This window comes from Apteryx rowi, unplaced genomic scaffold (assembly GCF_003343035.1).
Source record: "Apteryx rowi isolate R43461 unplaced genomic scaffold, aptRow1 scaffold_456, whole genome shotgun sequence".
Taxonomy (NCBI): domain Eukaryota; kingdom Metazoa; phylum Chordata; class Aves; order Apterygiformes; family Apterygidae; genus Apteryx; species Apteryx rowi.
The window spans coordinates 427783-571961 of NW_020450712.1; the positions used below are offsets into that span (position 1 = coordinate 427783).

Here is a 144179-nt window from a genome sequence, read left to right on the forward strand (position 1 = left end):
CCAACCCTAACTGAAGTGTCTAGTTTCCTTCCTAACCTCTGCAGATGGTGTTTATTGTCATTAATGTACGTGTTTATCTAGGCTCCTAAACCAAATATATTCTCATTGGGGAAAGTGAAGTTATTCAGTCTCATCTCTCCAGCTCCATGGCTGCACTGCTGACTAACTTACTAAATTAGATGGTTATTCTCTGTCAAATCATATTTTAGGCTGATCACAGGTGTTTAATGTCTCACTTGAGCGAGATCACCATGATTTCTGCAAGCCAGGTTCATTAAAGGAATGCCAGCTTGAACTTTCCTCCACTTAAAGAATGAAGAGCAGAGCCAGGTACATCACTCCTTGAATTTTTGTACCAATTAGTCTGGTTTCACAATTGTCTTCCTTTTAACCCATCCACCTCTACCCCCACTTCCTCTTTGCTGTTTTGAAGACAAATACAATTGGGGGAAACTGGCTGTTCAGAACAGTGTACTGAACTATATACAAAGTGTTATTGCTCACATAAAGCTGACATAGAAGAAAGAGCAATCCTCTGAGTAATGCAAGAGGTTCTCTAACACAATCAAATGAAACAGAAACAATCAATTTTGAAGCTTGGCTAAGATGTAACCAGTGTAAGAAGTACTATCCCAGGAAGGGTAAATGGCTTGCAGGACTTGATTGGGGGAAAAGGAGAGGAACAGTGTTTGTAGGATTCATTTCTCTTGATGAAATTCTTAAATTATTTCATCTGCTATGGATGAATTTGTATACTTTTATATTTACCCAAATCAAAAATCATGACACAAATTCAGGTTGGTTTAGGAAAAGTATTTTAAGTCACATTTTATTCATAACTAAGTATATTTAATTCTTCATCTTGGGAATACTTTTTTTTCCTCAGTGAAAAAGCACTGTTTTGTTGGAAAAGCATTTAAGAGGGTTAAAAACCTGGGATTCTGTGTGCTACAAATGAGCAAGCCTCCCCAAACCTCCAAAACTTAAAACTCAGTGGGTTTTATTTTTCTTAATGGAACAGACGTGGCTCACAACGGATGTTCTCATCAAAACTCCGGACTGAGTGAAAAATGGTCGATCACCAAAAAACCTGAAAAACCTACTTAGTTCTTTGTGTACAGATTTACTCGCATGTTTAGAATTTTGCAAAACGGGATCAGAAAGCTTGACTTACACTTACTGTCCTTCCCAAAGCCATCCAGAAGCGTTACATAAATACCTTCATACCAGCTGAAGGTGAGAATGCTGCCTATGGGTACAAGGTCAGAAGCTGCTACATGTCAGCTGCTCACTGTAATTTCCTCTCTTCAGAGCTTTATTTTACACCTTCCTGAAAGACAGCTGACCCCTTTCCACCAAGGGGTAAAGTACTGTGGATTACTTTCCAATCAGTGTTGGGAGACTGTCCACAGGGCAGTTTCCACAGTGCAATGAACCTGTCACCAGCCGTGCCTTTGCATAGTTTTTGTTCCTGCAGTAAATAGGAAGTTACGCAACATTGTTTGGCCTAGTAGACAAGTCTAAGACAGCTCTTTGATTTTAAATTTTGAAGATATGAGATAGAGGTCGTACTGGGTTCAGGTAACTGATACCACTGAAATTTTTCTTGTAGTTTTATCCACTTTGGTGTTGTTTGAATTCAGACCAGACAGTTGCTGTCAGTTACGCTGTGCAGGTGACAGGTCTGGTTCATCCAGCAGTCTCTTTAAATGTATCCATCTTTAAAGATAAAATCAAGCACAGACTAGGGTCTGGGACTCATGAAATTACTTTCACCACAGATTTTCTGTTAAATACATCCCAGCAGACCTTAAGACTGTGTAAAATGATTTGGTAGGCTTCCATCGGGTTGAATCTGTTACAGATTTGGGATACGAGTACTGGCTCTGTTTTCACTCAGGATACTTAGGCAGAAAGAACAGACATAAAATTGACTAGCCCAAAACTTTGAGGTGCACGCTTTTTTTAAGAGGTAGAGTCTTCCCAGGAATAACACTGCACCAGATAATAAAGCAAATAAAGATGTGTTCTGTGTAAACTGATTGAAACCTTTGCTATTGGGATGCCTCAGAACATTCTTCACTCAAATGAAGTATATGAAACTCACATTTAGATGGGAATGGCTATTCTTGATTTTAGACCTTTGCAAATGTTTAGTAAATCAAGACATTAAAAGCAGTGTGTCAGTTTTGGAAATACTAGCTTTCTCAAAAGAAGGAAGGTCTGTATTAGGTGATGACTTATGGTGAGTATACAGGTCCATGCTGTACTTACCATCATGAGCTTCTCATAATCAAGCATCATGAGCTTCATGATGCTTTCAGTTTATTTCCTTCTCTTCCTTTTTTCCCCCACCATGTAGTGATGACAAGAGGACGAGGCAAAGCTGAACAACCTCATGCTGCCTATCATGAGAACACCACTAAACACAGAGATGGTTCAGATTTAGACCTTCTGATTTATAAGCAGAATGTGACATTGACCTCATTAGATGCAATAAGGTTGTGAATGTTTTGAGGTCCTTTAACTCTTAATTACTAAAAACTTGAAATTCATTCCTGATGATTGCAAACTTTTTTATAACTTGTGTTCTGGTTATTTTGAATGCAGGTTGGTACATCTTGAGAAGACCTGCTGTAAGCTGATGCATGCAGACAGAATGAACAGAACTCAAGTGACAAATCTTAGTTCTTTCAGTTGGCAATTGAAATAGCTGAACTGCACTCAGCCTTGTCATTTAGGAAAAAATGTTTCCTCAGAAAATGGAATAAAGTATGCATGTGCTGTGTCTTGGTCATCATTTGAAGTTTGATATTATGCCTGAAATAAAATCTCAAAGCAGAAACTGTAGCATAATTGTCAGGTTATTTTAGAATGAAAAATATAGCAAGTGAAAGGAATCTGTGGCTTTTAACCAATTCACTGAAAGTTATGCAATTCTTGAGTATGCCTGTAAAAGCAGGAAAGCCTTTTTCTTCTGTTACAAAATTCAGAATTGATGTACATCTGCCCTGTGTTTAGATTTGTATCAGCCCACCTAGCATTTTACACAAAACAGGAACATGACTGTAGGAAAGCCTTCATTAACCCTATGGGCTGATGATGACTCCGCTGCTCCTCTTGCTAATGTTTTTGCATTTCACGTTAGCACTTATCAGGGGGATATCCTATTTTTGGCACTCTGAGGTTAATTAATTTTATCATGCTGTTTACACAGTAATTTTGAAGGCTCTCACAAACAGATGCGGAAGTGAGGGGGGGAAAAAAGATCTTTCAGAATATATTGAAATGCTTATGTGTTTTGGAGACTTTCTTCCATTATAAGTACAGAAAATACTTGCCAGCTTTCATTTTTCAGCTAGTAGTAATAGGTTTTCCATGCATCCACAGCTGTTTATTGTGTGAACAGCTGACAAAAGCTCACAAGGCTTTCAGGGGTAAGGTGAGCTGGCCCCTGGGTAGAACAAAGACCTTTGGTGGAGGGGGAAAGGATTTTTTTCCTCAAGAAGCACAAGTGTAAAGGCAGCTGGCAGCATGACTGCGAATCAGAAACTTATCTGGAAACTTAAGTCCCCCAAATATGGTGTTACTGAAGTGCAAGGATTTATTTTTACTTTATTGTCTTTGAAGGATGTTAATATTTAGCAAATAAAATTGCAAGGCACTGCTTTTTGGATTGCAAAAAATGCTGTAATGCACAAAGAATAATCCTGTTGAAATAAAGGGAAGGAACTGCTTGCACAAATGGTGTGCTTTGTCTTGTGGTGGGGTTAAACTAGATTAAATAAATAAACCCTGTAGGTCTTGGAGCTGTTGGGTTTTCCTGAATTTGGCATTATGTGGGAGTGTTTTGGAAACACTCATTAAAAAAAAAAAAGCAACCCCTGATGTTTGTAAACCAATATCTTGATGTGCTTCCTTTGTAATACTCTTTCCGCAGCCACAGTACCTCTTATTTTGCATATGTATCATTACTTAGATAACCTTAGAGGAATGCTGCTCAGCTCCCCCATATTTTTTCTAGGTATCTAAATCATTACCACCAACCATTGATCTGCTGTGTGACTGCTTTAACTCTTAAGTTGTTTGTTTACTCTGCCGTTTAACCATATAACTAGGCAGCAATGCTCAGAAGTTTCTTAAGGAGAAATGCATGTTCTGCTTTGAAGGGTAGCAACTGTTAACATGTGTGACTGGGCTGGGGGAGGGTGTGTGGGGGGAAATCAAATCGAATTCTCCAGGCACAAAGAAGAACTTGAGCACAACAGCATGATAATGAGAAAGCAGTGCAATTTCACTGTACAGGCTAAATGGCGTATAGAAAGTAAACTCTTGCACAAATGGATCAAGACAATGTTGTATAATTCAGCTTGTTCATTCGCTCAGAGCAAATTGCTTTATCTTGATGAACAAAATAAAAAAAAAAAGCTTTATTATAACCTTCATGGTTGGCAAACAGATATTTTTGTGTTACTATTTATAAATTATGTCACAAACGCTACCACTTTAAAACCAACAGTGCAAGCTACTTGTGTAATTTAAAGAGTATTTCTAATATGACTTACTACCCCCTTTTAAAATGTGCACTATTGAACACTTCTGGAGTCTGCCTGGAAGAAAGAGCTATTAACCTAGCTGAGTTATGTGATCTCAAACAAAGTAAAATTTCTGAGTTTAATATTTTGTTTGGAACTTAACTGATACCGAATATGGAATATGAAAATATTTAACCAATTAGAATAAGTTATTATAGTATACTAGTTGAAGTACTTTTTTTTTTTTTAAATCTTGTTCAGTCCCATGCCACTCATAAAATCTTCCTAAATAATGCACCGGTCTAAATTCCATGTTTTGCATACAGTAGGCATTGAGCTTAGTTACAGCAGACTTGAGTGCTCAGACTGCTTTTACAGAGGATAAGATGCAATGTGTTCATTGAACAATAGAAAGCAATTTAAAATTGGTTACAGCCACCTTTTTTTCTCAGCTCTTTATGCTGCTTTTAGATTACTCTGCTTTGCAATTATTCAACTATATTGTCCATGAAGAGCAAGAGATTGTCACATTTTAGGATTCTTTTCTTAAAGGGCATAGTGCATATTTGAAAAGCTGTTGAGCTAGAATAGTTCACTGACTTATGATGTATAGGGCTATCAAAACATAGCATGCTCAACACTGAAAAATACAGTGAATTATGTCGTTCGAAATGCTCTTCTGTATTAGAGGTAATGTTGAGCTGACTCTGACACAGAAAGATCATGGATGGCAATCATTCTGTTCCCCCACCAAGCCAAAATGACCTGTCTCTATTGTAGAGGTGAGGCTCTTTTCTTATCTTGCTCGTGGCAAGCTCTTTGTTAGCTATCGAAGGCACCTTCTAGATTATGGAGAGCAACATTACCTGAGCTCAGAAAGTCATTTGGGGATCTCTTTAGCTAGATACTGGTATCAACATGCTCCCTTTTCTCTTCTCTGGAGCTCTCTCCCAATTTGTTTACTGTACTGTGTTCATCTGTTACAACTGGATAATGAGGTGAAGTCCATTGTCAGTGACCCTCATTATATTTTTTTCTTATCTCATGTCTTCTGAAAGCTCTTGTACTTTGTACTACTTGAATAGAACAAATGATTGTTGACAGTAAGAACTGATCTGTTGTGTATTGTGTGTCTGAAACCTTGTATAAAGTGTCTTACCTTCTTCAAGGGCCATTTTCAGTTCTTGAAATATGGTTCATTCTGTGAAGAACTGCATGCAATAAGGTTAATTAAAATATAGTTTGCTTTTTCTTTGCAGTTTTAGAATGTGATTGCCTTTATAGAAAGATGGGGCTATGCTGTACCAAGAAGGTGCATGTATTGGCACTGTATGTCATTGGACAATTCCTGGTATTGACATAGGTTTAACATAGCTTTGGCTACATCTGCAGCTGAAGAACACGTACTCTGGCAGTGTTGATGGGCCTTAAATTGAGTTTACATGACATATATGTGCTTTGAAGCGTATACTGCTAATATGGAACTTACTGAAATTTGATAAATGATTGAAGAACTTGAAACTAATTTTCACTGAAAATGGAAACCCTTGTAGTCCTGTGTTAAGAGTACTTTATACCTAAATGTGTGGACAAGTGTATAACTCAACGGTAGTTATGTAGCTAATCACTTGGTTCATGTTTGTATTTGTTGGCACTAAAATGTCTTTTAAATAAATAGGCCCTCACTGGTTTCTTTCAAGAAATAACTGCTCCATGAAGAATGAGCTTTAACAAGAGATTTTTAAACAAAAACAACTCTGCCCCTTTTCTTTTGAACCTTTCAGATCTCTACTCAGCCCTGGTGAGGCCACATCTGGAGTACTGCGTCCAGTTCTGGGCTCCCCAGTACAAGAGGGATGTGGCMCTACTGGAGCAAGCCCAGCGAAGGGCCACAAAGATGATTAGGGGACTGGAGCATCTCTCTTATGAGGAAAGGCTGAGAGAGCTGGGCCTGTTTAGCTTGGAGAAGAGAAGGCTGAGAGGAGATCTTATCAATGTGTACAAGTATCTGAAGGGAGGGTGTCGAGAGGATGGGGCCAGACTCTTTTCAGTGGTGCCGAGCGACAGGACGCGAGGCAACGGGCACAAACTGAAACACAGACGCTTCCATCTGAACATGAGGAAAAACTTTTTCACTGTGAGGGTGACAGAGCACTGGAACAGGTTGTCCAGAGAGGTGGTGGAGTCTCCTTCTCTGGAGATATTCAAAATGCGCCTGGATGCAATCCTGTGCAATGTGCTCTAGGTGACCCTGCTTGAGCAGGGGGGTTGGACTAGATGATCTCCAGAGGTCCCTTCCAACCTCAGTGATTCTGTGATTCTGTGATTCTGTGATCTTTCAGCAGTCATTAACCACTTTTGATGGCGTCTTTGCTGGCAGCTGAATTTAAACTTTAGAAGTTTTTTGGGCAGTTATCAGTATAGTTTAGGCCTATTGTCTCCTTAAAAAAAAGAAAAAAAAAAGTGACTAGCTGAGAGTTGAAACTCTTGAGTCTGTATTTTTGGCAGAATTAATCCTGGGAGAATTCTGGGAGAATCCTGGACTAGTAATTTTGTTTCTGAGATTTTGAACTCTCAGTCAAGATTGAAGAATATTGGCAGGCATACCTGTCAAACTGATAAAGCAATACATGCAAACTACTTAGGAATCAGCTATTTTATCAGACTCTTTCCTGAGATTTCTAGTTAGTGTTCCAGCCATGGCCTGGAAAATGCTGGTAAGAAAGGATATGTTATTTTCTTCTATATGCTACTTACCTATATGTGGCAAGTAAACTTAATAGAATTTCATAAAACCAGGGTATTGATCAGAAAATGCTTTTCTCGCGCTTGGAAAGCTAACAGAAGGAAAAGCTGGATCTAATAGGATGACTAATTTCTCTTATTTATATAAACTCTTCTGCCTGTGTGAGGCTTGTATCTCAAAGGTTAGATCATCTGAAGGAGTGCAGCAGCCTTCCACTGGAAGGAACTGGTTACAAATAACGGAAGCATGAGGCTGAATTTTGATAATTGTTTTATTTGGACTTGGACTCCAAAGAGAACATGGCAAAGTATGAGAAGGGGAAAAGACAAAGCTTTATGAGTAGCTGTCAAAATAGTGCTTAAAAATATCTTGATGTCACTGCCCAGAAGCTTGCACAGCGGGTACTGCATGAGAACTTGAGTTGATTTATTCTTGGGCACAAGAGGTTTTTCCCAAAGAAGTTGTAGCCAGTCTAGTAGATTCCTTGGGTCTGAGCCTGTGGTAACTACCTTTTTTCTGCCCATGGAACTCCATATCAAATTTAGGGTCTTAGATCTCTTTAACATGCTCAGTGGTCTGGTTTAGTTTAGTTTAGAGCAAACCTGACTACTGGGGCTGACAAATTATCTTGCACTCAGTAAGAGCATCTGCTAAACTGACCAAGTCCCACAGTAGCTTTAAGAAGCATTCTTGATCTTTCAAGTACAGTGTGCATCACTTTGGTTAGCAGAGAGCCTTATAAAAAACATCCTGCATCCCTTTATTCCTCAAATCTACTTAGATTTTGCTTGAGAAGGGGGATAACTGTTGGAGCAGGAAGAAAAGCTACATAGAAGTAATGCTAGTCATGTTTTTAATCTGGGATGCAGATACCATGGAGATAGCTGTAAATAGTGATCGTGTTTTGAAGTTTAAAATTTTTTTCTGCTCTATTTTGGAGTGCGAGTCCCACTCACTGTAGATCTTGGAGAAGTACAGCTTGGTGAAAGTAATTTGCTTTTTTCAGTCTGGAAGTTCAGGGTAGTTAATGGTGGCTCTGGCTGCAAATAGAATACAAATTATTTCCTTATGAGCATCTTGGGTGCCTTTTTCAAAGTTATTCTAAGCTTGTTAATGAATGAGACCTTGGACTTGTTTGTGAGACTGGAGTTTCTGTTGTTTTATTGATTTTTTTTTCCTAATATAAATGAAGAGTTTAAGCATTAACTTTTTAAGCTTCTAATTATTTTTCATCCATCAATCAAGAAACAAACATAAAAAGAGAGTAATTTAACTTTTTTTAGCTTCAGAGTTTCAGACTCCCCTTAACCCCAAAGAGCAGCGAAATAAAAACACTTGTTTTAATTAAAAAACAATAATGAATCCTCATTTACCCTGCCTGTGTAATTGGAACAATTTCATTCTTAACTGTAGGAGGGGGGAGTAGTTTTAAAGCTTGAATTTACAACACCAGCATTAATACCTGTAGGTTGGTGCATGGGGTTTGGAATTGGTGCTGCTTTCATTTGGGAGGAGCTACAGAATGACTCCATTAATTGTGTATTTTCTCCTCTGTTATCATATTGTTTGCTAACCAGAGTATGTTTGTCATGGTTATTTCTATGACTTTTTTGGATTTCTGCTTAATAGAACTTGGTTGCAGGTGATCCATTTGCTGCTTTCCTTCTCGCAGACAGATTTTTGGGGTGTAGGGGTAATAATGTAAGGTTTACCTGGATTGCTCCCCCCAGCTCCTTTCTGACCCCCAAAATTATCTTGAATAGAGCAAAGCATCCGTAAGGAAGAGTTAAGGATAATCTCTTGGAAAAGCTTTTGTTTGATTACATCATCTCTTTTGCATACAGTAGGCAACTACTACATTTTAAGTAAGTGTTTTTAATAGAAGATTTTCAGAGCGCTATGCAGTAGTTTAACCTTCTGGCTCTATTACCAGCCTGCTTTGAATCAAAACAGTGGTGTGGGTTGAGAAGGCTATCCATTAGGATCTGGTCCTTGCTCTTTCTTTTTCTTCTCTCTCTTTCTGTCTCCCTTTCACCAGCAAATATCACAATATAGCTCTTTCTTACTCTTCCAAAATGTAAGTATTTCTTATGATGAGTCTCCTGCAAATGAATGGTACTTCAAAACAAAAACTGTAGTTACAAAATACATCTGAGTGTTTAGTTTCTGTTCAGATCAAGTAGAATGTTTTAGTGTAGAGTTGCAGATGGGGAGAATGCTGAGAGCTAAGTGGTTTTCAAGACAATGATTATTTGATCTTAATAAGCATCTCTTTTTTTAAATTGGGTTCATCACAGTTATAGAGAAGGTAAAAAGGAAGAAAAGCAGATGCAAAATTACGTTTGAGAAGTGAAATTATTTAAATACTCTTTAAACAGCACATCTTTTCCTGAAAGTGGTCTGAAAGACTCTCAGTTTTCACAGTCTACACATGTGACTTTTCTGTGTACAGTAAAGCTTACAGAAGAAGCATTTTCATACATGTGAATGGATAACTATATATGACTGCTAAACTATATATATACTTGCTATAATATAACAAGTATATACTGGTGGCTTTATTCTCTTCCCTAAAGAAAAGCTGGGGTTCATGTGTACAGTTCAGTTCAGAAGCTAGCTGTCAAATGGAAAGGGAGACTACTGATCCATACATTCATTCTTTCTGCTCTTCCTTCCACACTGAAAGTCACTTCTAGTATCTGCAGAAGCCTTTTTTAGCCTCTCTTGAGATGGGTAGTGCAGGAGGAACTTAAAAAAAAAAAAAAAGTAGTAAGAAAAAATTACCACATTTTTAAATGGGTTTTATTTTCTAAAACTTACATGTAGAGTCCATTATTGTTTTTGTTGTCATTGTAACAAGCAACTTTAWATTACTCGTGGTTGCTTTATTTTTGGATTACAGGTAGGCTGTGGTTTAAGGAAAAGACTGGCATATGAATAGATGACTGGAATGTAGATGATTGTGTGTATATATGTGTGTATATATATATGTGTGTATGTGTGTGTTACACACACACACACACACATATATATATAAGTATATATATATGTATAGCCTTCCAGTTGAAGTTTTAGCCGTCACTTACCCTCAGTGAATTTATGTTTGTTTTTTTTCCTGTTTATGAATTTATTTCTTGTCATGTAGTTGAAACAACTATAATATCATAGGTCCAATCTTTTGTCTTGTGACCTTTAGTGTAATCAGTAGTTCAGGCCTGATGTAATGAAAAACTATATAATCTTTGTTCAGATTGACACATTTCTTGAGTATAGTGCAGTTTATCTTTGCAAGGTAGTTGTACCTAGTTAACTTTGCATATGACTGCATTAACATCAAAATATTTGCCATGTAACCACGGTTTCTTAGATGCCAGTGTTACCTGTCAAATTTCAGTTTAGCACTGTTCAAAAAACAAAATAAAATTCTGCCAATGTGTCTTTGACTACTGTGTGTGCTGGGCCCCTGTCTCAGTAGAATTGTAGTAGTGTTTCCTTTGCAAATTCTCATGTTTTAAAATCGTCATCCTTTAGAGTAGTTTAAACAAAATTTCCTAAACCTCATTTTTACCTGTGAAAATCTGCTTACATCTTTGAACACTTGGTGGAAAACCTCAAGCATTTTTAAGCATTACCTCTAGCTATGTAAGGATGACGTCGTAGCCACAACCTAACTGTCAGACACTCGCTTCTCGCTGGGCGTATTGCTATGGGTGGACCTAAGCTGACTTGGAACCTTTTAAACCGTCTTTCTACATACTCTTGAGGACATACTGCAGCAGGTGGATATAAACATGCAGGAAAAGTTCATGGTAGAGATTATTTGGCTGCTTCAAAGTGTTTTGTTTAGAATTCATTGCAGAAGCATTACTGTTGCTGATAAGAGGATGTCTGAAAAATTTTAAGTTAGAGTTACATCTTCAAGTCACATCTTGAATGTAATACAGATTTTGTTATAATTTAAGGTAAGTTCATGTATTCTGTAATGGATCATTGAAGATGTAAGACCTAATAAAATCTCATGTGTTTAAGGTCATGCCAGACATAGGAAACTCTCTCAAATACAGCTAGAGGACTCAAAATTATTACATTAATGACAAGTGACCTACTAGATGCTTGCTCATTCATATTCTCTCCATGCCATGAACACATTTAGCTAAGTCCCCACCAATTCCACCCCACTAAAATTTTGCTGCTCCCTTGCATCTTGGCTAAAACTACTTTTTTTCCAATCACCAAAAGGGGTACGGGAATGTTTAGTTTGAGTGCAAGGAAGTTAGTGTAAATTAGAGTCTTCTAAAAATAAGAGTGAATTAGGCAGAATTCTGAGTATTACAAGTCCACGGTCAAATGACACAATAATGGAATGTGGGGACTGAACAGCATGTTAATGGCTGGATCTAAATAACTAACTAAAGGAGGCAAATGGTTACTTTCAGTCCAAAAAAGGCAAGGATATTTGGGTCTAAGCAGCTTGGTTTTGCAAGGCTGTTGGTGCAAACATGTGGATAGTTGTTGTGGTTCTGACAGGGAAACCAGCAGCTAATAAAAGTTATCTTTGGCTCTTTCTGTTTGTTCTGTTCATGTCCTCTGCGTCTACAGTTCACTCTCTCTCTCACTGGAGAGCAGTATGTCTGAGACAACGTTGTCTGCTTTGGGATCCTGAGCAGAATTTCAACACATTTTTTTCAGTTTTCTGATCTGTTCTGTCAAGACAGCAGTGACAGAAGATTTCCCATCAGCAGAGGATGCAAGCAGGCAAATGGCAGTCTGTTGACTCTGGCAGACAGTGCTTTGGATCCTTTTGACGGTAATTAGAGTGGCAGGTTGGGCTAACCTCTCTTGCCTAAAATGTTTGTAACACAAAATAGACCTACGTGAGGTTCAGACATTGTGAGCAGATGAGGTCTGGATTTGGCAGAGTAGAGGTCTTTCTTTCCTTCAGTGACTTTAGATTAAGAAGTTTTTACTTTGCTCAGAGATTAGGCCATTAATATGTCTTGTGAGGCAACTAGGATGAAGCCATATTTCCTTCCCAGTTCTCTCATTCCTTGCAGGGCCAGTGAAGCAACAGGAGAAAATAGCCTGCAAATACCTTGGTAGAGTCTGTTTAGAACTTGCTTTCTGCAAAGCAGGGACTTGCTTAAGACTGTTGTCTCGATTCGCATCTCCTTTTTCTTCAGCCCATTTCATTTTACAGAAAGGGAAGTGGCACTCTTCTCGCCAGCACCATCCCGGAGGGAGAAGATAATGTAACTTTATGTTTCAATTAGAGAAATATTTTCTAGCTCAGAAGCAGACGTTGCTGCAACCAAATCTGTGACAGCAGTTAACTAAACGCTTTAGTTTCTTCTGTAAACCATTAATGTCTTTACCTTCTACAGTGACTTCTAAGGTCATCCCTTCTATCAAAAGGCAGTGCTTCCTTAGGGCCTGAGACATGGAGTGATTTCTCAGTAGGGGTTTTGGCTTAGCTTTGGCTTACACATTATAATTTATGCCCCCTGCATTGTGACTAAGTGTGGTATCAGGTTTTCAGATAAAATCTGAGGTAATCACCACCAGTCAGTTGCCTAATTGGAAGACTTGCAAGGCTGTTCTTTTTAAAGATAATTTTTAAAAGTTGTATTCCCAGAAATAACATCAATGAAATAAAAGGGTATGAACTACGGAATTTTACTGATGATTTAGCCCTGGAGAAATAGGGTAGTTTAGGAGCAACAGGAAAGAAATTTAATTTAAATGTTGTTTGTACTTCATTGTTGGTAAGCCCTTTGTATTAAATCTTCAGGAGACTTTAAACTAAGTTGACCATTCTGAAGAAACAGGTGGCCCTTGGGGACCATTTTTTTCTGAAAGATCTTTGGAGAAAATGAGTTACACAGGGTTGGATTGGTTTCCACATCTCAATTTTGCGAGGCCAATTTCTATAGTTCTGTCTGTTGGGAAGTTTCCAGGAGGCTACTAGGTGGCTGCTAATCTGCATTGACCTTCACCCTTACCTTCTCAGAGACACTGTCCCTTTTACAAGGGCAATCTGGATTGAACTCCCTGGGACCTCAGCACTGTTACCATTAGCTCAGACAGTCCTTTTTATTTTATATCCTATCCTTAATTTGGGGATGAAACCACGTAATACCTCAGGATACAAATGAAGCATTCTGTAAATAGAACTGGAGCCCGGCAGCTTTATAACTAACTGTTAATATTACCCCTGTAGGCGGTGTTGTTGCTATGTTCTTTAAACATCCTGCAAAGTAGCATGTTTGGCATTTTACTGCTGTCTCAACTTTTTTTCTGTAATGGTCGCTTTTCTTGGATGATAAATGTGATATTACCCATTCTTTTGGCATTTGTTGGGGTAGTTTTGAGTCACTAATGCCTCTTAATTTTGCCCTTTAGCAGTTGCACTGCAATGTTTTAATGGACTTGGCAATCCTGTTTGTTCATTTTATTTTATGTTTTGCCTCAGCAATACCACAGTTTTAACAACTGGCTTTTCTTTTTTTGGTGCAAGGCAGGAATTTTTCCAATTTTTTCTGATCCATTAAGAAGTCAATAATGAGGGGTGATTCCTCCGAAGAATCCGTTTTGAACAGATAATTGGCTAGCAGCTTATGAACTTACATTAAGTCTCTGAACTTCCTCCTTTGCATGATGTTTTCTTTTGCCCAATATATAACTGTAACTACTATATTGCTGGAGCATCCTAATATACTGCCATTGCATTTTTACTTTGCATTTGTACCCTGTGATGACACACTTTCAAACCAGAGACTTTCAGTTCTAACTAGCTGATGCTTTGTTGCAGATGAAACCATTTTATTATGAGTGCTATATTGTAGGCAGCAAATACAGCAAAGGTTCTAATTTGAACGAGAACAGCTCTCTCTGAAGGTTGGAAAATGCCATAGTAAACTCCAGTAGGTTATATAAACAGGCTTAACACTTGTTAAAAGTTTGTAGAACTGTTCTGAAAGAGAGAAACGAGCAATATATTCCCCAAACGAAGTCATAATGAAACACAGAAGCTGGAACATGAAGTCTTTTACTTAAAATTGCAGGGGGTACGGTTATGTGTATTCAGAGCACTTGTGAAAGTTTCAGGCTGTTTCAGGCGTGTTTGTGCTGTGGTGGCTTATTAGCTAAAGTAGTGCTCAGAATAAAAATGTTCAGGAACTGATATTTTCATGTGAGATCAGCAGTTTAACCGACAAATATGTGGCTTCTGGGTTTTTTAGAATTTGACAGTTCTCTGAAAGTACAGTGGGAGAGAACAAAGGTTACTGCTGTGCATGTGCATATGCACTATCTCTGGGTGGGAAACTCTTGCATTTTTGGTTCAGCCAGTCTTATTTTGAAATGTATGTTTTAAACTGGTGAAAACCTATTAAAATAATTCCTAAGATAGGTTAAAGATTTGCAAGTATGTCTTACTATGTGCTGTGGCCAGTGGGGGAACTCAATACATACTTAAGTAGGATTTAGGCTGTGGTTCCATACATGTTTCTTGCAGTGTCAGTATCAGCTGAAGTTGCTCTAGAGTGTTTCTGTGTGTTTCTCTGTGTGTGTGTGCGTGCATGTGGCCTGGTGGTGATGTGGATCAGGGAACTTATCCAGGGAAAGATGGCTTATGTTTTTTGTTTTTTTTTTCTCCTAGCTGGGTCCCTTCCTTGATTTAGGTCAGGGTGCAAGAGCATGGAGAGGAATTTTGGTATACCTTGAGAGGTCAGAGTGAGGGGACAAGAATGAGTGTCAGTGGCTAGTGACATTTTCTGCAAGCTCCTGTCTTTTCCCTAATGCTGAAAGCAACACACATGAAGCCGTGCCCTTAAGTGTGTTAGCCTGAGGTACTACGGATTTCCCAATGCTAATCATAAGCCATTAATGGTATACTTTATTGCCTTCTTTCTTCTAATCTGTGCTTATGCTAAGGCAGCAAATCTCTCTTGAAGGAGGAGAGGGGAGCCCCTTTTGTATCTGGCTCATCTAGTTTCTCCAAGCCAGCTGTTAAATTACATCAGGCCTGGCTGCCGGCAAAGTTGTTCCAAAACACAGAATTGGAGGGGGGATCAATGACCATCCCTTGTAACCCAAAACTAAAGGGAGGAAGAAAAATACCTGACAACAAAACATCCCTTTCCCCAAAGTGGTTCTTCCAAGGATTTGATTTATCTGATGTAGTTCTCCATGTAAAAAAGTCCATACAATTTGGCCTTGGTGGGCTGGTTTCTTCCTATTTTTCTCTCTGCTGACTGGAAAAAGGGAATATATGCTGCCCTGCTTTCTGAAATGTATCCAGGCTGGCTGAGAAAATTGAAGGAGTGTCGTTCCATAACTGCTAATGTGGGACTGTTCCCTCTGCAGCATCTGTCCCTTCTTAGGTCTTTGCTGTAGATCTCTTGAAACGGCCTGGCCCACAACACTTTGTTTTTAGCCCTAAGAAAGCAGGCAATAGGCCACAGTGCATCTTAATAAAGACTGTTTGAAAACGCATAGGATCTGTGCTCTTAACTATCTGTTGTAGTACAAATTGTAGCAGTGAAGGAAGAAAGGGACAAGTAAGGTCATTGAAACTTCCTTTTTTTGACCTCCTAGGAATGAAATATGGGCTTGCGGAGATGAGCATAGACCAAGAACTAGATGTTTTGAGAGTGCAGAGCTCGCATGAGAAATCCATGCCTTGGTCTGCAAAAATAAACCATAAGAGTTCAGTTTGTTCCTAAATAGAACCTGTGAAGAGTTGCCAACTTTAAAAGGGTGCAGTTTAGCATTGAAGTTTGTCTTTAAATATAATTGCAAAGCTTGCAATTTATATGTAACTGCAATAAAAATAAAGATGCTTATTGGTTATAAGAATGACCTTAGCTTTTCTCTTGAAATGGAAATTTGAGCTGTATGATCTTCATGCTGAACTGTCCTTTTGCTTCCCTTCACTTCCTTGTTCGTCTGTCAAGTTTTCCTCCCTGGATTTCCGGTTTCGAACTGTTCATGTTTAGAGGCTTTTTTAATACCATATTCATCCACCTTACAAAGTGTGAATGCTTTGTTTAGAGTTTATAAAGTTGTCTTTGGTTGATTTGACAGAGGAGTTGCCCCTACACGACTAAAGGAAGGATTTCTTCAGGGCATGTGGACACAGCCTCTACAGTGCTTTCCCATCACCTCTGCCCATACCCACCTGTACGCTGCTGCACACTGTGTATTATTTTATCCTGTTTGTTGTGCTAGATCCTGTACAAACTCATGTTACTGGTCAGTCCTAGCTTTGAAAAGTTTAGTCTTAAAATATGATGCAAAAAAGTGTAGCAAAAAAATGAGGAATAAGGTATGAAAACAAACATGAATGTGTGGTTTCACAGACTAAATAGGTTCATAATTACACAGTATTGCATAACTGTCAGCTAAAGTGTTCAAAAATCGTGATTGATTTCCTCTGAAATCAAAAGGCTTAAAAAAAATTAAAAAAGAGATATTTTTGAAATTCCATGGTTATTTGCCTTTTGTAATGCTTTATGGGTTTGCAGTTTTCAAACTGCTCTCTGCAGCTAAAAAGAGAAGTTTAAAATCAATCCAAAGGCCAAAAATGGGACACAAATAAAACTTAACTCTGTTAAATGAGAGAGGCTCAAAGGCAAATAGAAAACTCTGAGCAATTTAAGACTGGGATTATTTTAAGAAAACTTTTTGACAGTAGTGGGAATTGCCTGGGCTGGTATTGAGATGTTCAGCTTTTTCAAATGGTAAGCCAGTAGTGAAGCACAAATTTGGTAATAATAAATGCTGCTAGAATTGGAGTGGTTGGTAGACCATCAGTCATTTTCCTGTTTTCAAATCCCCAAGAGGAGCCAGAAACAGCACTTAATGTGATTGGCTTCTGTGCCGATGATCTTTTTTTTTTTATTTTCTTTTGAGGACTACTGAGATAATTGTGATGGTGATACAGCAAAACCATCAAAATGACATTATTTTCAATGAGATGCTGCCTGCATTAGTCTTGAGGAAGTATTATAAATAAGACATAAAGCTAAATCTAAATTAAAAATATATTTCTACTTCTACATCTGTAAATAATATTAATTTGAGTTTTATAACTCTCTCTGAAGTGTCTAGAAATGAGATGTACTAAATATCTCTCAACTTGTGTTTTATCAGAAAAGGTGATTTAGGAGCATAACTGGAACAAAAGTAAGAAGGAAGACGCAAGGGGAGTTATTTCTAATGGTTCATGCAAGTGCCGCAAAAGAAAACCTAAAACTGGGAAAATGGAAACTCAGTAATTGAAATCCCTTTAACACCACTGTCAGTTACCCAGTGGAGCATTTGAGTTAGTTTGTGGAACTGACATCATTAGGGTATTTCAGGAAGATAAATGATTTTATAAATCTGTGAATCCTGCTCTGTAGTGATAGAATAGATCAGATAAAGCAACAGATCCTTTCCAACCCAATTATCTAGTAAATGCAAGATAAATACAGAGCTGGCATGTTTAAAGCAGAGACCAAATTTGTAAATGTCAAGAAAACTAAAAGTTATGGCCCCCACAGCAAATATTAAGTCATTCCCTAGTGCATTTGAGTTTTTTTGTGTTGCTCTATACGCTGATAAAGTCTTGCTTTAAAATATATGTTGTGGCAGTTATGGTAACTATGGGGAACTTTTATTCAAATAAGTGCCCTGGTGCTTGGAAGACATTGAACTGATTCATTCCATGCATTTAGATACTGGTGTCAGTTAGGCATTCAGATAAAATGCTTTTACTTGTAGTAGTTAACTGTTCAATTTGTCCAGTTTGCCAGCAAATGCAATCCATGCAAGATTTATAAAACTTTAGATGAAAGGAGAAGTAGAAATGTTTGGTAGCTGTTAATATTTGAAATCCTTTGTACTATCAGTTAAAGTAATATGTGGCATATGTGTTGCAGTCTGCTAACATTGTAAAGCTTCAACTCTGGAGAGCCTTGACAGCTAGAGCTTCTGTGCTTCCTGAGGGTGGTGGTTACAGGAGATTGGAAAAGGGAATTTCTTTCAAACCGTGTTTCAGATTGCCAATGCAGCATGGAGGGAGTGCTAGGGAACAGACGTCCTTTCTTTTTTCCTGTCCTAGCTGCTCATGCAATATAGGAGCACAGGTATTGGGAAGCTGAACTGGTATTCTGTAATATCTCTTCCAAACTGAAATGTAGTGTGGAAATTACGGTTTCAGAAGACAAAGCTTTTATTGTGCTTTAACCATCCCTGAGCACTGTCCAGTTCTGAGGAATGCTAGATTTTTTTTTTAAAGTGGGGAACTTAAGTTTTTCCAATTAAAACATGAACACCCATTTTAAGAACTTTTAGTTTGTCATTTAAAAAAAAAAGGTAGTCTGTAATGTTATGAGACTTTGCCAACACTGTATTTGCCCCTCTTCAGGGAGTACACAGATGTTTTTTTCCTTTGGGCTTGTGTCACCTGACATGGTTGTAGCAAGGTGTCTTGTGTTGTGAATGTGCATTGCCAACAATTTGTTTTCTAGCTGAGTTAAAACTGTGCTTCTGAATTTACTCTGATATTGCTCAGAGATTATCTGATTCAGGTTTTTGGTATCTGTGAAGTTATGGTGCTTATCTAGTGTTAACAATCAGAAGCAAAGAATTTGATACAAATATTTCCTAGGGTGACCGTTAATCTGTTTTAAAATTGGTGCCCCTTAATGGATGAGGCAAACTATACTGGATAGCTGTTCATCTAGAAGGGCCAGAACCCTGACATGTGCTAGAAGAGTATTTTTGTATGGCATGTATTCAGAAAAATAGAGCTAAACTTGAAGGTCTAGCGTAGGGTTCTGTGATCAGCAGGTGTTACAAAATGGAAGACTGCAAGTACGTTTTCTCTGTGAATTTGCTGCATGCTGTGGTTGACCCTTGCACTGGGCACTGTTAAACTGGTTTTAGCTCTTGTATATAATTTCATTCTTAAAAGCTTCTTTTAAAAAAAGTGGTTCAGGAGAAGTGAAGCTTTCTTTGATATTTGTCGTTCTTGGTGTTAACTGTGAAACAACCGGTGAGTGTTTTTGCAGTGTGCGTGTTTGGACAGGGGAGCGCCTGAGCAGTGATAATCCCGTGGCCGTAACGGAGAACTGGCATCTAGGTTCAGCACTCTATAAATGGGCCGCCTTTTTCAGAGGTCTGCAGCAGGGTGGGTGCAGTGGTGGGAAGGAGTTTACTGCACTAGACTGTCTTAATAGCTCTTAAATAGGAAATGTGAGGTCTCAAAAATATTAAGACTGTGTGAATGAAACATGGAAATCAAGGTTACATGACATTCAGAAAACTTCCTTTATTTTTTTCAGATTTGTAGAGATTATTGGAAATCATTTGCATAGTTTATGTATGTACCAGACTATTACCACAGCTATTCTTAGCCTCACCCCCACCTCTAGTTTTAGATCCACTTGTTTTCGGTCTTAAGTTAGGTTGCCAGCTCAGCGTGACAAGAACCACATCTTCCTGTGTTTGTGCTGCGCCCTGCGCTGTGGAGCCCTGAGCCTGGCCTGACCCTTGGGTTCCTGTTGCAGCGCACATAGCAAGCCTCCAGTGTGGCTGGTTTATATGGATGAATCCGTATGATCAGAGTGGCATTTTCATGTTTCAGGATGGTAAGCATCATATATTATATATAAGTCTGATTAAAATCAGAGCTGCAGAAAATACAGTATTTGCATCTGGCTGTCTCTCTGTGTCAACACACACACTCACACAGAACCAGAGGAAATTAAGGTAATCTTTTGGCTGTGAATGGTACTGCTTAATTTGCATGTGCTTTGTGGTACTTCAGATTAGTTCCCCCTTTTTTCTTTTTGGACATTTACTTTTGAGGAGTAAAAGTGCAGATAGCCCCCCTGGTTACTACGGCCTCTCAATTTGTTTTTCTGTATTTCTAGGAACTGCTGGACTAACACTGCATGAGCTGGTGACATGAAAGAACTACAGCTGTAAACTCTATTCAGGGGTGAAAAGGGGTAAATGAAGGGTTAAAGGTGGAACTGGCTAAGGCATTATGCAAGCTGTTAAGTAAAAAGGAAGTGCATTACAAAATGCTGAGCTCAGTAGTCTGGCTTCCAGCCAAGCCTTTGCTTTCTTCACTACAGCTGAGGGCTTTCTAAGCTTCCCACCAGTGGGTTTGTCTGCACTGTTCAGGAATGCTGCCTCAGTCGCCAGCTGACGTCAGCGCAGGCGGTTCAGCCGAGGGCCAGGCGGGCTGACAGCGCCGGAGGGACTGCCGCCGCCGCCGCCGCCGCCACCACTGCCACTGCCACCGCCACTGCGTGGGTGGCTGCGGGGCACCCGGCCCCRCGCGCCGCCTCCGCCCTTGCCCGGACCCGGTGCCCGGAGGTGCCCTCTTCTCCAGGTGGCTCGTGCTTTGTGGAGATCTCGCTGGCGTTCTGGCGCTTTTCCCCCCTCTTCGCCTCGGGCCGTCGTACCGGGCCCGTGCTGTGAAGGCAAAGTGGGAGCGCAGCTGAGAACAATTAATAATAACCGCCCTCCCCCAACAGCCTGAGCTGTGTTTTCATATTTCCTTTTCAGGACTTCAGATGATCAGTTGAAGAGGTGAAGAGGGCGGCAAAAGACCGCCTTTAGCTTCTGTGGTTTCAGGCTTGGAGGAGCTTGGGAAATACTTCAGCCCGGCTCGCGGGCTGTGTACATTTTCCACTGTCAGAACTGGAGCTCCTTTCCCGCCTGCCTTTCCGGCTGTCTTCAGTTCAGCAAGGATTCTGAAGCAGAAGGTAGCAACCTGTGCGTGTGTTGTCTGCCCTTTGCAAGGAAGTGACTTGTCTGGTGTGAATTACGGCCAGAAGAACTGCAGCAGCATGGATGCCGCTGTGCCGTCACAGGTCCTTTTTAAAATTAAGGGAAAACTTCTTTAGAAATATATTTCTAGGATGAAAAGGTGTAAAGTTTTCTGTTCTTAATGAATAAAAACAGCCTATTTTTAGATCTGATTGTCTTCTGGATTATGTTCTCTTCAGCTCTGTAGTGCAGATTTATGGTTTTGATATTATGAGAAGAAGAATACAAAATATGTTTGTATCTGGAAAATATGCAGGTCTCAGGAGAGTGACAGAAGGCACGTTTCAATTTCAGCATTACTGGCAATATCAGTAAATGAAACATTACTTATATGTCTGTTTTTTTGATTTTAGGAGAACTGTTGATTGTAGAGGCTTCTAGACTGCCTGGATGCTTGTTAAACAGGTCCAGGAAGCTTCTTTGAAGCRGCTCCCTTGTTTTTTTTATTTAGTTTCATTGTTTTGGACTACCTCCTGTAACCAGTCTTATTGCTTCTAGTCTTCACTGATAGATCTGCAAAACTTCTGGGGCAGTGTTCCTCATCACAGATCTCCAGTCAGTGCGTACTTGTCACTAAGTCTTCTATAAAACAAACACTTTAATCCTGTTGTAAATTAGTGGAACAGAATGCAGGACTCCATTCAGAGTTTAAATATAAATACATAATGGAGCTGAGGTACTAACAGAGTTCTGTGTTGGAGAAGGGGAGACAGAAGAAACCAAGAAAAGCCCTGTTCTTTCTGTTCTTCCACTTCCTATCCTGTGAATGATATTGCAGATGTAGGCGGCATCAGTGTAGTTTACCCGTCCATAATAATAAAGAAGACAAATGAGAGAACAGTCAGCAGAATGGACATACCAAATTTTGAAACTAATAAAAGGAAAAACTTGTTTGTGCAAGGCAAGACTAGTCCATGAAATTCGTTGTCAGATGGTACTGGGGCCAAGTTTTAAGCAGAGTCAAAAAGACCAGATGTACTAGTATGGAAAACACCTTTTAAAATTTGTGTTTCACACATAACCTAGTCAGTGGTGGGGCTTTAGGAGTCAGAAGAGATGAATTTCTTCTGTACCACTGCGCTGCTGTATGACTCTGGGTGAGTCACGCTCTTGTGCGTGTTGCTTTCTCCTCTGTCCTTTTCCTGTCTTGTCTGTTGGAGATTATTAAATTTCGTGACTGCTACTGGACAGCGCATACCACAGTGGTGCCTCAAGTTTTGTCTGGGGCATCCAGGCAGTAGTGATACAATAGCTTGACTACGTTGAAGCCTCTGGGTTGCCTGCATGAATCAGACTACTTTTACACCTCTCATTCCAGTGAGTGCAATCTGGGATTTCCTCTTCAGCTGTAAAATGACTAAGGCTAGTTAAACGCAGCACTGAACATACAGAACAGGACTTTGGAGCTTTCAAGCTACCTAAATGTTGCTGTATATTGTATAGGAATTGGGTTTGAGCAATGAGACTCATTGATGTTCTGTGTTTCCACAAAGAATAGGCACCACATAAAACTTAACATCTCATAACTACTTCTGAAATTCACTTTTAGAGGTTTAATATGTGAAAATGGATTAAATTTCTGGGTTGTGGATTTTACTAAAATGTCTATCTAAGTGTGCATTTCTTTCCATTTGTTCTTTTTTTGTTTGTTTGTCTGTTTGTTAAATCTGTGAATTAACGTGACAGAAGCAATCTTTATTGTGTAGTTAGTTTTCATTGGTTATGGTCGATAGCGTTCTTCATAGTTGCTGTTTCACTTCGCTGTTTTGGAGCCTGGTTTGCAAGGTGCAGTGCCCCTTGCACTTGCACCTTGAAGTCCCACATCATGGTGACTCATAATGAAAGAAACCTAGAAGCAATGTGGGAAAGAAATACTCTTCCCCTGTAAACTGAAGGGGAATGTATCCAGAAATGTCTCTACTAAGAAATCCTGTGTGGCATATTATTGGCTGTGATTTTGGAAAGACTAGGAGAAGTACAGACCAGTGCTATAGTGCTGATATCCAGGTGACACCCTGTTTTCCCTTTGTGCTCTACCAGCTGATGGTCCTGTCTTGTGTAGGTCCTGCCCGTCTGTATTGATGCAGTATTAACAATTCAGTAGGATGTCAGTGTAAGTATGTAGGAACAGACCACCCGAATGCTTCTAAAAAACTGAAACAAAATAGCAGCAACTGCTCTGTAATTTTAGGTGTTGTCCTGTCCCCCTGTTACTAGGCAGAGGATAGCAGGCAAAGAGATCAAACTTCTAGTGAAGGCCATGAGTGTGCACTCGCTACGTTCAGTGGGCGATCTTCCTTTCCCTCACAGTCTATTAAGTACCATGTTGATTTTTTTCCTGTATTGACTACTTTATCTAAAGGGTCACTGGTGCTAAAATTGCACCCTTGTCTGAGTTCTAATAACTGAAGAGGTTTGAAACAGAGCATGTCATTGTCTCAGTTGTTTTCTAGAGGCGATAACTAAAAGGCAACCTCACATGCAGCTTGTACAGAAACTACCTTAGCAAGGCTAACTAAAACACCACTTCTTTCTTGCCTTCCTTTCCCCCACTAGGTCTATCTTTGGGGACTGCCCATCTGGTGAACTCCCTAAAGCCAGAGAGTTGAGAGCAGAGCTCTCCCTCACAGCTGGTGGATCATTTAGAAATAATAAATTAGGCAGTTATTTGATTAGGTAAGAAAATAATACTCAACAGAACTAGTTTCCTGAGTATTATGGGCAGCTAAAAAACATTTGTTTTAAGTGCAGCAAAAGGCATTTCTAGTCATTCTGAGTAGAACTTTTTTGCAGAAGGCGAATGTGGAGATTTACCAAGTGTCACCCCCCCTCCCCTTTCTAATGTGCCATGGCAAGTAAATGGCTTTGTTTTGCAGCTGTTACTTGATTTTCATGGGGTGTGGGGATGGAGATGCCCCTCTGGCTACAAAAAAAGGCAGAGTCTTTCTCTGTCTCCCTTCCTTCCTCCCTCCCTCTGGTTTGCTGAATGAGGAGAATGGAAATCTTTCTTGCTGATCACTTGCCTTGATAGGTTTTGGACACGGTGGTGGTGGTGACAAATAAACAAACAGTCTTTCTGTCCCATCCCATTTACTGCATATCACTTCCTTTTCCATCTCTCCTTCCCCAGACACTTGGCAGCTTTCGCTTCAAGTCTGTCTGCCCCACATCCCATATTGTTCTTGCACCAGGATATGAGACATCGTGGCGTAGTAGCTGGTGCCCTTTGCCAGGAGATCTTGTGGGACTGCAGAGTCTCGGTAGAGCAGCAGTGATGGGGGAGTGAATGCTAATATGCCGTCTTGGAGAGCCCCACGCCAAATGCAGGGTGTAGCTCAGAAAGCTGTTACGGGCAATGCAGACTTGACTGTGTGTGGCTAGCTTGACCATCATAATAGTTATTTACATTTCCTCTTAATGCTTCTGATAATAAATTAACTGTATCCAGGGGGGACTGTAGCTACATAAGTGAGTTGAGCCTTTCTTAAAAACTGTTGTTAAAATGTCTTTTCAGGCCCTGTAGAAGGTACTTGGTTAACTTTGAACTTGATTGTAGCTTTTTGACTTGAACTTTTTGATGCCAACCTTATTCCATTTTTTGCATTTTTTTAAAAATATAAACTCTGTTTCACAGACTTTAGAATATAAATGGCATAATTCATCATGCTGACTCTATCTCTTGTTTGCATCCCAAAGGAAGAACGCTAGTTGGCATATTTCGTACGGGTTTGCCTGTCTTAGTAGGAGGCCCAGAATTAGGAAAAACTGGATCTTGCTCAGTTACAATTTGACGAAGAGATTTTTGAATAGTCTTTGCTGTTAACTGCTTCTGATGGCTCAAGCGTGCATGATTAATTTCTGTAAAACATGGTGTTCCCTACTTTTATCCTTGAAATGTATTACAGAGCTCTTTTGTACTAGTTGACAAATTCTCATATCACAGTATGGTACTTGTGTCACAGAGGGACTGTAATAGTACATTGAGATACAGCATCATGTGTATTTCTCCAGTGCTTTGAGATCTTTAGTATCTGTAGGTGTAGACCAGAAGAATAAAAGCCCATTTTTGGCCAACCTCATGAAATCTTGATTTTTTTTTTTCTCTGAAAGGTTATTTCAAAGTAGGCTCTTTGAAGTCAGAGTTGCTGCACAGTTCCTTGTAATGGATAGTTTACGGTAGTGCTAGCTAAAATTAAAAACAGTAAGGAAAAGGATTCACATAAATTTCCATTTGTTGCTTCTACCTGGCTGGAATTACTTTGCTGTTTTATTAAAAGTTTATTACAAGTTTATTGGTTGCAGAATTGATAATGTAAAAGTATAGTATCTGGCTTTTCATGCTGAGAACTGCACACACCGAAAGAATAAAAGAATAATTCTGCTGTGTTCGGAAGTAACATCTGTGGTTAACTCTGTACTAATACTTTTTCCTTTCCGTGCATTGAAGTTTCAACAAATAACACAAACAACAATTGCAGGAAAGTGACAAAGCAGCACTTTATAAGCAGATTTATGCAGTTTTTTTTTTTTTACTCACTGCTTTTTTCCCCCATTTTGGCATAAAACAGTGAGATAATTTTCCCATATCAACAGGTGGAAACATGAAGAAAATTTTGACTTCACTTGCCTTGTGTAAGAATCTGTTGTCTGACATTTTTTGCTGTCTTCAAAATAACAGCTGTTTTTGTACCAGCAATTTACAATTGTATTTACTATGAACTAGTGCCTAGCAACATCTAGGCAATGTTTTTGTTGCTGCAGATTGCTCTGTCACAGGGCTTATATTATCTATTTGATTTTTAGGTGAGCAGTGTCTGTTTAAAATATGGTGGAGCGCCTGAGTTTGTGAGTCTTGCCCTGTCTAGAACTGAGGCATTGCATTTGGTACAAGGTATTTGAGCTTTCCTGTATGCTGAGCCTGAAATAGTTATGATTGTGAAAGAGCTTAGAGGTTCTTCTTTTCGGCAAAAAGATTTAGATAATTCTTAAAAATTTTTCTTTTGACTGACTGAGCATGTGGCTCRTTTTCCATAAATACGAATTTCCCATTTGAATGGAGCATTAAAAATCAATCCCCCCTGAATTGTGGGCGATGCTGTCTGGCAGGTGAGGAGGTTTCCCAGGGCGATTGCAAACATAAACACGTTGCGTTGCATTGCGTTGGGCGCTACCTTGGGCTCCTCCCGCCGCCCCACCTCTCTGCAACCCCGGGTGGCTGGCGCTGCCTGTGCCAGCCGCTCGCTGGCTCGCTCGCTGGTGTGCAGGCTGCTGGAGCTGTGCGAGGGCTGCTATTGTTTGGGGCTTGTTGCCTAAAATTAGAAGCCCTTTAGCCAGCAAGACCTGCATATGGCAGGGAGCGTTATCTGCAGTTTGTATTCCTGTCTCCGTCTGCTGGGACGGGGAAATGAATGCAACACAGCTGAACAGGTTGCAGAGAGCTTGAGAAAGCAAATGAGCAGGTATGAGCTTTTGCTCAGATTGTACCTGTTTGGAATAATTTATGAGTTCAACTTGATTATTTTTGAAAATTATTTGGGAATGTTTTATAGGCTTGTAAGGCTTTCTCTGAGATACAATTTTTCATTTAGGTGATGCTGGTTGTGAAGAGTAGATGAAAACCACAGGTGCTTTTAGAGATGGGGAGTGCAGGGCCTAATGTTTAGAGAACTTGATCCCAAATATTTATGGTTATCTAGTTTAAAAGCACATAGGCTTTGTTTACTTCTTAAAAAAAAAGAAAAAAAAACAGCACTTATAAATAATTGTATTTGTGTTACGAGTAGAGACTTAGTTTATTAAAACCCGGACTAGCAAGAGCAGTGTTGTGTGAAAGATTACAAGTCAGTGCAAAGCATGCTAGGGAGTTGCTGCTGTCAGTGGGGATTTCACGTTGGGAGTATTGGAGCTGATGTATGGGCAGAGGAGAGAGGAAGCTGTATATGACATGCCAAAAAGTATTTCTTTGGTAATTAAACAATATTTTTTTTTGACACCATTTCAACTACCTGCTTAATTTGTGAGGTTTAATTAAGATATAGTCAGCTTGTGCTGACATGGACGTAAAATCAATGCCTAGTTTGCCTGAAGAAAAGGCTCTCTTTCCTTTTGGGGTCTGACCAAGTCTTTTTTTCTTTTTCTTTCTTTTTCTTTTTCTCTTTTTTTTTAAAGCATTAGCAATTCAGAGAGCAGAAGCAAATAGCCATTTTTAAAATTCATGTCCTCAAATGTTAATTTGATGCTTTGAGGCATAAATGACCTTTCTAACCAGCCCAAACTTGTCAAACAAAGGAACGATAGAAACAAGCTGCTTTGTTCTAATACAACAGGCTGCTTTTCAGGGAGAATTTCAAAACAATTCTGCCTCCCTCTTCTCAACAACATTAAATTAAACTTTGGCCTGTGCTACATTTGAATTTAGATGCGTATGCATCATTGGAGAGATGGTGATGGAATCTAGACAACCTGTGCAAATTGAACCATAGACTTCGGCTTCTGAAGCCCAGGGCAAGGGAATAATGCTTCCATCCATAGCTGCCCCAGCTGGTATTGCTTAGTCCTGGAAAAGCAGTTAGGTGTGGGTCAGAACAGAGGGGAGAATTAAAAGGGGATTTCTTGTTGTCTCAAACCTTGGGGGGATGGAGGGGGAGAGCAGATACAAGCATCACCACCACTTCTTGAGACCTTTCATTTAAGTGTTTAGACTGAGGTATACATCTTGGAAATCAGATTTAAAAACTAAATACAGATTTTAGTAACTCCTAGGGTTTCATTGAGACTAAAACTGTGTGTAAATATGTGCTATACAAACAGGAAAAACAGTCCATGCATCAGTGCCAACTCTCTATCATTATGAGATTTACCAGATAAAAGAAACACGTTACAGGTGGGGTGGAAGATGTAAGGCAATATCAAAAATGAATGTATTCTTTTTTCTGTCTCTTTCCAAAAAGAAGTTAGAATAAATTTGTTACTTGAATATCCTTCTCTCCTGCCTTCTTTGCTTGTAGAAATCTGAAATTAAGCTCTAAAAGAGTGATGTGTTTTTGAAGCATGCAATACAGTAAATTTTTTCTCTGGAAGATAAATTTATATTCCAGAGTTAAAGAATAATAACCTGGTGTTGTAGTTCTTGTGTCTTGTAATTTTTTTTTTGTCTTGGTGAGTGTTCACCCATTGATCCACATCCAAAAAAGGAATATCCAATTCCTAAATTTGTTTCAACATTTAAAAAAATGAAAGGAAAGTCTTTTAATTGTTCACAATTTTTTCAGTTACTCATCTGTTCAGAGCTTTTTATGGCATGTTCTGCTGTGTAATCTGTGTTACTTTGTTTACCTAAAGTGCAGACCTGCCATAAGCTTCTCAACTGGATGGAAGGAGGCAGCGTTGGTCATTCTCAGATATACAGCAGCTGAACAGTATCTTAAAATCCAAAAATCATGTTATTACTGTTCATTAATATTTGATTCATTGAATCTTTTAAGTTATAGTTTATTTTATTTTAAAAGTGTAATATGGGGTATGTTAGGGAAATACTTGCAGCAAGCTAATGTGGCCTCCTTAGCTTTTCTTTTTAGATAATATTCTCAAAGCTGTTTTGTATAATATGGCAAGAAAAGAAAATACTTACCTTGTTGGTTTATCTTTCTGGCCTAATAGATGGTTCACATGGTAAAACCTCTAGTGCTTATTTTTCTGACAATTTTACCCTGATAGACCTGTTGATTTCCATATTTATTGCATGATTTTCTTACATAATTGTGTAAATTTTTTTTAGTTGTTTATGAATCAAATGTGTATTTAGTTTTGTTTTAAAGCCTTCTAATTTTTGATCACTGTTTTATTTGGTCAGATACCAAAACTCTTGCTATTCCTTAGCAAGGAGAAACTGTTTCGATGTCCTGAAATCTTACATAAAGCCCTCCTGTCCACTTAGGCTAGAACTTGGCCAAATGCTGTACCTGCGTCAGTCGTGGTGGACCAGAACATGTGACTGGGGTTATCTGGCTCCAAGGATAGGAGAAACAAAAGTGAAAACTTAATTATTGCTTCCAAGAATGCTGAATTCTCTCTAAAACATCAACATGTGAACAAACTGTAGCATGCAAAATTCTGCTTTCTGGATGAGAACAAAGAGACCCTTCTTGTGTACTACAGTGTCTGCAAAATCTGTCTGCAGAGCTGTTCTGGACTGTAAGGTGCCTTATCAGTCTGCAGTCGTCATTCAGATCCAGGAACTAGCTGTGACTGCTGCAAGGAATGCATATGCATGTACCAAACTTGTACCAAGTTGCTGGTAGAAAACTTGGGCCAACAGCACATAGCTCAGCATATTCACATAAGTATGAACTACACTTGTAATTATCCCATAGCTTATTAAGTTCACAGTTGATTCTGGTAGTTGATCCAAATTGCTGTCAGACTGTATTTCCTTACACACAAACACATGTGCTTTTGCTTTAAATTGGTACAACTACTTCAAACCTAGTTGTGCATATTTTAAGCAACTGTTAGATTATTTTATATTTGGTTATTTGACTACTGAAATGAATAGATAGCTGGATAGAGCTCTAGGTGAAGTTTAACCACACACACACAAAAAAAAAGCCTGTTGTAATTACATTAACATTGGCCTTTATCCAGTCAGGGATTTCAGTCCTCCGAGGCTGTGAGCCTTTTTTTAATGATCAGACTTCTTCTATATGCTGGATACCTGTAAGATATCCAAGTAGTAAGCTGCTGAAAATGCTTCTTCACCTGTTTGGCCTTGAGAGTGTTTTGTGCTGCCATGACAACTTGGTCACAAAGAGCCTTGGGCTTGTGGTTTCCAGCCCTGATTAATACAATGAACTGTAATTAGGAATAGGAAAAACCCCCACAGGCTTTTTTCCAATTTAAATATTCCCATTGCTCCCAAGACTTCCCCAGTTTTCATTGTGCATTGTTTCAGATTAGTCATAATTGAAATATTTATTTTGTTTAGTGTGGCCTAGACATTGGGAAGAGTCCCTGGAATTTATCAGAACTTTCAGCCTCTGAACAGCTTGGTACTGGGGTCTCTTTGAGAGATTTGTATAATTTGATAAGTACCCTAAGTACAACTTGAAGTACTAGTATTACAACATTTCTACCTTTATAGCACCAGTACTCATCCAGAAGGGAATTACATGTAATATAAGCAAGACTACCTATTTAGCTCTTGACAAATTCTTCAGTCACTGTTACTTCTTTCTTGTGTCAGTATAGATGGGAAATAAGTTGGTGAAAAACATTAAAAAGAACATTAAAGCAATGAACTGGGAAAGAAAGCAAAACACACAAAGCTACATATCTTTCATTTTTCTAGGTACAATGGTAACTGGTTTGATAAAACATTTTTAGAGCTTTTTTTTTTTTTAATGTGAATTGTAACTTAACCAAATGGTATCACTTAAAATTTTTGACTACAGCTGCTGTGGAAATGTGTGCACAGCTACTGTTTTGGTAAACAAAACCTAGTAACCAGATGGCAGTAATATTTAAAAAGTTGAGCGATATGGTTTGGGAAGCATCCAACTGGAATATGCTGTGCTTTGCCTAGGTACCTTAGATTTAGTACACACTGGAAGACTTTAAATGTGTTATCACTGCAGTGGCTTGAAAGAACAAATAGACTATTATGTAGAATACAAATAATGCTTATTAAGCTTGCAGTTGATTCTTTCTGATAGATGATCCAAATTGCTGTCAGACTATATTTACTTACACATAAACAGATGTGCTCCTGCTCTAAATCAGGGTAACTCTTCCAAACCTAGTTATGCATATTTTAAACAACTGTTAAATACTGTGTTTCAAATAATTTCTGGCTTCATGAAAACTTAATTTTTGTAATAGGTCCTTTCCTCACCCTGATTCTGTTCAATCCTTCTACTTCAAATGGTAAATCTTAGCGTATTTGGTTAGCTGCTATATGATCGAAGAACTACTGCTGAGGGGAGGAGGAAGATAGTTTTTTGCAGACAGTGGATGTCCAGAGAACTCCACTTTTCTTTGTATATTTTTAATCTGTCAGATAATTGTTTATCATGGCACATTAAAACAGTCAGTTTAGTGTTTTTTCCTAGTTTCTAAAAGTAAGCTGTAGACCATGTTGAAGGATTCTTAGCACCAACTTAGTTACCTTCAAATTAGTAGGGAGATAATGGATCAGATACAGCTGTTGGTGACACAACTATGGGAAAATACGGTCTTTGGAATACTAAGCTTGAACCTTTTCTAAGACTTGAAGTAAGTCTAATGATAGCAGACTTCTTTTTTTGTTATTAAAAATAAGGTAGATCTTTTTGCATCCCCTCCTCACCGTTTTGATGTGTGAAGAGTCTTTACCGTGAAACAGTTGAAGCAAACAAGCTGAAGTGCTCCCCTGTGCCGTCTCAACTGCCTGTTCCTCCTGCAAAGATCTTCCTTGGCCCAAACATTGCTCGCAGGTTATGCTGCTCCGTCATGGGCTCTCTTCTCCTTTCTTATTGAGTTCACCTCCTGTTGGAGTTATGCAGCCTTTCATCTGACCTTCTGTTTACCCATTTTACCCTGAAAGCTTTTAGATATAAACTTCTGTTTTTTCAGACTGCTGCAAATATGAGCCAGTTTTTGGCAACTGCAATCTGTCGGCTCTTCTCTCTGGGGTGAAGAGGCCCATGTGCGGTAAATGCGTTCCTCATGGTCAGTTGTCAGAGTTTCTGTGGCTTAGCCCAGTCTGCCACTGTACCATGCCTGCACTGCTTTCCTCAACTCTGCAGTGCAAAATCAATACTGAAGGGAGAAATGCGTCTCCCCCAACACACACCAGTGCCAATGATTTTTGTGGACCAGGAGCATAAATAATGCTCTGTAGTGCTGCAAATGCTAGCCAACTGCCTCTGGTGTTTTTGAAGTTTCTTCTCTGCCCTTTGAAGTGGTTGTGGAATGGGGCAATGGTACGTGACTATCCAAGTGTTGGAGTGAGTTACTTCCTTACAGCAAGGCCTTTGGAGTCCTGGGAGGGGGCAACTTCATTAGGTGGTTGGAGACATGGGTACTTAGGAAGATTATTGTCATTTTCTTTTTGTTCACCACCCTTAAAGAACACTAAGAAGAAAGGTCTTCTCAGCTTTGAAGAAAGGAATTTTCTTTTTGGAGGCTACCAGGCCAGGAGCTCTGAATCCAAACAAATTCTGTCTTCTTTTATTTCAGCTTTTTTTTCCCCTTGTTTAGCAGTGTAATTAAGAAAAAAAAAAAACAGTAGTTTTGTTTCAGTAGGTTTTACTTCTGGATTCAGTATTAACTCTTCAAAGAATAAATACAATACAAGTAGTATTTGTTTTGAACTGGTCAGATTCTAGAAACTGTTTAAAGTAATTGCTCCTTCTCTTACCACCATGCCATTGCAGCAATAGGTACTACCAGTGTCCTCAGAAAAACTTTGCATGTTTGGCTATAAAAATTAATCCCTGTAAAAATTTCCTGTCCAAGTGTGGTAAATGATAAGTTTGTAGGAGACAAATAGACTAAAAACAAGATTTTTGAAACTCACCTAAAATAGAAAGAATGCTTGTGGCTTTTTCAGAGAAAATATCAAGGTTACCTCTCTTAATATCTGGGACAACTTTTTTTTTTTTGGTCTAGGTTTTTTCAGAAAGAAGAATTATCGTGCTTTAAGGAACTGTTTCTTCAGCCATCTTTTTTTTTTCATAGTCTAAAAGGTTTGGGATTTACATTGCCCTCTCATGCAAAAAGCAAACATCACCTTTCAAAACAAAACATGTGAACTGAGACATCCATACCCTTAAAAAGAAAAGAAATGTTTTTTTCTGGAACAATTTTATCTCTGGCAAGAATATGTTAAAAGCCTACTAAATTTGCAAAACCCAAATGTACCAGTCCCATTTTCTACTTCATGAATTTTATGTAGATGAATAAAAAAAAAATAGAAATGAATTAACCTTTTTTAGAAGAGACTTGATTCAGCTTCATGATTTGGGTATTTGGGTTGTTTCTCTTCATAGGGACTGCAAGGTGATTGTCCTTGTTAAATCTGCCTGTGATGGAAGGAAGAAATGGATTCTGTTCTGATTCTGCCGTGGTTCATATGAGCAGTGGCTCCACTTAAACCTCATATGCTTCACAGATTTCAATAGTTGTGACTGTCCTTCCTCACTGACTGGGTCACCATTACTCTAATGTTTTATCTAGGCAAGTCCATGTCCTCATCATCTGGAGAGGTAATGACATGTTGTTTGAACAGCTTACTGCTTTAAAAAGAAAAATTTTGTAGAGTCCAGTAACAGCACAAAAGAGGATTAAGATATCCTTGTTGCTTAATAGAATGCCTTAAACAGATCCAAGGTGCAAAAGACTAACTGATAATTTTCCTGTTGTTCTAACTGCATGCAAATTGTGCACGTGTGTGTGCATGGGGTGGTGGTGGTTAGTGTTTCCTTTTATGAGTTCTCCGTGGTACAGTCTTCTCAGTGTCTGCAGTCCATACTCTGGTAAGTGCTGCATAACAGGCAGTGGCTTATTTCAGCCTATTGCTTTCTCCAAGCTACTGCAGTGCAGTTTCTGCTTTACCAAATTCTCAGTACAGCCTTTGGGTCGCACATTGGAGCAGCCTATACATGTGCTTTGGATAGCAGAAAGGCCCAGTCCACTGGAATTTCTTGGTCCTCAGGAATGAGGCTTGTCTACTGCATATATAAAAAAGGGAGGGATAGGATAGCCTTGGGCATCCTTTCATATCAAAACAATGGGCTCTTTGACTATCACATGCTAATATCAGATAAGAGGAGACTGGATTGAAGCTTTGTCTGTCCAAGAAGTGGTCTCTCTGTCTCTGCTCTCTCATGTTTAGATTTATTTGCAGTTTGGAACAACAAGAATGCATCAGTTGGAATTTTATTTTTAATATATTAAAGTAGCCTGTGGGGTACTTGCATGTTGTCATAGTTCCCAAGTCTTAACATCAAAATGATCTGAAGACTAATTGGGGAGCAAACGTCTGCATGCACAATCTGGAACGTCTAGCTTAGATAAAGCTTGTTTTAGCAAAGTGTACTTGGAATCTCCTCTGCCTTGCATTACATTGACCCTCCAACAGAGAGCAGATTATCACTTGCTCCAAAGAAAGTTTAAATTACTGCTTCCCAGAGGGCTTCACTTTAGTAATGCAGAGTAGCTTCATTACGCTTACTTGGGCTTCTTTGGAAACATGTGATTAAGGTCCAAAGCTGAGCTAGGAACCATGCATACTAGTGCTCACTGCATTCTAGACCAAATGGCCAATCATTTTGTCGCCTGGCTTAAACGTATTAATAATTTGATTTCCCTGAATTAAAAAAAAATAAACAGTTGGCCTTCCAGTGTAGGGATGATTGGTGATACTGTCTTAAAAAAGGACATTTGGTATAGGGGCATATTGAGGTCTTCCCGAAGGATATAAAACATTTTATGTGCAGTGGTTCAATATTAGACTCCCCAAACCTTGTTTCTGTAGTTTAAAACTTCCATCTCCTTCTCCTGAAGTCGTTTGCTATTTTGAAAAAAAAGATTAACAAATATATGTAATAGTTAATATTACTATTTTGAGTTTACTCTAATAGAGAAAAATCTGTTGCGAAGATTGCTGCTATAATATAAGTATTGATATTTCCAGTGGCAAGAGTAACTTGGAGCAGGTTTGCCACCAGTTGTTGAGATATGATTCCCTTTCCACTTCCCTTCATATCAAAACAATGTAAAACTATACACTGGGGATTGAGACCCAGAATATAAATGGAATTACATTAGTAGTTGCTGGCCAGAAGCTTGTCGCATTTGGTTACCTCACCTGCAGTCACTTTTTTTTGGTCTGGAATAGTCCACAAGCCACTCATTTGGGAATCTGTTACAAAGAACACTAGGGAGAAAGCCTAATAAAAAGTACAGTGTTTTTCAAAGGGAATAATGCTACTTAAGAGTATATAATATCTGAACAAACAGGCAATGAACAGCATATAATTCTGCACATTATGGAGCAGCATTAAATATACATATTAGTAAGGTAGCAGATGCTGTAGTTCTGAAATTGCCATGTAAAGTAGCAGTCTTTCACAGCAGGGTGCTGCTCTATGTGAGACTCCTTCACATGTAATGAATAGCTAATTTCGGTTCTATAGTCCATGAGAGACTGAAGGGGATCGGGGAGGGGTAGAGCATTCCAGCAACCAAACCCAGCAGGATGTGCTGAGATGTGCTTTTAATGGAGCAACATTTCAGAGCTCTTGCGGGTAAATTCATAAAGAGGGATGCTCATCTCTTACTTTGTATTCAAACTGAGGAATTATTATTGCAAACGGACAAGCAGGCATGTGAAGTGTGCATTACAGTGAGTTGAAGGTAATAGGTTTCTGTGCCTGTTCTGAGTTGATGGATATCTTGCATTTTATTTTATTTTATTTTATTTTATTTTATTTTATTTTTTAAGCAGCCAAAAGATGAAATAAAAACAAACAAAAACATCCACAAGAACTGGCACTGAAAAGGTGAGCAGTGTTTTCCCTCATCCCTCTTTCAGAGCATGTGAGGACGCTTGTTGATCCAATTAATTTATGTCACAGATTGGAAGATCCAACTAGCAACCGAATCTAACACTCATGCGTCTCATGGGCATTCTCTTGCAAGAGGTGAGAAATAGGGTTTTCTTGATGAGTAAGCAGGGGTCAACAAGCTTTGGGTGCTCCAGACTTATTACTGGTATATTCTATGTTTTCAAAGTATTTTGAAAACAGTTGGTCTAATTTTCAAATATTCATGTAGGAAAGTGACTCCATTTTACCTTAAAACATCATCTTTGCTAGTTAGGAGTAAGCTAGGTTAATGAATCTGAACTTCTAAGACTTGCTTGGAGAGTAAAAGCAAGGTGATGGACATTATATGGACATCTGTCACAACTCTGATCCAGAGGCTTAGACTGGAGAGAGGAAAGGCAGATTTTTAAGGAAATGGCTGATAATGTTTGCTGTTTCTGATATCTGTCTCACTCCTTATCAGAGGAGTAAGCCTCCTGTTTGGCTAAGTAAACAGGAAAAACCGGATGTAGGGAGTAGTAATCCTTGCTGCATAGTCTAATCTACCTTGCTGTAGTGAATGGTCTATTTAAACCCTCTCTCAATAGATAAAAATAACCTAATTGTAGAGTAATCAACCTTTTGGAAGCATGACACTGGTTAAACAGTTTCCTTCCCAGCTGACTGAAGAAGGTAGAGGTTGATTTTTGGGGGAGTTATTTTGATTTAGAAAAGTGGGCAACTCTGGTAGAGTACCCAGCTGCTTCCTTTGAATTGCTCTGCCCAAGTGAGACATGTGAAGAGTATTAGTAGGGATGTTGTTGCAGGGGACAAGACTGGAGGTACCCTTTCTAGATATTTTAAATTTCTTTTGAACCATTTAAAATATAAAGCAAATCAATCAATAGTCTTCTGTTTCAGTGGCCTGACTTACTTTTAAGTGCTTCCATTTATTTTGATGAGAGCTAAGGTATTGGCAGTGTTAAAAGTTAAATGCCCAGTTTTCAGTTTACTCATCTTCAGCCTCATAATAGAGGCTAGATATAGAATTGAACTCTGTTCCGTTTCTGCCTTTCTCATTGTAATATAGAGAATTACTTAAAGTACTAGCAAATTTCTCAATTTGAGTATCTTGGACAATACTAAAAACTAATTAATATGTAATCTTATCTCAGTCTTGCAAGTGCACTATGAGAACACGTTAGGCAGGTGACACGGTACAACGTAATTCCAGTATGATAATTCCAGTACCTTTTGGAGTTCCATCTTATTTAATCTGACCCAGAAAGCAAGTTTTAACCAATAGTAATAACAGTAAAAATATCAACAATGGTGATGTTAGAGGAATGGTTCCCGTTTAACTTTCCTGCAAGAGGAGGGCATCCCCTCTGTCTTTACCTGCATGTGTTTCAAAGTTCATATAAACATCTGCATAGGCATTTTTCCTTTAAGAACTTGTAATTTTTCTTTTTTTCCCCCTGGTTCTTGTTAGTGTAGGTTATGATGAAAGTTAAAAGAATATAAAAAGAGAATCTTTTCCTCTAACAAAAGATAGACCGGTAGACAGAAGACCTGTATCAAAAAGGAGATTTAGTACCAGGACTACAGATCTATGTGTAGCTTGAGATAAGTAAAATAGACAAACAATGTTGAATCACAAAATTAGTCAGCAATGTGCTTAGTCTTGTGGGTTGGGTTTCATGTTCATCATCAAGCCAACCCTTGACTGTTTTTAGTAGGCAACCAAAGCTAACAAAATGAAGTATCAACCACATTCCCACAAGCACAACACGTAACAACTTACCACAAATGCTAATAGTTGTAAAATAGATAGATTATCAAAAGCCAAAACCCAAAAAATAAATGGCAAGGGAATGCAGATGTCTAGAGGGGAGATAGAAATCTTTCCAGTATGAAGATGAGTTATTTCACCACTGCATAAAGAAGCTCTTTGGCTGGCTCGTTGCCAGCTAGAGAGACCTACCACCCTTGAGGTTTTTGTCTTCTGCCTCCTTGTTTTGGTATTTCCCCGCAGTGGACTGTAAAAGTGAAATAAATGACGGTTTTTTTGCAGTTGTTTCCGTATCCTTGTCAAAGGATAGTTGTAAGGTGTTTCTTGGCTTTTCAGTGAAGGATGTACATAAAAATGTTACCAGCAGTGCTTTTTGTTGGGGTCCTCAGTCTAATAACTTATACACTGTAGAACCTGGTCTGAAGGCATAACCACAGCATGCTAAATTCCAGTAACTGGAATAACTGAAATAAATATAAATGAAAAATTAGACCATGTTTAGTTGTATAATTTTTCCTCCTCCCTTAAATTGTTTTCTTTCTCTAATTTACCCTGGCAGTTTTGCTTCTTTGATAGTGCAGTTCTATTCTTTCCTGTTTTCCCCCTGCTTTCCCAAACTTATTCACTATCTTGCTCTGTGTTGTTGTCTGGGAAGTTTTGATTTTCTGGATGAGACACTTCTTTTTTTAAAAAAAAGAGAAGGAAAAAAAAGAACCCCCCACCCATAATGCATTTTATTTTTCAACACTACATCTGTTAATAGAGGCTTGGATAGCATGTTAAGATACTAAAATACTATCTAGAATCTGATTAATTGTGAGAATAACTATAGTTTGTTAAACTTCTGGGTGCTGCAGGGTAGAAGTAAATATTCCTAAGAATTTCTTGGCTCTGACGACTAAGAATGGTATGCTTTGCTCATTCGAGGGGAATTAGTATGTGACTTTAAAGGAAGGGGTGGGCTCCTAAACTACCTCTGTAAGAAAACTGCACATTAATCTTATCTGCATTGTTTGAGGAGCAGTCTTGTGCTCCGAATGCGCTGGTGTGGTGGCAAGATTTGACTTAGTCAGTAGCAGAACATACCTGAGGCTCCCCACCCACACACACCCACCCCTCACCTGCTTCAAGTGCTTGCTGTGCCTGTGGCTTCCAGAAAGCAGAGAGGCCAAGAAATTAGGGCTTGGTAAGCAGACCTAATTTTTAATTGAACTAACAGGTCTTTATGTTTTATAAATACAAAAAGGTATGTAAGCAAATGATGCTTAGAATTTTCAGCGCCTTTGGAAAAAAAAATTTCTCACGTGAAGCCTATTCCCACATCTGCATCCCATGTCTGAAAAGAGATGGTGCATGTCTATATGGAGGAGTAATAGTATGACAAGTCGTACCAGCCAGTTTTGATGATGGGGTGCACTAGCCAGGACTTCTGTATTCTAATTTGATTTAATGGAAAAATAATTTGAATACTGTGAAGTGAGTTAGTTTCTAGCCCAGCAACACTAGGGAAAAGCTGAGAGGGAGGAGAACCTGTTTCATACAGTGTGTCCACTTGTTGCTATTGTGTGGGTTTAGGCTGTGTGCCAGCGTTATCAAGGATAGTCTGATTTATGATGCAGGTGACCTTTGAATGTGCCTTTTTTTATACTTTTACTTTTATTGTTATTACAATAGTGCCCCAAGATTCCAGTCTGGATTTGGGGCTCCATTGTGTTTGGCAGTTTATAGCTAGAAAAAGAATGATGCTTTCCCCTAAAGCTGGCTTCGGCTGCGCAAGGGTGACTCATCTATGATGCTGGTGTTTTTATAAACTTTCATCCTGGAACTCTTTCAGCGCTATGGTTTCAGTGGCCTTTTCTGTGCTGCTTTGTCAGGAAATACTACGTCGTACTTCATTATTTTTGCTGGAATCCCTTGTAATGCTCTGATGACCAGAGGAAGTTACTGAAAATATTTATGCTATGAAATTTGCAGTCCAGGCTGAGCCTTTCCTGAAGTCCTACATGATGACTGTGTTTTTTCACTTAAAAACCTCTTTTCCTCCTTTTTCGTCCATTTCGATTATGAATAAACAGGAATTAATCCTGTTGCACTAATATACTATATACAAATACTTGTTATAAATAAAATTAAAGTAATAAAAGAATTTTGCAAATGTTAGGAATTAAATCTTTCTGAATGTATCAATACAAGTTAAAGAGTGAAACTGTAGCAATAAAGAAAGGTTTTAGGGTCTCCCTGACTTTCTGGGAGTTTGAATGCTATTTTTCATTTGTTATAAATGCACCATTGATCTTTTTTTTTCCTTCTTCTTAAACAAAAGAAATGATTTACTCCACTACTAGCAATGGAAATGGGAGTGGCAATTTCCTCTTTTAGGCCAAATATAACATTTCCTGATGGAAGGTCAGTATAGCAGTTTCAAAATTATATTGGCTTGCACTTTTGCATGGCTTAAACTAGAACTGTTTGAGTGCAATCCTACATTACTCTATCAGTTAAATGTTTTATGTTGTTGGGATAACCTAAATACCTCTTACTGCAGGATGCCTGTGCTTCAAACATCCTGTGCTGGATTTTCCCAAACTTTAAGTATCCTTATGGAAATCCAGACATGCTCTTTTCAGGAAGTAGTCATTTTCTAATCTTTTTTAAATCTCTTCTCAGGTTTATATCAGTGATTACTGTGTTCTTTCTTTTTCGGGTTTGATCCACTTCCCACTAAATACAGTGGGAGTTTGATCAAGTCTTTATTAGGAGGATGAGAAGGCAGTTTTTCCTGATTAAGCAGTGTTATGAGTCAAACAGGATGTAATTTTTAAAGCATTTTCCTTCTTCATCTTGCTTTCACCCATCTTTTCTGATGAAGCTGTATGCTGTTCCGTAGAACATATTAATTCAGTTCAGTTTGTCTTTGAAAAACCATGTAGAAAGTTGCTCTCCAATTTAGATTTGACGCTTTTAAGGAATAGCTGCTAAATGATGGTATCCATTTTAAGACTTACTACTGTTAATCATTCTTATTTTGTAAAAGTCAAGGAGTGTTGGGGCCTTACAGAAGCACTGTACAAATTGAATCGAGGATGAACCCTAAATTTCGACAATAAAGTAATGTTGATACAGCCTGCATGACATAAGCAAAGGAAATATGGTAACAGCAAACATTAATAAAATAAATGCTGATATGGGGAGTGATAAAAAGTGGGAAAGCATGTGAAAAGTGCATGCTTTGAGCCAACCCAAGGTGAAGAGAGCAGAGGTGAGGCTGGACTGATGGAGGGAGTTTTCAAGCAAATTCAGTTAGAGCTGGACTCTTCCCCTCTTTCCTCTCCCTTTAAAGCAAGCAGATCTTGCTGGAGGTTTTCTTCAGTCTCAGATGAGTTAATTTATTTTATTTCCTTTTGGTGGAGATACAGATGATTCTTAGTTGAGGGTAAGCCTTAAAGTGTAGGGAGGTAATATGGAAAATTTCTCCTCTTAGCAATAAGAATTTAAATAGCAACTCTAAAAAATGACCATACTATATCTGTTTGACAGGCAAGGCATCTTCTAAGTTACTTAAAACAACTGATAGTCTCTAAATATTTACTTCCATGAATGTAAGAGCAGCCTATTTCTTGTTCTATTGCTTTAAGGCTATTTTATTGAAAGCAGGAGGTTCAATCTGAGTTTGTTTGGCTTTGCTGCTTCTCATTTGCAGTCAGTTTCCCATTTGCGATATTTATACTTGTGCTGTAGCAACCAAACATAATTTCTCTCTGCAAATTGTCGTGATGTGAAAACTAAGTGGTAGTAAAAGCTAAAATGGCATCACCTTGGGAGATACCCTGGGCTTATGGGATGAATCTCTGCTTCCTGCAGGAGGGATGCCAGCTTCTGCCCACTCTAGTAGAGCAAATTCCTCCTCAAAACCTAGCAGCAAATGTCTTCACACTGATCCTCTGAAGACTGGTAGTATTCAGTCCTTGTTCTTGGGCTCCCAAAGCATATTCCCGGGATGGAGATCCTTGCAGACTGTTTGCACATCCTGCTGTCTCAATCTGTTCCCTTCGCAAAACGACAGGGCCCACTAAGTTCACCAGCTTTATCCTAGTTTGCTTTGTTTCCCTCAAACTGCATAGGTTTATGGTGAAACAGAGTGAAGGTTTGTTTATCAAAACTTAACTGAAGATTAGTAATCTATCTTAACCTTTTGTTTCCAGCTTTTGTTATGATTGAACTTAAACTTGAGCCTGATGCCTGCCTGTATTTATATTCCATTACAACTCGCCTGTAAACATTTAAGTGTGTATGAGCTGGTATAACTAGCTGGCCTGGTTAGTTAAAAGCTCACTTATTTTGGAGTAACTCCACTGCTAGCAACTTTCTCGAGTACTGATTATCCTTTTTTCTTACTCTTCCTTCTGAATTTACTTCCAGTTTCTCTTCAGTGCTAGTAGTAATTTTGATGACTCCCACTCCGCACTTTTGTTGCAGCAAGCTATTGCAACACGGTTCCAGGCAGCTTCCCTCGGCTCAGATAGCCTATTAAGTCTCCCTCAAAACTTTGAGGATTACCATATTCCATGCATCATAAATCATAAAATGTTAATTTGCACACATTCTGTGAAGCTTATGATTTCTTGGGCATCCTTAATTTTTAATAGCTGTCACATGTTCTCTGGGGGGTGTATTATTAGAAAAATTGTAGGATGTATTGATAAATCTCCTGTCTGCTCATATCTTGCAGCAAACTGTACTTTTCTACCCATCAGCCTCAGGGTTTCCAGGGTCACCTGGAGGGTTTGGGTTTTGTTTTCTTTTGCTCTTGTACTGAGAGAGGTTGTTAAACTCTTAGCAGAGAGAAGCAATTTTTGTTTTAATCTGATATCCTTTTTAAAAAAAGGCTTGGATTACATACCTGATCTGGTGGCCTGCAGCCACTGATTGCTACCCTTCTTTATCTGAAAGAAATCTGTCAGCATTCACGCTTCTAGAGAACATTGTGCACTATATTAAACTTTTAATTGAAGAGACTTTACTGCTTCTGCTCTGCTTGTGCTCTGTGGGCCATAAGCATCATTTGTCGGAGTGTCCTAGATCACAATTTGAGCATCGCTGTGCTAGAGGTAGAGTTCTGTTACTGCTGTCCAGAAGCCAATTTTTTTTTTTAAGGTATCTCTTACTTATACCAAGACTGTGCTGCTTTCACTTTGCTAGCTAGGCTAATGCTTGCAACCACCTAAAATGGGCTCGATTATATCCATATTAAATGATTGGAGTGCAGACTCTTTTCAGGTTTTTGCAGAGGTTTGATCTAAGGATGAGAGCAATGCTGATAGGAACATCATTCTGTCGTTTCTGTAGTGTATTCTTTGGTTCGTATGGGGTAGGTTGGAAGTTGTTTAGCCAGAGGAATAGGAGCAAAACTTTGAAGGACCCTTGAGGCAGTGCTCATGGGGAGCATGTTTTTTTTCTATGCCTCCACCTCCAGGCAGCAGGAGCTGCTGCAGCCTGCATCTGTCCTAAAACAGACCAGCTCTCGGAAGGCTGTGGGGCAGGGGAAGGCATTTGGCTGCATTATTTGCTGTTTGAACAGCCTTTCCTTCTCTCTAGGGAAGAGAGGGGTGGATAGATGTATCCCATCCACAGTCATGCATGACCCCTGCTTGGACCACACTGTTAAATGGTTGCTTTTGAGCGGCAGAGATGTGATACAGAGGTATCATGTAGCTCTGCTTCAGGGGTGAGTGAAGGCCTTTGTCAGACATAATTAGTTCAGCAGTTCTTAGACTTGAAGGTTTGGGCTGCTGAAGAAAGTCCTGGAAGAATTTTGTCTTTAAATATGGCTGTTGAAATCACAGTGTTGGGACAAATAAGTCTCAGTGCTGGAGCTGCTAGCGCTGGCCCTGTTGCCACGTACCCGTTCTCAGACATGCGCCCAAGGCAGGGAGCTTCCAGGTTACTGGGGGAGCAAGGTGCATGGAGTTACATAGCGCTCCTTCCACTCCCTCCCTTGCACGCAACAGTCCAAAATGTCAAATCCTGACTTGTCTTTATGAATGTGAGTCATGGACCTGTGGCAGCTATGTGACAGGTCCTCCGTTAATGTTTGGGTGCAGTGCTGATGCAAAATTTATTCTAGGTGTCAAGGCTCTCAAAACATAAGCTATACTATACTTTGTGCATTCACTGCATACAGTAAACATCTTAGGTGCCGCCTCTGTTAATTATTCTTTTTTCCACTCCTTATTACCTTTTGTGCCAGCATGTTTAAGGTACTACAGGTAAGTATGTTCCATTTTAAATCACTGTTTTCTCTGGTTTATAAAGAAGCTGTTAACATTAGCTCCAGGTTGAGTGGTGGCATGCAAAGTTTTGACTTAAAAATAATTTCAAAGTGTATTGTTGATCTGTTTTTAGAGTGTTCCACAGTTCAGACAGAATTGAATTTAGGATACTACTTTGCCATCTTAAAGGAAAACCACTTCTTAAAAAACAAAATTTAAATGAGGTAAACATGGTTTAGACTTTTGCTTGTTTTGGGGAAAAAAAATGCAACCACTGATCTAAGTTATGAAAAAATAGCTAATGGGCACAGTTGGTAACTACTTGCCATAAGGGTTTCTTGTTGTTTGGTAGGCAAGATGAAGCAAAGATTTTTATTTTTTAAAAGGGATTATATGTTTGCCAAGTAATATAGTAGTCTGAATAAGTTAGTTGGCAGGCCTGTAAGTTAATTTGAATGACTGTTGAAGACAGAGGGTATGATACTGCTTGCTAACATATATAGGAGGAGGTTATCCGTACAGGGCTTGCTCACTGAAGACTCTCCAGTGCTCAGACCAAGCTGCTCAGATTTTTTGCATTTCACTTTTCTATCAGGAAGGAAAGGTCTTCTATAAGTAAACCTCATCTGTTGATCTGTTCTTCCAAACTGTGTGAATGTAAAACAGCCCAGTTTATCTGAATAGGAGTAAAAGATAGTTTTTGTAATTACTTGAAAAAAATTAAGGGTTAGTGGGTCAGTAATTAAGGAGCACTTCTGTTTTCCAACTTCAGTTGCTAGCATACTTCCGAATTTTGAGATAATATATGCATGGTGGATGAGGTATGCATTGTGTTCTCAAGAGGCACATGGCAGCAAGTTATTCAAAGTCACTTTTTAAACTTTAGGATATTTCTGTAAGACAGTTCTGACATTTTTATATTTTTCATAAATAATAAACTATGCACAGTGGTGACGTATGGTTGTTTCTCAATCAAAGCTTTCAACTGGAGGCGCGAAGCTTAGAGCATTTTTTTTTTTTTAGTCACCAGAATTCTCAACAGCAAAGTTTTGTTGTTGTTTTTGTTTTTAATATATGTAGTCCATGTTTGGATTTTTTTCTTATGAATTATGTTAAAGAGGTACTATCATATGTTCATAAGAAAAGCCTGCTATTTTTTAATCTGTTAATGTGTTTTGATGTCATGTTATTGGTATTTTTGAATAGGGGCTGAAAAGTTCAGCAAAGTAAAATCTCAGCATAAACTTCAAGGTATCTTTTTTCAGCATTTTACACAGCTTGTCATTCTGATTTGTGTGTGTGTGTTTTGGTAAGTATCTTTTAAAATACATCTTTGGACTTGGGTAGATTGAGGAAGATACTTTGTTACACGAGGTGACAGTAGAAATGAATAAAGTTTGTGAGATATCATTGACACTTCTTATTTACTGTAGTAAATTTGCTGGTTATTGTGTTGAATTAATGGAACTCACTGTTTCTTTGACCTGAGTTTGCTTGACTTGAGTAACTGAAAACCAACCTGTTAATGCTTCTCCCCATGTCACCACCATCTCTCTTCTTAATTCTTACAATTTGAAGTTTCTTTTATTTTTGTTTTATTCTGAAGCATGTATTTTCTGTGACAGAACTCAGAAGTACATCTGAAGAATATGTAGTTGCACTAGCAAGTAATACATTGTAGTAATATGAATGTACATTTATCAAACTGTTTTACAGTCCCAAAATGCTTTAAGCTAATGCGTAGGATGCTGTCAGACAGGTTGTGACAAAAATTACTTTGTAAAATTCAGTGACTTCTTAACATTTTCCTCCTGATGGCACTTTGGCACAGTCCCCTTCCAGAAGTACAGCAGCTTTTCAGCTGTTAAATAATTTTTGCAGTGCATTTGTCTCTGCGGTGAGTGTTCAGCAACGGAAGCAAACAGCGAGTTTCATTTGATATGTTGTCCTAATGCTCTAACTGCTTTTCTAAATACATTTTTCCAGAATGCAAACCCTCTGCACATTGAAAATGTCAGTAGAGCTTGAATTACTGGTCACGTGCTGTTCTGAAAACATGAAAATGTTTGGAAGTGCAGCAGCTGAAGGGAAAAGGTGAAACACGCTTGCTCCATAAATAGCTTCTGGAGTGAACACCCACTTTGCTGCTTGCAACTCTTTTGTTGGCTTTAGGTATAAATGAAGGAGCTATTTATTTTAAAGGTGAAACACTAGAGTTCTGGGGGATTTTCTTTGGAAAGGCGAAGTGTTTTCAGTAAACATTTATAACTGTGGGTAGAAGATGAATTTTCTCTTTGAAGGGAAATACGTATTTGGAGGGAAGGTTTACAGCTTCTAGCAAACGAGACTTTCTGCTCCTTTGGATCTGTGAGTGAAATGTCCCCATCCTCGAGTCCCAGTGCAGGTGATTCTTCTGACCTCCTTCAAGGAGCACGTAACTTCTCTCTTCTTGTTCGGCTATAGGTTACTGTTGAATTCACTGTTTCTTTTTAGTAACGTACAGTGAGTCTGTTTTTTTCTTTTTTTCTTTTTTTTTCCTGCTACAAATTTCTGATACGTTTAGTTTGGGGGATATTGAAAGGCGAGGTAAAAAAAATAAAATTAAATTAAGGATATGCCTACACGAGGGGAACAGCCTTCCCTGTATAGTTTTCTGCATTGTTGCAGACTAGTGCGAAAAGTCGTATTTGCTGTCTGAGAGATCTCATTCTAACAGCCTTGCCAGGACTTCTGAGGTGAAATTTCCTGTAATGTTTTCTGTGGCATGTTGAAACCTTTTTAAGGGTCATAGTTACGAACAACAATTTGTTTCTTTAAATACACAGACAGAAAAAGAAGAGGAAAATAGTGCTTCGTAATTACCAGGCATAGTGTATCATTGCATCATAGTTAATGAAGAGCTGCTACTTCTTAGGCTGCAGTGGCAGTTGATCTTTTTGTTTAAATCCTCTGTAACTTAAGCAGGGTGGGTTAGGTAACCTTACTGTATTAGCACTGTGGTTGTTTAGACCAGGACCTCTGTTTATAAATGTTGCTGCTTGTAACATGAATTCTCAAAAAATCTCTGTGGAGGGGGCGGGGGAGCGGGAAGCTAGGTTTCTGTTTGAACATGAGTAGGGCTTAAAGGCAGTTCTTCTCTTAACTCCAATATTTCTGGAGATGTTCATCTTTCCAGGAAGATTGCAACCTTTTGAATGCTTGAATTGTATACTGACAAATTAAAAGTGATAATATGATTGGAGTAGCTGGTTGGCCACAATTTTTTCAATCCATTTCATGGAAAATCTTTCATTGTGTCTTTGTCTATCAGAATTAATGGGAGTTTAACTGTTTACTGCAAGTAGGAAGGAAGTGGGATCAGGTCATTTCAGTCTTGCTATTCAAGTGCTGGGCTTTTCCTCAGCTCATAGAGGAGAAATAGTTCTGTGTATGCCTCACAGGAAACTGTTATTAAAAAGAAAATCTCCCATACAATACAACATGCAACATACTCCCATACAAATTTCTTTGAGACCACCAATCCAACTTTCATATACTGGGAAGCGGCCTGAAATAAATAGAGCTGGCTAAGTTTTAACAAAGCCTCTTTTTTTTGGCTTGTTTGTTTTGGAGAGAACACTCACAGGAGCATGTCATGGCTACTTAAAAAAAAAAGAAAAATGGGGGCCCATAGGGAGGAGTTCATGATTGGAAGGGCAGTTCTACTCCCCTTCTCTACTTAAGTGTTGAGTGGAGCCAAGAGCAACAATACCAAATACGCTTGGGCTTGCTCCTCCTCCCTCCCATTCCTCTCTGTGTGCTTTGCAGCTTGCTGCCTCTTGAGTTTCAACTCTTAACTAACTGGTAAACATCCTCTTGCAAAGTCTAGGTTAGTGTGTGCATATGACCTTCTTCAGAATAGCGTATCAGAGTACTGTAGTTGAATGTAATCCAGACAGTGATGCTGACTACACAACCTGTTCTGAAATGTACAGTGTAAACACATGGAAAAAATGAGACGTTTTCCTCTTTGTTTCCAGTAACTCAAAGAGCTTTTTTTGAAACAATTGAAGGTATAACATTTTGGACTAGAGATACATATATATTTCTTTTTTTCCACCTGATTCTCATGTGAAGCCTCTTCCTACAACATTTTTCTTGTGTTTTAAGAATACTAAATCAGTTTTGGACTTTAAGGGAGTGTGTTTTTATGTTATTTCCATTATAAATAGTTAACATGTAACCTCTTACTTGTTAGGGTCTGTTCCAGATTAGTTCTATTTTATATGCACTGTTTACTAATACAGCATATGAAATTTGGTTGTATTGCTCTGTATTTATGCCTCTGACTTAATGCTTGAAGCCAAAATCAGTGTCATGTTTACATAAAATCTAAAAAAAAAAGAACCCAAATTCTGCTGTTCCAAGATAAAGTATTGAGAGCAAAAGTTGTGTCTTCATGTTGGGAAATAGGTAGATTTAGGTCTGATCTTCAGAGCACAGTGTCTGAGACCTTGATTCAATGCTCTTTTTTGAGTCTTGGAGTCTTTGTTGAAGTGAACATCTTTTTTGCTCTGTACCATACCTTCTTACAATATAAGAAAGCTCTGCTCTTCTGCCTTGTCCTTCATCATGCTGAATGGAAAACAAGCTCATAATGCAGACTTCTAAAAGGGTGCGTGCGTGTCTGATTCAGTACTATAAATCTGGTTTCCTGTAAGTTGGTAACTGCAGCAGTTTCCATCTCCAAAGAGCTATACAAATATAGCTGTGTTGTTGCATCGCTTGTGTGAAGGTGAGCTTTAGCATCAGCTTACTGTTGGAGAGGTGAAAGCAAAGAGGTTAAGTGACTTGTACAAATGAATCAGTGGCAGAGTTGAGATTAAGACCTGGGTTCATGCCACTAGAGTGCACTACTTCCCTCTTGCTTCTTGCGAGAATGTTTAAATTTGCTCATAGATGTACTCTTCGTGGTGTGGGGTTTGGAAAATTGCTGCAAACTTGCTGAGCTACTGGGAGTTTCGCTTTGGTCTTATCAGGTGAAACTCTGCTTCTACAGCTATCTTTTACCAAATATTTTTCTTATTATCAGACTTTTATGCATGTTACGGAATGGCAAAAAGGGCTCATAAACGGGCTTTTTACCTCTGATAGATTTTATTGGAGATGAAAAGGGTACTTAGGAAAAAAAGGGTTCCTTATAGGTGAGTGTAATTAAAGCAAGATCTTTAAAATATTATCATAAAGACTTTTCTTTTACTCTTTTAATGAAGGGTAATTAACAATGAGATTGTAGTATTTTACCAAATAATGTAAGCATTCTTGGTTTTTTTTGCACAGGTTTCCACTTGAGTGGCACAGTGACAGAGCCTGCAATGCAATCGGAGCCAGAAACTGTTTGCAATGTAGCTATCAGCTTTGATCGTTGCAAGATTACCTCAGTGACCTGTAGCTGTGGAAACAAGGACATATTTTACTGTGCCCACGTTGTGGCACTCTCTTTATACCGGATCCGCAAGCCAGATCAGGTCAAACTGCATCTTCCCATTTCAGAGACACTCTTTCAAATGAACAGAGACCAACTACAAAAATTTGTACAGTATTTGATCACAGTGCACCACACAGAAGTTTTGCCAACTGCTCAAAAATTAGCAGATGAAATTCTTTCTCAGAATTCAGAAATCAATCAAGTCCATGGTAAGTTTGATACCTGTTCTTTTCCTCATTCTTTGGTTTTGAGCTTTTTTTGTGGCATTCACAAGGAGTGTGACCTCCTGAAGTCCCTTCCAACCTGAATTACTCTGTGATTGTGTGATATTTTCAGAAGAGGATTATGTTGTTGAAACTTTGCTTTAAGATGCTCTGGAAAAGAGAAAAGAATTCATAAGCAATGAGATTGATGCCTGCAATTCTGTTAATATGTGGTCTGATCTACTTCATAATTGTATTTTCCGGCTAGGAAAGCTGAGTGTTCGTCTTTGTATAGACACATTGCTCAAAGAAACTACCTTGCAGTCAACTTACCAACTGCATCTTTTTGTTGTTTTGTTCTTTTAAAGCTAATCTTTCGAGAATTTGATTGTGTAATTTTGTTTAATGGCAAAGTATAAAAGCAAGTCAGTGTTACTGTTTTTTCATTCATTAAATATGCATTTATTATCCTTTGGGGTTTCGTTTCTGTATGAAGTCAGGAGAAATGTAAATCCTGTATTTCAATATTGTTTTCCTATTACTTTTGCAGCAGTCTTACAGCATCAGCCAAGGTTTGCATCTTTCTGCTCTCTTTCTGCAGCAGATAGTTGTAATGGCTTTCAGTTTCTTGTACTAAACTTCTTATGTCTGTTAAAGGGTGCTGACTGTGATTTGAGGCTTCTGAGGTGGCTGTTCATGCTGGACTAAAAGTGGGTAATTGAGGGTTTGAGTTGACCCAGCTAGTTTCTTAAAGTCCTGTGTTCCTGTAATGTAAGCTGATAGAAATGTCCTCTAATGTGACCAGTGCTATAACTCTAAGTGCAGTTGAGAGGGAAAGAATAAGTAATCTAAATGTTTTGTTTGTTCATTTACAGCAAGAATTATTATGTGTTAGATTTTTAAGAGGGATGACCACTATGCTACAGAATTTGCAATGCAAGTACAATCAAGCTGCCTAATATTAGAGGTAGAAAAATATACTTGTTCATGAGATACAATGTGGATAGAACAAAAGAAGCAAGTCTTTCTGGTAGCAGGGCTCATCTGCAAATTAGCACATCTTCATATGGTCCAGTGACCTATAGGCAGGTGGTGCTAGGAGTAGTCCTTGAGGATAATAGGGAGGAGATATACCAAGGGGTCAGAGTGATGGTGCAAAGCTCTGTGATGGTGACAGGAAACTTTGTTCAAATGTGACTGGATAGGAAGCTTATAGAATGAATGAAAATAATCATTGCATGATGGAATTTGGATTCAAGATGAAGCCAAGAAGATGAGTTTCAGGAGTAGTGTTCTTTTACCAGCCCTGCGGAGGTGGCCAGAGGTAGGGCTGTGTCTTTAATTGTTGCAGAGCAAATGAGAAGGTGGATGCAGAGCTGTCTGGGAGTGGGAAGAAAGGGAAGATAAAGCAGATGGAGAACGTGAAACAATAGAGCAAGATGCTTCAGATGTGAAAGCTGAAGGAATGTGTAGTGTGAGAATTGTAATAGCCTGAACATAAGGAATTGAGGGGAAGGAAGAACAATTATGGTGTGTATGTGACTGGCACAGAGAAGACATACAGTTGAGAGTGATTAGAAAAGGTGGGGGGGGGGAGGCAAAGGTGACAGAAGAAAGGCTGATCAATTATGAACTCTCACAATAAGTTTGAGTAGGGTAATTTAAAAATATCCACAAAACTTAAACTTTTGTCTTATGCTCCATGGTGCTTTCCTACTAAATGAAATTACTCTGTGTCTTTGTTGACTGTTGGTGTTTCTTAATAAAATACCAAAAACTGAACTAGAAAATCTAGGCAGCATAAACTGCTATTACCAAAGAAAAGCTGAGTTACAAAAAGAGATCTATAGCTTTCTGTTCTTCCTCTTGAACTCTCATAAAAATATAGTCTTATTTTTTAAGTATGTTTGCTATGCTAAAAAAATACAGGATTCTTTTAAGGAAAAAGTAAGCTCCTCTGATTACATAGCAAGTAAGCATTCTTTTGGGATTCATACTGTAATTAGTTATTTTGATCTCTAGTCAAATTTCTTGAAATTAAAAAAAAAACCTATTCAAAAGAAATCCACTCTTGGTTCTAGTAGCACACATGGATAAACACAAGATCCCCATTCATTTTCTCTTATGTCTTGTGCTGTATATGTTCTGTTTGTAATGCAAAACTGTCTTGTAGACCTGTAGACTGTCCTTTGAACAGTTTAACCTCACTAAACCATTGATTGAAGAGAAATTATATTGAACACTGCTTGAAGGCACGGGTAAGTAAGAGGAAAAACTTACAAAAGTAAGAGGAGACCTATCACTAAAATATCAAAAATAGCTTTAATCAAAGGGAAGTCCTGAATCTGTAGTTGGATGAGAAAATTATCTTCAGTGTTACCTAGAGGTTTTTTTGATTTCTTCTTCGTTATATGTAACTTCTATTTTTTTTCACTTGTTGTGACTGTACTAGTTCTTATAATTCCAGTAATAAGCAAAAGAAATGAGGTCTCTTGAATACTTTTTATTATTATTTAAGAATGATCCATGGCTTTCAAGAGCTTTGACCACAACATTTTTGTTGACTTGCTTATGAACTGGCTAGGGAGATGGAATAACTGTGCAGTACTTTCCTTTCACAAAAGGTAAATTGGATAATTGTTCATTTCTTCAAATTTTTGTCTTATGCAGCATTTGATGACTGGTTTTGGCCATCTCGCTGTGAAAGAGGTTACTGGGGGAACTAGTGAAGTGACTTGCACTGATGACACAGGTTTCGAGATGACAAATCCCTTTGAGTTCCTTGGTGGATACAAGTGATGCAACATCCGTTCTTGTTTCCTGACTGAGACTTGCTCCAGGAAAAAATAAGGGGATGCTGCTAGAAGCACAGGAATATGTGGTCTGTTCACTAACTTCTTCAGAGAAGCTGAGTGACATATTGGAAACCCTCTTCTGTCTTTGCCATGCTAATTTACGCTTAGTGGTGATTGCCTTCCAAGTGGCTTTTTGAATGTCTTGAGTACACAAAAGCACTTGCTGTATTTGAGAGGATATGGTGCGTCGGATTTTCTCGTGTAATGCTGTAGTTGCTACAACTCTGCGCGTTCCTGATAGTCTCAAAGCTGGAGAGCTGTGGGGTCGTAGTCACCTCTGAGGACCGCTGGGGATATCGATGTTGATACCCTGGTGGTCTGCGCTCGCTCGCTGCCGGCTTCAAACAGCGCTGCTGGTCAGCGGCGCGGGATCCAGCCCGGCCGAGCTCCCTCCTCGCTGCGGCACGCTCGCGGCCGAGGCGGCGGGCTGGAGCAGGATGTGCAGGGTGGCGGGCTGCCGTGTCAGCCGCAGTTGTCGTGAGTTACCATCGCATGCAGAGCGAGAAGAGGCCTGCCTTTGCTCGTAGGAACGCAGCCTGACAAACCAATGCCCTCTCTCGTGTTAAGCTGTATTGCTTTTTTCTTGAGTGTTTGATGCTGCTGTTGTAATCTCTTCCGTTAGAGAAACCATATGGAATTTTCCAGAATTTCTCCTATTTTTTAACTAAATACAAAATCTGTGTTACTTTTTGATAAGAAACCAATGCGGATGAGCTGAAATTTAACAGGGAGGGACTGTGAGAAAGGGCGTTGGGTACGTTTGTCCTTCTGCGCGCTCTGAAGCAGAGGTGCCCGGGCAGCCGGCCGTGATTTCTCCTCTGTAAACGTTCCCCTGTAACGTGCATAACAAGAGCTCTCCTGGAGGCAGGTGAGGAGGAAAAACTGGCCGAAGATACTCAGATTTGATTTCTTTCTTTTTTTTAAAAAAAGGACCCTATCGCCTGAAGATTTCAGACTATCTAGTGCTGTTCCGGTCCTGTAGGTTTCTAAGGCTAATCCAGACACGCAGATGAATGTGTCTTAATCTAGACCTGTTGTATTTAATTGAAATGACAGGGTTTTTTTGGTGGAAAATTATAGAATAGGGCCGAGCGACAGAAAACTACGTATTGGTAATCTGCTGGAATTCTTTAAAAATGAAAAAGGGAACTGATTACCATTAAGGCATATAAATTATATAAAAGATTGATAATCTTTCATATGGCCCTGTTAAACCAGCAAAATTGATTGAGAAACGAGTTTTAAGAGAAGAATATGGGAAATGGCAGTTTTCCTTTCAAGAAGGATAAACGTAAAGTGCTCCAGTGTTTGGCATTAGACTTGTTTGATCTGGATTTGGGAAGGAAGGAAGTAACAAGAGGTAAAACTGCAGGTGAAGAAGAAAACTAGTCAAAACTAGAAGTATTTCAGAAATCCAAGTACAGGTAAATTAGTGAAATGTAAAATGAAATTAAGGGCTGATAACTGCAAGATAATATGAAAACCTGTATGAAGTCTGGATTTTTAGGAAAGGTTTTACAGATACATTAAACATATTAAAATAAAACTTGTTTTATAGAAAATAAATCAGGATATTTTGTTCCGAGACATGGAACAGAAAATAAGGGGACCCAATGAAAATATTGCATGCTGCTTTATACTGGTAAGGAAATTCTTCCGTCCACCACGTGTGAGCGGACTTTGAAACTTAATGCTAGTAATGTTTGTGAGACAAGGATTTTAGCAGGAGAGATTAGATACTTTCAGGAGATAAGTTTATGCATTTTGCTGTATGTGCAGATGAAGGGGAAAGGAGAAGTGTTTGAAAGTTAAAAACGTTGAGGGTTTGTTAACCTTCCTCGCCAACTTACTGTAGCTGGTACTGTATTTACATTTGCTGGTATTAAAACTGGTTGCTTCACAGCAGTTGCTGTTTTTCTTTAATGATGTGCATGGCTTAACAGGTGCTATATTCCACCCAAGAACTCTGAAATTAAGTGCAAGAGGAAGTGACTTATGTATAAACTTTGAACCATTTGGGGAATCAAAGGCATAATAATATTTTTGAATCATTATTTTTATGATCTTTGTTTTTATATAATTATTGTTTAGAATAATTCTGAGTACACTAAGTTTATGAAATCAGTTATCATTCTGTTGTGAGTCAGTGTGCAGCAGCCTTGCTCTCTAGCTGTGACCATTCAGTCTTTGCATAGTACCCAGTAAGTCATGCTTTTTATTTGTAATCTTTTTCCATATCTTCTCCTTAATGCTGACGTGGGATGACATTTAATAAAATTTAACTGATCTACAGTTCATTTGTATACTTAAGCTCATAAGATTTTCATAAAATGAAGTTAAAAACTGCAGTATTGCTATGAGTAAGTAGTTTGATGTGATTTCATTTGAAGATGGAAACAACTGTTGTGATACTTCAGAAATAAGGATCAAAGAAGCAGTTTGTCTTAAAGACTCTGCGTTCTATTGTCATTTTATCCAAATTACACTGTTGATCTGCTGCGGAGTAGTTTGCAGCTTAGGCTATTTTTAGGCTATATTCTATCCACTCTTGATATAGATTTGAAAGAAAAGTCAGTGACCCGTGCTTTGCCTCTGTTTTCTTTTAGAAGTTCAGTTTTCCATATTCAACACAACTTCTTGAATGCAGCTGCTAATTTTAAAAGCAGTTGCTCTTAAAATTGCTATGTAAATGATGAAAGTGTCCTTAATTTTTTTAAAATGCTTCTGCAGCTTAGAACTTGGGAGTAGATTCTTTTTAACATGTAACGTGTTAGGACCATAAATATAAAGGCCTCAACCCCCTTTTAAAAATTTTATTCAGGTGTACCTTTTTACAAACAATTGTGCACAGTGTTCCTGCTTTGACTGCTAAGATTGTATGGATGTTTCAATTTTCAGTAATAGAGCATGAGTAAAAATGTATGGCCATATCTATATACTTAGGATAAAGATTTTATTTAATGTATTTAACTATCTGTAGGTACATAACATAAAACCTATTTCAGAGACCAGTCATGACAGAAGTTAACAAAGCCAGAGGTTGGGGGGAGGGAGATTAATATGTGAGTGTCTATAAACTGACACCGTTTAATTACAGGTTTTAATATTTAGTATAATTATACAGTGCTTTTCACTTTCATAGTTCAAATGTGAACTAATCATCCTCATGGCACCCWCTGAAGCATGTAAGTAATATTTATGCCCAGTTTACAAGTGAGGAAAGGGAGGTGGTCTTAGCACCAAACAGTGTTGTAGAGATTAAATTCAGCAGCCAAGCCACCCTTCAAGACCCGGGGCCTCGTGGTGCTCAGAGCCGCGCAGGATCCGAAGCGAAGCTGCCGTCTTTGCAACTGAACCTTGCGATTTTCCTGGCTTTGAACTTGACCCTTCTTGCCAGTTATTATTAGGGCGTCATTTTTCGGCCTCAGAGGCAGCGCCCTCCTCGAATCTCGTTGCTTGTTTAAGTAGCTTCTTGTCTATTAACCTGGTACCATGTCTGCAAAAGAAAAGTGCCAGTTTGGATATCGTGTCCCTAGCTCAAGAGTGAAGTGTGTGTGTGAGTGAGAGAGAGAGGAAAAAAAGCTACCTCAGTGAATGTTTTACCTTCTAGTAAGTGAGGGGTCTTGAAAAGTGCTCAAGTGGGAGGCCTGGAGAAACTCTTGTGTCTACCACAGCGCGAGTGCGACGTGGGCAGGGGGCTGAGGCTGCCTGAGCACACCGCAGGGCTGCTGCTGGGGGTTCGGGCTCGTGCCCGTTCGGACACGCCGTCTTCTCGCCGTGTTCATCTGCCGCTATTGCTGGAGACCGCTGGCTGCGTTGAAAGAGTAGTGAGCTACAACTTGCTGGGGACTGTAAATTGTATACCGGAATTTCTTTATACGTCCTAATTTTCCTAATGAACAAATTTGATCATACAGACTGTAGCCTATATACAATCTTGTGAAAAAAAACAACTTTGAATCAGAAGTATCTGTAGTACTGTGCTGAACAGCATCTTAGAGCTCAGACCCTTGGCTTGGTATCTTCAGACCCTTCACTTGTACCTCTTCTAACCTCCTGGCATGAAAGTCATGCTGGTGCAAGTGTAGTGATGCTGAGCCCCTGGAGAAGGTGTATTTGGGATCACGGCAACAATGTTAAAGGTAATGTTTTTTGTAAAAAAAATATATATATATATATATATATATATATATATATATATATATGTTAAAAAGAAGAGGCCTGGGGGAGGTGGCAGGGGGGCAAAGCAACTGGCCTGGGGTGATGGGCACCCTCGTTCCAATAAGGGAATGCTGCTATTAAAGAGTCGGCAGTAGCTATGTTGAAATTTAACCTTCTAGCACAAACTGACCAATGAGCTTTTGATAAAATGTAAACAGTTACGGAAGGAATTTTGTTTTTTTCCCTAAATAGGGAAGCTTAGCTGAGGAATCTTAGGCTATTTTTAATACAATTTAGAAGTAGCCATACTGAGATTGCTTAAAGGTAAATCTCCATTGAAGTAAGGAATAAAACACATTAAGTTTATTTTGTGTATATATATTTAAATAATTCCTTTTCACAAGTCTTTTCTATGTGTTTTAGAGCAGTGAAATATTTAAACTATTTGCAAGGTGATACTACAAACCTGGATCTGTGCAACAGCTGCACTGCTTGTTCTTGTGTGGCTTGATTTCCCTTTTTATCTTGTTCTCTGCAACTGAAAACTTACCAGCACGTGTTTCATGTAGCTGACTGAATTGAAAGCCCCTTAAAACTAACATAGTAATGATGGAAGCACTCACAGAATGAGCAAGTTTTTCATTCCTTAGTTTTTGTACTGTGTGGGGCTTGATTCCTGTCTTTGGAGACACTTACAGTTCCTGTGGAAGGCAGGAGAATTCTTTCACATCTTCAAAGACACAATTTCTTATTAATCTAAAAATATATATAAGGACAAGACCAGTTCAGCACTCCCAGTTGGAGGTTCTTAAGTTGGAGGCAGGTTAGGAAGTTGCTGAGCTGTATGATTTTTTGACTTTCTCAGCAACTAGTAGCTGCGTACCAGATATCTCTCTGACCCTAGAAATCTTCCAGTTGTATTTTCACTGAATAAAGATTTCATGGTTCTCTGTAACCACCTAAAAGCTTTACCTGCATGACAGAGCTGCAGTTGTGAAAAGGATGGTTAAATCAATGGAATCAATGTTTAATTCCTATAAAGCTGAAGAATTGTAGCTATCTCTTCTTTTCAAGTTCTCAGGACTTGTCTAGATGCAAGCTTTTGCAAACCTGACAATGTAGTTTCCCTTCCCTGGCTGTAGCCTTCTTTTAATATTGGTTATACAGGTAAAGTGGCCTGGGATTTAAAGGTGATATACTGTGTAATGTGGTTCTGTTGCTAACTTCTAGAAACCTAATGGAGATAGAGATTATATCTTAGAAGGAGCTCATTTCAGCAAAAGCAGGTGCTTTGTCCTGATTAGAGCTGTGGGAAGATCATGTTGATTACATACATTAACTTCTATACCAAAAATTGTACCTTTAAATCCTGGCCTAACAAAGTTCCATGAAGTGCAATCGTGACAAGCCCCAAATCCTAAATGTCAAGTTAACTTGAGTCTAGGGCATGCTTAAAATACCTTACATCTGGTATGGTGGTGCATTAACTCGAGTTTCTCTGGCAGTCTAGAGAAGTGCTCTTCAACCATTTCAGTTTGAATACCTCTAAAAAAAAATATCCAGTGGAGGTGCAGGCTTCTTCAGAAATATGTAGATTGCTGGATGGTGCAAAAACTTGTTTTAGATAGTTTTGTCAGCCCTTTAGAAGAGGTCTCAAGTGGAAAATCACTGATCTTGACGGTAAAGCTTGAGTTAGAGCAACCTGTTGCCAGAGTGCTTCCTGGTGTAAATCCAGTCACTCTAGTTTGCGCTGAGCTAATAATCAAGGACGAGTTAAGTAGAATTAACTCAGTGGTAATAAGATCACCTATGCAAAAATCTTCCTTCAAGAGCACCACACTCTTGAACAGCTGTGATTTTTATTTATTTTAGGAAATGCCTTTAGTGCTTTAAGACATCGGATTTGTTTGGGGATTTTTTTTACTCTTTGTTTAGCTTTGCAGAGCTATCACAGTTCAGAGGCACCAAGGTGATGATTTTCCTCATGCTCATCAATAGCAGTGCTCACTATCAATCATGTATACCTGAGCAAGATTGCTGAAGGAACAGGAATTGCACAGGTGTTTTGGGGAGAGTGGTTTTAATATCACAATTATAGAAATACTATACAAAGTGTAAATTGCCATGTAAAATTTTCTTTCCTCAACAGCTATACTAGAAAAAAAAAAAAACTTGATTTTAATGTTGTTATTATAAAATATTGTTTATTTAAATGCCATTTCCTGGGTTGTCATTTCTTCATAGGTTAATGAGGAGAAATTTAAGTCTATTTTAAAGACTGTTTAGATTAAAGCCAAGACGTCCAAAACAGGACAGAACACAAATCCAAAAAGCTCTGCATTACTCTTCTCCCTTGCACCCATGAGCCTCTGATCTTTATATAGAATGTAATGATTTTTTTTTCTTGCTGTTTGCAGGTGCTCCTGATCCAACAGCAGGTGCTAGCATAGATGATGAAAACTGCTGGCATTTGGATGAGGAACAGGTCCAAGAACAGGTTAAACTCTTCCTCTCCCAGGGTGGATACCACGGATCAGGGAAGCAGCTCAATTTGCTTTTTGCAAAGGTTTGTTGAGTATTCTAAACCTTCTCTTTTTTTCTGTCTTTTTCCCCCCCTCTAGCCAGTCTATACTTGTTAGCCATCTTGCTCAAAGTTCAGTTGTTTTTAAATAAGACTAAGTCTTGGGAACATGATGGCAAGTTAATGAGTTGTTCTACAGCGATCGACCACAATCTGATGTGTCTTGAGATCAGTTTAAGGATATGAAGTAATATTTCCCATCTTCAGCTTTGCCATTTTCTTCCTCCTCACCTCCAAAATGTGAGAGAAACTGGTATGATAATCTTGCAGCAGCTTGCATAGCACACCAGTGGATTACTTGCAGAAGAAGTGTGTTTGAAGAGTTGCAATGGCATACTGAAATCCAAAGTCATTGTTAAATTGGGAAGGCAGACTATTTTTTTTTTCTGCTTCAAAAATTCATGTCAGTTATATTAATTGTACTTCTTATTTAGCGGAGAGGTAGAATGTTTAACACTGCAGCATACTGTGTATACTATGTGGCTTTTTTTTTCCAAGTTTGTATTAAAAGACTCATTTTCTAGGTGCGAGAGATGCTAAAGATGAGAGATTCAAATGGAGCTCGCATGTTGACATTGATAACAGAACAGTTCATGGCTGACCCTCGTCTGTCACTTTGGAGACAACAAGGAACTGCAATGACTGACAAGTATAGGCAGCTCTGGGATGAACTGGGTAAATGCACAGACTTCACAGTCATCTAGGTTTTCATGTGTATAATGGAGAAACAATTAAATGTTTGGGGGAGGGGAGAAGCTTTATTGTGGTACTAGATAAAACAGATTGGAGGTTTTTGCACTTTTTTTTGTTCAGTTAAGGTTGAGTGAAATTGAATTTCTGATCTACTGCGTGAGAAAATAGCAGTGGAAGAAAAGGAAGCATGGTAAGAAAAAAGTACAATTCCAACAGGTTGTAAATGACCTTGGGAACTAAAAGAAATCAAACAAAAAGTAGAAACATATCTATACAGCTGAGGGTAAGTATATAAACCAATAACCAACAAGAAAGGTTAAGGAAGAAATCTGTTCACCACTAGAGAGGGATAGAAGACAAAGAGAATATTTGTTAAAAGTATGAGAAGATATTCTTAACAGAAGAGCAGAAGTCCATTACTGAGCAGGGAAGGAGATCAAATAACAGAGGGCTAAAACAATTCCTGCTTTCTAGCAAGTGTTAATTGTGACAGGATACACGAATAAGTTCTAGAAGAGTTAGAGGAACACAGGCAGTAATGGTAAAAGAATATTTAAACTGGTAAAGTCTGATACTTGCTCTAAAGTATTCCAGAAACTAGCTGACACAGTTTGAGCTATATGTAACTGCTTCAGAAGTTCTGAAAATCTATGAGAATTTGTGACAGTGAGGGGAAGTTCAAAACTGCTTAAAGGTAAATGACACTGATCTTTTAAAGAAGGGTGGGTGGCAGTAAGAAACAATAGACCACGAGCATTGCTGGAACAAACTACTAATCTGTTGGTGTGTAAGCATGTAGAAGATAACAGTGACAAACAACAACCTGAATTATTTAAAATATAGTGGTAAATCTAATTTGTTTCTCTAAAAAATAATTCATTAAGTGTATGAGGGAAGGGATTAATGTGGTATGTGTTAGCTGTAGTAAGGTTTTGATGCTGTCGTGGAGGCTTTGTCAAAGCAAATTGAAGATGTACAGCCTAAATGGAATAGTCTTGTGGTTCGTGGAACTTGGAGTAGTTACCTGTGCTCCTACTCAATCTGAAAATACGCTTCAAGTATAGTCTTACAGGAGTCTGTCTTCAGCTGTGTTCTGGTCAATATTTCTATTCCTGATTTATGCGGAATGGAATACGTATATAAAACTTATAGATGATGCCCCATAGGATAAGTTGTAAACACTGAAAGAGCCAAAAATCAAAGTGAGCTTAATAAATTTTAAAGGTCCAGAATCGAGCTAAATGAAATTAAATAAAAACAAGAGTGAAATGCTTCATTTAGGATGAAAAAGTCAAAAGCAGAACTTGAGTTTTCCACTTGTAAAGGTTAAAGATGACCATGATTAATTGCCCACTGTCTAGTGGGATTAAGACTGGATAGAATCTGTTCAGCATAAATTATGTTTACTCAGAATGAAGCATTAGGCCAGTAAAGCACTGGCTGTGTAGCTGAAGTTGTAGACTTCTGTGGTGGAAGCTTTCAGATCAGAGCAGACAAAACTCTGTCAGACAGTCTAGATATAACTATTCTATTTCAAATTTAGTAACCCTTTTAGCATGTCATTTTTATGATCTTGCCTTGGCTTGGAGTGGGGGGGAAGGGGAATAGCACCTTTTGCCACACATGGCAGGTGCTTAGATGGACACATGCACAGCAAAATTGTATTGTTGCGAAAACTGGAAGGTCTCATGCTTCGTTGCTTATGTGGGTTGAGCTGGTAGGTGGTGGGAGAGACAGAAATGTGTTCTCCATCTGTTTACCTGTAGCAGTCTTACCACATGCTGCCAATAAACATAAAAGGTTTTGATAAATTGTCTTAGTGGCTCCTCTTCTTGTTTCATCAGTCTCATATTAACATCATCTCCTTGACAGCATGCACCTGAAGGTGGAGGAATTGGAATCTCTGCCTGCAGCATCAAATAACCAATATTTCACATTAATTGAATTGAGTAGTTTACCCTTGTTTCATCAGAATTATATTTGCCACTCCCCAAAAGCTGCAGTGCAAATTTCCAGCCTCACTACTACCTCAGTCACTGTATCTGTAATCTTAAGAAGTCCCTACTATTTCAGTCCTGAACTGCTCTGCCTCCTGCAGCACTAGCACAATATTTTGATCCTGTACCACAGTTTCTATTACAAATCAATTTCAGCCCACTTCAAGCATGCAGTAGGGTAAAGGCAGAACAATGACTGGATAACGTAACCTGGTTCTTCCACCTCCAGTTGTAGGTCTTGCGTTTATGTTGCTAAACTGTCCAGTTTTTCCCCACATTGGTAGAATTGCTTCCACTCTTGCTTAGCAAGTTCTGTAAAAACTGCAATTAACTGGAGCTGGAGTCTCTCCAGCTTGACTGCTACCTTGTGTGAAAAGTACAAGCTGCTGCCATGTTTTTGCTATAATTTTGCCTTGAGTTTCACTCAAGGTAAAAAGTAACCCTTTTTCAAGGTGAACATGCTTCTCTAAATAAACATGAATGTTAGGACAGACCAGACCATTGTTAGGACAATAACAAACTGCAGAAGGAGGAGCAGAATGTCCCTCCAGACCAAAGACTTGGGCTAGTAGTGACGGAGATAGCTCAGACATGAGCTAAGGGAGTGATGGTATCATTGTGTTCTAAAATATCTAGTTCCTACCTTGTTGTCTTCTCCTAGGATGGGACTAAAATATCAATAAAGAAATTGGGACAGACCTTTGCAGACCTTTTTGTATCTGTTCAGAGTAATCTGAGATTGGCATTTATCTATGTCTTTAAAGAAAATTGTCTTAGCTGTGATCATTGTAGTTACAGAGGATTTTAGCACACGTAAAATATGTAAATCTAGGCTTCACTTAATAAAGGCCTGTTTGCTTGCCTTGGGATGCCGTCTACCAACTGTTAGGCATACGGCTGCTTTGTCAGGTTTGTCTTGGCCTAGGATTTTCAGCATACTTAAATACCTTCAGCTTTGCTCCTTGATTGGGTCACTTGAGCCATTCATTAAAGCTTAACTGATGCTTCCTCTCTGGCACTGGGCATTGGCAGAGACACATTGGACTCTGATCAGAATTCCTGCTGAATTTTGGTAACTTGCGTTAGCTTCAGTAGAAGTCAGATTGATCTTTGAATGTTTGAAGGTGCTGATTTAATTAAAAAAAAAAACAAACCCTACCCCCATCACACTTCCCCCAAAACTTTGCAACTAGTGTGAGCCTCACCATTTTCTGAGAAGTCAATACCAAGTCTTAATTCCATAAGCAATTTACAATTTGAGGGCCTCAAGTTAGCTAGCTATATGTTAAGGTGGTTTTTTTGTTTGTTTTTAAAGCTTTTAGATCAGGAGGAAGAATATTATAACTAGGTTAAGCTGATTCCCCTGTTGTACCTCAAAGAATGGATTGAGCTAAAAGCTACTTGTTAGACTCCAGAGATGTTGTATTGGCAAGATCAAGATTACACTTTGAAGCTATAAGACTAGCATTCTTCTCATGCTAGAAGGATTTAGATGTGACTTCAGTGATGCATTGGTGATCACTTCCAACTTGGAACAGTAATACAGGAATGCACTTTGCAGAGTTTGACGTTGAGCTGGAATTCTTCATGTTGTTGCTGTTTAAATGGTGTCTCAGTAGGTAAATTTCACATGCTGATCTTTAGATGTTTAACTCTCAATGACCATGGTTCAAGACTTAACTATATCAGAATGATTAATTATATGAAGCCCCTTGGTCTGTCTTTTTAATTAAATTGCATTGATAAGATGGAAGAATATGGAAATGCGCAGTAAATATCTGCCGATGGCTGATGAACAGAGATCTCTGATTTCAAGAAAAGGTCAGTTAACCTTCTTTGCACTCTGGAGGAAAAAAGATAGTCCATGCAGTCTTACTTCAGTAATAATTTTTAAATATTCATCCATCAAGAATTAAGTAAAAGTTGCTTGTGGTCTACAAAAGTGAAAAAATTTCCTTAATAAAAGGGGAAAATTTGACTTTGTGCCCCAGAACACAGGGATCATGATGGCTGCAAGGCTCTGCTTTGGAATTAAATGTTGAGAACTGCCAGATGCCAGACATCGAGAAGAGGCTGAGTTTTGTTGGCAAATGGGATCTGCAAGTTAATTGGTGTTTTCTGCAGGCTTCTGGCTGTGAAATGAAATTGGAAGCCCTTTAGCCACATGGATAATACAGGACCTGAATACAAATGTCACATGTCACCATCAGGGCCCACTGTGAAACAATAGTGTTCCCACTCGAACACTGCGCCATTACAGATCATTTAAATATGGGGATTACATTTAAACTAAAAGCCCCATTTGCCTTTTACTGCAATTTAAATGTCCTCTTAGCAAAAGCTAAGTGACAAATTAAATGAAAAAAATGCCCACATTTTTAAAGCTGTAATGCAAAACAACCTTTTATTGCTTCTCATGTGCCACGAATGAATCATTATACTTGTCAACCCTAAACCAAGCCATAATTGGAGCAGCTACTGTTATCAAAGCGGGGCCGCTCTTGTGACAGCTTAATAAAGCTGAAACTGTTAAATTAAATCCCAGATGCTTAATCTGATGAAAGCAGTCAAGCAGAAGAATCTAAGACAAGTATCTACTGCTTGGTGGAGTGATGGAGCCCAACAGCTTGTCAACACGTAGATTACAGGATCAAATATTTTTTTTTGTGAACTACCATTTTCAGTATCTTTATATCCTCTTGCCTGCCTTTGCGGTGAAGCAACTTCACACAATTTGCATGTTTCAAAACAAACATTTCTAATAGATTTCCTCCATTTTTATATTTAAGAATCATTTAAGGGGGAGGGGAGCTGTTTTTTAAGTCAAGGAATATTTTCTTAAGGAACAAAAATAAGATGTCTGTGTCCTGGGGAAAAGAGTGTATCCAGAAAGCTCTTGCAAGGCAGGGCAGTGGATAATTGGCCAACATATTCCGGGCTTTCCTCATTCTGATCCTGATCTCTGATTCTTATATTTCACAGAGTTGAGGAGAACTTAAAGGTAATCTGTACTTCCAGGTGGGTACTCTCTACGTCTTAATGCGTAAGCTTTTCCTGTCTACCTCAACCACTTGTCGGTATCTAATGTTTATAAGTGTAGACCCTCTTGTGATATTGCCATGTGTCTCATTTGTGGCATAAAGCTTTCATGGGCGACACTCAAAATCCTTTGTTATGCATACTAAATGAGTTCTTGTTAAGGCGTTTCTTGAGTGGAGTAACATATCTTTGCTTAATGCATTATCTTAGTAGTTTTTCACTGCCACTATGCCTTACTGCAGGTTGCTTTTCAGTGTAGGAACATTCTGGTGGACTAATTAGAATTCATATTTGCTAATATTTTGGCCGTTTTTTGGATCAGAGTGATATATCTGTGTGTTAAGATTTAAAACTAAAATATCATTTACAAGGTCGTCATGCAGAGAAATAATATATTTGTCCTTTTTTCCTGAAAGATTATGCCTAAACTTTTATTAGTAACTCTTTGCTCCTCATCTAAACTTAATTTAAAATGTTGAATTTAAGCAAGGAATCATTATGGATTAGTTAAGAAAGATTTAGTTACTATTTTACCATGAGCAAACTAATGATTGAGTGTTAAATAATGTGGGTTTTTTGGTTCAGAAAACACTGAATTTTTCTGATAGACGTTTATATTCATTTCTAGAAAATACTAAGTTAGATTCTTTCAGCCTTAACTAAATGAAGCTATTCTCCATCTATATTTCTATCTCAGGCATTCCTTCCCTTTGCAATTAGAGAGACAAACTTGTATTAATGGGACATGCCAGCTGTTCTAAACAGATTATCTCTGCTTAGTACTTAAGGGAAGGGAAAAAAAGGACAAAAGCAGCTAGGGTTGTCGCCAGTACGCCCCTAGAGAAATTCCTTCCTGATGCCAAATTTGGTGACTACTTCAGTATTGCCATGAAAAAGTATCACTGAAGTTAAGCATTCATTACACTTTTTGCACTCTAATACCATTTTTTCTGGAGCTGCATAAATTAGTGCAATCCCTTTTTAGAATCATCTTTGCAGCAGAGACATTTGCTTTTCCCCATGTTTTATGGTATTTCTGAAATGGTACAGTGAGGCTGTAATTTTCAAATTTGAGCGCCAAGCTTATATCCATATTTAGATGATCTCTTTGGGTACCTGAGTTTCTAATTGAATCTAAATGAATTGAATGTTCTACCTTAAAATTGATGAGAGTGCAAATGCCCTGCACATTTAGAAAATGAAGTTACTTTAAAATTGGTTTCTTAGTTTAGATTAATCAATTGCACTATAATATCTTAAATTCTTGGCCTTGAAGTGAAAGGTATAGGAATATCTATGTTTCAAAGGAGGTGGGATGCACCACGCTTTGTGTGGTTTCCCTTGGTCTTTCATCATGGGACTTCTAGGTGGAGTGGTATTTTACACCTGTTTTTGTCTGCAACCGCGTCATTTCCTGTAGGCTACCCTTGCTTAATTGCTAATCCTTTTCTTACAGTTAGTTTTTTGAGTCTTAGCTGTGTGGTTGCCATACAGTTATAAAATGTGTGTGCCTTTGGTTCACTCACATATGATTCCACCTTCTTTTTCACAGAATATGCTGTTAATATATGTCAATGTATTTGAATGACTTATGCCATTGGAGGCACTAAATTAACAGTATTTCTGAATTAGCATCACAAGACAGTTTTCCTGCTCTAAGGCCTGAGTTATGGATGACAACTTAAAGAAATTGCTGTCTGGCCCTACAGTGTCTCAGTTGTTGCTGTCACCTTCATTTCCCCTGTGACTGAAACCAGGCTGCGATTCTGCAAAAATGGGTTCTGTCCATCTTCTCTGAGGATGATTTCCTTCCTCTTTCATTATGAGCAGCGGCAGATTATTGGCATGTGTCATGATGGTATCTGAACTGAGGGTACTTGTGCCTGTAGTGTGATAGCCAGTGGGAGCTATTTTCAAAGAGGGTATTCTTTCCTGTGGTAAAACTGCATCTACAAGACTTGAAGAGTAATGGTGGAAGTAATTACCTTTAGTCTATAAGCATGGTCTTAGGGATTTAATTTTGATGCTGTACAGAAAGCTTGGTTCATTTGGATGAAAGTACTTTGTCAGTAGGAGCCAAATTTCTTCAAGAATCTGCTTTAAAACATTTTTTTAAAGTTTTTATTTGTAAGCTGTTTAACTGATTTCCTTACAAAAGTTCTGGAAAATTGTTGTTTTAGAGCTGCTACAAAACTCATTGTGGCCATATCTGTGGAATAATCTTGGAATCATGACTTCCAAGATTAAGATCAGACTTTTACTATGAACTCAAATTAATAGTGTTTTTTTTTTCTTTCCTCCTACTTTTTATTTTTAATACCTTAGTAAGGTTAAACTGTCCCTTAATTTTCTGATATCGCTTCTAGTAAATACCAGAGCATAGAGAGAAGCAGTGAGCTTTACTGTAGTCCAGCAATCTGTCCTTGTGATATTTTCCTGTTTTCTTTCTTGAATGGATACTGGGAAAATAACTGAAAAATCAGAAAAGTAATTTAAAGTGAAAGTTGCAAGAATCCCAGTGTGCTTGTGCCCATCAAATAAGATGAAGGAGAAAGATCTCCTTCATGATTTGAAAAAGCTACGTAGAAAAATAACTTAGTAGTGAAGACTTTTCTACCAAGCAAACAAAAGGTTGGTGAAAATTGTAATTGAAGCTGGATACATTTAACCAGAAATAAGCTTAGAATTTGGAGCCATGGTAACCAGCCAGTGGAACAGCTTACCAAGGGCTGTGCTAGATTCTCTTACTGGAAATTTTTAAAATTGAAATATGCTGTTTTTTCTAGAAACTCAACTATCACTTTTGGACTTGAAGCAACAGTTAACTCAGGGAATCTTAGACTATGAAGGAAGTCAAACTAGATATCAGAATGTGTTCTTCTGGCCATTTATAGTGGGTTTTCTTAGGTTCTGTGAGCATAATAGTGGCGATCATATTTATTTTTCTGTCCTTTCCCACTATGCAGTGGAATGTTTGAACTTACCTACTTTTCTGTAAGATGAGAGCTATTTTTCTCCCTTTCTTTAATGAAGATCTTGTTTTGTTTGACGAACTTCTCAAACTTTCTAGTTCTGCATCTTCCTAAGAAAGCCAAATGTGAGAGGAATTGATTCCTCTCTGTGAGAAATTTAAGTAGAAGTAGGGTTATTATTTATAGTTAATGATCATAATAACTTTTATCTGAAAACAGACTAATTGTTGAGAATGTATTCGTACCAGTTAAAACATTTGGTAAAATGTCTAGATTGTATTTTGGGCAGGAGCACACTTTGAGTTCACCACCTGGCTGTGAATAGTGGTAACTACTTAAAAAAAACTTGTGAAGAATCATCTGAGGATGCTCATAAAGGAGTGTTTTTGTACTGTTTGTAATAGTATTAGCAATGCTTTTATTTATTGTGAACGAATGAATGAACAGGGTTGTGGATATTAGGGAAGTTAATCAGTGAGTTTCATTTGCAGGTGCTCTATACATTCCCCTGGGTTTGTGGACCTTGTGGACAAGCCCTTGCCTTCTTATGATGATTAGAAGTGGTTATAAGGTACCATTAGTGAGAGGGCAACTAATGGACTTGTGACGGATCCCTAGGTGCTCTCACAGAGAGACTATAGTCTCAGGCTGTGAAGCTGTAAACTGTGCCTTTTGAGTCAATGTCTGTGCCTATATGAAGCCCCCTGGTCAAATGGCAGTGAGTGTCTGTAAAGATAGAGCAGTTTGTAAACCAAGCTAAAATAGGCATAACCTGGAACAAAGGGCTTGTGCAAAATGACAGAAGTACTTGGTTAGTTGCTATTTCCATTGTGCTAAAAGGCAAAAACATGGGAAAATGCGAGCCAAAGTCTTCATTACCTGACTCACGTACTTCAGAGCATGTAGTTGACAATAGCTTAGAACAGAATCTCAAAATGCAAATACCCATTTCCTTTCAGCAGAATACATGTATGCCTTCAACCCTTGGAGCATAGATATGCAGGGAGAGAGCAGGGGAAGCTTAAGGAACTGGAAATTTTTTGTCCCTGCGTTATACCTATGCTCCCTCTAACGCACATTCAGAGTTCACTGTGCAGAAGGGCAATGATTCCCTCTTGCCATCAGTGCTGCAGGTAATCTATTGCATTAATCAGCCAGCTAGTGTGAAATGCATGGGGAGTGATTATACTATCATACACAATACAATCAGCATGAAGCACTTGTCAAGACCAATACATCAAAGTTTAATTCAGTAATAGAATGAATTAGAGCAAAATGAAACATTCTGTTCTCCAAGAAACACAGCACCCATAGCAGGCTTCTTTTTTTTTTTTTCTGAAGGCTGCATAGAGAAACCAGAGTGCATTAAGGAATTGTTTTTATGAATAAAATTGCAACTTAGATCCAACTGAATACTGAGATTACTTTTCCTTGGGGTTCATATCGAGGAGGGAACAACACTGAAGTGCTTTGCCTATCTTCACTGTTCCATAAAAGCAACTGTTTAATTGGAGCATTCTGCAGTGGGACTTCTGATTATGCTTTGTTCTAATGGAGATCTCTTACTGCCTGGAGGAGGGAGGTGGTTTTGCCAGTCATTCTGAAGGCACTTGTCCTTCTTGTTGAAAAGCAATAAATATCATATACTGCCTTCTTTGAGGTTTCCAAGTGGCTGTCCCAGTGAAAGTGTGTATGTGTTTAAAAACCAGATGTAAACCACTTTAAAATCCTTTGCTGACACTTCTATTTTAAAGGGGTCATAGGTTCCGTCTCCTATTATTGTTTCTATTCTGGCACTTCCAATGCTGTAAAATGATGCTTTTGTAATAGAATTGATTAGGCTCAAATGGGGCACAGTGGCAAGTGTGCAGCAGTGCTGAAGCTGATTTGTCTGCTGCACAAAGGGAATGATCTTGATTACCTGGCTCCATTTTCTCTGAAAGGATAGATTGCTACTAATTTGGTAGTTTATGGGGTTTTATTTTGTAAATAACAGATTTGGATTAATGGGAAGAGCAAAGAAATATCAAAGTAGATGTGCATCCATAACTTGCTTATTTTAATTTTGCAAATGAACAAATTGATCTTAAGTATATTAAATGTAAAATTCCAAGGCAAAGGCCAAGTTTCAGCCACTGATTACACTGGTATTGTAAATGAGGATATGCTGACCCCAGCTACACTACATAGCAGCCCTGACAATATATCATAATATTTCTAGGAAAAGCAGATTTCTTGGGAGGACTGTAATCAAACAGAATTGTAGGCTGAATCTTCACTCATGCTCAGTGTCCTAACCCCTGGTAATGCTTGTGGTTTGGGGTTGTTTTTTTTTTCCCCTCCCCATTTACTGAGGCAAGAAGAAAATATAATGGGATTTATGGAAACTGAGCAATGCTTAATCTCTAAGGAGAATCTGTATACATTCCCTGCACTTCCTTTAGGTTCATGAATACATGCATACACAGACTGTGTAATTATTACGACACCTACTTTTACAGTGACTGAATACTTTTTAATGTTTTTCAGTCTGCATATTTAAATTCTGATCAGTATAAAGGCATGCTGTCCCTTTCTCCCCCATGAATTCAGAGGTTTGGTTGTCCACTGAGAAATACAAACGTACTGACGTCCGCCTGTATGTATAAGGAAGGCACTCACTGTATAGAGCTGTAAGAAAACCTATTTTTTGTGGTGTGAGGTGAACTAAAGATGAATTATAACTGTGCATTTTCAAAAAGAGGGCTCTTTTAACCCAAGGTCTGTTTTGGCAAAGCTGTTTTTTTCCAGGTCAAGAGGATTATTGTTGTACCAAAACAGGCCTCACTGCAATGTGACAGTTTTAATATTCATTCCCTTGTGAAATTAATATCAAATTGCAGTCACAGCATGACTTATCCTCCAATTATCTTCTGGGGAAAAAATTTTGCGTATTTGTTGGTGATATTTTGCCTCTGCTGTGAAGAGTTGTACTGGGTCACACTCAAAGGAACCAAATCAAAACTTTACTTATGGTTTAGTAGCATGTAGTTCTGGGGAGGAGTGTTTCAGTCTTCTAGGATCTAGTATGAAAACATCTCTAATGCCTGGGGGAAAGGGGAGACAGGAGAAAGAGAGAAAACTATCTTAGAGATAAAATATGTAAACACAAACTTATTCATACTATATTTTTTCCTTTAATGAGATGTTTGCTCATACTGTGAGTGGCATTGGTGACATCATTAAATCTAGACAGACAAGTAAACTTATTTGAGAATGCCAGGAACGTATTTTGGGGAACTTCTTCTGAGTTTAGATTGTTGTGAACAGCAGTTTCCAGATTGAAGTCACTAGCAATTGATTTAGATGTGTTTCCCTACAAATTACAAGTAGCTGCCATTGGTTTTTCCATGACCCTCATCTGTAATAAGGGATAAGCATGATCAGCAGTTTCCCCATATAGGAGCCATTAGGCAGAAAAAAAGAGAATCTCTGGTCTAAGGCCAGTAAAAGCCTTCAGGTTGGTGGTGACATTTAAGGGACAGCTCAAGGGGGCTTCCACTGAAGCAGCATCAGAGTTAAATAGAAAGATATCCTCCAGGCTCCTTCCAGTTGGCATGTGGTAAAATCTGGGCACAAGTGAACATTTTCCTCAGACTTTTCAGTGCTAGAAGCAGGACAGGAACCAGTGAATTGAAAGAGCCAGAATGGAGCAGATGTCAGGGGTGGGGGGAAGGCGCTTGGGGAGAAGGAGGAAGAAATATGAATACAGGCAAATACACACACCCACACAAAAAAAAGACACAACAGAAACCCAAAGAGGCTGAGGAGTGTGGGGTCACTGGCATTATGCTTCCTTCTCCCAGATGGTAGCCTTTGTAGCACTACGCTACGGGAGCTAAGCCCGAGGCACTTTCTGTTCCCTTCTCTTCTAGCCAGGGAGTTTTGTCTCGCGCTCCTCTTCCTGCAGGGAATCGGGCAGCCTTGAAAGCTGTGTGAGGGCCTCGACGAGCTCAGCCGTGCCCGCAGCTCGCACTGGAGGCACTGGGAGCAGAGTGCAGTTGGGCTCTATTGAAATTTTGAGTGGTTTGTATGGGGTTTATTATAAATACACTTGTCCTCGTGCTTCATTTGCATAGCAATAGCCTGGGTGTCTGAGGCAATAGCTGCTGTCAATGGGGTTATACTTGGCATAGCTTTCCTCTTGAAATGAAAGTAGTTTTTAAAGAATTTTGGTACTTTTGGGTATCTCTTCCCTTTGCTGCCTTTTTGATGTAGTGCATGCATAGTGGACCTTCTGGAGAAAACAAGTGAATTCCTTTGCCTCTAGTGGTGTTTCTGAGAGGCAGAAAAATGAAAGGCTACTCAGTTTGTAGGGGGCACTGTGTAATCAATAGCGGGTGTTCTGCCATGCTTGGATAATTTGAAATAATTATTAAATGTCTTTAAAGTATTCCACTTTTCCTTTGCTTCAGTCTGGAAACACTGGGAATCTGGTTACAAAGTATTAAATTGCCTTTTTTATTACTACTGTTTTAATGCTGAGAGTTGCTTTGTCTCCTAAGTGCCCTCAAGTAATGCTTTATTCTAAAAATAAATAAATAAATCCAAGCTAACTATTCTCCAAGGCTTTCCAGTATGCCACATCTTCTGTTTTGTTTTGCAGATTGCAAGACATATATTCTTTCTGGCCTGGGCAGTGCTGAATGCATTGATGCTTAAAAAATAATAATAATCTTTTGTAATTTGACTCTGTTTGGAGGGGGGTGAAGCTTGTTGAAGAGAATTTCTAAACAAAGTCATATGACTTGATTTTAAAAGAAGTTTTAAAAACCAGTGTTGGTTTTTTGCACTCAAAGTGCAAGTTTCAGTCTCTTTAAAAAAAAAAAGATCGCCATACTATATTTAACTACAGTGCAACAATAATCTGCAGTAGTGTAGTGTCTTTCTCTGGTGTTCCACACATCTTATTTTGTAGCGGTTTTCAGATTTCTTTGGTATTACTTTCCCATTCTATGTCAATCTGAATATCTGGAGACTTACAACCTTCAGGATCAAGCTCTGTTTCCACTGGCTCCGGTGTTGTGGCATACCAACATGCTGAGTTACTTTAGGAATGAATGCAATGTGATGGCCCGTGCTATGGTTATCCATTTTGCATTCTTACTTAGCCAAATGATATTTGAATGTGAGAATTTTACTATCTTGGATGAACCAGCTGCATTTTTATTTTATTTAATTTAGCCTGTCATGAAGATTGCATAGTTTAAGCGTATTCTCTAAATCTCTTGTAGGGTATAAAGTACATTCTTAATGAGCAAATGAACTGTTGCTAAATAGCACTTTCAGACATCTTCATGCTTCTGTCAGAGTTCATGCTGATGAAAAGACAGCCGATTTAGAGAAAAATCTTTCCATTTGAAAATTGTTGCTAGAGACCCTGATGTATTTATGCCTGCCCTGTTATGCAGTGTCAGGGAGCAGGTTCTGAAGTGATGGTGTGTGTGAAATGTCAGCACAAATTAGCTTAGAGCTCTGTAAAGAGAAAATGTAAAACAAATTTTTCAGTGTAACCAAATTACTGAAGTAATTGCAGTAAAAATGTCTATTCCTGTTAGACTGCACAAAAACAGTGCTTAGTAGGTCTCTGAGATCCAGATGTGATTGAAAATGTATTATATGATGAGCAGTATTTCTGCTGGGTTTTGAGCATGGATGTATGTGTAGAAAATACATGTTTTACTAATGCACTTATTCGGTTTCTGTAATGCAAAGCTGGAAAATGTATAGTTCTTTTTCTCAGAAAACAACGTTTACTTTGGGTACAAAACTAAAAGAAAAGCTAGGGTAATTTCCTGCTGTAACTATGTGCAAGTTCTTGTTTGCTTTTGACTGATATTCCTGTCTGATAAGCCATACCTTGTGAAGACCTACTTAATGCCTTTTGGTTAGAAAGTTGGCTTGGTGCAGTCTTCCAACTACTTCCAACTGGCCGCGTTATCTCCAAGATTCAGAGTCAGGAATTCAGTCTACCTGCTATCAGGCTTATCCGGGAAGCAAACAGTGTAGCTTTTGAGGGGAGAAAAAATATTACAGTATAGAAGTTTGAAATTAGTCATTGGCTGCTGCATTTTTAATAGAAAACATAATTTAGCAATTTTTTTAAAATCAGGTGCTCTGTGGATGTGTATAGTCTTAAATCCCCACTGCAAGTTGGAGCAGAAGGCCAGTTGGCTAAAACAGCTGAAAAAATGGAACAGTGTGGATGTTTGTCCCTGGGAAGATGGAAACCATGGAAACGAGCTGCCCAATTTAACCAATGCTTTGCCTCAGGGTGCAAATGCTAACCAAGGTGAGCCTAAACATATGCACTGACTGCAACATATACTATAACCTCTATCTTATGTACTCTAGCCTTGCAGAATTCAACACACTTTCCTGGGACAAGTAACTTTCTTGTTGAGGATTGACCAGCCAAGTGTCAATTTATTTTCACTAATACTATCCTTGCAGAAAGAATAAATAGATTTTTGTGCTGGGGCTGCAGTGTTTTTAAAGCAAGTATTTGTGTTCAGTTAGGTCTTCTAACTTTTCACTTAGTCCTTCTAAATATTTGTTGCATGAAAATCAGATGTCCTTGAAGTATGTCATGTAAAAGCCTGTTGTTTCTTTGCTTGAGCTATAAACTTATATCCCTTCCGGTGTCGGGATTTTCATTTTGTTTGCAGTTACAAAGCCTTTGATACCTATTTAAAGAGAGATCTTTTGCAACTGAATTAAACTGGGTGTGCGAGAAACTAAAGCAGCTGTTTGTGGGCTGCACTCTGTGGTTTGCAGTCTGCACTGCCAGGTGTGTGCGGCGGGATGCAGAGGCAGTGCTTTGCCTTCTTGGAGGAGGTGTCTCTTCTTGCTCACGATCATGCTCTTTCTAATCAAAAATGTGATTACCAGATCTGATGGAAGCCCTGCCCAGTACTTTTCGAGCAACAATTGCTACTTTGCTAGCTGGGCAAGATGCAGAATATTTAACTGGGAAAAAAAGCATATAGCAATAATATTTTGATACATATTTCATACAGTTATGATAAAGTTAAAATTAAATGCTTGTAGGATGTGGCAGATTTGGGCTTACAAGAGTTTTTCCTTGTTTCTTTTTCTTGGAAAATTACCTTGGAAGGGAATAGTTAGACTTGGTTCCTTTTTAAATCTCACAGCTAGCTGGGGACAGAAGTTCATTCAGCATGTAACTCCCTGCAGAGGTGCTTTTCGGTCTGGATCTCTTGATGTTCAGCCCAACCTGGGCAGGCTAGGGGCAACTCTGACATGGCCCAGTCTCAACATTCATAGACAGGGCCATGTCAGCAGACTGCTTTTGCCATAGGAAGATGTCCAACAGGGATTATGTTAGTTCCATGGCTTTGGTACATCCTTTTCTTTACAGTATTTGTATATGTTTGTGACACAAAATTATACCAGTGCTCAGAGCTGATGTCACTTCTCAAAGAAAGCAAATAAAAGTCCCTCAGGTAATGTTTGTCCATCCCTTATTCTAGCAGCTGTGGGTCTGAGCTCTGGATCTGCGAAGGAGAGAAGTTGGAAGTGCTCAAGTAGCTGTGTGCTGTATAGTTTCTAGTTTATTTTTTAGGGGCGTTCTGTACACACTGTTGAATGTCCTTCATCTTTAGCTGTTCCCTTTGCAAAGTCCTGTTTAGTATTAGTCTTACTGTTTTGTAGATCTGTCTTTCTGAATGCAAAGCGAATGGCGCACCCTTCGTCTGATCTGCTTGGTAATAGGATGTGAAATGTCATCTGCAGCCTGCTCCTTGCAGAGGGGGCGAGGCAGGCTACCATCGGTTGGGGGCTGGTGAATAGGCAGAAGGCAAGAATACGGTGAATGACTTATTCACATATGAATGAGTAAAAGCTGATGCAGCTTTCTGAACTTGTGAAAATGACAGATTCATCGAACAGGCCACATCGGACGGTGTTCACTCGAGCCATTGAGGCGTGCGATCTTCACTGGCAGGACAGCCACTTACAGCACATTATCAGCAGTGACCTATACACCAACTACTGTTACCATGACGACACTGAGAACTCGCTCTTTGACTCTCACGGGTGGCCCCTCTGGCATGGTGAGTGGCTAAACCGGAAAGACGTTTCCGTGACTTGCTGCTTTGTTCTGTTTCTATGGTATTATTTTGGGGGGATGGTGGGGAGATGAATGAAAAGCCTGGCAAAAAGAACAGAGGCTCCCTTCAAATGCTGGTTCAGAAGTAGTCTTTTAAGTCTCTTTTGCATAGTTTTAAAAACAAAAAAAAACAAACAAAAAAGCCCTTTTGAGTAACCTAGCAAAACAGGCCATTGCAGACATGGAAGCATTGCTATTCCTTAATTATTTTTTCCATTTTAGAGCATGTTCCTACAGCCTGCGCGAGGGTGGATGCATTACGATCTCATGGATACCCAAGAGAAGCACTGAGGCTAGCAATAGCTATTGTTAATACACTAAGAAGGCAGCAGCAGAAACAGCTGGAAATGTTCCGGGCTCAGAAGAAAGGTAAATGTGGGGAAGAGAGACAGGCAAAGCACAGCACAGAGCATCAGTAACACTAGACTGGAACTTTGCATGAGAAAACTGTTTTTGAAACTAAAGTAAAAGAGCTGACTGTAACTCTTCATTACAAATGATCATAGTGGTAATGTAACTTTCTGGATGTCAGAGGTTTTCTCTTAGTTAGGTTGTGAGCTCTCCAGGGCAAGGACTATTCTGCTGTGTGTAGTACATCTAACGTGATTAGGGCTTTATCCCAATCAAGGTATTTGGTCACACAGTGTAAATATGCCTCCTGTGTAATTTGTAAGCTGTTAAACAGAGCTTTGTATTTGGCATGTCAGGTGTTTAAAATCATTTTTTCTTCTCAAGTAGAATTTAGCTGAGCTGTGTATTTCTATGATGGAAGCCTAGGTTGACACTGAGGGTAATACCGAGGCAAAGTCTTCACTACAGAAATGGATCAAATTTGGCGGTTTGTTCCAAAAGAGTCTCTTATGATATTAAAAATTTTACTGCTTCTGAATAGAGTTGGACTGATGTCACTGAAAAGGAGTTTTTGAAACACTTGTTTTATAAGATGTCCTGTGTTGTTCCTCTGATGAACACTACCCCTGTTTTTTGAAGGAACGTTCTCCTTTGGATATAGTTTCTATGCCATGTGGTCCTTCCTGTCCAAAATAATCCCACACTGAACTTTGTCGTAAGTTTGAGGTAGTGGAGGGAGAAAGGGTTGGCTTTGTGTTTCAGGAAAGAACATAGGAAAAGATGAATGATATTCTCAACTATTGCAAGAACACCTTAATCCTAATTTTATTTTAGATCTTGGTTGCTACTCTTAACCATGTATATCCTCATGCATTATAAGCAAAAACTGTGTGCAGTGTGCAGTCATGCATGTAAATTTTTTAAGTGTATGTGCAGGTGCTTTCATAGAAAAGGGCATCTAGAAGTATGAGTGAAGACAAGGTAGACACCTGATTAAAAAGAAAGTAGCTGGCAGTTCCTCTGTGCCTCAATTTTTGTTTCCCGGCACCCAAAGTACAGGTAGAAATTTTGTGCTTTATTGTAATTCCTGGATTTAAACAAAACTTAAAAGCAGTTGTGAGAACTTCTCTGCATGATTTCATCACGTAACATGTCTTCCCTTAACATACCATAGCTTTGCAGCTTTTTGAGCTTCTCAGGTTGAGAGTCGGGGAAGGAGGGTGTGTGTCTGTGTGTCGAACATACACACGCATAGGCACACGTACACAGGCACTATTCACACTGGCACTGTGTGAAGGGTCTGCTGGTGTCCTGTAGGAAGTGTGCTGACCACAGTACAGCTCCTTTCTATTCCCTGTTGCTAACTGCATATCTGGGCATTTAATATTTCTGTTAAGTTCCTTTTCCTTGTGAGCAATTTCTATAACTGTCAAATAATGTGCAAATAAAAGATGGAGTATGTGAAATGTGGTCCAACCTACCTTGAAACAAAAAGCTTTGTCATTTTTATGTTGTCACTCTGCTTTTTTTTTTTTTCTCTCTCTTACGTTTGGAATTTTTAAAATATTCTTTTAGTATCCCAAAGTGTGTTGGTCATCTCTAAGCAGATGAATTCTACAGTTCAGCTGCAGCCCAGCTTTAGGATTCAGTTCAGCAAACACCACGTGCTTCTACTTAGCTTTTATTTGTGTGATTGATTTGAAGTCCATGGAACCACTTGCATGATTTAAAGTTAAACGTGTATGTGCAACTGGAGGACTGAAGCCTCTCTTTGGCATGACACAAACGAAGCTCGTAAGCAGACACAATAGATTAAACAGACTATAAGGGAGTTAGTAACAAGACAGTGTGATTAATTCTTTTTATTAATATTACTTGCTTCTGCCTGTAGTCTTTAGCACATGCTATTTATTAGTAAGATGATGATTCACTTGTTTGTTTTTCATGTTACATATCAATTGATTCTCCAGAAAAAAAGCCCTCCTGAACTCTCAGTTCAACAGCTCACTGGCTATGTTTCATTATTTAGCCTCACACATTTAAATAGATACGAAGCAGGCTTTCTAGTGTTTTAAGGCTTTGTGGTATTAAATGTGGTTAGTCAGAAAGAGGAATAAGAGAGAGCAGAGGCAGCTACATGTTAGTCTGTAGTAGGTAGAGAAACAAAGCATCATAAGGGTTTGTATACAGTTTTTAAATGGTTGCCCATAATGCATCTGATCTGTCACAGGTCAGTAATGTGTAGGGGAAACAAGCTGAGAACTGGAATCAAAGGGAAGTTACTGTCGTGAGACCTCTCATAAAAAGGGGATTTGGGAAACCTATTACCTCTATTACCATAGTCATGCTTCCTTCAATTCATTGTGCTAAACAGTAATTTTTTTCATGTTCCAGCTGATTGGTGAAGGCTACAAAATGAAGTATTTTGGGAGGTATTTGTTGACTGAAATTTTAGATTAAGAAAAAATGCACTTGATCTATTTAAAGGGCAAATTCTTGTATACCTAACTTAATTTTTTATCTTTTTTTAAAGGAGCTATCATTCTGAGTTTATTACCTCAATAAATATTTAGATGCAAGATAAGCTCATATATTATTTATGGAAATGGAACATATTTTAAAGTATTTTCATTTATTTCTCTCAGGGCCATCAGATTCACTTAAAATGTATAAATGGTACCGTAACTTTTGAGTGAGGAGATAGTGGTAGAATTTTACAAAAAAGTAAAATGTAATTTTTTAGCAGACATTTTCAGAAGACTTAGTGGCATCTAGTAAGAGATGACTTTGCAGTTGAAGTTTTTGACCCATAATGGACTTTGATAGTATGCTCAAATGATGTTTGGCCTTTGTTCTTTTTTGCTTTTTTAACATAATCACAAAGGGCAATGAATTTAACCTAAAACATATTGTTTTCTCCCTCTAAGCAGAGGCTACTGAAAATATTTTGAATGCTGTACTGAAAACATTTTAATCAGTTTTACTTCTATATTGTTTTGAGTGGCTGAAATTCACCTTCTCCCCTTACACCCCCTCCTTTTTCCTAATACAGAACTTCTCCACAAAGGAGTAACCTCAATAACGAACCTTGAAGGTTGGGTGGGACACCCTTTGGACCCGATCGGCACCCTCTTCAGTAGCCTGATGGAAGCCTGCCGGGTAGATGATGAGAGCTTCCATGGATTCTCAGACTTCACGGGTAAGACTGTGCAAAGGGGACTATCTTTTATATGTCTCGAGTAACCAGAGGCATTTTTATACCTCTCCATTCAGAATTAACTGAAGCCAGTGTTTTCATTGAGTATAGGAACTCACATTCTCACTCCCTAAGAAAACACGAGGGAGAGAAAATGTTTGAAGTAAAGTTTTGTTTTAAATTATATGAAAACACTTCAAAAATTACCAGTAATTCATTCTTGAAGAAAATTCTGTATTTCACACTTGAAATAAAACCAAATAAAACTTCATAGCAGCCACTCTTGCCACATGTATTACTCTCTTATCGTTCTGAGAAATTACAGAAAATATTTAAAACTGATGATCTATTTGATCTTTAAAGAATATGAATTGGAAGGTAGTGCTTCAGAATTAGGACATGATTTAGGACAGGATGTGTATGCCCATTTTAATTTCAGTATTTGCCTCCCAGGAGCTTAACTGATTCATACCTTATCCTCCATCTTTTTCCATCTCTGCAATACTTTCTTGTTGCCTTCTGTGTGGACAGAAACTGGATTCAGCCCTCTACCTACAGCTCTTCTACATGAGTATCCCCACTGCTCTTTGGGCTTTGCCTCAAAGTTCATTTTATTCAGTTAGGTTTTCTTCAATTAGATTTTCTTCAATAAGCTTCTACTTTCATATCCACCACTTCTGGAAGAGCTTTTAAGTAAAGTATCAGAAATCAGAATGCTTACAATTAGCAAAAAACACATGAAATTAATATAGTGTGTGTTAAAAAGTAACCTCCCTCTGCACACGCAATCTACCAAATGCATTCTGCCTTCTCATTTGCTGCAGTTGTCCATTTCCTTACATCTGTCTATAATAACTCTTTTTGTTCCCAAATTAGACTGTAAACTGCTAGAGGTTGGAATAGCATTTTGTCATCTGGTAGATCTGTAAAATACCAATTGAATCAATAGTACTCCTTAAAGCAATTTATGACTTGGTCTGTATGGAATTTGCAAGTAATCTTTACTAAAATAAGACTTTTAGTGTAAATAAAATTCAGAAGTATACTTGTTTATCGTAAATACATCTGTAACATTTAAATAAAAAAACGCTAAACAGAGCTCTGACAAATGGAGGATGCTTAAAAGGCCTATTGTATTTGCACAATCCTAATAACTTCAGCGGAAATCTATGCAGATGTACGAGCAACTTTCCCTTTCCACTTTATCCAACATCAAGGCTTTAAGTACATACAGAAATGAGTGGAGAAAACAAAAAATTGAAAGGGGTTTTCCAATTTTGGCCTTATTAACACGGAGCTAAAGAAACTGCCTTTCTCTAAATGATGCAGCTTAATTATGAAAACTTTTATTTTTACTTGAGTGGGTTTTTTTAAAATGTAATTATTTTGTGTATTTCTGCCTTGTAGAATTGAATTCGGTAGTTTACATTGGATCATTGGATCTTGAGATTTATATAGTCAATTAAATTATTTTTAAAAAATAAAAATTAAATACTGACAGAGGAGGCATTTGTAAATGTGGGATTATAGGCAGATTATGGATTAGAATGATTTTTGATGTGTTATTCTTTTTGTGTCACCCTTTACAGAGAACATGGGGCAATGCAAATCTCTGGAGTACCAGCACCTGCCTGCACATAAGTTCTTAGAAGAAGGGGAATCTTATTTAACGCTGGCTGTGGAAGTAGCATTGATAGGGCTGGGACAGCAACGAATAATGCCAGATGGCTTGTATGCACAAGAGAAGGTTTGTCGAAATGAGGAGCAGCTCATTTCTAAGCTACAGGAAATTGAATTGGATGATACTCTGGTGAAGATTTTTCGAAAACAAGCAGTCTTCCTATTAGAAGGTAGCTCAATATAGATGCTAACTGCTTCTTTAAACTGTCTTCAATTACAAAACCCCACAGAACCCTTCCTGTGGAAGCTGACTTACATAAGTTGTTTTCTGAAGTAGAACTCCAGCAAAATTTCCTTCCCAGGCTCTTATAAAAATTAATACACTTCAAATATCACATGACTGTAGAGATAAGGCATCTACTGACCTATAGGCCCCTAATTTTAATTTTTATTGCCTTTTGCTTTTTAGATTTGATGCTCATCATGATCTCAGTGTCCTAGTTATACAACCCAGGCCCACAATTAAATAATAAAGACATTGATTATCATCAACAATTCTCAGGTAGCAAAATTCTAAATTTCACTTTTAGCCTGAAAAGGGACTGGCAGCTTTGTAAAAGGATGAAGATTTTTACCTCTGTTCTCAACTAAAAAGCTCAAAGAATTCACTTACAATTGCTGGGACAGAAATACAACAACATTTTTTGGTAGGAATTAAAAAAATGTGCATCATACATGAAAATCTAAATATGTGGTAAAATATTGAGGCTTAGGTCCTGATCTTGTGACTAAATTTTGATTGAGACAAGCAATTCATGTTTTTGAATCATCATAATGGATTGCTGTAAAATGAGTGGAAAAAATTGCTTGCTTTTGTCTTAGCTTTAAAAAGGTCTTAATATGTAGTACTTAAGTCTTGTGTTCAGAGGGTAGTCTTGTGGATTCTGAGGTTTTCTTTCTAGTTTTTGTTTTTTAAATGGAAGAAAACACTTTAAAGAAATCAAATAGTCCAAGGCATGGTCCAAGTTTTGAGTGCTTGCTCAAGGGAGGGTGGAGAATGCAATGGTGCTCTAGGTGAGTTTTGAACACTGTTATACAGGTCAAAGAATTTTTGCTTGCTTTCTGTAAGAAATTTGTCTTTTAAAACTTCTTTAATAGAAGTGATGCAGTATGTTATTTAGGGCTCTCAGCTTTGAGTCACTATTATTGCCCAGATCCTTCAAAACTTTGATACCTACTGATGGTGCCATTTGAAACTGTAGAGAAGCTGCACCATAGGGAGAGTTTCCATTATGGTGCAGCTCTACTGCTGTTTTATGGTCTTTGGACAAGAATAGCTACTCTCTGGATCCAGTTATTGACAACCACTGTATCCTATGGTTTATTGAATCGACCTGCTGCATTTATTTACTATCAAGGATGCTTCATGAGGGAAAAGCAGGGTTTATCTCAAGTGTTCCCTGGTACTTCTAGTTTACTACTTTGATCACTGATACTCTTTTTGTGATTGCCAAAAGTAGTAAACAAGTGATCATAGCAGGGAATCTGCTGAAGTAACTGCCTAGGAAATTGCTGTGGTGAGGAGTATGTGAAGAGGGTATTGCATTACTGTGTGCTAAGAAGTCTGGTTTCTTGCAGTAGCTTCAGTTTACTCCAGGTGAGGCAGAAACTGTCAGCTCACATGGAGGAAAAACTGTGCAGTGATTTAAGTTCCTAATTATATCAATTGTGGTTTTATAGTTAAAGTCCTGCAGATATAATAAAGAAAGCTTAATCCAATATTAAGCTGATTTCTAGACTGTTAATGTAGATTAGTGCGTACTGTGTGTAGCTACCATTTGAATGTGTGGGAAAGCAGAAGATAGACTATGTTGCAAGAACTGTTCTGTTTGCTTGACTGCTATGTTAATGATAGAACATATTTTCATTTAGATGCTTTGTCATGCATTCCCCATGTCCTGGCTTATCTCTCTGACTGGACCACCAATCAGCAAACATACATGAAATGGCTTCCTTCACTGAAGCAATGCCAGATAGTTTTGGATGGCTTTGAACTTCATTTCCAATGATTATATGAGACACACTATGTCACCTTTTAAATCTTCAGTGACATTTCTTTTGGAATCTGCCCCAGTGTTCAGAAACATCCACCTGTAGAGTTGAGATTTTTTCATGCCTAGTGATTTTTATCTTTGTGTGTTGTGCTAAGGCACCAGTCAGAAAAATATTGCTGAAACTGCTGTGCTGGTCTAAGTTGTTACTGCCTCTCATGAAGTTCATCACCCTCTGCAGCAGAAGTGGCTGAATAAATTGTGTGAGTACTCCTCATCTGCTTCAGTGTAGGGTTGTCCACGTTAGTTTGAATCGCCGCTGGAGGCTGTTTAAATGGCACGTGTGACTGCAGTGAAGAGGAAGAAGTGTGCTCACACAGTCATTCATCTAACCAAGTGTGGTGGGCTGAAATCTCTAGTAGAGGAGGAAATTCTTCTCCCATAATAAATTCTGTAACTCCTGACTGCTATCTGTGCAATAATTATCCTATAATACTTAGTTTAAGATTTTTGTCCTGTATCTTGCAACATTTAATGCCTAAACCTGTAACTGCTGATGTAAAAAACTTCATGACACAATTCTCCTATTAATAGAAACAACAGCCTTAAGGCTTCAGGAAAAATGTAAAAATGGGATTCATAGGCACCATGGAAGTTTAGAATTCAACAAAGCAATAGTTCCTTTCACTTTTTTTTTAAATCATCGTGTCTCTTGCCAATCCTGACGCTGCTGTTATGAAGTTGAAATAGTGCACTGACTGCACTGAGTGTGAGCAAAATCTGTAGCCCCAACAATGGGTATAATTTCTCAAGAGCAAATATAATTTCCAAGACCATGTGGCTGTGAGAGACTAACAAAATTGGCTTCAGTGCAAGATCTGACCCAGTCCTCTCTGGGGACAAAGCCCAGACCACAGAGTTATTTAAATGCCTAATGTCAGATGAAGTTAATAGGAATTGGGTGCTGCAGTAGTGATTGGTCACATAACTACAATTGAAGATATGTACGTTTCCACTGTAAATACTCCTTCTGGCAGATCTGTGATCAAGTATTCATGCACCACTGGACAGTGCATAGGGATTCATGCATACATTATAACTGTGCAGAGGCGAAGTAGGGATTATCACCTTCCACTTTTGCATGGCATAAACTTGTTGAATAAGCTCTACGGAGCACTAGAACCATTCAGTCATTCGTATTTGCACTGGTAGTGTGCTTACTACCATGCAGTCTGCAGTCTGTCTCCTTGTCTCAAAGAGTATATGGCATGTAATATATGTAAGCATTTCCCCCAAAATATCAATATAGTTTTAATTCTTGTACAGCAGTCTCTATCTCTGAGTACCAATAACAACTCCAAGGTATAGTCAGTGTTTTTAAAGATCCAGAAGTTTGGGGGTTTTAACACTCTGTAAAGACTGTCATTCTCTTTCTCTTTCATACAGCTGGACCATATAGTGGTTTAGGCGAAGTCATCCATCGAGAGAGCGTTCCAATGCACACATTTGCCAAGTATCTCTTCACCTCTCTCCTACCTCATGATGCTGAATTGGCATACAAAACTGCACTGAGAGCCATGCGGTACGTATTCACAGCTCATGTAGGAAGAGAGAGAAAAAAAAAAAACTGTTGGGAAAAAGGGGAAAAAGTATGGCAGTCAAGTGGGTTTTTTGTTCTAAAAGAAGCATTGTTCCCTTTAAGGAAAAGTTACTTTGATTCATCTGTAAAAGCAATTGAAGTCTGTAGTAAGTACAGTATAATCATTTATAAATATACAACTAAGTGTTTATTTCCAATTGTAAAACAGAATTCTCTGTTTTAAATCCTTCCTTCTAGGATTCCACTCTTGGGGAATGCAGCTTTGTGTAAAACTGACAGCTTTAGCACATGTGTTCTCTTACCTGTGTGTGTGCATGTGTGCGTGTGTGGTGATAACAGTGGGCAAATGAGGAAAGAGGCATCTCACCAGCAGCATGAATCTTCTTTATAGATGAAGATGTCAGGTCTCAGTATCTTCTGCTGCATAGCCTGTTCTGCAAGACTCTTTGTTCCACCAACCTCCTTTATAAATTAACTCTAGATGGTAGATTTGAAACCATATGGTGTGGTCTGAGCCAGTATATTTTTTGTGTGCTTCATCACTAAGCAGTCTTGCACAGTTCTAGAACACTGGAATTTAAATGGAGTATATCATATGACAACAAAATACTGACTTGCATGCCATTTGTCTTCAGTAATTGGGAGAAAGTTGCTTCTCAGGGAGAGATCAGTGAGTGCTGGCTTTATCTCAGGGAAGGCTGAATTGTTAATGGTGACTAAGAAAGTCCTTCTGAAGGAAGTTTCAGAGGCTTAAATGATCAATGGTAAATCTGTGCTGTCCACATACAGTGCAGGGAAGAAACTAGTCCCATCTGGATTGGCTTAGATTTGGTTGTTGTCAAGAACTTGGAGTAAATGATGGTTGACAAAAAAGAGCCACAACTGAGTACGAGGAACATATCGAGTCTCAGAATAAAAACATGAATGTTGGATTTTCCAGGTCATCATTATCAAGAATGATTGCACAGTAGTTGAAGGACATAGTATCCACATAAGTGGTATTTAAATTACATGCATATTAATCAGACAGGTTGTATCCTGGTGATTTGTAGATGTGTACTCTGGAACCAGTTTCTCCAGAAGGCAAAACAGAGGGAGAAATAGTTTTATGTTCAAAGAACTAAACAGGAGGGCATGCATAAGAACAAAACCTAACTGTTATCAGGTCAGGTCAAAGATCTGTTTAGCCTGGTATTTGTCTCGAAGAGTGTCCAGTAACAGATGTTAGGGAAGGAAATGTGGAGAGTATACTTGTATATTTGCTGCTTATGATCAGCAATTTAGGAATTAGATTAAGAAGAAGAAAGTGCATTATTGATGAACTGTGAGAACATTCAAATGTAAGATCAGAAAGCTGACTGGGCCATTTAAGTACACCCCTTTTCTGTCATCGCAAGTAAATATATCTATAACCCTTGTCATATCAGATCAGTAAGGTAGTAGAAAAGGTGTATTTAAAAAAAATTGGCTGGTCCATTTTGTAAAATAGACTTGTGTCCTTACATTTATTTCCAGTCACTACTTCAAGTGCTTCTCAGAGATTATGTTTGTATGGAGTTTTCCTCCTTAAACTAAGCTGCTAAAACCATGTTGAAGGGCTGGAATAGACATCCATCAACAGTTTCACACAGTGCACTGAATGCTTCAGTGAAGGTGACGGCAGCATGCCATTCCTCTTGAACAAGGACTTGGGCTCTCCCCGGAAAGAAATCATAACAGAAAGCTTCTTTTTCTGGAAGTTTCCTTTCTCAACTGGAAAAACAAGCAAGGTGCTGAAAGATTCAAGATGATGAAACCTCCAGTTAGTCTTGGGAAGCTCCAGCCCTCTTTTGGCATGAAGATGCCCTCTCAGCCTGAGAAGTTATTTCTCAAACAGACCAGTATCAGAAAGAGCCTTCTGTTCCGTTCTATCTGGTAAAATCACAGGAGACATCAGCATAATCAGAGCTGTTCTCCTTAGGCCTTTTTGGCATCGCTTTGTAAGGCAAATGAGAGTTCAGCCCTAGACAGTAATCAGTCTTTCTGCAGTTTGGTATTTGGCACTCTTCAGATACGTGGATTTGCTACCTTGAATTGTGATGGCAGATGCGGACACTTGCTATTCTGTGTCTGTCTGCATTCCTCAGTGCGTCTCAAAAATTCTCTTAAAGAAGGTTACACTTTTCTTTGACACTAAAGTGATAGCTCAGTGGTTCAAAGGAGAAAAAAAAAGACTTCTGATGTAAACCAAATGAGAAGCTAACTTGATGATATTTTGAGTGGGAAAGAAGAAAACAAACATGAAGACTGAATATCTGTCTGATGGTTGTGAGGTGGGACTGTTCATAAAATGAAATTGGAGCATCTCTTCCTGCATGGCAGGGAGGAAATAGCCATGACATGGATGAAAATCTTGTCTGGAAATTTGTAAAGGTGCTGCATAGATCTTTGTGCGCAGTTACTCTTGCTTTTAGGAACAGAGCATCTTTCTTTCTTCCTTCAACATTTTTCAAAAAAGTTGACTTTCCAGGACCATATCATGGCTAGTTGCTCTTAACATATAGAAGTTGGTCTACGTATGAGAGAGGTCAGCTCTTGAGTATTTTGCCTCTGTATTCAAATCTGCTGCTTCATTTTTTGGAGCCGCTTTTTGAGTGTGGAATATTCAGTATGAAATCAGTGGAAGCTGAGACCCTACTGCCTTTCATACACCTCAGGTCTAAAAGGACAGTGTGTGCAATCCTTGATGGTCATTTCTGCCTAGAGTTCTCTGCCTGCAGCACTGAAACATGTGGAGTGGAGGTTTGGAGAATGTGGATCTGCTGTGACCTAGCTGACTGATCACTTGGAATCTGAACTTCAATTTTTGGCTTAGTTTGGCTGATTCTGGGTTAAACATGAATTTCATCTGGGCTTTGGGAGCCAGACTTTAATGGCAATGTTTAATCACGAGGTAGCTTTGCTAAATCCTGGCTAAATAATTGATGTTTGAAAGGAAAAAAAGTGAAGAATGCTAAATCTGCTGCGGCTTGTGCTTGTTCTGATGCTCCTTAATCTTGCCAAAATTACATGAAAGCCACCAATTCACAACAGCATTTCTTTTCACAGCAAAGGAACACAGAAGCTGGCAATGGAATTCAAACTGACAAAAGTTTTCCCTAAAACAGCCTCTTCCTTTCATGCTTTTTGTGTATTTACTGTTACTCATAACCTAATAATCCCTTTTGCATTCTGTAGTTGGGATTTTTTTCTGTTTATTGAAACCATTTAATAATACATCTCTTTTTCCTTTTCTCTGTGCTTGGAAAATATCAACTGAAGAATTTATATGTATTTTATTTTTACATATGTAAAGCTAAAGAGGTTTCTCAGTGGTACTAGGGAAATAACTTGACTCTTAATACAAATCAAAAGTGGAGTTAGTTGACTTGAGATTTTTTTTCATATTAGCACGCACTTATATGTGTCAGAAAATGTTAGCACAACCTGCTGATGGTTATGTATGGTGTGTTGTATTTATATATGCCTACTAGATACCTGAGCATATGTTCAAAATGACATTTCTCTGAGAATTCTTAAAGGTATTCTTGTATGCCTCAGGAACCTACAGAAAACTGATGGACTTTCTTCTGCAGCTATCTTAAAACTGTCTTAAGGTCTCCATTCTTGCTGTGAAAAAATCTCATGCGCTCCAGTCACTTAAAGAACTTAGGTATTTATTTAAGTGAAAAAATTTGTAAATTACATTTAAAGTAGTTTATTCCATAAGAAATATTCTATCACAAAACGTCACAATGCAATGGATTTTTAATATTATTCAATATTTTCGATATTTTTGACAAAACAGATCCAGCTTCCCTTGTCCTCCTAGATGACTTCCTGGTAAAAAGTCACTTGGATATGAAAACTGGTAGAAATAGAAGCCTGGATCACAATCAGATTTTAGAAGTTCCAAGCCAGTACATCCATAAAACAATAGGATTATATCAAATTTGCTCATGTGGACTTTTGGGATAGGGTGCGGGCATGCCCCAAGAGAGCATTCGATGTGACAGGTATGAGGGAATTTTATTGAATATGCATAGAAGACTGAGAATAGCTTACAATATATCTATTCTGCAGATACACCTTTTCCTACAGCTCCTGTAGAAGTAAACTAGCTTTGCTACTGGTGAGGTTATAGCTGCCTCAGCTTAGAGGGTCAGAATGGTCTTCAGAAAACTTCTGAGAATTCAAACTTATCTGTGGTTCACTTGCACTAGTGTTTGAGCTAGTTACTTTAGACCTAGCCTGGGTGTGTCCACGTGAACTGTGTTGTAGACATATCCTGAGATAGGATCATATCCCTGTTGCTGTTCTGCATCTGACCTTTTACAACATCTCCTTGGAGTCTGAAGAAGTAGGGATGCGTGTTCCAGTTGGGGGTTCCTGCTAGTCGTTGTGCAGTAGTTTGGAGAATTTCAGCTGGTTATGGAGGATGCTGCACTGAGGCTCAGCACGCATGCAAGCACACACACTTTCAGGCTTCAGTTTTTATCTGATAGCAAGAAAGAGGACACTCTTAGACAAGGAACAGTTGACARGTTAAAGGAGTGAGTCATTAGAAAGTGTTCGGTGTAGGAGCACACTAACAGATAACAGTCTTTCCTTTTTTTACTATAACTTGTCAGAGCATTGTGACTGCCCAGGAAACTAAGATGTTAATGCTAATCAAGAAACCAACTGTTAGAAAGGTTTTGCTTCTGGACATTGTGTATTATTATCATCTGATGTCTTGTTGACCTTTCATATCCTGAACCTATGCTTTATTGTTTTGAATAAAAACAGTTATTTTCCTTCAGCCATTCTTACTTTTTGTGTTGGCATTTATCTTATCTAATATATTGCTTTTGGGTGGGAGAGGGGCCATCAGTTGAGTGTCTGGTGTGGACCATCAGTTCTGTTGTAGTTGTAGTAGCCAAAAACAAACACAGTGATTTTGAGTTTTCTGCTTGTGAATTCTCCTCTGTGGGTAAGACTGTTTTAGATTGGAGCACACTCAAAGAAATTCATATTTCAGGATTAGACAATGGAGTCTGAAAAGTAACTTTAAAGGAAAATTCCTCTGTCACTGTTGTTTGGGACCTTAACATTGGATTATGTTACATCATAAAATTTGGAAGGCTGGAATTTCAGGACTTTAAAAAGTAGTTTGTAATTGCAGAGTAAAATGTACTGGTTTTGTGTCTGAATTTATTGCAAAGTCAAAATCCAAACGACTTGTTGAATGATCCTGCCCCCTCCCTTTGCTACAGAATTTTCAAGTAAAGAAAGTTGCATTTGCACATGAAGTAATATTGGAAAATATTTACATGTTCTCAGTATGATGGAGAGCAACTCCACTTAGCTCGAAGGGTTGTGATTCAAAGCTGAAACAACAACAAAAAAGCTCTAGCTCTGTGGATGATGAGAAAGTCTCTGCTGCCTTGGCTAGTGAATGGCTTAATTGTCCTGTGAATTCCTATAGATGCCCACTTCTGTAGTCAAGTTTGGCAAATGGACTTTTAAGATTCCCCCTCAAAAGAAGTGGTTCTGCAATATCCTTTCTTGTAGCCAAAAAAAAGCATAATTCTTAAAAAAAAAAAAAAAGTGTGTTTTTATAGCTTTAGTTTTGCTCATGGGTAACCAAATGTAATAATGATTGAAGAGGGTTTTTTCCTTTTTTCAGTTTGCTAGTATTGGAATCTACAGCTCCGTCAGGAGACATGTCCCGCCCGCACCACATTGCATCAGTTGTTCCAAACCGGTATCCCCGCTGGTTCACCCTAAGTCACATTGAATCCCAGCAGTGTGAGCTGGCATCGACCATGCTAACAGCAGCCAAAGGTACAGTGCTGTCAGTTACATACTCAACTAAATGTATGTTTTTAATATTACATAGAGTAAACAGATTTTAAAACCTGTGTTGAGGAATCCAAATTGTAGTCTGACAGTAGTGTGAAATGGCAACAACGAACTGAACTGACTTAAGCTTGTCACTTAATTTTCTAGCAAAGTAGTTAACTTAGCTGGCTGAAAGCCAGATGGGCTTGACCTGAGGCCGATGAGACGGCTTTTTGTTCTTCTGACACAGTCTCTGAGACCCAGGAGTGGACAAATCACTTCTAGAATTCAGAAATCAAGAGGACTTTTTGACATGTACTGCATTAACACCACCAGGCACTAGAGGAATTTGTGCTGTCTTGTGTCTTTTGTTCATATATGATTTAATTACAGAGGGTTTATAAAAACAAAATGCGTATAATTGAAACACCATACTATTGCTGTAGTACTGACAGACTCAATTTTAATGCATCTCTGGATGTTTTGGGAGGTTGTTCTCTTTAGGTGATTCTGTTTACACCTTGCAGGTGATGTTCAGAGGCTGGAAACAGTGTTAGAATCCATCCAGAAAAATATCCACTCCTCATCACACATCTTCAAACTTGCCCAGGATGCATTTAAAATAGCAACACTCATGGACAGCTTGCCGGACATCACTCTTCTGAAAGTTTCTCTGGAGCTGGGCCTTCAGGTATTTCCCTTGTTCATTACTGCTGTAGTAGAAGACAGGAATTTGACCCTGTTTTGGTGGGTACAGCTCTCTTGAAATCACTGAGGACCATACCCACTTGGGCTTTGCCTGGAGCTTTTAGGTTCTGTTTGCTGACATAAAGTACAGTTGGCTGGTAAACACAGAGCAAGGGCTGCCTCGACCCCTTTGTGCCCCTGGATGAGACAGAACTGGGAGTGGCTGGCTGCAGGGCATTTGTCTGTTCAGGGGTGACAGAGGCCCAACGCAAATGGCCTCAGGAGTGTATGTAGGGGTGGCTAGGGAGCAAAATTATTCTACATGCCAGAAAAGTGAATAAGCAGAAATGCACCAGATCTTTTTCGGGTCCTCGGGGGTTTCTTAGCATTCCTTCCTTCCTTCCTTTCTTCCCCTTAACTACCTTCCCTTCCCTTTCCCCAAACAAGATTTGGAAGGTGCTTGCTGAATTACTAAAGAAAGTCAAGGTCAATCATAATGTCCTATTTCTAAGGGAGACTGTGCTAGCAGTAGCCCCCTCCCTTCCTTCATCAGAGGAGAATCAAATCATACACTCCACAGGCTGTGGGATGGTCATCTGCATCAGACTGCTTCAAGTGTACAAGAACCTCAGATGAGTTTTTAACCTGTTAGGAGAGAGTTTACAAGCTAAGAGGAGATAGCTAAGTTTTCGATACCTGAAGTAATATTGTCTTACATTGATGAATCTTGGAGTTTTCACAGTTCATTTCAACAAAAATAAATCTATTCATCCCTCTTCAGGGAGTTCTTCAAAAAACATGCAAAGATCAGAAAACCATTTATTACTTTACTTCAGTAAACAAAGCTCCAAAGACTTCTGGGGAAAGGATTTTATCCCAGTTACTTCTCATGCCAAAGAGAAAGGTACTATTTGCCTATTCTAGACTTCTAGAAGCTAAAATCTTTAATCAGAAAGCTGAGATTCTCTGTGCTTTGCTAGCCTTTCTTATTCCCAAGGTTGCTGTGGAAATCTGCTGCTTTTTTTGCATGTCAGTATGTTTCTGCCTTAAATGTTTCTTTTTCTTGAGAGAGAAAGATCCTTATGTTTAACCTATGTGTCATCTCAAGTATTCACCAAGTGTTATTCAGTGGTAACAGCACACCTTGAACATCACTGTATTGATACACACCTGTGTGTGGCTGGTGGGCTCATCAGAATGTCCTCAGTGAGGTCTAACGAAAGAAATACCATAAACCTTTACTTTCTCATAAATCCAAGTTTTTGTAATGAACTGGTAGAAATTGTCCACTGTTCTGCCCCAAGCTTACTAAGGTATTTTTTTTGAATCTTAAAGGTAGTTTGCTTTCCAGAAGAAAGATGCATAACAATTTGCTGGTAGTAACTTACTGTTGTGTACTTTTCTACAGCTACATTCTTCCCACAAAGGCACCATCTTTAATGGCCGGTGGATGCTTCCCCCCGCAAACTTAATGACAGTTAGATTGTCTATATTCACTATCTAGTATCTGACTGCTTATGACATTTTTGTGCCCTAGAAAACTCTGTTTTACACCTCACATGATAAAGTGAGTGCCAGTGACCTTGCAGGTATTCTGTTCTGCCTCTGAACCATGACACTGAGAAGTTTGCTGATGGACTGAGGAGATAATGCCAGCAATTTCACAACTCAGTCACTGGGATTTCTGTGACAGACAAATCTCTTATATTGCTTTAGATTTGGGAGTAATGTATGGACTCCTGGGTCCTTTCTCCCTATTCCCGGTGGCTGAAGACTATTAGCATGTTTTAAGTGAATGAGCCAAGGAAAGGCATTTAAACTAGCTGTGGAAAGAGGTCATCAGTGTGGCAAGTAGGCATAGAGCATCTCAAGTGTATTCTGTCCCTCAGTACCTTACAGTCATAGAAGTTGTATCTTCAGGTACAGGCAGGACTTCTATTCCTCCTCCTATTGTGTGCTACACCAGTGCAAATAAGTGTTACTGTACATATGCAAAGATGTACTGCTGGCAGAACTGCCGAGCACATTAGTGCAGGTGATCACTCAATGTGTATTTGGCAAATAGTGTCCTTTTCCTGAAAGCCTGTAAAAAAGAAATAAATCTCATTCCAGTGTGCATGATTCAGAGGTTTTACATTGGTTGGTTGTCCATTGCTGCCTTTCTTGCATTGTGAGAGCTCCTGTTCCTCTAGGCAAGAAATTCTTTAAAAAATCCAGCACGACAAAGTCAAGGTTATTCTCTGTGGGAGAGAACTTGACTTTCAGATAAGCTGCATAATTCATGGGGATGTAAGTGTCTGTCTCTGCATTTTCAGACTTACTGACCTATTCAGAAGCTCTCTTCACTTGACAGCATGGATCTTGGATAGGTCAGTTCTTTACCTGCACAGTTATGCTATAAATTCGCTTCAGTTTCTCCTTGGTCCGGATGTCAATAAATGCTTTATATAAAATCATTGGGTTTTTTTTTATCGTCAGTAAAGGCCTCTCTCTTAGTATTCTCAGCTTTTCGCAGTTTAATGAAATGAAAGAATACATAATACTGTGCAAAGGGCTTTATTCTAGAACAGTTCAAATCATGAAATTTCTTGAAACCAGATATGGTGGTGTTTTTTGCTCTCAAGTTAATACAGCCTGCACTGGAGCTGTTATAGCCACTATGTTTGCTGAAGGCTCTTGTGACTAATCATTGTTTTACAGCCACCACAGAGAGGAAAGTCATCAGAGAAGACTTCCAGAGAAGTCATTATTCACAAAAAATTTTTTTTCTGCTTCCTTCCCCCACCAGTAGCAGAATTCAATCTTTATCAGTCCATAACCTTTCTGTACTTTCTCTTGGATTCATTCCCACTCAGGTGAAGCTAAAAAATTCATCTTGGATACTGCGAGAGTGTTAGCCTTCAATTTGCCTGTGACTCAATACAAGAAGTCACTTAGACTCCTTCTGAAGTCTCCATCAAAGGATGAAGAGGACAGTTATGCTCCAAAGCATTTTGACTGGAGGGTGCCTGTTTTTCTTTCAGAAAGGCTTCAAGAAAAAAATGATTCCATGTTCTACCTTAGACATATTTTCATATTTTAAAATGTGTAGGGTTGCTCCTTAGAGATCAGTTTGCTTTCTTTTGAAATGCTATTCCTGATCTGGCACTTAGATTACTGTTTAGTAGGAATGATACCATAATCTCTGAAGCCAACAAGACCAACAAATTTCTTGTCCTGTTATTTTGAGTGGAATACTACCACTTACCAAGTTCCCCAAGGTAGGAATATTTGGAGGCCAGCGTGCAATCCCTGACGTTTGCTTATAATTAGACTTCTCAAAGATCCTCTGGGCACTCATACTCCTCAGCAGTTATTCAGTCTTCTTAATTACCCTATCTACACCTTAGGACTAAATGAGGTAGCAGGAATAACTAGTATGACAAAGAGGGCTACAGGTCACTTTGAAGTTGCCTTAGGATTGGGAGGGGATATGGGGTAAGAACCCTCTTACAAGTGCTGGTAACTCCAAGATGTTTCATGAATGCATTTTATGAGTTTAATATGGAGAGAACATCTCTGAGAGCTCTGTGATTGACCTGTGGTAATGACCAAATAGTAATGCGTAGTATGATCACTGATATTGTGAGGGGAAAACTGCTTGCTTTCTTCATCGAGGTGTCTATGGGGTCTGTCCAATTAGCTGAACCAAGCTTTCCATGCAATTTCAGATACTGAAAAAGCATGTGCTTGTTGTTTGTCCACATTTTGGGAAATAACATAGGCAGTAACTGTAGGGGATATAAAATGAGCATTACAATTGAAGCTTAAAAAAAATCTTGTTCTAGGATTCTGATGGTCTTACGATAGGACTTCTTTGTGTAGAGTCTTTTTCCAAATGAGAGAAACTATTGCTATGGGCTTTTTAGTAATATCTGGGTATATCTAGAAGTGTGTATGTATATCTTTGCAGAATAAACAGCCAGTCAAATCACAGTACACAGTAGCTGCTGTCTGTATCACTGAAGTCAATGAAAAGAAGTACAAATGTGGGGAAGAAGTGAATAGGTTAGTTTGCTCGACATGAGTGGACACATTTCCACTTTAAAGACTACTATTCATAAAGGGAGGAGTCACAATATAATTTAATTTGAATAATCAGTTATTGGGTTGGTTTGGGATTTTTCTTTTTGTATTGTGTTTTGTTGTGGGTTTTTTTCTGGACAAAACAGTCTCTCCTCTAGCCTTGAAAGACTCGCAATTGGAATTACTCTCTGCATGCTCTTCTAAGATAACTGAGCAGTATTTTTCAAATCTTTTGACATGTCAGCTAAAAAGAGTTGACAGAATGGAGAGAGCAAGAGACTACCATTTTGAGTCTCACTGTATCTGAATAACTTGAAACCCTTATTGTTTGTATATTGCTTTGATTTTGCTATTGGATTAATTTGTACTTTGTTTTATTTTAATAGGTGATGCGGATGACGCTGTCAACGCTGAATTGGCGGCGGCGGGAAATGGTGAGGTGGTTGGTAACATGTGCAACAGAAGTAGGTATGTTCTGGGATACTGCTTAAGGACTTCTGTCTTTTCATCAGCTAATCTTAGAGAATTTGATCTTGTTTATCAATGCCCAGGCTCCACAAGTGTCACCCGCTTTCTGTTGGCCTGTAAAATCCCTTTGGTTAGAAGACATTAATTATGGCAATGACAAGAGATTTTCTTGAGCATATGATAAAATAGGCACAGATCAAGTGAGACTTAGCTGAGTAACACAGTGTTATTTATATGTTTATTTCTCCCCCACAAGGTAGGGGTGAGCATGAACTCAGTGGGATGGAAGGAGTGCTGTTGTGCTTTCACGTGACTCTGACTGTGTGATGTTGGGATATCCCAGACTTTCCCTCTCCACTTCCTCTTGGGTCTAGGTTTGAGGTTGCAGCAGAGAAAAGGCATGTGTTTAATGACTCTTGCACTGTGCTACAGCTTTTCTTGCTCTGAAAACCCAGGTTCAGGGTGCAGGTGCAATAGCAATCTGGTCAGCTCTGTGCCACGTGGAGTAGGAGGAACCAGAAAGCAGCTGAACAAAGTGCCGAAAATGTCTGAGTTGTGTAGGAGACAGGATCTTGTGGGGGTTGGGGGGGTGGTCCCATTTTTTTTAAGCCACTGGATAAATCCAGGCTTAGAATGTAATTCATCTTTGCAATGTGGCTATGGCATTGTGTAGGCCCCTCCTCGGCCACTGAAATGCAAATCAAATACCAAAGTGCCCATCGTTAACTCCTCCAGGGAAGAAGAATAAGGTGGGAGCAGATTCCAGCCTCATACTTAGAGGACAGCAGTGGGAGGATAGTGCATTTAGCAGGGCATCCTCTGGCAAAGCATAGGAATGAGCAGATGTCCTGTGTGTCTTGGTGAGGAGTCCTTTAGCTTCTGTACTCCAGTTTCCAACTTGCAAGATGAGGATGGATTATCTGAAAAGTGAAGGGCATTAAAAACTATGTAACTAAAAATTCAGCAGCTGTGGTAGTGGGGACAATATAAGTACTATGACGAGGGAGCAGTTTTAATTGTCACTAGAGGTAATTCTGGAAAGCATGCTTCTCTTTGCATTTATTCCTTTCTCTTTCATACATTTGAGTTGGATTGTGTCTCAGTGATGCTTCTTGAGTTTCAGAACTTTAGAAAATTGCTGCTGCTTATTCTCTGGATTAGTTTATCTTTTGCTTTGTGCTTAACTGGGAAATTAATGTTGTCAGTAGCTTGGGAAAATACAGCTTGCCTTTGTATGCCCTCAGCCAGAAAGTGGTTTGTCTGCAAATTTTCATGCAATGCTCTTGTTTTATTGCTTTTATATCTTTTCTAAGATAATTATTACTGAGGCTATCTTATAGATATTAGTGCCTGGGTATTATTTTTTGCAGTTGCATACTGGCAAATAAAATGCAGGTTTTAATACTGCTTTAAATTAGTTTACATATTCTAATAGAAGTATCCCATAAAGAACCTATAATGTCATGCAAAGTACTCTTGAGACTTAATCAAGTTGGTAAAGCAAGGAATCTGTTTATTTAAATGAAGATCTGGTATTCTCTGGCTATGCTGAATTTTTGTACATGAGTGAAGGGGTGCACAGGAAGCATCAGAGTCCTACAGAGAAAATGAGGACCTCTGGGTGTGGTTTAGGTGGGTTCACAGATGTGTGTAAACTACCTCTAGCAATAATAAGGCACTCTAGTTGCCTATAAGCTTCAATTTATGGAACCCATTGGTCACTCTTTCCCCCTTCCTCCCCCTGCCGCACACAGACACACACACGCAGACACACACACACACACGCAGAGACACACACACACACACACACACACACACACACTCCAGCAATAAGGTGATGCCAAGGAAAATTCCACATTTCACATAAAAGCCAGTAGTGCATATTGCTTAGCGTGTTTCCATAACAAGGAGCTTGGTGTTCAGATGCATATCAATTTGGTACAAGACCTATCTGAAAAGCCTGTCTGGGCAGTGTGTGTGTGGGGAGGTAGGGGGGTTAGGGTTTTCTTGTCCTTTTTTTTTTAAGATGTGCTTATTATTAAATGGCATGGTGTTTTAGTGAGTGAGTCATTTAGAGTGCTTTAATGCTCTTTTGTGCATGCGCTGTGCTTTGAGATGCACATTGAGAAAAGAAATTAAAATTACCTTTTTAAAATGTTAAATGTGAGGGCTGCTTTTGAGTAATGTGATGAGATGTCGAATTTTTGAGCTCTGTAACTCCACCCAAATGGGTCAGAACTCATTATCCAAATTGTTTTAAATAACAAGTAAAACAGCTCAGTTACCAAACCAGGAGATTAAAGCAGATTCTTCCAGACTTTTTTTTGTTGTTACTGTTCTCTGTGTCTCAGCGATTGCTGTAGAGATTGCACAGTAGCCTTTATTTTCATATCCTTTTTTAGACATGTTATCTGGTTTAGCCTTTCTTGCTGAGGTAGCTTCACCTTGRATGTACTGCTAACCTCTTAGGCTTTGCTGAAAACCTGGTCTCCTGCTGAACATCTTTATCTGGTAGGTTTTATCAATTGTGGCTAATCCTTTCTCTCTCTCCCAGGTGTTTATGCACTGGATAGCATCATGCAAAGCTGGTTTACACTTTTCACTCCAACAGAAGCCACTAGTATTGTTGCTACAACAGTGATGTCCAACAGCACCATTGTCCGTCTGCATTTGGACTGCCATCAGCAGGAGAAGCTGGCTGGCAGTGCTAGGACGCTTGCTCTACAGTGTGCCATGAAGGATCCTCAAAACTGTGCCCTCTCTGCACTGACCTTATGTGAAAAGGATCACATAGCTTTTGAGACCGCTTACCAAATCGTTCTAGATGCTGCTACAACCGGCATGAGCTACTCTCAGCTTTTTACTATAGCACGATACATGGAGCACCGTGGTTACCCCATGCGGGCCTACAAGCTGGCCACTTTGGCCATGACACATCTCAACCTGAGTTACAATCAGGACACACACCCTGCCATTAATGACGTTCTATGGGCATGTGCGCTCAGCCACTCCCTTGGGAAAAATGAGCTAGCAGCTATAATACCTCTGGTGGTCAAAAGTGTCAAATGTGCAACAGTACTGTCAGACATTTTGCGTAGGTGTACTTTGACCACTCCTGGCATGGTGGGACTTCACGGAAGGAGGAACTCTGGTAAGCTCATGTCACTGGACAAAGCCCCTTTGAGGCAACTCTTGGATGCCACAATCGGAGCCTACATTAACACAACTCATTCTCGTCTCACTCACATCAGCCCTCGACACTATAGTGAGTTTATAGAGTTCCTCAGCAAGGCCCGAGAGACCTTCTTAATGGCTCATGATGGACACATCCAGTTTACACAGTTTATTGACAACCTAAAACAAATCTACAAAGGCAAAAAGAAACTGATGATGTTGGTTCGTGAGCGGTTTGGTTGACGAAAATGTGTGAATGGGGGGGTGGGGGGAGGGAAGGGGTGGTTTGTTTTTACTTGAGCCTGCCTTTGTATCCTTTTTAACTTAAAGAAACAGAGCCACACCGGTATTATATGTGTATAGTTATATTGAGTTTGCAAACTAAACTGTCATGTTGTGAAAGTTTGTGTGTTTAATTTTTTTTCCTTTTTTCTGTTTTGTATGAGAGAGAGGTTAAAAAAGGTTTGGTTTACACTGAGTATATGTTGTCAAGTGGCAAAAGCCCACATTGCTCTCCTGTTCTTTCTGTATACGTTCACAGCCTCAAAAACAAACATATATTGCAATGGCTTTAAAAACCAAACAAAACACCTCCATCCTGTGATAAGTACCTCGAATGGATTCAGCTTTACTCCTTTGTAACTCATCCTTACATTTCAGCATATTTAAACAAACCAACAAATGAAATACTAATAGTTAAAAGGCTGACCACGTGGCTTTGCAGTGCTGTTCATCCAGAAGCATGGCACACAATGCTTGTGCATGTGGAAACTTAGCGACTGTCAACATACATTCTCAGGGATTTATCAAAAAAATTAAAAAAAGAATGAGAGCATTTATTGTACTGTATATATATTATAGTATATGTCTGAATATTGAAAAATATAACATTAACTAATTTATAAAAAAATCTATGTAATGCAAAATACTTGAAGCTGCAGTAGCTTGGTTTTAAACAAAAAAAGAAAACCTATCAGAAGGACTAAAGTGCGCCTTGCTTCAGGGTTGGCTCAGGTGGTGAACTATATGCTGGGCATCTATGCAGAGCCACCTTTTGGATTGCATGGTTGGACTGATACCTACTGGGGGAAATTTTATATATATATATTTATACAACCTGTGTATACATATATATGTATACACACATACACACATGCTTGTAACAGGCACTATAGTAAAGAGGGACAACAAAAAATACACAGCCAGAGCAGCAAGCCTTAGCATTAAGAATACAGTATGCCAGAATCGGGGTTTGTGCCTCCTAGCCTAGAAAACTTAAAGAAATATCCTTTTTGACACAAAACGCAAATTGTTTTCCAAAATGATTGACATGATACATTTACGCCTTTGCAGTGAGCTAATAATAAGCTAACCTTTGTGCACAAATAACATATATATATATTATATATATATATTCTGCATAGGTATTTTGACTTTGTGCAGGACAGAAAGTTGTGTAGGTATGACTGTTCTACTTTTCAGTTTGTTTTTTTAATATATTTTATTTTCTCTAGAATTACTCAAACAAAAGCAGCCTTCTATCTTGCCTTGTCTTAATGCTTTAAAATAACCAAACTGGAGATCTAACTACCAAACTGTTCATTATATTATTAAATACCAACTTTGGTTACAGTATAGTGTCTTTACTTTAGCTGATGGTTCTGTATCCTTGTGCTTTTTAAAGCAGTTTTTATGTTTTGGTGCAAAAGTTGTCCAGTGTCTCTTGTTCCCTTCATTAGAGAACATGCTAGAGGTATGTTTGTAGGTATTTTTGTTTAGAAAAACTATTTCATGCTCTCCATTTTATTTATTATAATAGATAAAAAGGTTGTACTTCATCACCCATGTAAACATGCTCATGAAGTTGAAAGTAATTAAGATTTGATACACTGATATCAATTTATTTATGTAACTAAATCACTGTTTTATAAACTTGTTAATGATCAACAATTTTTTTGTTTTGATTAAAATTAGTTTTTTGAAAGTTGATTCTGCCTCCTTTATGGTGTCTGTTACTGGAGTGGAATTGTGTATGGATATTTCATAGATCTTAAATACCCAGCTTTCCACTTTGTGTGTTAGGATAGTGAGTAATGTGACCACCAAGACCGGGAAAGAAATGTTTGTTTTTTTTTTCCTCAGAAATCTGCTGAGGACTGGCTGTGTTCAAAATTGCGCCAGCTCCTATGCCAAAGATGCAGGAAGACCCAGCACTTCAGAGGAAGGACCAAATGCTGCTTGTGACTGAAGATGCCTGGTCTGTACAACAAACAGTAAGCCTTGACATACTGCCCTGGCGGATGGTGGAGCGTGTGGAGGCATTGCTCTCACTGAATGGATTAGTTAGGTGGACACGGGAGTTGAGATGTACTGCAAATATATGTAAGGACAGTTCTTGCCGTTCTTTGGCTTTTCTAAAGTATTTTGTGTATTCTGAACTGTGCAGTCCAGTCCACCTGGCATGGAGTTCTTGCTGACCTGCTGACATCCAATATTTCTGCTTTTTTGGAGCCCTTGTTCTGTAGGATTTGTGTCAATTTTTCCAGTCCTCAGTGAATACTGGGATACGGCATGGCTGAAAATTGAAGAGGAGCTCTCTGTTTTTCTAGGAACTTTGTCGTCTAAGGAATGTTATATGATGCCATATTTGACCATGTGATCTCAACACCTTCACTTTTGTTTTTAGTATCTTCAGCTGAAAGAAGAATTAGCGTGCAGCAAGAAACTATCAGAGGTGCCAATGTACCCATGATTTCTGACAGTGAGGCTTGTGTCACCAGAAGATTAAGGAGGAAGAGTTCTGAATCTTTGTACAACTTCTGATATAAAATGTGAACCTTTACTAAGCCCTGCTAACGGCTGAGTTGTCGTGACTTGGTAGTACTAGCATTCTGCAGCCTCTGCAGCTTCCAAGCATTCAGTCCTCACTGTTTTTCCCTGGTTACTTTGTCCTAGATGAGTGTCCTATTACAGACAATAAGGAACAAGAGGGAGACCCTGTTCTGTGATAGGGGTTACCTCTTTTTTCTCCCTCCTCTTACATGTAATGCACTATTGATGATAGTGTAGGTTGCACTGAAACCTATTTAAAAACAAGGCTTTGAATCAAATGCAGTCCTGATGGTTGCCACTTGCTTTTAATGAGCACGATGGCCTGCTCTTTCTCCAGAACTGATGGAAGTTTAACTTGTTTCTGTGACTGATTTATGTCTTTTATGTGTCCTCAGTGGCGCTGCACAGTGCAGTTCATACCATTTTAAAAGTCCTCATGGACCAACATATGTTTGGTCAGTCTCCCTAGCAAACACGTCCAGATGTGTACTGCTCTTGTTTTGTGGAGGTAGGAAGGGTCCAGGAAAAAGATTCCAGGAAAAAAATCGGAGGGTCTTTTTGGTGACAACTTTCAATTGGCCGTGATTGAATATTTCTAATGCAATTTGTAAAACTACACTTTGGAATGAATTTTGGAGTCTGGTTAAGCATATGGAAACTTTCTGTTAAAAATAGAATGGCTTCAAATTCCCTTATCATCTCTTCAGTGCAACATATTTGAGATATCTAACTGACTACCACTGATATCACTGTCCTAAAACGTTGCAGTGCTTTTCAACACTCCTTTAAATGAGAACTTTCTTTGCTTTGTTTTTAATCCAAGGTCTCACAGGTTATTTGGTAGAGAAGGGAACTGAGCATGGCTCTCCCATATCATAGACCACCATTGAATCTTCATTTTTTTGGTGAGTTGAGTGAAATTCTAAAGGATGTGGCATTCCTTCTGTCTTATGAGACTGTCTTGTGGCCCAACAAACTGCCTTTTGCCCATAGATTTGTTTTTAGATTTCCTCTATAGTCTACTGAGTCTGCCAGAAAGAAGAGACGGCAGATTTTTCCTACCCAAATTACATCACCTTCATTTAGCCCTTTAGTGGTTCAACACTTACTTAATTTCCATATCAATTTTTTTCTTTAGAAAGAGGCTCATATTTCCAGGGTTGGGAGATTAATATTGCAGATTAATGGATAAAAGGAAAACAGATTTTTAAGCTTTTGCGCAACTTTTTATCATGAAAAAAGAAAGAAGGGCACAGAGAGAGCCTCAGACTTTGGATACTAGGCTGCAATCAAAATCCAAGACAGTTTTCCTCTGAGTATGTGATGTCTTATTCTCAGAATCTTTTGCTTTTAATGCTATGGCAATGGATCTAAATGTAGATTGCATGTACATGACAGAGAATTTGCTAGATTGTTTGAGAGAAATTGCAGGTAATATTCTGAGGCCAGAACAGCAAGTAGAAGGCTGGGACTGCAGATTGCCATGGGTCTCCRGCAGAACAGATGGAACTCGTTCAGGACGATGAAGCTGCCAATATGTGCAATCAGTGCTTTGGATGACTGATCAGCAGCTTTTGCAGTACAGATGAAATTCTGAAGGACTTTTTTCTTTTTGAATATCAAAAAAGGAAGAATAGCTTCCTAGTATTTTTAGGTATAGAAGATACTCTGAGTGCTTTGCATTAGTAAATTTTCTGTTTTGTAGACCCATATTCCATCATTTTCTTTGTATCCATAGACTATCTTGATTCCACTACTAATGCAAGTCTGATGTTGCAAGCTTTCAAAAGTCTCTGTGAAAGTCACTTTTCAGCAATGTTTTAGTGTTCTGTCAAATCAGTTTGAGCTACAATTTTCTTTAAAGTTTGTCCACTAGAAATTAAGTTTTCATGTAAGTGGGTATAAGTAACATAAGTGCATCAAAACTGGGGGTGCAGTTTACATGCAGGGAAACTTCGTTATATGAGTTGTGCCAATTTAGATTTGTAGTTCCATAGAGTGGATTTGCACTAGAAGTAAATTTATTTCATTGAGACACCTTCAGTTGGATTAAAATATCATAGATTTTCACTGAACAATCAGCCAGCCTTCTGATTTTGATTTAAAAACAAAAGCCCTGATAATTCACCTACTTTTAATGCAGGATATAACTTGAAAATTAGCTATATAGCTGGTACCTTTACAGAACTGGGAAATATAATACCCTCAAGGATTCTCTTGTTCTGCACTTCTGGCTAGGGGTGAAATATATTGTGTTCACAGGCAAACATTAACCTGTCCTTTTAACTGCCCATCCCTTGAAAGTATGTTTTTTGCAAGGGTGAGTGGGGAAGGATGGAGCACAAACCACAGCCTTATGTCTAACCTTTGCCTTGTGACAAAGCAACAGGTAGTGGAGATTTAGAGGGTGTTTCAGCATGTTAGGAGCTACACTGAATATTAGCAGAAGAGCTTCGTAAGATGCTTAACTGGAGTAATGACGAGTTTTCTGGGGTGGCTTTACTGAGAAAAGAGGCAGCTGGGATTTGCCTCACCTTTTTGAAGTGTATGCTCCATACCACACATGGTAAGAAAAGAGTGTTGCCTCCGCTAACACCCTGGGCTGTCAACATCAAGTAGCACCCAACCCTCATTTGGAAAGGTTTTGTAATCAATCCCTACAGGTAGCCCTAAAGGGAGTAAAAGTAGAGCATTATTGGCTCTGAAGAAAAGAACCTGTCTTAAAAAGAAAATTATGTCAGATGCTATATTTGCAGACATCTGCAAGGTCATAGGATCAAAGATGTCTCTTAACATGTATTGGCTACAAAGTTATTTCTAAAACCACCCTTGACAGATTTCAATAGCTTCTAGTTGTAGAACATGGTTATGACTAGAAGGTACCACAATCATGAAATGCCTCTTTTTTAATATTACCCTTTCTTATCTGCACAATATAAAGAGCTGTCTCAAATTCTTTTCTTCCTTAATTATCTAATCCAAACATTTAATGTTTTTGTGCTAGTGGTCTTGTTTTCTTTCTTTTGTTGTTTGCTGTTAAACCTGGTATTTTGAAGACTGAAAAGCAAAAGTTACCCACAAATAGTAGAATCCCTCTTCCAGGTGTTCCATATTACAGGTGGGCTCCAGTGTATCCCTGGAATCAAAAAGTAGAGGAAGAAATGCTGATGCTCCGGCCTTTATTTAGCTGCATAGGTCACAACCTCTGAGTTTTGAGCTGTCTTGTCAGTCCAGGAGCCATCTAGTGAGTAGTCTCCTACTGAGTTTTGTACCAATTGCATTTCTTTTCTATAACTTCCCTTGTCTTCCTCTTTAGCCTTTGTCGCCTTGTGTAATTTTAAGAGCTTTATCTCGGGAAAAATGCTTATCTGACAGATGAAATTCATGGTATTTCTCACTTAGGATCTGATGATGTAAAAAGAGAGATGGAGCTATTGCTTGATAATGGCAGTTCATGGCCAAGCTCTGCTTGGTCTGTGTTGGAAATACCCATGGAGCAGTGAATGAGAAAGGTGAACTGTTCAGTCACTCTTATTTTCAGGACCCAATGAACTGAGACCTAAGGCACCAGACACAAATAGCATGTAGAATGGGCACTGTCTGCCTTTCTAACCCACCACTCTGACATCAGAATTGCTTGTCCAACCACAAAGAAGGCTTGATTTGGTGTCCTAGGAATCAAAGACAAATCACTGTTCAGAGAAGGATTCTGAAAAGTTAAAAAAATGGGTGAGGGTGATTAAGGACAGAGCTAAATAACCCTCTGGTGAAGTTGCTGGAATTACATCAAGGCTCAACTTGGCACACACTTTTAGGAGGTCTGTTAGTTATAAGAGCAACAGTGGTGAGAGAAGTAGTGCCAAATTCTGCCCAGTCAGTGGGCAGGAAAAATCATTTGGGGTTTGTGGCCTCTAATTCCAGATGACCTGAATTTAGTTAAACAGCAGAATGACTATCTGTAATGCTTTTGTTATTGCTTGGCTGTTCCTATGTGCAAGGAAGCAAGTCAGACAGACTGCAACTCATCTCTTAGATGCACTACGTATGGAACAACCAGAGCCTTCTCTCCTTTATGAAAATGAGGGGTCTGGGACAAACGATGGCCTTGCTTAGGCCAGCTTGCCTACATGTTAAGGGACCTTTAACAGCACAACCAAACCAATTCAGCAGGCTAAAGCTGCAACAGGGAAAATTGGATGAAAGATTTTCCCAGCAAGATCCTATTTTTATAATGCTAAACAGCAGTTGTTCACTTAAATGAGTGGAAATCATGGTTTGTAATGAAAACGTGATTTCTTTTGTGCATCTAATTGACATTTGAAACATGTTTAATGGATTAGTATGGTAACTAAAAATATCCCAAATAACCACCAAAGTGGAAGACATGATTGTCCTGTTAACTTGTTGCTGAAAGGAACAAATGTACTTGAAGAAGAATTTCTTTGCAATCATCCTCTGCCCGCCTCACCTTAAAGAAGAAACTGTGAAAGGCAGCTGCTATCAACAGTGCTACAAGCATCAGCCCTCTCTGGCTGGGTTTTGAGAGGGGGAAGGAAAGGAGATATTTTTGGAAGGTATTTTGTTTCCTGTGTTTAAATGCCTTTTCCCTCTAGACATGGCTGACTTCTATTGGTCTGTTACAGGATATTAACCGACCAATATGTTCTAGATACAGAAGTAGCCATGGGAATACTCTGCCCAATTATTCAGTATGTCTTTACTCCCCGACTCCTCTGTGTCAATACAAATGTTGACACAATGCACACTTCGGTCTTGAGCTTCCCAGTACATTGGAATTTTTACATCCTTGTGGAGGCTGTCTCCACCCCTTCTACTAAACAGTGAGGTCTGGAGGCTTTTGGCTTTGAAAGCTGAGCTTCCCCGATCTTATTCAAGAATCCAGGGTCCCAATTAAAAACATTAAGCATCACAATACTTTGCGATCAATCCCTACAAGCAATATCAGTATCCCTAAAGGGAGTAAAAGTAGGGCATTATATGATCTGAGAAAAAGTCAGTAAAAGTAAGCAGTCTTGCTTACTTGCTTGCTACCTGCTCATTTGGGAGGTCTTTCATATCCCATGTCTAAATTATATACTAGGCATGTTGGGAAATTTAATGTGAGATGGTACCTAAATCCTGAAGAAGAAACTTCAGCAATGGCTGAAGGTGAGGTGATTGTAGAGGGAGGCCATATTCTTGCCTTTCAAGCCTCTCTGAAATTCTTATGCTTTTGAGGGGAAGGTTATTCCTTTATGAAAAGCAATAAGTGTTGTACTAGCACAGTGTCTTCTTTTTAATAGCTTGCATTTTCCCAGCTGTCATTGTATGATCCATCAAGAATGATCTAGGACTTTTGCATACCTTAGCAATTCTCTTTTTCTCTCTGTATTTCACTACTTGGAAAGCTTACTATACAGTGTCATTCCATGTTCTTCATGTTGGGCTACATATATGGCAAATACAGTGTGGCCAGTTTTGTTTTGTTTGGTCTTTTATCCCTGCTGGAAACCTTGGTTCTTACACTGATCAGTTCATGTCTCTCAGAGGTAATTAAGGACCATATACATTGTGGAAGAAGTGGCCATGGCTCATGAGGAAGTGATATGATGCTATTCTGAGTTTGATGTCATTCATTTTGTGAGCATATTGACTTCCTCAAATAGGAAATGAAAGCTGAAAAGCCAATGGCTAAAAAGAAGCTTTTTTTTTTCTAAAAGACAAATGTTTTTCAGCTTTTGCTCTTTCACCACAAAGGAATCAAGTCAGGAAAACAGTGGTTATTGATAAGAGTTTGGAGTGCATCACTGCCAAGGCATAAGTTGTCCATTCCTAGAAAAGTCCAAACAAATCAGAGGATGATTTACTCTTTTAGTTGCCTGTTTTTCAGTACCCAGATGGTCTGTTTAGTTTGGGGGGGGGGGAGATCTAATGGGATGCACTCAAATGGCACTGACTCTACTCAGCCCAGTGTGAAAATGCTGGTTTATGCACCTGTTTGTCCTGCTGAATTGGAGAATAACAACTTGTATTTCTGGTGTGCTTGCCACATTGGCACTCTCCCTGTGCTATCACATTGCTCACTCTGCATTACTTACAATACATCTAGGTTATCTGGTACCAGCAGCAATCCCGGGTCTCTGTTTTCTAGTGATGGGAAATAAAATGAAAGGCATTTCTTGCATTTGGACTGATGCTTGAGAAGTGCAGCTGAATTGAGAGCATGGAGCAGAAGCCTGAGCATTAGGAACTGATTAGCCCTGGGCCTGCATTTGCCAGTAATTCACAGGGGTTTTGTCTTTACTGCTAGTCAAGTATGTGCCATCGATATTGCTTACAGGCGAGCGTGTTCAACGGGAGTCCAAGCCTGAACACGGCTATTAACCACAGGCCAAGCTTTTCTGTAGGTGTTGCAGATGGGTGAAACATTACTGGAGCTAAGTGCAGGGCAGCCTGGCTCACTAGCTGATGCCCTTAGCTTGAGTCTTTCCAAGCAGCATGTGCACCCTGTGAGGACGTGCTACGGCAGGAACAAAGGACAGCAAAGGGGTGTAAAACAACCAGGTAATGCATTTATGTTTCTGGCCACAACTACACAGTTTGATAAACCATGGGTGTAGGTAGTCCTGGGGAAACTGCTTGTTTCCTCTTTCCCCGGTACTAAATGCTTCTTTACTGGACAAATGAAGGTGAAGATTATGGCAGCAGGGTGAGCCCTGCACAGGGCAGGTGACTGAGAGATTTCAGAGATCTTCTGCATAGCCTCTCTGTGTTGTTTCTCCCAATGCCATCTCATAGGTGAGCCTGAGCAGTCACTGCCTCTGCTCCTTTGTTTGGAGCGAACATGTTTTTGTGCAGCTCTTGGCTTTCTACAGATGTTTTAACTTGCCAGAAATTCTGGTGATCTTCTGTATGTAAGAACTGTGAGGAATTTGTGATTAAACTCAGCAATGACAGTTTTGGAAAACAGTTATAAAATATTCCTTGGCTTGTTTGGTGGATCCTTGACGTCTGGGTTTTCCAAACAATGCTGACTTTTAGCATGCAGTATTTACTGTGGTATCGGCAGCACGATTGCAGAACGCTCTCAGCACTGCAGAATGCAAATACAAGACACTACTCTCTGAAAGTTGTGTTTTCCAAAAGACTAAACACATCTGGTTTTTGTTTTTTCCATGAATTCTTGTGCTATGTACTAGGCCAGTAGCAGTTCCCATGGCAGACCTCTGAAATCCCTCACATGAAGACCAGATATAAAGCTGGGACATTCTTATTGATTTAGGCCCCTGGATTGGCAAGATATGGGAGCACACAGTTGAGTTCCTGCATGTGAATAGTCCTTTTGAGGTCAATGGCGATTCTCACTTCCTTGAAGTACTTTGCTAAAATGAGGACTTAACAGCGCAGCCTAGCAAAGTCTCCTCCTTCAGAAGCCAGTGGGAGCGATGCCTTCCGCACAAAGTACATGGTCCTTGGTGAGGATTTGCCTAGTGCTCTCCGGGAACAGCTCCCATTTCTACCTGTCACAGGCAAGCTCCTCCAGCAGCTCCTGAAGGAAGCCTGTGCTGCCCTGCTGGCGAGACCTGCAGCCTTCATTGTGAGAGATGCGGGGCTCCTCAGAGATTCAGAAATGGGCACAAGGTGTACACTAGGGAGGCTGGAGAGACAACGGCCAGGTTCTCCTAAATGGAGAGGCTTTTCATTTAATTTCCTTTTTTTTCTTTTTAACAGCTTAAAATAAATAGCAGAACAAGAGCGAAAGATAAAACTTAAACAAATTGCTTCTTGGCAGCTCTGTTTCACTCGCTGGTATTTTGCAAATGTATCAAAGCTCTTTGCAGCCTAGCATTTAAAAAAAAATCTCCTATTTACAGGTAAAGGCGGTTTCCAGACTGCTGCTTGTTTACCAAATAGCTCGCTTTAGGGCTACTGTTGTAGAAACGTGCATGGGGAGGATGAGGGAGGCTCCCTCCTTAGGTAAAAAAACTCCCATTGCAGTAACACTGTAACCCTCAAGAGAAGTGGGTACTGTATAAGAGCAGTTGCTTTTAAGGTTTGACAAACAAATTATAACTGGCTACAACAGGAGAGCAGTGAAAGTAAAGGGCTATGTCACAGGCTAAAGACAAATTATTCTTTTGATTTAGAGCCTTTTGTGCTACACTAGTGCATTAAAGACTAAGATCTCACAATTTTTTGTATATGTGTGTGTGTATGCCTGTGCGCACACACTTTTTAACGTTCTTGTATAGAAACAGATGAATTGAGTCTGTCTATGCCAAGTGCCATATGTTTACAGCTGAGTTATAAAACACTTTAAAATAGGGGTTTATAATGGAAACACTGACACATCCTTAAATATGTTGATACTAATAGGCACCACTATAATAAATCCCATAGAGGTTTTAAAAGATATATCTGTTGTTCTGGAAGAGAATATACTGGCTTCTGCCTGAAGTGAAGCTTGTCATTTCTGTTCTTCAAACCATTTGAATCTTCAATGGCATGTAAGTAGCCCTGGATTATATCTAACACTTCAGATGGTGCCAGTATGTAGCAAAATAATGYGTTTGATATCTAAAAGCTTTCCCAATTGCAGTATGGGAACCACAGTCCTTTTCAGAATGTGTAATTTCACCTGTGTATGTCTGATATAGGGCATGAAGGCATTCCAGCTTTTTCCCTGTTTTTTATTTCCTGAAATAGATCCCGCTATGGAGCAACTCTGTGTCTTTTGTATACTGACTGAAATAACAGATTCCTGCTTTTGTTAGAATTCATCCCAGGAGAAATCTATGTCCTTCTTGTTAGCTTTATTCCTAATTATTTTCATACTGATTTTAGTAGGCTTCTGTCTTTCCTGTATATAACAGTAGACAGAAGCACACTCTAGCATTTATATGTGCTAATATCTTTCACCTAGGCTCCAGTGAGTGCTCTAAGAGGAGATCTTTTCACTGCCACTGGTGAGCTGCAGCCAGCTCTGGGCTAGACACGGCAGCTGTGTAACACAGCTGTATAACATCATACGGTAGCTCAAGGGCAGGAAGTTACACTGCCACACTGACAACTGCAAGGGGAGTTAAGTAAACTCAGTGCAATGACAGGATTTGGAATTTAGCTGTGCCATGCTACCTGGGATAACATCCTTGTTCTTAAAAGCAGTACAAGCAGGAAGCAAGGATATTAAATTACACAGGAATGCTGCTATTTTGGTGATAATCATTCTTCTCTGTCTCTTTTTAAACACAGCCTCTTCTAGGTAGTTAACAGAAAGATTTTCGTACAGTTTCATCGAGAGATGCCCCCTTATCCTTTGCTTCTCCCCACGTACGCATTGTCTTTCCTAAAATTGCGCAGGGGGTTGGCAGGTGCAGCCACATACTGAAGATAGAGTGGGGGAGTTGCTGGTGATTTAGATATTTAAATGGCTGCTATCACCACGATGTTTGAGCATCTATTTGCATGCACAGGATGTGAACAGAAAACCAAAAATAGTCCTTTCCATGCTGCTCTTGCCATAGAAATGTAATCTTAGCTCGAGAAGAGTGTGCTGGGCTGTGGGATTGCTGCGCGTGACAGGTCCCACCTTCTCGCTGCAAAGCCTGACTCCTGGGGTCTTGCTCAGCAGCACAGTTTTGTGGGCCATGGTGAGCTCCCTGGACTAGCACCGCTCGTACAGGCGATGGGGAAGGCATGGACAGCTGTGGCCTCTCTGGCTCAGCATTTCCAGCTGGCGAGGCTGAGGCCAAGGCGAGAGGACACTGCCTCACCAACCTAGCTGCTGCTGTAAGGGGAAGATTGGTAGTGGTGCCAGCTCTCAGTCTTGTCGCAAAACGTGACTCTGGCTGGGTTTTCTTACATCCACAGCTTCTGCAGGGAGGTAGTAGTCTAGGAGCCCTGGTTTATCTTGGGGAAGGGATGAAAGCCTTGTTGCTGGTAGGACTGACCACCTTCCTGATCTTACAAACCACATATCAAAGTCTTTGTAGGCAACCAAAGACAGATGGTGCTGGCAACATTTCCTGGGGGAAAAAGGCAGACAGCTCCACAGGAGTCCTGCTAGGCCTGTGGGGATGGGATCAGGCTGTCCCAGCAGTGTCCTGGCTCCTGTCCCCTCACAGCCAGGCAGTCGCTTTGCCCAGCAGTTCCCGTGACAGCCCTGTCCCACCGCCAGCCACRCCATCCAGCTCTGACGCACGTTGGCATCTTCAACTGGGGAAGCTGAGAAGCTGGGAAGTGAAACCCCCTGAAGTCTTTTTAAAGCTTCAGAAGATAATTAGTGATGCCAAATCCTGTGTTTTCTAAAATGTCGTGACTTTTTTGATCAGCAGCACTGACCATTTCCAAGTGCCAGCAGTCAGCAGGCCTGTAGGAAACTCTGAGGCTGTAGCCTCAGCTGTCAGGAGCTTTGGCCTGGTGCTAACACCTTGGCCTGTGAGGTCCTGGCTCAGCACTGACAAGCTCCTGGCCTCACCTTGGGGGTTTTGCCATGACGTCACAGGTTTGCCACCTCAGCCTGTTTTTTCTGGGATTATTTCAAGGCTCAGATTTCTCGGCCCTTTCTCTGTTCTAGGACTAAATTTTTGGCCGCAGTCAAGGCGCAGTCCCCTGCGAGGTCAAAAGATCAGCACTGGGAGCGTGTGAGGCCACGGTGGGGGAGGTCCCATGAGGTCGCTGGCTGTACGGATGGTCCCACATCAGGGCAGGGAGCATCTGAGGTTACTGACTCTGAACCTCTCCTTTGGCAGTTGGTGAGCTTCAAGCTGATATGGGATCCATGCACATGCTTCTCAGCACATTTTCTTGCCCAGGGATCAGTCTTTGCTGGGCTGAAACCAAAATAAGTGTCACTGCAGTGGCAAGCCCAAGAAGAGTCCTGGATGGAGCAGGAGAAGGCAAAGCTCAGCAGTTCCGTTGGCTCCGTGATGTCGTAGTTTTCTCCTCAAATATCTTTGAGAGCAGGTGGCAACAGAGTAGAGAAATGGGCACAAGGGAACACATATATGCGGAGGGCAAGACCCATAACCAGTTAAACCGTAAGTGTGAGTGCAGCCCAGTCCTGCCTGCATCCTTGGCTCCCCAGCCTCAGGACCACCAGCGAGAAAGATAGAGGTAACCAGTTTGCTCCATTTCCCTCATCTTCTAACTGTGTGGGACGGTTTGGTCTGCCTTTTTTGCTCATAGATAGCCAGAGGCAACAGGCAGGTCTTCTTTTCCTTCTCTGCTATCTTGAAAATTAGCAGCAGGAAAAAACATTGCCTTCTGACTGGCTCAGTCTGCAATGATGGGTAAACTTTATCCTGTTAGCTTGCTCCTAAGTAGGTGCTATTTTGGTCCTTTTTCCCCTTTCGTGTAGCTCTTAGGGAACACATATTGGGGACCGAGTCCTGCTCCTTCAATGAAACTGAAATTCCCATTACTGCTTTCAGCAGGAGCAGCAGTGAGGCCTGTGTTTTCAGCATTGCCATCAGAAAAGCCTAGAGCTTGCTATCATGATCTTCCCATTCTCTTTAATGAGGTTTAGTGACTGCACGCTTAGTCTTTTGTTGTTGTTGTTGCATTTCCTTGCTATTCATCATGGAACAAAATGTTCCCTGGCCAGTGGCTTTCCTGGTATGTGCCAGGAGCCTGCTTCAATCGGAGAAAAGCCTCATGCCCTGAGTGAACTATGTGGGAGGAAGCTATGTTGATCGTAGGGTGAAAAATTGTGCAGTATGTCTGAGGAGGCTTAAAGACAAGGCAGAGAGTGTTGCAATGTCAGACTTCAGGGCTGTGCAAAGAGGAGCTTTCACAGGATAGTGAAAAGGGGGTCAGGTTGCTGTGGAGTGAAACACTGAGCTGTGTACCGGCAGAAAGAAAAAAATGGAAAAAATCACTAGAAAATCTCAGTGAAACAAAACAGGTAACAGCCCAGTTTGTGAGGGTGACCGGGAACATCCTTGTTCCTGTTTTCTGAGTTGTGGTGGCTAGCGGTTATTTTAACTAGGAGTGACAGAAACCAGGCATATAATTCCTTTTGTATACTGAGCAAGGTCCTCCTGCTAGCCTCCTAAAAGCTTTCTTATTTCCAGCGTGCAGGAGGAGGCCCAGAGAAGTCAGTTAAAGTATTTATTCGATGTGCAGAGCGGGGTGAAGCGGTGCTCTGCAAAACTCCAGGCCGGAGACTGGAGCTGAGGGCGGGGAGTGAGGAGGACAGAGCTGTGGGCACCTTCCTGTCCCTCGCAGCGGCTGCTGCTGGCAGAGGCGGGTGGCGGAGGGGTGCGACGTGGCAACGCGGCGACCTGCCGGTTCTGCTCGCACACCTGTACGGTTCAATGCACAGTGGCCGAACGTAGGTGCCGGAGAGCCCTCAACTCACTAGTGTGGCAACTCCATCCCTGCAAGAGGTCCATCAGGGACTGAGCTGCAACATCGCTCATTAAGATTTCACATGTGTGTGCACAAAGAAAAACCTGATGAAATGTAGAGTCTTTTAAATAACCTACGCAGCCCTCAGAAAGGCACCAGCTTCCTGAAAGCCTAGAGTCCCTGTAAATGGATTTAAAGTAGTTTCTTCTGCAGAAGAGTACCAAAACCTTTAAAATAAATATCCTGAAGTTCCATTAGCTTATTTATCGCCTTTTACTTCCAAAGACTCAGTTTTCCCCCCATCCTGCCTTCCCTCTGAATCAATCCCAGAGAGATGTTTTTTTCAGGTTAAGGACCTATATTTAAGTAAAATGTTACCCCAAAGTGGTCGCACAACGTGTGACTCAGGTGACAACAGATAGGAAACCTGAGCAACCAATTCAGTCTTTGAACAAGGGTGAGCTTACTGAAAGAACTGCAAATAATGAATAGAAACTATCATTTGTACTAGATGATTCACAAATACAATAATGGCTTTGTTACCTGAATAAACCACTCACTGTGAGCTGTTTGCATGCTTCCTGTGATAATTAATAATTCCTGAATTGAAGTTGTAAGACAACAGTAAATGCTTATATTATGCTAGTGTCTAAAGACCCCAGCATGGGCCCATGTCTCTCGCACAGACTGTGCTTCAAGCATAGGCATGAGAATCATCGGACAGACAGAATCCTTCCATTCAAACCATATGGCATTTCTCTGGCAGCTCCCTCTGCCCCTAGTCTGGTGCCTTTCCAAGAAAGGTGAAAGGCTGCTGCTGTGCAATATCTTCTGACTAATCAGCCTGTCTTCACTGCTCAAATATTATCAGTGTGGTAGCATACGAACCTCAGATATGAATTGCAATAACATAATTTATGTAGTAATCAGGAGGAAAATTAAGTTACAAGTTGGTAATACTTGTGGGATTGTTTACAGTTTCCATAGAGCAGAACAAAATTTGAGGGATCAGGATCAGCAGGCTGCTTAGCTTTCCAACACAGCTGGATAAAAACAGCTTTATCAGAACAGTGTTGCCATTAGGTTTTTCCTCTGTGCATTTTGGTTCCCCAACAGTGGGACAGTGGATGAGCTGGATCCTATTATTAATTTGTCTCAAAGTACCACGTGAAATTAATAAGTGTAGAGAAGGAGTGCTTTCATATCTTGAGTGAATTAAGAATGTCAGAGACAACATGGACTTAAATATGTAATGGGAAGTAAGCTGCATTCGGGGATTTCTGTAACAAAGATAATGGAACCCTTAAATGCAAGAGGGTCAGTGAACTCTTGTTTTGATCTTATTTGCTCTGTAAAAACTGCCCTAATATTGGATCTACAAAACTTCACTATCCCATCACATTTACACCATGCTTTAGGTAAGATGAATACTTGTGCTTTAACCACATTCTCTAACTGTGCCCTTCTGACAGCCGTTGTTAAAAGGTAGATTGGGAATCTGGTTTAAGCACAGTTTGGACTCAGCAAAACTAAGTGATACTTTAGGTGAAGCCATACTGAGTTACTAGATGGTCCTCTCAATAGTTCCTATTGGATCATATTAAAATCAGTTGCCTCAGATACAGCTTACTTAGCGGAGGTAATTTCTTCAGCCAGTCTTGACCAGTCTTTCCTCTCCTCTGTACCTTTTCAGAAAAACTAAGTTTAATCTCACCTCCTATGGCACAGCAAGCTGTACGTTCCTCTTGTCTCACACCAGAACTGATTGTGGGATTTCATTGCAACTGAGCAGCCTCTTCTGAAAATGATGGTAATCAAAAGCTATGGCTTGCTTGGCAGGGACAGTTTAATCAGCAAAAAGTAATAAGGTGTTTTGTTTTGTTTCATTTTTTCCCAGAGCAAACCTCTGCAATTTACAGAACACGGCAGAAGCCAGCCAGCCAGGATAGTGAACACCAGAGCCAGTGCAGGGACCTGATCAAGTTTAAACTTGGAGAAGTTCTCAGGCCTGGATGCTGACAAGTGCCTGCCAGGTCACAGGAAGTTTGCAACATGTGAGAAAAGTATCTCAATACGGCTCCTAAACAGATTTGCTGGGAAGGATCTTTTCCTTCATTGTAGGATCTCTTGGCAGATTTATAACAGGTAAAGCAGAAGGATCTTGGTTTGACTCAGTGCTAAATATGACATTGTAAATAGGAAATCAGAGATGAGGTGAGGAATCCTACCTGTTGGTTAAAAATGTTTTAAAGTCTATTGTCATGAAACACATATTGTCTTTCCCTATTCAAAAGTCTGTCTGGTTAAAGAGGGGTCACACACACACAAGATTGTTCCCAATAGTTATCCTCACAGGTGCCTTCACTCCTCCCCAAAGAGCCCTCCAAGGACTGTGTTGCAAGTCCCTCCACCGCAGAGTGGGCTTTAACGATACCTAGACCTCAAAAGCCTCAAACTTTGATTTGGCTCTGAATCCACTGTGACTTGTCATTTTCCATGAAACCCTTCCCCCCTCAATTCCCAGTTTTTTTATTCTAACTTCAGTGATATTGAAATTTGGTTCTTTTCATATTGGACAGCAGAAAGCCAAGCATCTGAATCTGGGAATACACAACACTGTAAGACACCTGTAAGTTCTACCATGCCATCCTTGTTTTGTGCAAGCTAATAGGTGCTCGAAAAGCCAAGGTAGCGGCTAAGAAGGCATCCTTCCTTCGTGGTTTGAGCGCAGGGCTGCACTGAGGGTTTGTGACACAGGAAGGTAGGTGCAAAAAGTCTTGTGCCAGGGTGGTGGGAGGATCTGGAATTTTGGTCCTTGTTCAAATTTCAGTCCATCATGTAAAGAATGTTTTGTACTTCTGGCCAAGACAAATTTGAGACCTTTATTGAGTCTCATGGCTTTCTTTACTGACTTCCTGTCAGAGTCTTTCTTCTGAAGTTTGGAACAACTAACTTTTCTTAAAGTAGAGTGTTCTGGAGAGAGCCTTAACCTGAAATTCCCACAGTCACTCCGCTGCAAACCCCACAGCTCTCCACTCAGTAATTTTAGTGTTTTTTCCCCCCACATACTCATTAAAATAGCTAGAATATTCTTTTTCTGTGCTTAAAGAGCTTTTCAGTGGGAGAGGGGCTTTCTGTCTCTTCTCCAAAGCTATAACCTCAGTATCAGCTAGTATTTTCTAGGCTAGACTACCACAGCTCGTTATGTCTGGGCTGAACACATTTGCTTTGTGGAAGCTGTAGCTATGGCTGTAGGCATCGGCAACAGAAATGGATGTCAACATGGTTCACTTGCATTTCCTGGATTGCACTGGATCCCTCTTTGCTCCTAGAATAAATTAATACAGAAAGACACAGCTGAGCTCAAGAGCTAGCTGCTACTGAGAGCCCGCCAAAAAGGAATGCCTGGCAGCAATGATGTGCCTAGGAAGAGTCAGCAAGAAGTGAGCTCAGTTACTGCATGAGTCTTGCAGAGCCTTCTCCAGTGCTGGYCAACCACAGCCTGGATCTCACTGTGTTCAGATGGGAATATATAGGCCAAACATTAAGCCATCTTCCCAAAGTTCACAACACTCTTTCTGAGGAACCATGCAATGTCAGATCAGAGCATGCCTGTGGGTTATATTACAACTTTTTGCTGAAGTGTGCTCAATTCTTGGGTGATATTTTAGAAATAGTTATTGTAAAATAGAGATCCATCAGTGTGATATTCAGGTCATAAGAGCTTCCAGAATGGGACAGAGAGGTGTTCTCCCCTGGTCCCAGCTGCTATGTGCGCTCCCTGCATGACACAACAGCCAAGGGTCTCGCAGTGTGAGAACGTGATTCCACCAGAGAGATTTCTCCCACATCAAAAAGTTGACAGAGCCAGCTCCCAAGGCAGCCACGGCTGCATGACTGCAAGAATCATGTAGGTGGGCTTGGTTGCACTAATTCACAAATGATATAAACAGTGCCCAGAAAGACTAAGGCCAGAAAGACTATGGCTGCTGAAGCTTATGTTAGGGTTGGGGCAGTCTAACTGGCTTTGTAAATCATATTGCATCATAGCCCCTGTCGAGTGCAACAGAGTGAATAACTCCTCTCTGGCTCTACTGATATTTTTGTCTCCTGTTATTCCAGCCAATCCTCCCCAAAATACAAGTACCTCTTCCATTTATATTCTTTTAATACRGAGAATGTGCAAAAACACTCCATTTACAGCACTGACACAGGTTGTAACTTTTGTGGAAGGTGTGACTGCAGCTTTTAAAGGCATATTTGCCTAAATATGCCAAGTATTTGACTTCTGGCTAGCTTGGATAGGAAGAGTGAAGTCATGCCCTTCAGTAAAGACTTCACAAGGTTGGCTTGTTACATGCTTACTTGGAGGATTATTTTGGTGCCTAAGTTCAACAAAACGTTCAATAATTCTTTCCAAGCCCCTGTATGGTCAGGTGGGAAGGAAAAACCACTAAATTCACACTTATAATAAATGAGTTGAACACAGTACCTACATATGTATAGCAGCTAATTGCTCTGCACTGTAAGAGAATGGTCTTCATACATGGAATCTGAGAGATTCACAGTCAACATGCACGACACATCTGCAAAAACAGAGTCTAAATGCAACAGTTGGAGCCACTGGAGAGCTAGACAGGAATCTGGGGTGGGAAAAAAAAAGTCAGCAATGTATATTATTCATCATTTGTCATTTGCAGTTGAGGAAATGGAATGCCCTCTGACACAYCTGAAGAAGTTCATGATTTATTGGAAGTAGTGAAAGAAGTATAAAGCCAAATAGTAATAAAATCCCCTGGGGATGGCTTGCTACAGTCTTTTACATAGCATTAGAGCCACTGTAAATAGTTGGACTCGGATAAAAATCCTGGCAAACATTCAGCATGAAATGCTTGAGATATGAAACTATTCATTCTGTGAAGTCAAGAGATTTTAGCCTTGTCCAGCATCATAATACTAAAACCCCATTACATTTGTTGAAAAATCATTCAAACTCACAAAACCAAATGCATTAAGATGAGAATTCTACCCTTTCTCATCCTACACCAATCCTCCTGTTACTGGAGGCATCCCAGGACAGTGGATGGCATTAGCTGCAGAACCTCAGCTTGTGGGACCTGTTGTTGCAGCAAGAGAACCCTATTAATTCATGGTGATCAGAGCGGGCATTGTATGAAGGTTGCTTTTGACCTGGGAACATATTACCATCATTTATTTTCAATAACCAGTACAAATAGAATCACATCATAGAAAGTGGCCAGATGGAACAAAATACTCGATGCCTTAAAAAGTGGCAATATGCAATAGTGATTATGGAAATTTAATGAGCTAATGTGAGTAAACGTTTTCCAAATATTACCTATAAATATCATTTATGCATGCATGCCTAAATGCAGAAGCAGTGCAGCTTCCTAAACTGGAAATCAGTAAGTGCTCCTGAGAAATAGTACTGATTTAACAAATGATATATATGCAGCCCTTCACGCCTAGACTTAAACCTACACAACCTGACATTTGTGGCATGACCACACACTGGTTTCTTCCTGTCACTGCCTTGCAGGTTACTTAGTTTGCTTTGTGGACCAGGAATTCCATGCATTAGAGTATGGATGGAAACAAGGGGAAGAGGATATAGAAACTAAATCAAGAATTCACCTGTCATGAGTCCAAACAGCAGAAAACACATGCTGTTTAGGTATGCTTGCTATGGTCTTTTAAATAGCACTCAAGCCACTGTAAATAGCTGCACTCAGACAAAAATAAATGGTGCTGGAGAGTTGGTTTGTGGCCGTATGTTATGTAACATCTCCAAAGTTCATCTGTATTCTTGTGTTTTGTCCTTGGACAGTGCTTTTTCTCTAAATCATCACAAATGTGAATTTGTCATGAAACAATCAGCAATATGTACACGAAAGTCAGCAGATCTGACTTTGTGCATGGTAAGCAGGGGAAAAATCTAAAGCTGAGAAGTTACCAGTGCAAGCGCAAGTTAGTTCAATGATTCATGTGTCAACAAAGTTCACGTAGCAAATCATATGGAATAGTGCTGTAAGTGACATCCTAAGGCAGGAAAACAAGAACCACTTGTCAGTGTCAAATAGCTCTATGCAGTTATAAAATGGTTGTGTCAAACAGAGCAGGGTTAAACTCAGCTTTTGTGAGTTCAGGTGTCATGCAGTCCTCTTGCAGTTCAAACACAGACACAGTTCCTTTTTCTTGTTGTTAATCTCCTCATTTTTGCATGTGTAAGAAGGTATCGTTAATAATATTAGACCTTATTATCACACCCCTATCATTATTTTCCTGTTTTTTCTCCCTATATCAGATAATTTTAGCGGCCAGTTTCACAAATGAAAATGCACACTTCATCTGACTTTGGACACAAATGTTCCAGATGCGTAGCCAGTGTATGGTAGCGAGTTCACGCTCTGGCAGTTTGGCCATTGAAATTGTCAGCCATTTAAACAGAGTTCAAACACAGCTTGGAAATGCTGCTTATAGCCTGGAGCAGGCACAGCTGAAGATTCAGAAATGCCTAGTGAGATTTTCCTAAGCGTGCTGCAGGACAGGCACATCTGTGTTTCACAATACGTACAGCTGACTAGCCCAAACATTTGACAAAATGTTCCCCTTTTGTCAATCACCACTGAAGTCTCTGGCACCCCTCATAGGTACCTCAGCACGTACTGACATCTCTTTTCTGAGAGAATGTTATAATGATTTGGCCTGTCTTGTGCAGTCTCATTTTCTTCTATGATTTTTTTTCTCCCCAAATTATAGGCACTTGTGGTGTAGCGTGATGACTTCCCAGCTGCACATTGCATTTGGACGGTCTCTTACATGGCCTATGTGAAGTATGTTGTCCATTATATTCTTCGTAGTCCCTGAACAGTCAAGGTACCTTTCATTACGTGTTGCTGTCAGCTCAGCTAGCCCTCAGCCTTCATGCGAAAGGGGTTAATGTTCCTGAATAAGCCCAAGTTTCCTCCTTCTTGCCCAGCTGGTTTTCCTACTGATGAGCTGACTGAGTTAGCAATTGTGAGGCAGTTGCCCACAGACTCCATTACTCTGGTCCCTCACAGGGCTATGTGCCATGTACATTGTCTTGCAGTGCATGTGTGCTAAAGATTTCCTAGGACAGAAAAGCACTCGAAGGGTTTTGCAAAGTCTGTAAGTGGATACATAGATGGAAGTGCAAAAGCAGCATTGAAAGCACTGGTTTAATCTCAATGAAATAAACATTTACAGCTTTTCTGACCTTTTCCTGTAGATCATGTCAAGCCCTTCATCAAGTTCAGTGTGATTTAAAATTTAGAGCAACACTCCCTTTAGGCTGTTACATTAAAGTCCAGATGCAAGTGAACGTTCAGGCTCAATCTGAAATTTTCCACCAACTTCCAAATTCATAACCTTCAGGCAACTGCAAGAAGGTTGGCTGCCCATGCCTATTTATTGATCCCAAACAGGGACTCTCTGTACTCAATGGCAGAGGGATGATGTAGTTTCCCCCTTACTGCTTTGAAATAAAGATAATTTACTAACATGGCAATTTTTTTGAGAACCTGCATTTGGCACATTTTGTTCTAATCTTTAGTTTGCAGGCTATTTGCTTATTTACTCTACTGAAGTATTGTTAACATCTAGGATAAAGAAATATTTCTTATTACCTAAAATTTATACTTATTCTACAACATCAAATATTCTCCAGCTGCTCTAGTCTTCACTTAAGGCCATAGATCTGTATCATGTTAAGAAGATGATGATGTGCACAGAATCTCTTAACTAGGGTGATGCAAATAGGACTCTGGGAAACCGTCTTTGACTTTGGTCAAGGAGGTAGGACAGAATTAAGGAACATATTTTCAAGGAATAGCTCATATTGCTGCAGGCCCAGGGACAGGAGCTAACATGTTGCAGCCACCTACCTGCCATACTCCTCCTGGTTAGTGCTAGCAGGGAAGGCGTCTCCCCCAGCATGAATTACAATTGCCTGGCCCTGGACACCGCTGAACCACAGCGCTGTTTGGCATTGCTACTTTGCTGTTCGTCTGTAGCCCCAGCTCCAACTGCATCCACCATGTCTGTCCTGTAGTTTTCTAGAGGTCCTACAAAAGGCCAGGCCCTTATCCCAGGCTCAGAGGACACTTCTTGCCTGCTCAGGAATAGCCTTTTCCAGCTGTCTTGTGTTGCTAAAGCAACTTTTGAAGGACTGGAAGATAGAAACACTCTTTCTCTAGATAGATGCAGCTATTCAGTCTTATGCTGAAATTTTGCCCAAGTGCTCACATTTGTCACACCCCAGGGGTGTAATTCTTGTGTTTATAGTGTTGTTTATGGCCTAGACATCCACAATGCACCTTCACCGGTGACCAGGCAGCCTCAGGTGTGTCTGACACATCTGTTTTGGCTGAGCCTGTGAACCCAAGTCACTACTGCTGCTCTTAGCTTGTGTCCAGGTGAGAGGCAAGCAGAGCTACATCCTATACTCGTTCCCCGCTTGTGTGTATGCCATTGAAAGGAATGCAATAATGTGGTGCTTTTATTATAGTTAATCATCTACTGTAACAGGTTTAGATTTTTTTAGCCTAATCATATCTTTATGATAGGTCTAGAAACACATAAGATTGAGCATTTCTCCTTAAAAGGGGAGAAGTAAGGATGTTTGGGACAGCAAGGCAAGAAAAAAGTGCAAGGATTCCTCAGATGTGGCTGAGAGGTGAATAGCAGAGTCCAAAATCTCTGGGCTGAGTACCATCATCCCTCCCCTGCCTTGAGGCTTGCAGGAGGTCAGAGTTTGCATGTGGGTGTTGCAACTTGGCCCCTCCTGTAATTTCATGGTTACTGGAAAATCACACTGATTCACACTGCTGGTGCCTCTTATACTTCCTGTGTTTCTCAAGACTTCCCCATTCTCTTTTCTTTTCTTTCTATGTCCCAACCTCGCTTCGGTGTTGTCCTCCCGCTGTGCTCTCTATTCCTGGTCACAAACAGCACTGTACCAGGCCACCCTATGCAATGGGTTTTCTCTTGCTTGCCCATGGTCAGAAACCTGTGTAGGAATTGGGGTTTCTTCCTGAACACCTTACCTAATCTATAAAGCTAGCTAGCAACATAGGAATCTGTCCAAAATCAGGCACATTTTTAAACTCTATGAATTTCATGTGAGAATGAATCATAGAAAGAGTCATTTGCTTCTCATGCTGAATAAGGAACTGTATTAAAATTGGGAAACAAAATGATTCGTAAAGCGACTTTCTTCCATCTGAACATGAGGAAAAACTTTTTCACTGTGAGGGTGACAGAGCACTGGAACAGGTTGCCCAGAGAGGTGGTGGAGTCTCCTTCTCTGGAGATATTCAAAAGCCGCCTGGACGCGACCCTGTGCAATGTGCTCTAGGTGACCCTGCTTGAGCAGGGGGGTTGGACTAGATGATCTCCAGAGGTCCCTTCCAACCTCAACCATTCTGTGATTCTGTGTGATTCTTTGTTCCATCTTAAGATATCCTCCCTAAGCTCCCAACTCCCCTCTCCTTTTTTCCTAAATTTAATTTAGAGAAAAAGACATGGTTCTCCCCTCCATCCAAAGAATAAAACAAAACATCTTGTTTTGGGTCAAATTAAGCATTTTAATCCACAATGAATCTTCCCCTGCCAAAAAAGCAGATAAACTACTTTAGGTTGACTTGTAACAAAAAAAGTGTTTTGGTGTCGCCACCAAACCAAATGAATCCATTACTCACACAGCTTGAGAGAAAGGTCTGCTTTGAGTCAAGTGCTGAAAGATGAACTTAATGTTGCATTTGACCTTGCTGATTCTCAGAAAAGGAAGACGCTTGAGTCAGCTACAGATCAATGAGGTCCTGAAGCACCAGTTAAACATGGTAGGGACATGAAGTGTGACAAGGCAGCATTAGACACAGGCCTAGCGTGGACAACAGTACTGAAGTGCCTTTTTATGCTACTATTCCTAAGGCCCACCACAGCAACCTCCATTTTGGTGAGACATTTCACATGAGAGGCCTGTGACCGGCTCCTTAGCCTAGTCATGATATTTGCTTTAGGCTGGAGAAAGAAAAAGAAAGAAAGAAAGAAAGAAAGAGAAAAGAAAGAAAGAAAGAAAGAAAGAAAGAAAGAAAGAAATGCATATAGGGAGCTGCTTTGCCCACCCTTGCCCAGCTACACAGTGTTGGCAACTGCTTTGTCCTACCATGTGCCATCACAGGAGGCTTTGTGCCTCCCCAAAACTGTCCTTCCCTCACCCTGAGAGAGACTGAGCTCTCTCCGCAGGACTTGCAGGCCACTCAGCTCATACTGATTTGCCCTAAAACTCAGGTGGTGCATGCACCCCTGTTTTGCCAGGAGGACTTCCGTGCTGTTGTGTCTCCCAGTGCCTCCCATTCCCTCTCCTTCCCTCCCTCCCTGGCGCAGAGCCTGCAGGCTTTTCTCCTGTCCTTGGCTGGTGCCGCGCCGCTCTCAGCGCATCGCCTGAGCCGGGGTGCGGAGGAACCGCGTGTAGCGCTCTCCCTGGAGGGTGAAGATCATTGCCTCCACGATGCTCCCAGCCCCACTAATTCCTGGAACAAATGACCCAAGGTAGATAATCTGAACTGAGCCTCCCATTTGACAGTACATCGCATCCAGTTATTAGGCTGGAGCCTGCTGCTTTACTTTCCAAGTTTTATTAATTTCAATGTGTACTGCTGTTGCCTGTGCTTCTCAATAGCTAGTGTTTTTTCTGCTACAGATGGAGAATAGGCACATACAAGGAGCTGTTTTCAAATGCAAGCCTTGAGGGGCCTGAACTTGAGAACATTGGTGCGCATTTGTGGTGTGCCACCAAGTGCAGGCAGTAATTTAAAAGCATCTGCACCTCTGTTTGCATGGGCTGTGTTCAAGGACTTTCCTAAGTGATGTGAAACAAAGTAGAAATGTCAGGGAACAGTGCTGCTCAAGCAGCTCCTCTGCCCTGATGTCCCCGCACTGAGCGCAGGAGAATCCAGGCCCTCTAATTGCCTTGATGTGTGCTTGCAATCTTCATGCTGATGCACAAGACATTTTGCTGCCAGTGCTAAAGTGTTCAAACATCCTAAGAGGCCAGAAGGTGGCTGGATGGGATTTCTCCAGCTAAAAGGAGATGGGGCGGTGTATTCTCCATATATTTCCCTTCAAATTAAAAGGGCTTGGAATACATTGTACCAGTCACTGTAATTTAACCAGCAGAAGTTTTAACTGTCTATTGTTCACAACCAGTGGAGAAGGGATTTCTTCCTCCCGTCCCCTTGCAGGGTGAGGAGCGTTYAGGGACGCTGCTTTTGCTCTTCACTTCCCGGTTTTGCAGGGAAGCTTGCTGGGCTGGGACCTTGGCCCTGCAGGCCGCTCTTGGCCGTTCCCTCCGATGGCCACTCCCTCGGGCACCCGTGGAGAAAAGGATCAGCACGCTTGTGTGACACAGCATTTTTAGGATTTGTACAAATATCAGTTAACCCCCGTAGCAACTGAATCCCAGCAGTATGTGTCACCCTCATCATTTAGCTGAGAAAACCTGATTCACTCTTATGGCTCTTGGGAGATGGGGGGATCCGGCGCTGGAGAGCACTGCGGTCAACAGGCAACTCGTCCCATTGTCTTCGAGGAGGAAATGAGATGAACTGAGCTTTTCCCTCCATGAGACTTCCCTTACTTCTGGAGGACAATAGAAGAAGAGAAACTGAAACTACATGAGGAAGGTGTAAAACAAGAGGAAGCAAAAAAAAAAAGGAAGAAAGGCTGGCAGAAAAAAAGACAAACTGTCTTAATGCAAAGATGTGACTATGAAAACAAACCTACCAAATGATACTGGGAAATGCACCAAGACACCTCTGAGGAAATGGATTTGCTCTTGTTCCTATCCTTAAGCACCAGGCTCCTGAAAAAAGAGAGAGAGATAACTTACACTTCTAATCTCAGCAGCAATAATACTAGGTCTTACCTGTAACACTAGGAGATAAAAAGTGCCACACAATTTAAGTTGCTGGTCTCTCTTTGAGTTCTCTGCAGCTGCAGCTTCGCTATTGAGATGGTAAGGGTGGTTTACTGCGTAGCTCTGCTCCTCTGACAACATCTTTTGCTGTACAGTATCATCCTCATGTTTAATATTTTTTCGTTCAATTGACACTGCAGGCGAGTGCGAGAAATGGAAAATGTGTGTGAATTTAGTATTCAAGACAGAAAATCTTATACCATTTTGTACTTTATAACTTGAGTGAGCCGAGCATAGTGAGTGAAAATATGCAAACAGATTTTTCAGTCTCTCTGTTACTGTCTCTTACAGTTGGCTGTTTTGGGTAACAAAGCACTAGAGATATTACAGAAACCACCATAATTTTTTGAGGCTAGAACTCTGGCACCTACAAAATCAATAACATTTATTAGAAACACAGAGTCTTGTACAGGGCCTGCTTTTTGACCCATTTCACTGGTTTGTTGCTTTTATATTAAAAATGTGCCCATCAAATATTGTTTACACTTTTTCCTCCCCATAAAACTTTTACCTTCACAGCTTCTCCCTGGCCTTTCCTCACCTCTGGCATTTTTGTTTCTGTTGCAGCTCTGGAAGACTTACCCTCTTTGAAAAAGTATCTTTTAAAAAGTTAACCTTACTTTTTAATTTGAGATGTTAAGGACTGTCTCATGACTTCTGGCAATAATACTAAGGCGAGGGGACAAGCAGGCCCAGAACTCTCTTGGAGGTGATATTCATTGCTGAAGAACGTGATGAACGGTTGGAAGCAGCAACACCAGAAGTGGTACCAGAAGAGGAGCCCTGCCCAGTCCAGCGAGCAGGACTGTGTGTAAGCATGGCAGGGGAGGCAGGGAGGACGGCTCCTCGGCTCAGTGCCAGCCCTTCCTTGGTCATTTGCAGACTTCTCCTTCCTTCCTCCAGCAGAAGTGCCAAGACATACACAGTTCCTGCCTGACTTCTGTAGAGATTTAAATGTATCAAGAGCTTTGGCAAACCTTTACTCTTTATTTCTACCTCTACTCCTGCTACTTTAGACTTTGTTTGCCTCCAAGTCACCGTGTTTTTCTGGCATGTTTGGCTCTGTGTTGCTATTCTTTCAGCACGGTACACGATGCCCAATGGTAGTGTCTGTGTCTCTGGCTTCGCCCGCCAGCCAGCCTCCTTGTTCTCCTTCCATAGTCACACATTTTGTCCTTCTTCCCACGTCTTCAGTCCAACTAGTTTTTAAAACTGTGCCTTTTCATTCTCCCCCCTGCTTCCCTGTCCTCCCATCCCTCTCCTCCACTCATCTCTCCTTCCACCAGCCCTTCCTGGGGTGCCACACGCTCTCCTGCCCTGGGCCACGGCACTGGCGCTGTCTTGGCCGTGCCTTCCCCAGAGTCTGGCCTCAGCAGTGCTCCCCTTCACCCTCTTCCTGTCCTTCTGGGCACAGGTGTCACGACACATGTGGAGCTGGAGGGAAGCGAGGTTCGTGATGGCTCTTCCAGAGGCCCTGCAACGTACCAGCAGCTCTCCTCTGAAGGGGAGGAGGAGTGAAGTGTGGGAATTATTTCCAGGGTTAGAGTGAGCGAAATGATTGAAAATAGGAACAAGAGGCCAGATTCAGAGTATCTACGGAGGGTTTCCAACGTAGACCTCGCACTTTCTAAAAATGCAGGTGTCCAGCCCCAGCGGGGTGGTTCAGAAGTTGAAGCGGGGTACCTGAACTCCGGTGCATTCAATGGGAAGGGCAACAGAGCTCCAAAGGGTAATTGCCAAATTCCTGTACTGGGTAGGCAGCAGCCTGGAGCCAGTCAGTAGGAAACATTAAGCAAGATGTTTGCCTCTGTTCCCACTCCTCCCTGGTGCCTAAATCAGAGCTGTGCCTCTGGTGCTCTCCACCCCTCAGACCCAGAGTGCAGAGACTTTCTTGATGCTGGGTAGGTAAGTGGGTGAGAAGGCCTTGCTTCTTCAGAGGTGTTTTCTGTCATGATGGTGCTACTGTTTGCCATTGCTTTTACTAATATTTAGAGGGTTTGTTCAGAAAAGGGCCTCGGGGCAGGGCTACCTTCTTCCACAGGCTGCCCAGGCCACTAGGTTACAAAATCAGTTTCTCTTGATTTGTGTTTCCCCCCCAGCTTCACTCATCATGTGGCAGCACTCATCTTGTTGCCTGGTGAGCAGGAAATTTCAACAAGGGTGAGGGGTGTCCACACCTAGAGGACTCTCAGTTTCGGAAGGATYGCCTCGTGGGAACTGAGAGGATTGTGACTACGTGCCTTCTGGCTGAGAAGGAAGCTGAACACAGATTTCCCATTTTCTAGGTAAGTACTCTCCCCACCAGGCTGAAAGCTGACTTTATTTATTTATTCATTTGAATTTATAGGGTTTTTTTCACATTTTATTGACTGCACATGTGAACACACAAAATTTATTCTCCTAGGAATGTGCAAAGGAATTGAAAATGTTATAGGTATTGGTGAAAAAATGTATTTGACTGATTGCTCTCATTTTTAAAACATGCAATTTGAAAATGCTTCTTGGACTAGGGAGTTACAAGGAGGACAGAAAAAATACTGCAAGGCTTCCGTGACCAATCACACAGTCCAACTAGTGAGCACTCAATAACTGTGACACAGCATTCACAAGTAAGTACACAGTCTGCAAGATGTTCCCATGCATTATTCAGTGAATAATTCTAAATAATGAAAACACTGAAATCTGTGCTTAGATGTAATACAAGGGACCAAATTAAATGCATTGTTCAATAGGAGAAGCTGACCCAGCTCTAGTGAAGAACAACCGCAACTGTTTAGAAAACCTGTAAGACTATGTAACATGAATTTACTGTGTGTTAGCAACAGTAATCCGAGTCCAGCAATCTATAGTGACTGGTAGGTAACATTCAAAGTGATGAACCTGTTGCCAGGCTCTGTAAGCTTCAGTCAGAGTCTACACCTTCACTGTAAAATCACTTCCCGAGTCACTTTTGTTTTCTGCATTGGCTCCTCTTGAGCTGGCGATGGTCAGAGGAGAACAACTGTGGTGCTACATAACACCCACATGGCACAGCTCAGCCATTTGCAGCCTAGAGTGATCCCAGGAGCAGCTGATGAGCTGTTGTTACTCAGACTGTAGCCAACACCCTCAACACAACAGCCATGTCACATTACATGCAAGTTAAGAGCCCTTTGTATACATATTAGCCTTAAATTAATGACAACATGCAGGTTATAATATGAATTAATTCTTACAAGAAGATAGCCACTTATTTGTATCAATTTGGTGATATTACAACTTCTGCATATATTTGGTTGTTTTATTTTGAGCTCTAGCACATATTCAAATAGATTAGAACAATAACTTTTTCCTGTTTAAGGTACCCATTAAAGTTAGCATAAACATAACCCCTCCCTAACCCTTGAAGCAAAAATGGCGCATGACCAACACCTTCTTGCTCGTGATAATTATAACTTATTTCCTAAGCTATGATCTAAGGGGCAAGGGCTAAAGCTTATAGATAATTTCTCTTTTGTTTTTGAAATGTTCCCACTTGATGCAAGAAAAAACCTTTGGAAAGTTACTGAAGGGCAGTGGGGAATAACAGAGGGTTTAGATTTAAACAAGAAAACTAGATTAAGGTAAGATGTTTTGCAAAGCCATAGCTTGTCATAATGCCAGATACGGTTGAGTAAATTCTAGTAAAAAGTTGCACATGCTTATTGATTCTTGATTGCATTTTTAATTTTGTCCATGCAGGCAATGTGTTGCTGGTATGCAATTAAGACCTGACATTAGGAGAAAGAATAGTAACAAGAAATTGCATCAGTCATTTGTTTGAAACTAAGCCAAAAACAACAATATGGGGGGAAAGGAAGGAACTTGTGAAAGATCTACTTACTGTTGTATTTCCAACATTCAACTCTTTAGCTTTAACAGCGCTTAAAATACCAGTCACAATTTGTGGTTGTGAAGGGAAATACACAGTGTTTTGTCATGACTGAGTGTTTTATTCTAAAGGCACCACAGGAGAAGAATGTCTTGGGGCTTCGGCAGATTTTAAATGTTGTACAAGGAGTCAGAAAGAAATTGATCTAAAAGATGCAGTAAATGGATTTACAAGTCTTATTGACTAGCATGCTGAGTTACTGCTTCCAAAAGGCTCTCAAGTCCAGGTCTGTACTAAAGGCTTTTCCTTTCAGGTATTCAATCTGCACAGTCTGCTGGTATTCAGCATCAATACACACTTTTATTTTCACTGGAAAAATACAAGAGGCAGGCTGATGAAGTTTTGTTTTGCTCAGGTTTTGACTATCAGAAATCATAAGCACTCTGGAATATCTGGGATCTTTTTATCCAAACTATCYAAGTTTTGGGATTTTGTGATAGAGCATGAGCCAACCTGTATTTTATTCTAGTTGATACAGAGAGCCAAAGCAGCGTGGCTGTATGGACATTAGCAGCATAGGGTTTTTTTTTCAAAACCATGCAAAAATCTGGATCAGGTTGTATTTTTACCAGAACCGTATATCTGGACAGATGAAGGTTAGATACCCCCCTTCCCCAAAACCTCTGACTTTATGCCACTGCGAGAAAGCATGGCTGTTATCTGAATGCATGTGGTTGCAGAGGCTGCAGTGCAGTGTATTTCTTAGGTAAACCTTTCAATCGATGCTTGAAAGAGGCATTTCAAAATGAAGAACCATCTGCCAAGCGGCCTAATGGAAAAGCTTCATCTGTACATGTCTTCTGACTTGGCATTAAAGTGGGTATGAACTGGGTCTTTGGGGTTTGAGAGTGAAGCACTTTTGGCCAGTGTTATCTTGTTCCGGGAGTTAAAGCTGCAGGGAGGGAGTTTTCATCACGATGGAGGGACAAACTGGTCTGAGGGGAGCAGACTGGGTTTTCGGAACAACCTATACTGTTGTCTCTAATTGTAGGGCTCTAAGGCTACTGTTTTCCCAGGAATATGGGCTAGAGCTCCCATGGCCAGTCCTGGAGAATTCCCAGCCAATCTGTCACTAAAACTGAGGAGAGGAGGTCCTCCTGCAAAATGTGGTGTCCTGAGCAGCTCTGGCAGTCCGTGCTTGGAGCAGCTCGTCCTGGGACTGAACAGAACTACGTTAACAACAATCTGCAAGAAAGCTGCGGGAAACCAGAAAGGACCCATGAGTACCTTCTGGAAATTCCCAACCAAAATGCTGTGTTTTGCAAAATCTCAGCATTAGGCTCCTCTTTGGAGGAGGTGAGTAATTGTATGCTTTGGAAAAAAGTAATTTTAAGGTTATTCCAGGTTAGCTAAGGAAAATTATGAAGGCATGGGCTATGCTTTTGTTTGTACCTTCAACACAGAGAGGGATTGGCAAGGTTCAGGGCTAAGAGTTTTATGTACATTTTAGCTTGTTGAAAGATAGTCATTAATGAAACTTGAAAGGTAATTCTGTCAGTGTTAACAGCCATGGAAATGTCAGACTAGGTATGGAATCCTCAGTATTAACCCCCCAAAAGTCTACTTTCGTTTTCAAGCATTCTTTGTTAATCAAATACACATCAAAATGAGATGTATAAAGAACAGAAAACAGAGAGAAATGTCTGTTTTCCAAAAGGCAAAAGTTGTAAAGAAAATTATTCTCATATTTGTAACTGTATTCTATCTTTTAGTTCAAAAAAGCTATAATATACTGGAAAGCAAGGAAAAAAAGAGTGAAACTTCAAAACAATGCAATCTTTCATTATTTCTTAAAACTCAAAAACATATAATCAAAAAGTTTTTCCCCATTTTTCTCTGTACCATTCTTTCCCTCACAAGAAAAATGTCATTGTCAGATTTGGGACAGGCTTTCCTCATTCCTAAGGGCACTTCTTCATTGCATCTCTAGCTTCAAATATGTCTGTACTGACTTTGAGCAATTTAATCTAGCTTGGGCAAAGCAAGCAGAGTGACTGCAAGTAACCAGGAGCTCTAACCAGGTTAGCTTTGAGCCAAAGCATTTCCCCACATTCTTGGTCAGGTTTTTTGCCTGTGTTGTTTCATGTTGCTGTAACATGCTGCTGGCTATACCCAAGTCAAACTACTATGGCCATGTGTGTCTATGTGAGTAGCAGATCTCAGTAGTAATTGCAACATTAATGTACCCACAGTGCTGATGCATGACTAAGGCAGGATCTTTCCATCACCACACTCCAGGCCTGCAGTTTGGAGGGGGAAATCTGTGAAGTAGCTATCACAGAGTACTGGTTTCCAAAGATTTGTTATCAGCAGTGTGGGAACAGCAGCTTGAGTAAATTTAGATGAAGATTAGAAAAATATTTCCTGCCTGTGAAACTAGAACAATACGCCAGGAATGTGTATGAAGTCCCATAGCTTGATACATTTAAGCTCTAAACTCTAAGGAACAACCCTGCAATGGCAGGGAAGGGTGCAACTATTTTAAGTGACTTTTCTTCATCTCTGCTTTTTAAAATCTATATTTACATTAGATACCTGGGGATATGCTGGGGTTAACCTAACTCTGTATGTGACAGGATGGTGAAGGCATGTGTGTTAAGTGATGCCAGCACACCTTGTTTTGAATGATGTAATCGGGACACCTTTGCATGATACGTCATGTGAGGGGAAAGGCTGGTGGCACACAACGTCAGGCAGGAGGAGGCAGTAGTACCCTCACTTTTCATCTCTTCGTCTCCTGCGACTGCGGTCACCTTCCCTCCAGCTCCTTCAGCGTGATGTGTGGAGCTGGGGGACTGGAAAGGAGATGCAGTCTCACAACAGAAACACCAGCGCATGGATGGGGGAGGAAAGAAGGAGGGGTAGTAGATAGGGAACACGTGAAGGAATTAAATCCCATGTGACACCAAGGTAGGTCTCTGCCTGGAATATGGTTCCACTACCAAGTTCTTATGAAGTAATTTTGGGCATGCAGATAAACCACGTCTGCTGTCTCTTGAACACTGACTAGGAGTAGGCTCTTGCCCATAGTATATGTGGAGCTCCTTTTTCCCTGAGGGAAGAGAGAGACGCTGGTGTACGTCTGCCCTGGAGTGAGAGCACCTCCGTGGGTGGCTACCCCAAGCAGCCAGCATCCTGGTTGCTCACATCTCAGCTTAGCTTGTGATAAGTTGTTTGTGTGCACAGATGCGAAGATCTTAAGAAGAAAATAGTCTTTTAAAGACCTAAATATCAGCTTTCTTTTTCTAAAGGAGAGAGGATTTCCTGGCATATTTTATTATGGAATTTATTTATAGTATTTACATATGAATTCTGTAAAAAGTTATCAAAATTGAAAATGAAAAGATCAGTAGCTGTACAGTAGTGTCACAAATGATGCCAGCAGGGCATATGGCATCATATGATATGATTAACATGAAATTCTCTGCTGCTGCAGTAAATCACTACAGTGTTTAACATCTTTTTCTCAATGGATGCTGAAGGTGAGCATAGGTATTTTATGCTAGGAGACAATTCATTATTCCAGGCACAAAATCCTCTGCTATGAACCACAATGCACTATCATTCAAATGAGCCACAAACAATAGGAGAAAAATATCGAGGCAGATTTTTTCCTTTTTCCTTCTGCAGTCTTTCTCCAATCACTGTAATTACAAGCAGACAGATAGTTTGGATATTGGAGCATATGGGATACAGGGGTGTTCTCTGTATCATTTTGTACACAACTGCTCAGCAATTATTATAGGAATAGGAGCTCCAGTCAGGCCTTACTTCATGACAACGTGTTTTTATCATGCATTCTTTCAGGTTTTCATGTTAAAAAATATATCAATGGGATAAAGTTTGTCTACAATTTTTTGTAAGCTTTTACTTTCAGAATTTTGTTTTGGCTAGTCTTGGTCCCTGACATTTTGTGTGCTGAGCTCAGCAGGCTTCTTTTTGTTCATTTTTCTTTTCTATGCCATTATCTTTCATTTCACTCAAAGTACCATGGGAATACATTTTCCTCTAGTATTTTCAGTGGAACATGTAATGGAATACACTGTGCGCTTCACGTCCTTTTTGTCAAGCCGTTTGTTGTGTCTGTGTATGTGTGGATACGGAGATAATATATACATTTTAGTGGTTAATTATAGACTAAGCCATTTTTGTCTGATAGAAATCTAATCTATTCTATGAAGATAACCATTGTGTAACAGGAGAAAATAGTATCAGCTCTGGACAAAGAACTCTAAACAATTAAACCTTGATTGTAGCAATCTCATTACTAGATTCCTTTTGTGTTAGACCTGTTATATTCCCTTTCACTGTCAGTGACTAGGGTTCCCACTGATCCAGCTAGCACATAATTATGAAAACCAGGACATGCACAACAATAACTACAAGGGACCAGAAAGGAAATCACAGCATCATGACCAATTGCCGCGTACACAAAGGCTTGATCCGGGATGACAGATGTACGTCTGGCTGAGGAATGGCCAGCGCTGCAGCGAGACATGGAGAATTTCATCCAGTGCCTCCTAAGACTGGTCCATCTAGCTCACAAACTCAGGTTCACCCTGATCGCAAGATTTAGGAACCGGATTTAGAGGAACAATGCGGCTGGTGGAGAACCTGTAGCGTGGCTTTTCTGCAGAGAGCAGCTCCGCGTAGCAGGTCCAGGACATTGGGCACAGCTGACCCCAGGTCTGAGATGTTTTGCAACAGCAATCCCTCATAAACCGACAAGGGCCCTATTTTGAGGTGTGCTCCTGCTGTGTGGCAGTAATGCAGCTATATGCAGAGACCCCGACCCCCTGACCTGGGTGCCTGCCCGCCCCGCGACAGCAAGCACGCAGCAGCAGTGGCTCCCTGGGGAGCTGGGCTGACCGCCTCCGCTGGCCTTTTCAGCTGAAGAGGCAGCCAGCATGCACCCACCTCCTTCCTCGGGAGGGAGAAAGAGATCCTGAGGGGAGGGCCAAGACGAGCCCAGGTACAGCTGGTGCGGCCGTGCCTGTTGCAATGGATGTAGGCGCAAAAGGAGCCTCAGCTCTTTCCAGCTCAGCTTTCACACGCGATGGACTCGAATGTGTGGTATCGCTGATGGAGCTGCTGCGGCTCGTGGTGGTGCGTGGACAGCATCTGTGCCTCTAGGACATGCTGGCCGGACATCAGGCCACCTCTGCAAGGCCCAGCAGGCCAAAAGGCACAAAAACAAACCTCTGGAGCTTCTGTGTTCAGCTCGAGGGGATGTCATGGCCTCACGAGGGCTGGGGTCTCATAGCAGAGGCAGGACCTGCAGGTGGGAACAGGCATCACCGGGGTTTGCCAGCAGGTAATGACAGCCCAGGCTGTGCCAGCAAGAAAAAGATATGCCCAGAAGAAGGCCCTAAAGCAGACTGATCCTGAAATTACTTTTATACTACCTGCAAAAGTTCCCAGATGTCGATCTCCCTTACCTTCACCTTTGTTTTACCACGGAGGGGAGCTCAGTCCCTCTCTTCTCCGCTGCACTCTGACCAGTCAGGATTGCTCCAGTGACCCAGGGAGGGAGGAGAAATGCTGGCCTCTGTAAGTGACTTTGCCTTTTCCAGGGCTACTTCATTCCTAGGGGGCTCACAACCTTTTGGGAACTTAACTTCCTAGCTGAGTGTGTCTTAATGTCTTCAGCAGCAAACATTCTTCAGGGTTTTTTTCAAATACATATTTAAAATATAAATCTGAGGAGGCAGAGAGCCTGGGTATAGATTTTTGGCATTTTTCTTTCTGCTGCATAGGAGAAAGATGGTTTTCCCTAGATCTTGTATATGCTAAATGGTTTCTGTGAGATTGCTTATGGACTTTGATTACACAGTAAAAATATAAATTCCAAGCTGTGATAATAGCCATCACTTTGGTGACAAAAGTCTGCTCAGCTGGGGGACGTGGGGAGGAAAGGAATGCATGCTAATATGGCAGAGGAGGGATACAGGAGCTATGTGATTGTAGAAATTCTGGAAACTGGAATGAAAAGGAGTGTAAAAATGCAATCAGCCATCTAGACTTCCTCATGCTCTCTTGCCATTTTGTGAAGACTTTCTTCGTCCAAATGAGGAACGAAAAATTACCGTGGGCTGGGTGGTGGCTGCTGGAGGGGTAGGAAGCATTGTTGGCACTGAAGGGGATCAGAGTATCTCAGGGGAAAGATCAGATGAAATAGCAGGTGGGACTAGCAGATGTGGTGTGGGATTTGCTGCTGCATAGACAGGGTCACTCCCTCACTGGGTGACCAACATTTCTGCTATAAGGTTGTCAGCTGGCAGCAGAAGAAAGACCTGAGACAATCTGCTGAACATAAGGTAGCCATAAATACAGTGGACCCATGAAAAAATGGCATAAGATGGCATAATTAGAAATAGTAGAGATAGAATTATGAATACGCCCATTTTGTACATGCTAGAGGGTGCAATACTGAAGAGATCCTATCTAGAAATGTGTATGTAGGTCTGGTCTCCTGTGTTTAGTGCATACATTCAGATGGGAGTTGGTGGGAAAGAGGCTCCTAAGGCCACCGTGACAGCGGGGAGCCTGTCCTGCAAGAGAGGGTCTCACATGCTTGCCTTCTGCCCCTGAGAAAGGGACATGGCCACTCCTTGTAATATCTTGGGAAACAGAATGGTTTAACTCCCAAGAAGAAAAGGAGATATTTACAGCTAAGAGAAAATACTGACAGAAAAGCAACTGGATAATAACTGTCCATGAAAAAATATGGACTAGAAATTAGCAGCAAATTTCTATTGACCAGAGGAGTGAGGTGTTTTAACAGCCTCCTAGTTGGGCTGCTGGGGACATAAACCTATTTTTATGTTTAGCTTAATGCATTTATGAAACAGTGTATTTTGATGCAGTTGCCTGGGGCACCCGGTCTGTCCTCCATTTCCCTTCCAGTCCTGTGCTCCACGGGAGCTGGATTCATAGGAGACTGCAGTGGTTGAAGTCATGCTTGTAGTAGACCTGGCATGGGGACAATTTCTGTAAAGACTTATGCCAGAACCTTAAGCCAATTCCTAGAGTACTCATCTCATAGTGTAAGAGACGATCCCTTAGTCAATGCCAGAGACAGCATCAGTCATATTGGAAGTTTGGAAGTGGAAGCAGACATCAAGGTAAATCTCTCTTTCAGGATGGTGACAGAGCAGTTTGGGGGGGAAATGTAAAGGCACAGGACAGAGCCTATAGAGGAGGGAGCAGCATGTATTTCAAGGCCTTATATGCCAGTTATGTGAAGATCATGTGCTAGCATACAGCCCAAAGTCACAAGAGAGATGAATTATTTGGGAATCCTCTGAGAAAAAATCCAAACATTACTCAGCTATAGGTTCAGTGACCAAGACAACTTACACTTTTAAGTATGCTTCTTAAAGCACAAGGGTTTTCCCTTTGCCACAGATTACGTACTTGAAATTTTTGTGGCTCACAGGTTCAAATGTGGCTCAGACCCGTAGCAAACTGACCTGATAATATGATCTCTCTTGAATATATTTATAAGAGAAATGGATTGCTGTCTCAACCTACTTATTGATAGCCTATATCTTTAAAATTCTACCAGTGCATTTAAAATCTTGGTGACTGTCTCAGGAAAGGTGTCAATGTGCTGAAAGACTTCCCACATTTTCCTAAGTGGTGAAAAGACTACTCTTACCAGCACAAAATATTTTGAAAAATTTTGTAAAAGCATGTTCTTCCATACCACTTACATGGCATCCTTCTCAATGTTTTTATATGGTATTTAAAAGAAATATCAACAAGCACATGCAATCCTGCAAAAAGCAGTGATTTCTCCTGAAAATTTAGAAATGACTTGTCCTTAGGCTGTTGTAAATGGTTATAAGCTTTGTCTTATTGCACTCGTTCCTCTGGAAGAGAGGGGGTAGTAGCTGTAGTCTGATGTTTTATGTCACACATGAAAGAGAAATCTTTTTTATAATGTGCATTAGGGTAAGGTTAGTGTCCCACAGTGTTGGCAAATAAAACAAAGTCCAGCGCAACTGAACCTCAAACGGTTCACAGTTGCTCCAGAAACAATGCAAATTGTTAAGGAAAGCCCTTCAAGGTCTCTCGAGGATTTCCCAACCCCTCCCTCCTGCTGTCCTACAGATAAAGAAAAAAAATGGTACTTTCCTTCATAGCCTGCAACTGCTTCTCGGCCTACAGGACACTTCCTTGGCCCTCCTGGACCTGTCCCCAGGCGGGACCATCTCTGTGCCCTTCCCTGTGGGCAATGCTGGGTTGGTATCTGTCTTCTGCCAGACTGGGCTCTGCCAGCTCTTAACCCATGTCCCCACTGGTGCCTGGGTTGCCTCTCCCACCTGCTCCTGCTCCTGTGGGGATGTCCCAGCGCCGTTATCAATGCAAGGGGTCGGGGACTGGCGGCAGAGGGCAGAGGGACCTGGCCAGGAAAGTCCTCCTGCAAAAGGCTGGTTGCTGGCAGAGGAGGTCCCTCCTCTACCAAAGCACGCAGAAAAAGATAGCACGCAGCAGGTTGGCTGCTGGTGCGGCAGATTTTGCCCAGCAGAAGGAGGTCCCACACGGGGCTGTGGCCACTGGGAGAGGCAAGGGCTGCTGGAGCTGGCCTCGCCACGGCTGGAGCTCAGGAGGGCTGAGCAGCCCCATCCTGCAGGCTGGCACAGCGGGCACCCGCTTCCCCTGGAGCAGCATCTCCAGCAGCCTCAGCTCCTCATTTGGGAAAGAAAAGGTGTTCTCCTAAGAGCATTAGTTCAAACAGAAGTTAATGCAGGAATATCCTGGGACCTTTGTTACAAAAGGGGTCAGATCGGATGATCACAGTTGCCCTATCTGGCCTTATATTACATTATTATATTATAAGTAATAGAACGATAAAGGCAGCCCCACAAATAATTATATCTGCGATAGGGAATCCCAGTGATGATTCCTTGCAGAGAGAAATGTCCACTCAGGCAGCCCAGCTCTGCTGGGCTGTAGCCAGAACTTTGCTCCTCTATGCTACTCTGTGAGTAGAGGATGGTCAATGTTTAATGACTCTCCACTGTAAATTTTGTGCCACTGCTTGTTGAATGGTCATCCGCAAGGAGATTAAAAAAAGAAAGAAGACAGTCAAGCTTCCTAATTAACACAGGGTTTTCAAGTTGATAAAAACATATGTAGAAAATCACACAAAATCAAATGGAATTAATATATAGACAGATTCTCCAAACCAGTACAAGAAAATTCTCGTTTTCCTGAATCAATTTTCATATCCCCTGTCCAGCATCAAAACTATTACTTTGTAGTGCCATTCTGAAGAATATGTACAGCAAAGTGCTCTAGAATTAAATAGACGATGATAACCTTTCCTCAGAGTTTTTTCAACCATCGTATAGAATGTAATAGAAATATATAGTGTTACTGCAGAATTTCATAGGGTTGTTAAAATATAAAGAAAGGAGATTACTCTTTATGAAAGCTATTGGGTTTTGAAATGATTTCTTTAGATTCCTTCTGATTTCAGTCCTATTACATACATGGAACTTTTTCAGCACAAAGGCAGATGTCTTTCACAGGCCCATAGCTGAGATCTTCTGTAAACCCGCTGCTGAACCAAATACAGTGATCCTGACATGTTGTTGGATGCGTTTATTGGTTCACTTTTGGGTAACTGATAAAGAAAAAGAGGCGCATTTCACAGCCTAAAAATGAAACAGCATTAAATTTAATGGAACATTCTTAATGTAATAAGGCTTGATACTTTATAGCTAAATTCATGCACCATCATTCATTAATTAGTCCTAAGAGGTTGTGAAGAAAATAATATCCCCATACTACAGATGAAGAAACTTAAGAAATGGACTTCAGAATAATATTTAGAAAAGGAAGATGTTCCTAGTTCTTCTCTAATAGATTATTCTTCAGACCAAAGGGGAGTGTCTAGACCTCAGACTGTATTAGGAGAGAGGGGCCCAGATCAATATGCCTTGGAAATTCATACAAAATTAGAAAGTGTGCACGGTGTTGCTCAAGCACATCTGTATTTGATGTGGTTTAGAAAAGTTCTATTTGTCTTCAAAGCAATAATAGTTTGCTCTCTCATTTCTCACTAATGAGCCCTTCAGAAATGTAAAATACTTCCGGAGGGAGTCTACTTCAGGAAATCTCTGTTCTTCCCAAGCTGGCTGCTTGCACTAATGGAGGCAGAAATGTCAGTCTCCAGCTGTAGTGCTGGAGACATAGTTTTGATGCTGCTACAGACATACTCTAAAATAGTGACGGACCCCACGTTATTGCACGCTGATTCTAATTTAATGCAATATCAAGCAGTACCAGTGCTGTGACGTGTGCTGTGTTGTGCTGCGTGGCGCTGACCCCGACTGTGCACCCTGCTCCCGGCTGTGCCGCTCCCCACTTCTCCCTTCCCCTCCTCGCGGCAGAGCAATGCCACAGGCCGGCTCCCCTGCGGCCATGGGGCGAAAGGCGAGGGATGGCAGCCGGGCACCGCTCCCAGCTCGCTGCCCTGCGCGCGGGACTCCCGGCAATGCACGGACCCGCATTGCTGTGCGGGATCACTGGGCTCCAGAGCACCTCCTCTTCCTCTCCCGACCCCTGAGAGCTGTCTGATGAATGAGAAGAGGGAGAGAGACCTTTGCCACCTGCCCACTGCTCCCTGAACTGCCATCGCCCTTCCCCATGCTGCAGAAAACCTGGTGATACGGTGGTAGCTTTTGGTATCTTTGGCGCGACAGGTTCAAAGCTGGCTGCTCTGCAAGCCCAGCCCTGGCCCAGCCGCCTGGTGCAGGGCTCCCCGCTCGGGCCCCCAAAGCAGGGAGCAGGAGGCAGCGTGACTTCCTTGGCCGCGGCCGCACGGCTTCCCGGGGCCCGCGCGTGGCTCGCTGCGCGGTGTGTGCGCAGGGGGCAGCAGCCACCCCGGCTTTATAACGTGCTTAATGTCTTCTGGGGCAGGCTAGTGTGTCAAGGGATGCAAATTTTAATAAATATGGGCTGTAAAGGATTTTGCCATCTTTACTGAAATTTATTAGGCAAGATTGTGCTGTAATTTAACCAACGCAGCCGTGGGAAGTCAGTCAGTGGTTTTGCACAGCAGTGAGGGGTGGTGTTTAGCTCACTTAATTCCTTTTTCCTAAATAATGAGGAAGAGGATGGGGGACTAATTTAAAAGTTTATTCTGATTTAATTACACCATTTCTTGTTATCAGACCTACTCTGAGTTTTTGTGGCTGCATTTGATTCCTTATATTCCATTCAGACTTGATCTGAGATTACTGGTGAAATTCCTTTTGGCATCATAAAAAGCAGGATCAAGCCAAGGGCTCAGACTACTAATATTAAGGTCTAAATTTCTGGAAAGGAGTGCACAGACCCTGAGGGACAGGTGAAATCAGTCCTGTAACACGCTTTTGGGTGATTTCTGGAACCTGTCTTTCCTCCCCATTTTCCCTAGTTTTTCTTTCCCTGATGTTTTCTATTCCAGTGCAGCTATGTTCACCCAGGGTGTCACTGCGCACTTTTACAGTGTTTTCCTCTATATTTTTGTCTTATCTGGCAGTACATCAAGTTGCATGCCACAGAACGCAGTGATATAGATAGGAGCAGGAGCTTCAAATTCATCTTGGTGAGCTGATGCAAACTCCTGCCTCCCTTCTCTGTGCATGTTCAGGGAGTGGGGAGCAAACTCAATAAATGTATAGAAAAATATCATGTGAAAAGAAAACTGAAAAGATGCAAGGAAATGCATATGTATAAAAAATGCACCATATATTCTCACATGATGGTGGGATAATATTTAATATCAGCAAACTATCAAAGCAGCCTGAGGCTCAGGAACCTGAGGTTACTTTGCTTTTCTTCTTCATGCTCTTGTCCACCCTTCAAACAGCACTCACTGCATTCACAGCATAAGTAATAATCAAACCAGGCAAAAGCAGTAAACACACAAAAGCTCTGAAGAGTAACTGGTGTTACGTCACCTTAGTTTGTGGCAATATATACTCTCAGTAAAGGGTGAGATATGGGCTGACTGCTCAGCGCTAGAAGGATACACACAGAGGTGGATGTGCAGTGGAGTAAGAAGATGCACAGTGTGGTATGCAGACTCCAGGCTTGTAGCTAACATCTGCCGTCTCTGTGAGTGYTGCCTTGGATAAGGCACCCGTGTGCCTCTGCATGTGTCTCCCCCAGCCGTGGACCCACACTTACAAACCTTTGCCATCTGCCTACTTTTGAGAAGTGTTATGAGGGTTCACTAGGTAAAATCTGGAAAATGCAAAAACATTAATGAGAGGAACTGAAATGGTCTATTTTCAGTCTGAAGAAAGGCATTCCAACTTCCTCAGCCTAAATGTCCAGAGGGACTCCACTGTTAAAATGCTCCATAGGTCAACTATTGATGCAAACTATTCATGTCCCAGCCATGACAGAAGGCCTGTGTTCACTGATATTTGAATGGTTTCTACTTTCCTTCTCAAGCTCTTGAGATCAAATCTTCTCTCTGGTGAAGTTAATGAGCCCTGGTTAACTTAAACTTTAGAGTGGTTATAGAAAAGCAGGTTTTGCTTGATTTTTAAGTCYAGAGGAGATTCCATCACTCACCTGAACAAAAATGCAGGACTTGAGAGACTACCTCAGTTCCTGCTTTAGCTTTTTTGGAGCATTCCAGATTTTGCTTTCATCCTCCCATGCCCATGAAAATCAAACACATCAAAGTATGAACTAACAAATGAAAAGGAATAGCATGCACTTGCATATGCAATTACATGCCTTGTACATGAGGCATTGCTACAATTTTAAAACCATGGAAGCTCGCCAAATTCCAGTGTATACTGAAATGTTTTCTGGAACTGGAGAGCTAATTAGAATTTTTAGATTAGCCATCAGTGAGGATACATCAAGCTCAGGAAAGGTATAATTTATTTGTCTGTATAAAATTTTCTCCTATTATAATTAGAGATGTTCTGATAACATAAATTCATAGGCACATAGGATTGGGAGGTACTTTCTATGCCATCATGTCCAGTTCTCTAGTTCTGAAGGCAACCATACCATGTAATGCCTACTACAAACTGTCTAAGTTGCATCTTAAAGATAGCTAGTGCTTTGTTTTCTTTTTTCTTTTTTTCCCCACATTGCTGGAAAGACATAGGCTGAGGACTCAAAGTTTGTTAATGAATGTTTTACAAAAAGTGAAATAGGGCTAGATTTGTTAAGCATCTTATTCTTGTAGCTAATTTGAGAACATCTACTAATGATGCTGATGAAATGCTGTCTGGACAACCATTGTACCTCTTAAGAAAACAACTGTCTGAAGACTTGCTACTCAGAAATATAGATTCCTTAGAAGTGTGGTGTTTACATACTTTCGAAGTTTTAAATCATGGAGCTTCTCTAATTGGAAGTGCTATAAAAATAAGGCACAGAGCAAATCCTTGGACATGTATATATTGCATTTTGTTTATTTTCCCTGTTCTGTGTAATCCTCAAAACTTGTGATGCTCTATAAGAAAGAAGTCAGCTGCATTATTGTCGAGACAAACAACAACTGCATTTTCCGATATATAAGACTCTGCTAATATGCCATAAAAAACTATTAGATTGTTTTTGCGATAGTGCTTATAACCTGTGTAAATATAGTGTCTATTCTAATGATTATTTAAGTTTTTCASCAAACACTATTGATTGGGTGCGATTCATAAAGGCTAGTCTGAATTCTTGAGGGTTCCTTCCTCAGCCAATAGAGAGAAATGGGTTTCACCAGGCAGCAATCATAGTGCGGTTGTGCTCCCTACTGGAATAACCCACCACAGGAGCCTTTCTCTGACCAAAATCAATCAGGTTAGCCTTTGTGACTACCCACAGTTGACTTATGCCACAGATAAACTTGGCTCATTGTTTTAACATTGGAGAATACAACAGCAGTTGTCATAGGCAATGCGCTTCCTCCTGGAGGACTGCCTACTCTGATATTTACTGTGATGGAAAGAAATTCTCTAGCTACCTACAAAATGGCAGGATCAAGCCCCATTACTTAGTCCTGCCATTACTTAGTCATGTCATATAACCCCTTTCATTAATTGATCAGGAATATGATAGAGGTTAACTCCTTGCCCACTAAGGAGTAAGCAGAAGCTCCATATCCTTTAGAGGAAACACCTCACTG

General features: G+C 40.1%; 1 protein-coding gene and 2 long non-coding RNA genes across 6 annotated transcripts; all 3 read left to right on the top strand.

Annotated features, from left to right (window-relative positions):
- The first annotated feature begins 336 nt into the window (after nt 1-336).
- Nucleotides 337-3741, top strand: LOC112971776. The gene is made up of 2 exons (XR_003255453.1): nt 337-2501; nt 2611-3741. It is a non-coding gene; the product is annotated as an uncharacterized LOC112971776 (long non-coding RNA).
- Nucleotides 3742-15413: 11672 nt separating this feature from the next.
- On the top strand, nt 15414-21440 carry LOC112971775. Of its 2 annotated transcripts, XR_003255452.1 has the most exons (3): nt 15414-19916; nt 20202-20668; nt 20845-21440. It is a non-coding gene; the product is annotated as an uncharacterized LOC112971775 (long non-coding RNA). The 2 variants fall into 2 exon arrangements; XR_003255451.1 differs by lacking the exon at nt 15414-19916 and having other exon boundaries at nt 19927-20668.
- Nucleotides 21441-39813: 18373 nt separating this feature from the next.
- On the top strand, nt 39814-100913 carry ZSWIM6 (zinc finger SWIM-type containing 6). 3 transcript variants are annotated; one of them, XM_026077504.1, is made up of 15 exons: nt 39814-39870; nt 49053-49409; nt 58837-58985; nt 59525-59675; nt 73853-74032; nt 75639-75815; nt 76094-76240; nt 79275-79421; nt 81008-81268; nt 84536-84671; nt 90376-90533; nt 91058-91221; nt 91999-92121; nt 95669-95750; nt 98305-100913. In XM_026077504.1, the coding sequence occupies exons 1-15, from the start codon at nt 39864-39866 to the stop codon at nt 99165-99167; spliced, it is 3102 nt and encodes a 1033-aa protein (XP_025933289.1). In that variant the 5' UTR covers nt 39814-39863; the 3' UTR covers nt 99168-100913. The 3 variants fall into 3 exon arrangements, with proteins under 3 accessions (XP_025933289.1, XP_025933291.1, XP_025933290.1); XM_026077506.1 differs by lacking the exon at nt 73853-74032 and having other exon boundaries at nt 39815-39870; XM_026077505.1 differs by lacking the exon at nt 91999-92121 and having other exon boundaries at nt 39817-39870.
- The last annotated feature ends 43266 nt before the right edge of the window (nt 100914-144179 follow it).

Bases quoted from the DNA above. Each gene is read 5' to 3' on its own strand.
- ZSWIM6 (XM_026077504.1), top strand. The intron at 90,534-91,057 runs GTACAGTGCTGT...TACACCTTGCAG, and splicing joins CATGCTAACAGCAGCCAAAG to GTGATGTTCAGAGGCTGGAA. The intron at 91,222-91,998 runs GTATTTCCCTTG...ATCCCTCTTCAG, and splicing joins CTCTGGAGCTGGGCCTTCAG to GGAGTTCTTCAAAAAACATG.